At 38.7% G+C, this 113,369-nt stretch overlaps 19 protein-coding genes and 1 long non-coding RNA gene across 21 annotated transcripts; 18 read left to right on the forward strand and 2 right to left on the reverse strand.

The window, feature by feature from the left end:
• The first annotated feature begins 15,725 nt into the window (after window positions 1-15,725).
• LOC113569172 (trace amine-associated receptor 4-like) lies at window positions 15,726-16,760 on the forward strand. Its single transcript, XM_026997258.2, has one exon. It carries the CDS (start codon window positions 15,735-15,737, stop codon window positions 16,758-16,760), a length of 1,026 nt encoding a protein of 341 aa, XP_026853059.2. The 5' UTR covers window positions 15,726-15,734.
• Window positions 16,761-21,237: 4,477 nt separating this feature from the next.
• Window positions 21,238-22,269, reverse strand: LOC118241818 (trace amine-associated receptor 3-like). The gene has a single exon (XM_035529053.1). The coding sequence runs from the start codon at window positions 22,258-22,260 to the stop codon at window positions 21,238-21,240; it is 1,023 nt and encodes a 340-aa protein (XP_035384946.1). The 5' UTR covers window positions 22,261-22,269.
• Window positions 22,270-23,493: 1,224 nt separating this feature from the next.
• On the forward strand, window positions 23,494-24,525 carry LOC118241819 (trace amine-associated receptor 3-like). The gene has a single exon (XM_035529054.1). The coding sequence runs from the start codon at window positions 23,503-23,505 to the stop codon at window positions 24,523-24,525; it is 1,023 nt and encodes a 340-aa protein (XP_035384947.1). The 5' UTR covers window positions 23,494-23,502.
• Window positions 24,526-29,299: 4,774 nt separating this feature from the next.
• LOC113592317 (trace amine-associated receptor 3-like) lies at window positions 29,300-30,331 on the forward strand. Its single transcript, XM_027033153.2, has one exon. The coding sequence runs from the start codon at window positions 29,309-29,311 to the stop codon at window positions 30,329-30,331; it is 1,023 nt and encodes a 340-aa protein (XP_026888954.2). The 5' UTR covers window positions 29,300-29,308.
• Window positions 30,332-32,465: 2,134 nt separating this feature from the next.
• On the forward strand, window positions 32,466-33,500 carry LOC113592312 (trace amine-associated receptor 4-like). Its single transcript, XM_035529033.1, has one exon. It carries the CDS (start codon window positions 32,466-32,468, stop codon window positions 33,498-33,500), a length of 1,035 nt encoding a protein of 344 aa, XP_035384926.1.
• A 4,169-nt stretch (window positions 33,501-37,669) lies between these two features.
• Window positions 37,670-38,686, forward strand: LOC113592301 (trace amine-associated receptor 13c-like). Its single transcript, XM_027033134.2, has one exon. The coding sequence runs from the start codon at window positions 37,670-37,672 to the stop codon at window positions 38,684-38,686; it is 1,017 nt and encodes a 338-aa protein (XP_026888935.1).
• Window positions 38,687-41,541: 2,855 nt separating this feature from the next.
• LOC113592302 (trace amine-associated receptor 13c-like) lies at window positions 41,542-42,582 on the forward strand. Its single transcript, XM_027033135.2, has one exon. It carries the CDS (start codon window positions 41,542-41,544, stop codon window positions 42,580-42,582), a length of 1,041 nt encoding a protein of 346 aa, XP_026888936.2.
• Window positions 42,583-47,996: 5,414 nt separating this feature from the next.
• LOC113592315 lies at window positions 47,997-49,720 on the reverse strand. The gene is made up of 2 exons (XR_003412299.2): window positions 49,636-49,720; window positions 47,997-49,209 (listed from the first exon to the last, which is right to left on the reverse strand). It is a non-coding gene; the product is annotated as an uncharacterized LOC113592315 (long non-coding RNA).
• On the forward strand, window positions 49,685-60,373 carry stx7l (syntaxin 7-like). Of its 2 annotated transcripts, none has more exons than XM_035529050.1 (10): window positions 49,685-49,750; window positions 50,941-51,046; window positions 51,190-51,259; window positions 51,468-51,558; window positions 52,233-52,373; window positions 52,666-52,715; window positions 52,941-53,031; window positions 54,485-54,557; window positions 57,462-57,544; window positions 58,292-60,373. In XM_035529050.1, exons 2-10 carry the CDS (start codon window positions 50,974-50,976, stop codon window positions 58,385-58,387), a joined length of 768 nt encoding a protein of 255 aa, XP_035384943.1. In that variant the 5' UTR covers window positions 49,685-49,750; window positions 50,941-50,973; the 3' UTR covers window positions 58,388-60,373. The 2 variants fall into 2 exon arrangements, with proteins under 2 accessions (XP_035384943.1, XP_035384942.1); XM_035529049.1 differs by lacking the exon at window positions 49,685-49,750 and adding an exon at window positions 50,131-50,225.
• A 1,369-nt stretch (window positions 60,374-61,742) lies between these two features.
• On the forward strand, window positions 61,743-63,212 carry LOC113592316 (trace amine-associated receptor 13c-like). Its single transcript, XM_027033152.2, has one exon. It carries the CDS (start codon window positions 61,975-61,977, stop codon window positions 62,995-62,997), a length of 1,023 nt encoding a protein of 340 aa, XP_026888953.2. The 5' UTR covers window positions 61,743-61,974; the 3' UTR covers window positions 62,998-63,212.
• Window positions 63,213-65,472: 2,260 nt separating this feature from the next.
• LOC113592313 (trace amine-associated receptor 13c-like) lies at window positions 65,473-66,485 on the forward strand. Its single transcript, XM_027033149.2, has one exon. It carries the CDS (start codon window positions 65,473-65,475, stop codon window positions 66,451-66,453), a length of 981 nt encoding a protein of 326 aa, XP_026888950.2. The 3' UTR covers window positions 66,454-66,485.
• Window positions 66,486-68,549: 2,064 nt separating this feature from the next.
• Window positions 68,550-69,717, forward strand: LOC113592308 (trace amine-associated receptor 13c-like). The gene has a single exon (XM_027033143.2). The coding sequence runs from the start codon at window positions 68,599-68,601 to the stop codon at window positions 69,574-69,576; it is 978 nt and encodes a 325-aa protein (XP_026888944.2). The 5' UTR covers window positions 68,550-68,598; the 3' UTR covers window positions 69,577-69,717.
• Window positions 69,718-74,005: 4,288 nt separating this feature from the next.
• LOC113592303 (trace amine-associated receptor 13c-like) lies at window positions 74,006-75,535 on the forward strand. The gene has a single exon (XM_027033136.2). It carries the CDS (start codon window positions 74,186-74,188, stop codon window positions 75,167-75,169), a length of 984 nt encoding a protein of 327 aa, XP_026888937.2. The 5' UTR covers window positions 74,006-74,185; the 3' UTR covers window positions 75,170-75,535.
• A 1,761-nt stretch (window positions 75,536-77,296) lies between these two features.
• Window positions 77,297-79,008, forward strand: LOC113592307 (trace amine-associated receptor 13c-like). Its single transcript, XM_027033142.2, has one exon. It carries the CDS (start codon window positions 77,542-77,544, stop codon window positions 78,523-78,525), a length of 984 nt encoding a protein of 327 aa, XP_026888943.2. The 5' UTR covers window positions 77,297-77,541; the 3' UTR covers window positions 78,526-79,008.
• A 3,189-nt stretch (window positions 79,009-82,197) lies between these two features.
• LOC113592311 (trace amine-associated receptor 13c-like) lies at window positions 82,198-83,475 on the forward strand. Its single transcript, XM_027033147.2, has one exon. It carries the CDS (start codon window positions 82,198-82,200, stop codon window positions 83,182-83,184), a length of 987 nt encoding a protein of 328 aa, XP_026888948.1. The 3' UTR covers window positions 83,185-83,475.
• Window positions 83,476-89,295: 5,820 nt separating this feature from the next.
• LOC113592310 (trace amine-associated receptor 13c-like) lies at window positions 89,296-90,279 on the forward strand. The gene has a single exon (XM_027033145.2). It carries the CDS (start codon window positions 89,299-89,301, stop codon window positions 90,277-90,279), a length of 981 nt encoding a protein of 326 aa, XP_026888946.2. The 5' UTR covers window positions 89,296-89,298.
• A 2,484-nt stretch (window positions 90,280-92,763) lies between these two features.
• On the forward strand, window positions 92,764-93,765 carry LOC113592305 (trace amine-associated receptor 13c-like). The gene has a single exon (XM_027033140.2). It carries the CDS (start codon window positions 92,764-92,766, stop codon window positions 93,763-93,765), a length of 1,002 nt encoding a protein of 333 aa, XP_026888941.2.
• A 4,113-nt stretch (window positions 93,766-97,878) lies between these two features.
• LOC113592306 (trace amine-associated receptor 13c-like) lies at window positions 97,879-98,880 on the forward strand. Its single transcript, XM_035529140.1, has one exon. The coding sequence runs from the start codon at window positions 97,879-97,881 to the stop codon at window positions 98,878-98,880; it is 1,002 nt and encodes a 333-aa protein (XP_035385033.1).
• Window positions 98,881-104,287: 5,407 nt separating this feature from the next.
• On the forward strand, window positions 104,288-105,277 carry LOC113590421 (trace amine-associated receptor 13c-like). Its single transcript, XM_027030552.2, has one exon. The coding sequence runs from the start codon at window positions 104,288-104,290 to the stop codon at window positions 105,275-105,277; it is 990 nt and encodes a 329-aa protein (XP_026886353.2).
• Window positions 105,278-110,867: 5,590 nt separating this feature from the next.
• Window positions 110,868-111,863, forward strand: LOC113590420 (trace amine-associated receptor 13c-like). Its single transcript, XM_027030551.2, has one exon. It carries the CDS (start codon window positions 110,868-110,870, stop codon window positions 111,861-111,863), a length of 996 nt encoding a protein of 331 aa, XP_026886352.2.
• The last annotated feature ends 1,506 nt before the right edge of the window (window positions 111,864-113,369 follow it).

The raw sequence follows: 113,369 nt of genomic DNA on the forward strand, positions 1-113,369 counted from the left end.
ACACAGACCTACTGTGCGAGTCTGTGACTGCACTGCACCAGTATAGAAATCTTATTTCTAGCTGACTCATGATAATATAAACTTTAGAGAGCCAAGTTTAAACAGTAATACTTGTTTTATTTAAAACACCATAATGCCAGATTTTCTGGTGCCTGTGTTTTATATAAATCACTATGACAACAGATTTGCTGGTCCCTGTGTTTTCTATAAAGCACTATGACAGCAGATTTGCTGGTCTCTGTGCTTTAGATAAATCACCATGGCTACAGTCCCTGTGTTTTATTTAAATCACCATGATGACAGATTTGCTGGTCCCTGTGTGTTTCTGTATTATATGGACTCCACTTTAACTCTCTGCCTTAACAAGCTAATGGAATCAGTTTAATTGGCAAGTTAAAGATTTGTGTGTTTGTTTGTTTGTTTGTTTGTTTTATATGACAAATGTCTGTTGTTTCACTGCCCGACCTGGAGCTGGTGGCATTGTACATTTGCATTTTGACATAAGAACTTTGTTCGCTATGAGCTTAGTGTTGGCTGCTCCCATTAAGACACATGTAGACAGAAACATGTTGAGTGTACTGTTGTGGAAGTACTGATGTGCTCCAAAAAGATGTAGATAGCCTTACTTATACTTCATAATACCATACATGCTGCCTCTGAATTAACATGTAGGGACAGGCAACAACATGAGTTTGTTAGAGGGAAATGTGATTTTGTGGTTTTAATACTATGTTTTGCAGTATACATGTAAATATATATAAATGTCTTAAGATAAGTCACCTGTTTAGACTGAGACATATTTTAGTGGTGTGTAGGTGTCTTTGTTGTGCAGTGGGCCTAAGAAATAGATGGCGACAGAAATATGTGACCATATATGGGCTGAGTTGGGACATCACTGCCACCTAGTGACCAAAGAGAGGAATGACAAGTGAGAGAGAAGATAAGCGAGAGGCAGAGGCGTTAAGAGGTGCCTTCTGCTCAGCTGCAGATTACACATGACCTGGTCACCCAGACATCGTTTAGCATTGGTGAAAACATTATGGGCAGGTCATGGGTTGGTCATGGTCAGGTCATGGTCGGGTCATGGGTCGGTCATAGGTAGGTCACTGTCAGGTCATAGGTAGGTAGGTCACAATTCTGTTTCATAGCATGTGACTATCATCGACACACACTTCTACTGAAGGCACAGTAGATGTTACTTCAAAATAATACTGAGCATACTGGCTCCTTAATCTTTACACACACACACACACACACACATACACATGTACGCTGTCACACATGCATGCACACACACAAACAAACACATAAAAATGTACACAAACACACAGGTTCCTTAGCCAGTTTATGCTTACTCAGTTTTTAAATGAGTGAACACGCACACACACACGCACGTTCAAAGACATACAAGGGTTTATCTTTATTTATATTTCATAACACCATACATGTTATTTGAATTGACATGTAGGGACAGGCACTAATATGAGAATACCCTTTTTTGTCAGTCCTTTATTAATATTGGTATATGTCATAGACCTTGATCACAGCTTTTATACTCTCTGAACACACATTGAATATCTTTTGTCCAATAAACTTATTTGGTCGAAACTAACTCTTGCATAAATAGATTGAAATATTTAAATATGCGTGTATGTTCACCCATTTACAAACTATACACCAGTTAAGGAGCCACTATGTGTGTATGTGTGTGTGTTTGTGTGTGTGTGTGTGTGTGTGTGTGTGTGTGTGTGTGTGTGTGTGTGTGTGTGTGTGTGTGTGTGCGTGTATGTGTGTGCGTGAGTAAGCATATTGTACTGTGCCTTCAGTAAAGGTGTGTGCCTAGGATAATCACAAGCTATGGAACAGATCTGTGACCTTACCTAGCTATGACCAAGCCATGACCTAACCCTGACCTTACAATGACCTACCCATGACCTGACCATGACCTGACCATGACCAACCCATGACCTGCCCATAATGTCTTCACCAATGCTAAACGATGTCTGGGTGACCAGGTCATGTGTAATCTACAGCTGAGCAGAAGGCACCTCTTAACGCCTCTGCCTCTCTCTTATCTTCTCTCTCACTTGTCATTCCTCTCTTTGGTCACTAGGTGGCAGTGATGTCCCAACTCAGCCCATATATGGTCACATATTTCTGTCGCCATCTATTTCTTAGGCCCACTGCAAAACAAAGTCACCTACACACCACTGAAATATGTCTCAGTCTAAACAGGTGACTTATCTTAAGACATTTATATGTATTTACATGTTTACTGCAAAACATAATATTAAAACCACAAAATCACATTTCCCTCTAACAAGCTCATGTTGTTGCCTGTCCCTACATGTTAATTCAGAGGCAGCATGTATGGTATTATGAAGTATAAGTAAGGCTATCTACATCTATTTGGAGCACATCAGTACTTCCACAACAGTACACTCAACATGCTTCTGTCTACATGCGTCTTGATGGGCGCAGCTTGTGTGTGTGTGTGTGTGTGTGTGTGTGTGTGTGTGTGTGTGTGTGTGTGTCCAATGAGGCAGTGCTTAATCTAAGTGTAAAATAACTTGAGACTTGGTCATTCCATCTGATATAGTCACCTGGCAATAGAGATAGTTTGTAGTTAGTGGTAGCTAAGTGGTTAGAGTGCTCCCTGGCTTCTCAGAATGCTATCAGTTCAAGTCCTACCACTACCAGGTTGCTGCTGGTGGTCTCCTGAGCAAGACCTTTAACCCTCAGTTGCTCAAACTATACTCAGACATGCTTATAAGTCACTTTAAATAAAAGTGTCAGTTAAATGTGAACCTCAAAGTTAGGTCACAGGTTGCTTCCATGATTTGCTCTGCATATATGCTTTGTTTTTGTTACATGAGCGGTCATGTGAATGCTACCTTAGTTCATCTAGTCATCAGAAGGTTTGTGGTTCTAAGCGAACAGAAGCTTCTGATGGCTGTGATTACCATAGACTCTTCTACTGAAGACACAGTACATGGAACTTGTATACTAAATACTTGAATACTAAGCACACTGGTTCCTTCGCCTTTACACACACACACACACACACACACACACACACACACACACACACACACACACACACACACACACACACACATATATATATATACAGACGTGCACACTCATACACACACATGCACACACACAGATGCACACATATGCATACACACACTTACACACACATGCACACACATAGATAAACACCCACGCACATTCAAAAGAGAATACTGAGATAATAATGAGATTTTTTTATTCTAAAATTGTTATGAAATGTTCACTCTGAATAGATAAAAGATATTAATTCACTCATCAGAATGATTACTTTATGTTACACTTTTTAGGCAGTGCAATAAGTCATCTAAAAACTCAATTTTCATTATGTGCTATTTAATTCTGCGTTTATGTAATCTTGTTGGTCTCTTGGTTTTATTGTACATGGGCATGTTGTGACCGTATTCTGTAATAGTGGTACAAACGTCCATTGCTTTCCTAAAGGCCTGAAGTTCCACTCTGAAGACACAGTGCTCTGTGACATCTTACCAGCCCTAAGGGAGACATTAACTGCACTGATGGAGCTGTTGTTCACACACACACAGTGTATCTGCGGTTTCAGGAGAGCAGAATGAGGCGAAGGTGTGAGGTGACGTCTTTTACACCTCTGATTAGTCAGATGTGCTTGCAAGACTTTAGATCATTAAAAGTGAGAGGTGATAACTGGTCTCCCAGGAATTATGTTGGGTGCTTTCAGAAACAAACATTACCGCATCTCATTTCTTAATCATCTGTGTTGGTGTGTCTGCATGTGTGTATGTGTGTTTGTGCTTTGCCAAAATGGAATGTGAAGTCCACACAAAATAATCAATCATCAAATAGAAATAATAAACCTGTTTCAAATAAGTGTTATAAATATTTTAATCTATGAATAAATCTTTGATAGGATGTGAAGTTACCACTTATATAGTGACATTCTCAGTACCTAAGCATGTTTTCCAATCAACACACTACATATTACACAATGCCCCTGCACTCAGTAAACTCAGTTAAAACAATGTTTTGATCCGAGAAAGTATACAATGTAATATCTATTTTATAAGTGAACCGTATAAAGTCACACATCTTTGTTTTAGCGGTAAGTCACAGTGGCGCTGCACTAAACCTGAATTAAGATAAAACAGGGGAAGCAAATGTAAAAGAAAAAGTAACAAATGTGTAGTAATAACATGTAGCTCCCACATCTTTTGCTGAGTCATGAAAGCTACTGGGCTCTATTGATATTACAGACCTTAATGACAAAGGCAGAAACAGGTATGTGGTGTAGGTGCACTGGGCACCAGATACAGCAATGAGGCCTACACAACAGTCCATGAAGAGTTAAACAGTGACACAGTGATCTGTTGGACAGTGATGCAGTGATCTGTTTTACAGTGATGCAGTGATCTGTTGGACAGTGACACAGTGGTCTGTTTTACAGTGACACAGTGATCTGTTGGACAGTGACACAGTGATCTGTTTTACAGTGACACAGTGATCTGTTTTACAGTGACACAGTGATCTGTTGGACAGTGATGCAGTGATCTGTTGGATAGTGACACAGTGATCTGTTTTACAGTGACGCAGTGATCTGTTTTACAGTGATGCAGTGATCTGTTGGATAGTGACACAGTGATCTGTTGGACATTGACACAGTGATCTGTTTTACAGTGACACAGTGATCTGTTGGTCAGTGACACAGTGATCTGTTTTACAGTGACACAGTGATCTGTTGGACAGTGACACAGTGATCTGTTGTTCTGAGCTGAAACAAAATGCAGAAGGCTGGCTGGAATAATATTAAAGGGAATTTAATCAATATTGGGTGAACCATATAAGACTTACACCACATTTTGTTTGGACCTGGGCAGGGAAGATGCTTCCTCTACACATCAGAGTATGTCCTCTTGCTGTTATTAACGAAATGGCAGTAGTAGCTCAGTGGTTACGGTGCTGGTTCAAGCTCACAAAGTGAGTAAGGCCCTTACCCATCAATTGCTCAAGTTGTATTCACTCATAATTGTAAAATGCTTTGGATTAAAGTGATAAATTCTGTAAATGTAAAGACAAGTGAACCAGTTTCAACCAGAATTATCCTTATTTGATTAAACATTTGCCTAGTAATTTGTTATTTGTATAGACTGAAATTTTCTTGAAAAAAGGATTGTCTAACTCTCTCACACACTCTGTGTATGTGCTGTATCCTACACATTGTGCACCTCTGTTCTGTGTGTTTGTGTAAGTACTGACATTTCTGACTAATAAATTCGATGAACTGCAGTCGTTGTCTCCCTCTAGTGGTAAAATAGAAGAATGGAAAGAAAGAGAACAGCACAGACATGATCAGGTACATACCTGATCAGAAAGTCCAGGAGACTGACATCTTTTTCCATACCAAATATAGCATAAGATTATTTTATAGTGCTGTATTTTACATTGTTGAAATATTTTATAAAGTGTAGGTTAACTTATCAATGGTATCACTTGTTTGGAAAAGACTGGTCAGGTAATCACACTTTGTTGCATATTTATTTAACTGACACTTGTATACCATGTAATTTACAATCATGACTGAATAGAATTGCAGCACTTGAGTGTTAAGAGTCTTGCTCAGGGGCTCCACAGTGGCGAGCCTTAAACTGGCAACCTTCTGATGACTAGTGGAGCACCTTAACCACCAAGATACCACAGCTCACCCATATCTCAAACTGGAATCTAGAGGAAGCTCTGGGTAATGGTGCAGTGAATCAGGTTTAGTGTGACCTGCACTGCTGGTCACGTTTAGTCACAGCATTACAGCACTGAAACTGAATTAAGATACTACAGGGGAAGTCAGTGTAATAGTCACAACAACAAACAGTGAACCAGTTCCACTGAAAGGCAGACAGGCCCCTGCCAACATGTTACACAGAGGAGATGGTGCGCATTGGGTCACGAGCACTTTATTTCTACACATTTTCCTCTGTCCATCTCTTTGATGTAGGATATTATTATTATTATTTAGATATTATAGGCTTTTATTATTGTCCTACTGCCCCATAAGGCTCTGTGCTTGACTGTCTAAAGCAGGCTCTTTCTTATCACACTGTAACCTGGCCGTCCTCATTTTGAGGTTCACACGGTGTTTGCCTCTCTCTGTAATCTCTGCAGTCATGCTAGTGTGGACTGTTCATGCCGACCTTTGACATGTTTGTCTACATTCTGGATAGAGTTCTGGATTTTTTAAACTGTTTCTATGACTGAAAATACTTGCCATCATTTAGTACTGTGATTGTCTGTGGTCTGGGAGGATACTTGTTATTGTTAAGCTCACTCGTGCATTAATATTCTTAAGAGTTCACCAGACACTTGCCTCTCCCAGTCTTGTTGAATGATCTACTCTGACTTTACTGTGTCCTGATATCCTGCTTTCCTGACAGAGAAACGTCACTATTGTCTTGAAAGGAAACAGCAGCAGATGCAAACACCACATACAGAATCAGCCTTTGATTCCTCTTTAGTGTATGACATGTAACATAGACGTGTGTAATTTTTTTCAAACTATATTTTTATTAGATTATTTTATTTTTTACTGTACTATTGATTTGGCACTGGTTTTATATACAGATTAACATAAACGATTTGTTACACGAAACCTCAGTGTCAGCTAAGCCTCCAAAGGAGTGAATTGTGAATTAAATGTGTTGGAAAGATTGAACTGCACGGGAAAACTAGACCCAAATGTTTCAGTTTACCAAGTCTGAATAATAAAGTAGGTTTTACTTGGTAAAGGTTTAGCTCAAAGTTTGTTTTGGGCCTTTGTTTCAGGTTGCTGTTGTGTTATGTGACCTTACGCAACATATTTCACTGATCATTAGGGAAAGGCTTAGACTAAACAAGGCTGATGTAATAATTCACTCACTTAATTAGTTTGGACAGAGTGTGACAGGGTGTGGCGTAGTGTTTAACTCCTTAGGTAAGTTAGATACCTGTGAGAGGGGCTCCATCATTAAAAGTGTGAGGTGTTAACTGATCCCCCAGGCTTAACCTAGAAGTATGCAAAGATGCAAGCATTATCTCATTGTTGAACTTATATTGTGCCATACTTACATCAGACTTATGTCAATCAAAATGTTATAGCTTAGATTTTTTAATTTAAACCACTCAACAGATTTCTAAATTGTGCTGCATTTTTTAAGACATATGGTTATTTGTCTTTGAATTTTATTTCTCTAACAGTGCAGATAATGGTAACACAGTCCATTATAACTGAGCCCTTGTAACAAAAAAATCCATAAATGTCCATTTGCTGTTTTTCTGTATTCTACAAAACAATAATATAAAAGCACTATTGCAAGTTCTATTTTAAATGCTCATATGAATGAAGTAAGGAAAGTCTAAATAAAGCATAGTTAGCATTTCAATGTATTTTTAATATAAAGGTTGTACAAAAGCAAAAACTTAAATAACCGATTACACAAAAATGGGAAATGGCTAATATATGGGGGTTTTTGTAGCTCAATTGACCAACAGTGCAGGTAACACCAGACACTCAAATATAACTGACCAGCAGTACAAGTAACACTAGACTATCAACTATAATTGACCAGCTGTAGAGGTAACACTAGACACGACCTGTTCAAACTTACAGTCCAGCTTGAATAGTTTTAAAAAGTATGTTAAACTCTATCAGAATGACCAAGAAGTTAAAGGTCCATTACAAATATTAGTTCCCTTTTAGGATGAGTTTGTGTATGTGCTTTGTTTTAGCAGTAAGTCACAGTGGCGCTGCACTAAACCTGAATTAAGATAAAACAGGGGAAGCAAATGTAAAAGAAAAAGTAACAAATGTGTAGTAATAACATGTAGCTCCCACATCTTTTGCTGAGTCATGAAAAGCTACTGGGCTCTATTGATATTACAGACCTTAATGACAAAGGCAGAAACAGGTATGTGGTGTAGGTGCACTGGGCACCAGATACAGCAATGAGGCCTACACAACAGTCCATGAAGAGTTAAACAGTGACACAGTGATCTGTTGGACAGTGATGCAGTGATCTGTTTTACAGTGATGCAGTGATTTGTTGGACAGTGACACAGTGATCTGTTTTACAGTGACTCAGTGATCTGTTGGACAGTGACACAGTGATCTGTTGGACAGTGATACAGTGATCTGTTTTACAGTGACACAGTGATCTGTTTTACAGTGATGCAGTGATCTGTTGGACAGTGACACAGTGATCTGTTGGACAGTGACACAGTGATCTGTTTTACAGTGATGCAGTGATCTGTTGGACAGTGACACAGTGATCTGTTTTTCTATCTCTGCACTCCTCTCCTCTGAGCTGAACAAAATGCAGAATACTGGCTAGAAAATTGTAAAGGGAATTTAATCGATATTCAAAATGCATAATTGCTGCTGGCCTGATATATGCCTTGTTAAGCGTGATAAGAAGAATAACTTATAATTATTTTAAGAATTATAATAAGAATTATATAAGAATGACACCACATTTTGGTCCTGAAACATTTTCTATAGTTTCTTTAGAAGTGTGTTTTGGGTCACTGATATGCTGTTAGATGAAAAAGCATCTGTATTTAAGATATTTGGCTGGACCTGAGCAGGGAAGATGCTTCTCTACCCTTCAGAGTATGTCCTGTTATTGACAGTAAAGAGCAGTGAACTAGCTCCACTGGAAGACAGACAGGCCCCTGCCACCATGTTACACAGAGGAGATGGTGCTCTTTGGATCATGAGCGCTTACTCTGTTTTTCCAAATTTTCCTCTGTCCATCTCTTTGGTGTAAGTTACTATTGTTTTCATCTGCCAATGTCCTGCCTCACTTTCTCTTTTTAAGTTTCACACCAGTGCAAATGAGAAAGTGGTGGACTCACTACTGATTTCTTCAGCATGTTTGCCAGTCCCAGTTTCGATACCTGCATTGTGGAGTGTAATTATGAAAGGGTTGTGGGCCAACCAGGAGGTCAGTTAATGAATCATGTTGCATGTTTTCTGCTGAAAGCTTGTGAAGGTGCTATTTCACTAAAGGCCCTTCAAGCCTCTGTCCCAACACACCTTCAGGCGAGCATGTGACACTGATCTACACATGCCTGAGCAGAATTAACAAAAAGGATCACCAAAGACAGTTAGTACAGGCATTCAATCAATGTGGAACAAGGTATATATCAGGCCAACAGCAATTATGTGTCTTGAATTTGATTTGTGTACAGTACAAGGCCTAGAAATATATCAATTTGTGTTATTTTTCCCCATGGATGTTTTCATTGCACCGCTTAAATGTACTATTAAACTCTATTAAGATGGGAAAATTAAAATAGGGACATGAGTTAGTGCTGTGAGAAGAATTGTGCAACTCTCTCTGTGTCTGTGCTGTATACTACACATTGTGCACGTCTGCTCTCTCTCTCTCTCTCTCTCTCTCTCTCTCTCTCTCTCTCTCTCTCTCTCTCTCTCTCTGTGCGTGCGTGTGTGTGCGTGCAAGCGCTGACCTTTCAAACTGATCAATTCAGTAGAGTAAATCGTTGTCGCCCTCTAGTGGAACACTACAAATATTATGAAAAGAACAGCAGAAACATTATCAAATTTAAGGTACATACCACATCAGCAAATCCAACTTGCACATTATTTCCATACCAAATATAGCAGAAAATGTTTTTGGAGTGCTGTATTTTACATTGTTGAAATGTTTTATAATGTGTAGGTTTACTGATCAATGTTATCACTTGTTTCTGTAAAGACTGAATGACCAGTCAGAGTCAGGTATATGTAATCTTTGTTCAGACTATATTTCACTATTTCACTGTACTATTTGTTTTGTACTGGTTTGCTGCACATTTTTCAAATTGGAATCTAAAGGAAGCTCTGGGTAATGGTGCAGTGAATCAGGTCTTGTGTGACCTGCACTGCTGGTCACGTTTAGTCACAGCAGTACAGCACTGAAACTGAATTAAGATACTACAGGGGAAGTCAATGTAATAGTCACAACAACAAACAGTGAACCAGTTCCACTGAAAGGCAGACAGGCCCCTGCCAACATGTTACACAGAGGAGATGGTGCACATTGGGTCACGAGCACTTTATTTCTACACATTTTCCTCTGTCCATCTCTTTGATGTAGGATATTATTATTATTATTATTATTATTATTTAGATATTATAAGCTATTATTATTGTCCCACCGCCCCATAAGGCTCTGTGCTTGACTGTCTACAGCAGGCTCTTTCTTATCACACTGTAACCTAGCCTTCCTCATTTTGAGGTTCACCGGTGGTTTGCCTCTCTCTGTAATCTCTGCAGTCATGCTGGTGTGGACTGTTCATGCCAACCTTTGACATGTTTGTCTACATTCTGGATAGAGTTCTGGATTAGTTCAACTGTTTTCATGGTTAAAATTATTCTTCAGTCATTCACTACTGTGATTGTCTGTGGTCTAAGAGGATATCTGGTATTGTTACGCTCACTAGTGCATTCATATTTCTTACCAGTGCACGAAACATCAGCTTCTACTTGTGTCCTGTCTCTATTGTGATTGATCTACTCCGACTTTACTGTGTCCTGATATCCTCCTTTCCTGACAGAGAAACGTCACTATTGTCTTGAGAGGAAACAGCAGCAAATGCAAACACCACATACAGAATCAGCCTTTGATTCCTCTTTAGTTTAACATAGACGTGTGTAATTTTTTTTCAAACTATATTTTTACTAGATAATTTTATTTTTCAATGTACTATTGATTTTGCACTGGTTTTCTACACAGATTAACGTAAACATGGACCTACATGAAACCTCAGTGTCAGCTGAGCCTCCAAAGGAGTGAATTGTGAATGAAATGTGTTGGAAAGACTGAACTGCACTGGAAAACTAGACCCAAATATTTCAGTTTACCAAGTCTGAATAATAAAGTAGGTTTTACTTGGTAAAGGTTTAACTCAAAGTTTGTTTTGGGCCTTTGTTTCAGGTTGATGTTGTGTTATGTGACTTTACGCAACATATTTCACTGATCATTAGGGAAAGCCTCAGACTAAACAAGGCTGATGTAATAATTCACTCACTTAATTAGTTTGGACAGAGTGTGACAGGGTGTGGCATAGTGTTTAACTCCTTAGGTAAGTTAGATACCTGTGAGAGGGGCTCCATCATTAAAAGTGTGAGGTGTTAACTGATCCCCCAGGCTTAACCTAGAAGTATGCAAAGATGCAAGCATTACCTCATTGTTTGAACTTTCATTGTGCCATACTTACATCAGACTTATGTCAATCAAAATGTCATAGCCTACAATTTTTATATCAATCCACTCAACATAGATTTCTAAATTGTGCTACATAGTTTTAATCTATATGGTTGTGTCTCACTGAACTTCTATTTCTCCAGCTGTACAGGTAACACTAGACTATCAACTATAACTGACCATCAGTACAAGTAACACTAGATTATCAACTATAAGTGACCAGCTGTACAGGTAACACTAGACACTCAAATATAACTGACCAGCTGTACAGGTAACACCAGACTATCAAATATAACTGACGAGCTTTACAGGTAACACTAGACACGACCTGTTCGTAGTTACAGTCCAGCTTGAGTAGTTTTAAAAAGTATGTTAAACTCTATCAGGATAACCAAGAAGTTAAAGGTCCATTACAAATATTAGTTCCCTTTTAGGATGAGTTTGTGTATGTGCTTTGTTTTAGCAGTAAGTCACAGTGGCGCTGCACTAAACCTGAATTAAGATAAAACAGGGGAAGCAAATGTAAAAGAAAAAGTAACAAATGTGTAGTAATAACATGTAGCTCCCACATCTTTTGCTGAGTCATGAAAAGCTACTGGGCTCTATTGATATTACAGACCTTAATGACAAAGGCAGAAACAGGTATGTGGTGTAGGTGCACTGGGCACCAGATACAGCAATGAGGCCTACACAACAGTCCATGAAGAGTTAAACAGTGACACAGTGATCTGTTGGACAGTGATGCAGTGATCTGTTTTACAGTGATGCAGTGATCTGTTGGACAGTGACACAGTGGTCTGTTTTACAGTGACACAGTGATCTGTTTTACAGTGACACAGTGATCTGTTGGACAGTGATGCAGTGATCTGTTGGACTGTGACACAGTGATTTGTTCTTCTGACTGTGCACTCCTCTCCTCTGAGCTGATACAAAATGCAGAATGCTGGTTAGAAAATTAAAAGGGAATTTAATTGATATTCAAGACACATAATTGCTGTTGGGCCTATATATTCCTTGTTAAGAATGATAAGAAGAATAACTTATAATTCTTTTAAGAATTATAAGAAGAATTATATAAGAATTACACTACATTTTGCTTCTCTGCTGAAAGCTCATGAAGGTGATATTTCACTACAGGCTCTTCAAACATCTGGCCCACTAAACCTTCAGGCTGGCATATGACACTGAACTGCTCATATCTGAGCAGAATTATTACTTGAGTAATTTAGGTTATTAATGTGCTTAGCTGTCTAAAGCAGGCTCTTTTTTTATCAAACTGTAACCTGGCTTTCCTGATTTTGAGGTTCACCGGTGGTTTGCCTCTCTCTGTAATCTCTGCAGTCATGCTGGTGTGGACTGTTCATGCCGACCTTTGACATGTTTGTTTACATTCTGGATAGAGTTCTGGATTTTTTAAACTGTTTCTATGACTGAAAATACTTGCCATCATTTAGTACTGTGGTTGTCTGTGGTCTGGGAGGATGCTTGTTATTGTTAAGCTCACTCGTGCATTAATATTCTTAAGAGTTCACCAGACACTTGCCTCTCCCAGTCTTGTTGAATGATCTACTCTGACTTTACTGTGTCCTGATATCCTGCTTTCCTGACAGAGAAATGTCACTATTGTCTTGAGAGGAAACAATAGTAGATGCAAACACCACATACAGAATCAGCCTTTGATTCCTCTTTAGTTTATGATACGTTTTATGACATGTGCAATTCTTTTTCTAACTATACATTTTTCCTATATTATTCACATTTTCACTGTACTATTGATTTTGCACTAATTTTCTACACAGATTAAAATAAGCATTGTCTTACACAAAACCTCAGTGTCAGCTGAGCCTTCAAAGGAGTGAATTATGACTGAACTGTATTGGAAAGACACTGGAAAACTAAACACAAATGTTTCAGTTTACCAAGTCTGAATAATAACGTATGTTTTACTTGGTAAATGTTTAGCTCAAAGTTTGTTTTGGGCCTCTGTTTCAGGTTGGTGTTGTGTTGTGTGACCTTATGCAACATATTACACTGATCATTAGGGAAATGCTCAGACTAAAAGCTGATGCAATAATTTAACCACTTAATTAGTTTGGACAGAGTGTTATGGGGTGCGGTGTAGTCTTTAACACCTTAGATAAGTTAAATACCTGTGAGAGGGGCAAAAGTGTGAGGTGTTAACTGATCCCATAGGCTTAACTTAGAAGTATGCAAAGATGCAAGCATTACCTCATTGTGTGAATTTTCATTGTGCCAAACTTGGACATATGTCAATCAAAAAGTCACAGCTTGTACTGTACATATTAAATCACTGAATATACGCAAGCACTCAGACAAAAACAATTAATCTTCCCCTCTGGTGGTGGTTTACAGGGGAATGTGTGACCTTCACACATGACAACCAGCAGGAAGTTCACTGATCTTAGTGTTGTGAACATATATATGAACTAATTAAATAAACATGCACATGCTTTGACTGCCTTTTTATTACCGCTGTAGGGAGCAGGTCCGTAGATCTGTTTAGTAGTTTTCAGAATACTGAAACCTCATTTATAACCTTAGGTCCATGCATTAACAAAATACCCTCATCAAACTGTAACATTAGAAGGAGATGCATAAGAAGTCTTCTTTAAGTGCATATGAGGGGCTCAGCTATTCAGCCGTTTTACAGATAGGTAAGGCTGCAACCCTTAGGTGTTATAGGTCCCCAAGTGAAAGACTTAATGGCCAGTGTTTGACCCACTTACTAGTTACAGGTTAGCTCCTGCAGCTCACGTGGTAGAGCAAATTAATCAAGGTGCTCATAACACCAAGATCTTGGGGTCAGTTTCCACAGTCACAGTAAGATCAGTATGAACTGTACCAGTTGTTGTTACTGAATTATTGATTTATTGTGAACTGTCACATGCATTATTATTATATAAGTCACTCTGGATAGGCCTAATCATAAACTGGTTGGAGACAAGTCCACTTGTAGCAACGCAGCACAGTGAATTATAGGAGTGTCAGTAACACAGACCGAAAAAGATACATTTACCTGACACTTTTATCCAAAGCAACTTACAACTATGACTGAGTACAACTTGAGCAATTGAGGGCTAAGGGCCTTGCTCGGGGGCCCAGCAGTGGCAACTTGGCAGTGGTGGGGCTTAAAACAGCAAGCATCTGAGTACATGTGGTAGCTCAACCGCTAAGCTACCACTGCCTGCATGTCAAGATCAGATCACGTGCACAAGCAGTAGAAACTTAGAAACACACAGAGACACTTATGTGACTAGTCTGTTCTAGTTTTATGTGACTGGTCTGGTTTTATGTGACTGGTCTGGTTTTATGTGACTGGTCTGGTTTTTCAGTGGTTTCAAAGGCCATTCAGGTGTTTGTTGAGGAGTTGAGGAGTGCTGTGAAAAGACATTGAATAACTCTAGGCCTCTAAAATGCTTAATACTGCCATATTTAACACAAAGAGCTTGGCATTCCAAAACAGAGTGCACAGTGTGTGGTTCTTTATGGCACATATTTAAGGCACATATTTATTTATAAATAAATCCCATTTAATTATTGATGTAAAATTAACATATAATCAAATCTGTGAAAGTGGAGGTTCGACTATACGTTTCCAAGATTATGAACTTTAGGTGAAAATATTTTAGGTGTATGTTGAACACTAGTTACACATAGCTGGACTGCAGATAGAATTTTCATTGCAGAATTGAAGGGGGAGATGCAGTCAAAAATGAATACAGTCACATGACCAAACACACAGTCACATGACCAAACACACAGTCACATGACCAAATCCCATTCTCAGCAGGATTTAAGAGACAATAGCAATGGAAATAATATTTAGGTTTCCTAAATATAACTTCATTAAAGAGAATATGGAGATGTGGTGTCTTTAATATCTATGCAAGCTAAGAAGCAGATATCAGCACACATAAATAAACAAATTAAACTCAAGACCTATCACATCAGCTGAGACAGACCCGATCAGCTTACTTTAAATAAGTGCTCACACATCCGAGGTGTCCACTGTGATGTCACCAGGAGTCTTGATAAAACTACTTTTCAACTTAGTGCATTGCGGTTAATGTGTAGTGAGCTATATGAGGTATTGGGCAACTCAAGGATCCACAAAATGAGACAACGTGGCTAACATCTGAAACAATACCCCATCTGACACAATAAACAAGGTCATATGAAACACAGACAGTGCTTCTCTGTTCATGGTATGATGTCATATGGAAGGTATTCTATTGGTGAAGGGGTGTTACCTTTTTAAAAATCCCATGTATTTAAGTCATACGACACAGCCTTCATTAATTAAGTTGTAGGTACAGGTAATCAGTTATGATTCACTGTTATTATAATTTAAATAAATGAGAATATGTTTTCCTGGGTGGTGCCATACCTTTGAGGAAGAGCATGTTCTAAATGGTTTGGATTAACATACTCAATATGAATATGACTGGTATTGATGTGGAGAATGTACTGCTCTGTTTTCCACACCAGCCTGACTCATGTCCCAAAGTACAGCGTTTGGCTGTGCTTCAGGTGCTCATGTACATCTTAATGCTGCCTACAATCTTCATGACCGTGTTTGGGAATCTTCTGGTCATCATCACTATTTCTCATTTCAAACAGCTGCAGTCTCCAACTAACCTCATCATCCTCTCCCTGGCCCTGGTGGACTGTATGCTGGGCTGTCTGGTCATGCCCTTCAGTATGGTGCGATGGGTGGAAGGATGCTGGTTCATGGGTGACATGTTTTGTAAAATTCACTCTGGTTTGGATATGACCTTGAGTATCGTCTCTATACTACACCTGTGTTTGGTATCTATTGATAGATACATGGCAATTTGTGACCCTCTAACTTACAGGACAAAGATGACAAAGAAAAGTGTGGCAGTGTGTATCACTGTCCTGTGGGTGTTTTCATTCGCGTTTAGCTTTGGGGTCGTTCTATCTAATGTAAACACTCAAGGTTTGGAGAGCCTTTTAATCTTAAGTTCCTGTGTGGGAAACTGCGCGTTGATCTTTAACAGACAGTGGGGTCTTACTGCTGCTCTTGTGGCTTTTTTCATTCCAGGAACTATCATGAGTTCTCTGTACCTCAAGATCTTTCATGTTGCAAGAAAACAAGCTAAACTGATATCTGATAGGGTGGTGGTGATGACCCTGTCAGAGACGAAGAGTTACTCATCAGAGCAGAGGGAGAGGAAGGCAGCCAAGACTCTGGGCATCGTCATGGGAATCTTTCTGCTCTGCTGGCTGCCGTTTTTTATCACTACGATAACTGACCCACTTCTCGGCTTCTCTACTCCGGTGGACGTGTTTGACGTCCTGGTGTGGTTTGGGTACCTCAATTCAACTTGTAACCCATTGGTTTATGGGTTTTTTTATCCGCGTTTTCAGAGAGCATTTAAGCTTATTATATCAAAATATGTACTCCACCTCAGTAACTCAAGCAGTTTAACACTGTAATTGTGTCTAGTATCATTGGAAGGTGCTAGTTGTGCTGAATTACATTTATTCAGTTACACAGTATATTGGGACCGTGGGGTGAATATTGTTAATGTTGCTAAATGAAAACTTATGTTACTTAATATTGAAGTCATACTGAGTCTTTACTTTAGTATATAATCCCTTTGTGCTATTCCACTTAACTAGCATCTGAATATGTATTTTAGAACTGGACTTTTTCCCCCACAAATGCTATACCCAAAAAAACTATTTTGTTTTTGTGTATAAAATTCACATACCATAATGCAGTAGTTAACAACAAAGGACAGTTCTAAGTCAAAAGACCCATATGACATGGGATAAAAAGTAATCTAGTGTGGGTAGAGGGAGGGAGTCCGAGTCCTTATGCACACACACTGATAATTTGAAGAAAACAATCAGTGAGTTGATCACATTAAACATGAGTGGGGTGTCATGATTGTGCAGTCACTGATAGAAAATTAAACTTAAAATAAAGCTGTAATGTTCAAAAACCTTATTTGGTGGAACTTAGATACGTTAAACAAATATGTGTTTGAAAAACCCATCCACATACCCACAAACTGGGTTTCAGAAATGTCGTAACCATACTACTGGTAGGCCATGCTGACAGAGATCTAGAAATGCCATGATCCACTCAGTAGTCCACAGAGGCTGCAGTGTGGTTGGACAGCTGGCATCATGAGACAGGACTTACTGAAAAAATTCCTTCCTTTACTCACAGACCTCACATGGCTCATTTAAGACATTAGAAGTCATTTCCCATTATACTGCTTTTTGTTCTCTTGCAAAAACACATTACATTTACCACCAACTTCATGAGATACCTTCACCTTGCGCCTACACTTACTGGTAAATTTATTGAGCATGATCTTTTAGGTACACTGTAATATCCATTTGTTGTAATATCCATCTAATATCCATCTGAGCAAGAAGAAATAGTCAGATGATGGCAGCATAAATTTTGTATGGTAACAGATGAGCTACAGTCACTAATTACACCTATAAGGTATTTCTAATTAATAAATGTTAAATAATAAGTACATTAATAAACGTAATAAGGGGGTTGTTGGGTCTGCATGCTATGACTTCACTGAGCAAACACTATTGTGATTGATGTGAGACAGGATGCAAGGATGCAAGTACAAGTCGTAATGGAAGCAAAAAAATGTTCAATCAACACAAAAGGAAAAAAGACAAACAAACACAATGATTAATACATCCATGAAGACATCCACAGCGTATTCTCAAAGGCATTCACACAACAAAAAAAGATATACATAACCTGATAACACTGGTAGTAACAAAGGTGTATTTATACATGTGATGATTGGCCGAAAGGACTAGCAACAGGTGAAACGGGCAACATTGTTAATAAAGTGGGTGTGGCAACATGAGCAGGAAGGAAAGTAAACAAAAAACATGGAGACATGCTGAAGGAAAACAAACATGAGACCATGTGGATGATAGAGCAGTGGTTTGATGAGGGGATAGAGCAGTGGTTTGATGAGGAGATAGAGGATGGGTGATGAGGGGATAGATGAGGGGATAGATCAGGGGTTTGATGAGGGGATAGAGGAGTGGTTTGATGAGGGGATAGAGCAGGGGGTTGATGAGGGGATAATGGAGAGGGGTGATGAAGGGATAGAGGAGGGGGTTGATGAGGGGATAGAGGATGGGTGATGAGGGGATAGAGGAGGGGTTTGATGAGGGGATAGAGCAGGGGGTTGATGAGGGGATAGAGGATGGGTGATGAGGGGATAGAGGAGGGGTTTGATGAGGGGATAGAGCAGGGGGTTGATGAGGGGATAGAGCAGGGGGTTGATGAGGGGATAGAGCAGGGGGTTGATGAGGGGATAATGGAGAGGGGTGATGAAGGGATAGAGGAGGGGGTTGATGAGGGGATAGAAAAGGTAGCCCCCACAAGATGATCTCATTTCTTAGATGCCTTAAATATCTTGCATACTGAGATCTTATTCTGGCACAATATCAAGAGAGCTGCTGCTTCTTCTTCTTCTGCTTCTGCTTCTTCTCCCTCAGAGACAATCCCATGATGCAGCACTCGTTTAGAGATGGTGGACGGAAACAGCTCGGCCAGTGGTGCAGAAGTGACAAAGTTGTGATATCATGGCTCAGAAAACACCCTTGAAGCAGGACTGCAAGTTATATCTTTGAATTACAGAGACTGCAGTAACCTCACCTTTCTTGTGACTCACTCATAGCCTAGAACACTCAACAACCTGTTCAGACTGCAGGAACACCGGGTGTCCAAATAAAGCTACTATAGGGGTCAAGTTCAAATAAAAGATCTAATTCTATTAATTAACTGCATTTGGTGCCATAGCGGTGTAGAAATAGCTTTTTGATTGTAAAATGAGGTTTGTTAATGAGGGATTAGCATGTTAGCATTAGCCTCAGGCTATTATTTTTAGTAACAAGCAGCCTAATAAATAATTTTACCTTAGTGAATATTAGGTTGCAAAGGTGTTCTTGTTAAAAGTAATTAATGAAATAATGTTGTCTAATCATTACTCCCGTTACATGTTCATCCTGAATAATTTGGTAGAAGGTGTGTTTTTGTAACTTTGATTTATTTTCATCTTATTTTCAGTCATGATTGCATGACTGGTTTTCATTATTTCAGAGATCACCTTAGCTCAGCATTCAAAGACTTTAAAAGGCTCATATAGAGGAGAGTCTATTTACTGAGAAGAGAAACTCAGTTGTAGCAGCTTGCAAGTAAGATACTTAGGTTGGTTCATCAGATAGGCAGTTATGTTTATTAATAATCAGTTATAGTACAAGGCAAATAAATGCTACCTGCGTGTAGTGGGTGGAACTATTAGGTGACAATCACTCTCGAACTAGAGCGATTCAATAATCTGCATTATACGGTCCCATGATGGTTAAAACGAGGCAGCAATCACTTGAGATTCAGTGGGCAGTGAAGCAGATTACTATGTATTGAGACACACTCACATTATTTCATGTTTATTTAAACCTGAATGTTCATCAAAGTGCATGCTTTGGAAAATCAAAGTTCTCATGAAGAAGCATGGAAATCCATCATCTACACATTTGTTTACATTTCTATTGAACTGAGCATTAATTATTGCCATAAAATAAATCTTTACCTGCTGTCCTATAGTATGGAGATAGTGCTAATGATTGTCAATCATTATATAACATCTGACCTAATTTTAAATATCGCAGTTCTCTAAATATGTTTTTATATGGATTAGTCATTTTATCAAAAGAGAAAATATCCAGATTGATGAAGGAGAAATGATTCACTTGTGTCAAATGCTACAGCACTCCCTTCAGAAAATAAAGACGTACTGAAATATCCAAATATCTTTGCAGACAATCCAGATATCTGTACTAAAACTATGACCTTGTGATTAAACTTCACAAACTTTAAATGAAGATTATGATCCATGTATTCATTGATTGGCTGGATTACTGGGCCTTGACAAAGGAGAAAATGATTCACAAATAAAGCTTTTGATTTGATCATCACTTGTGTCAAATGCTATAGCACTCCCTTTAGAAAATAAAGCTGTACTGAAATATCCAAATATCTTTGCAGACAATCCAGCTATTTTTGCTAAAAATATGACCACTGGTATTATTCAGATTCCAGTATTAATAAAGAGACCTGATGATTAAACTTCAGACACTTTAAAATGAAGATTATGATCCATATATTCACTGATTGGCTGGATTACTGGGCCTTGGGTTAAACACTCTTTTAACAATCTTTTAAGCACTACCGGCCACTTTTATGTTAATTATTTATATATATTTTTTAATCTCATCTCTTATCTCAGCACCTTATATGTTTTAGTTTAAATGTTTAATTTTATTTTATGCACTTTAAATCTTGTATTAATCATTTTAATTCACCTTTTTCATTTCAGTTCTTTAAGTTTAGTTTGTCATGGTTTTTCTTTTTCTTTTTGGCAAAAACTTTCCTGAAGGGATAGATCTCGGCTTTATACATTTTCTGTCTATGTGAAGCACTTTGAGTTTTGTCTTTGAGTTGCCACTTTGCATAATAAGTGCTATAAAAATCAACTTGCCTTGCCAGCTTTACTGTACTGCTTCAGCAAGTCCTACTGTGTGCTTGTTCAAATCACTCATGTTAAATTGCATGAATAAACAGGAGACTTCAGTGATACATCAAAAATGATACAACATCAGAACAGAAGGAAGGTTCCTGTATGAAGCATTTGTATATCATACATATAATAAAAATATAGACCTAAAAGTAAAATGATAAAATAAACCTGTTAATCCTTGGTTATATTTTGCATTTTCCAAGCAGACCTAGTTAATAAAATACACTCATTATTAGGTATATATACTGGGAAAAGTTTTTGTCTTTGTTTTGTTTTTTTATAAGTGCAGATGAGAAAATTTGGCCTGTTACTAACCCACCTTTATTTATTAGACCACTTTAAAGATTTATATTATTTGTGTTATTGAGGTGAAAATATCTTGATAAAATGATCTTAAATGCACTCTGAAAGCGTGGGTAGAAAAATCCATAGATTAGAGGATTACACATAGAGTTAAAATAAGCTAACCATATCAGAGAATCAAAAACGTCAGCAGGGGTCATGAAGTTAAAGAAGGGGTCAATCAAATTGGTCATGAAATATGGGAGCCAGCAGAGAAGGAAAAAACCCATGACAATACCCAAAGTCTTGGCTGCCTTCCTCTCTCTCTGCTCTGAATAATGTCCTTTCGCCTCCCTCGACCTTATCACGGCTATGCCCTCACAAATCACTTTAGCTTGTTTTCGTGCAACGAAGAAGATTTTCAAGTAAAGAGAGCTCATGATAGTGCCTGGAAGGAAAAAGTTTAGAAGTGAAGTTATAACAGTCCATTGTTTGTTGCAAGTCAAAGCACAGAATCCGAGACAGGTATTCGACATGGCAAGTGTCTCCAAACCCTGCACATTAACTTTGGAAACCACAATGCCAAAGCTAAACATTAATGAAAATAGCCATATGACAGTCAGACAAAATACCACAATTGTGTTTGTCATCTTCATTTGATATTTCAAAGGCTCACAAATAGCAATATATCTATCAATAGATACCAAACACAGGTGTAAAATTGATGCAATACTCAAGGTCATATCCATACCAGAGTGAATTTTACAAAACATGTCACCCATGAACCAACATCCTTCCACCCATCGCACCATACTGAAGGGCATGACCAGACATCCCATCATACAGTCCACCAGGGCCAGGGAGAGGATGATGAGGTTAGTTGGAGACTGCAGCTGTTTGAAATGAGAAATAGTGATGATGACCAGAAGATTCCCAAACACAGTCATGAAGATTGTAGGCAGCATTAAGATGTACATGAGCACCTGAATCGCAGACAAACGCTGTACTTTGGGACATGAGTCAGGCTGGTGTGGAAAGCAAAGCAGTACATTCTCCACATCAGTACCAGTCATATTCATAATGAGAGTGTTAATCCAAGTTCATTCAGTTGTGTCCTTCTTCACAAAACAAAACTTGACACAGATAAGAGAAACACAGTATCAACAATATTACTGACAATCTACACGTACATCAGTTAAATAATTCTCCATGCTAGCTGTTAAATAAATTGTGAATAGCTGTACTTTGACTTAAATACATTTTGAACTGCAAAGCATGCACCCATTTACCAATAGGAATAGCCTATTCAAATCATCCCCCTGTGGACCTGCATATACTTGAATAAGATGAATACTGGAAGATATACAGTGAAAACATTTCTGTGGGATTTAAGAGGAAATTCACAAACCCCATTATTCATTTTCTCAATGTGTTTAGATGGGTATATGTTTTGTTTGCTTTTTACTAGAGACTTTTTTACTGATGGCTATAAAAAAGGTTTAGTGTGTAATATATAGAAACATAACCTAAGATCAGTATCACATTTGACTATAATGTGAAATCTAAATATTTTATGATTGCATTAGCTAGTACTTCATACCTAAAATATAAAATTTAAACATGCAAAATTTATTTAATATTTTCTAACTAGCAGTATAACAAGGCTTGCATGTGCTAGCTAACACATTACGCATTAAGTAAAAACCTGGATAGGTAGGGTACTGCCAATAAAACAAAATGATATGGATCATATCGTGATATTGTGATGCAACACCTAACAGTTTGTTATACAAACACATTTTATTAAGATAAATGTTACCACAAAGACTATTATTTGTCACGGGAAAAGAACAAGCAAAAAGGAAGGACGCAACAGAATGAAATCACAGCAGAATGAAATCAAAAACAAATTGCAACAAAAAAGCAAACAAAACATATACCCATCAAACATGTTCACCATCTAAACACATTGAGAAAATGAATAATGGGGTTTGTGAATTTCCTCTTAAATCCCACAGAAATGTTTTCACTGTATATCTTCCAGTGTTCATCTTATTCAAGTATATGCAGGTCCACAGGGGGATGATTTGAATAGGCTATTCCTATTGGTAAATGGGTGCATGCTTTGCAGTTCAAAATGTATTTAAGTCAAAGTACAGCTATTCACAATTTATTTAACAGCTAGCATGGAGAATTATTTAACTGATGTACGTGTAGATTGTCAGTAATATTACTGTTGATACTGTGTTTCTCTTATCTGTGTCAAGTTTTGTTTTGTGAAGAAGGACACAACTGAATGAACTTGGATTAACACTCTCATTATGAATATGACTGGTACTGATGTGGAGAATGTACTGCTCTGCTTTCCACACCAGCCTGAATCATGTCCAAAAGTACAGCGTTTGTCTGTGGTTCAGGTGCTCATGTACATCTTAATGCTGCCTACAATCTTCATGACTGTGTTTGGGAATCTTCTGGTCATCATCACTATTTCTCATTTCAAACAGCTGCAGTCTCCAACTAACCTCATCATCCTCTCCCTGGCCCTGGTGGACTGTATGATGGGATGTCTGGTCATGCCCTTCAGTATGGTGCGATGGGTGGAAGGATGTTGGTTCATGGGTGACATGTTTTGTAAAATTCACTCTGGTATGGATATGACCTTGAGTATTGCATCAATTTTGCACCTGTGTTTGGTATCTATTGATAGATATATTGCTATTTGTGAGCCTTTGAAATATCAAATGAAGATGACAAACACAATTGTGGTATTTTGTCTGACTGTCATGTGGCTATTTTCATTAATATTTAGCTTTGGCATTGTGGTTTCCAAAGTTAATGTGCAGGGTTTGGAGACACTTGCCATGTCGAATACCTGTCTCGGATTCTGCGCTTTGACTTTCAACAAACAATGGACTGTTATAACTTCACTTCTAAACTTTTTCCTTCCAGGCACTATCATGAGCTCTCTTTACTTGAAAATCTTCTTCGTTGCACGAAAACAAGCTAAAGTGATTTGTGAGGGCACAGCCGTGGTAAGGTCGAGGGAGGCGAAAGGACATTATTCAGAGCAGAGAGAGAGGAAGGCAGCCAAGACTTTGGGTATTGTCATGGGTTTTTTCCTTCTCTGCTGGCTCCCATATTTCATGACCAATTTGATTGACCCCTTCTTTAACTTCATGACCCCTGCTGACGTTTTTGATTCTCTGATATGGTTAGCTTATTTTAACTCTATGTGTAATCCTCTAATCTATGGATTTTTCTACCCACGCTTTCAGAGTGCATTTAAGATCATTTTATCAAGATATTTTCACCTCAATAACACAAATAATATAAATCTTTAAAGTGGTCTAATAAATAAAGGTGGGTTAGTAACAGGCCAAATTTCCTCATCTGCACTTATAAAAAAACAAAACAAAGACAAAAACTTTTCCCAGTATATATACCTAATAATGAGTGTATTTTATTAACTAGGTCTGCTTAGAAAATGCAAAATATAACCAAGGATTAACAGGTTTATTTTATCATTTTACTTTTAGGTCTATATTTTTATTATATGTATGATATACAAATGCTTCATACAGGAACCTTCCTTCTGTTCTGATGTTGTATCATTTTTGATGTATCACTGAAGTCTCCTGTTTATTCATGCAATTTAACATGAGTGATTTGAACAAGCACACAGTAGGACTTGCTGAAGCAGTACAGTAAAGCTGGCAAGGCAAGTTGATTTTTATAGCACTTATTATGCAAAGTGGCAACTCAAAGACAAACCTCAAAGTGCTTCACATAGACAAAAAATGTATAAAGCCGAGATCTATCCCTTCAGGAAGGTTTTTACCAAAAAGAAAAAGAAAAACCATGACAAACTAAACTTAAAGAACTGAAATGAAAAAGGTGAATTAAAATGATTAATACAAGATTTAAAGTGCATAAAATAAAATTAAACATTTAAACTAAAACATATAGGCTGCTGAGATAAGAGATGAGAAAAAAAATATATATAAAGAATTAACATAAAAGTGGCCTGTAGTGCTTAAAAGATTGTTAAAAGAGTGTTTAACCCAAGACCCAGTAATCCAGCCAATCAGTGAATATATGGATCATAATCTTCATTTTAAAGTGTCTGAAGTTTAATCATCAGGTCTCTTTATTAATACTGGAATCTGAATAATACCAGTGATCATATTTTTAGCAAAAATATCTGGATTGTCTGCAAAGATATTTGGATATTTCAGTACAGCTTTATTTTCTAAAGGGAGTGCTGTAGCATTTGACACAAGTGATGAACAAATCAAAAGCTTTATTTGTGAATCATTTTCTCCTTTGTCAAGGCCCAGTAATCCAGCCAATCAATGAATACATGGATCATAATCTTCATTTTAAAGTTTGTGAAGTTTAATCACAAGGTCATAGTTTTAGTACAGATATCTGGATTGTCTGCAAAGATATTTGGATATTTCAGTACGTCTTTATTTTCTGAAGGGAGTGCTGTAGCATTTGACACAAGTGAATCATTTCTCCTTCATCAATCTGGATATTTTCTCTTTTGATAAAATGACTAATCCATATAAAAACATATTTAGAGAACTGAGATATTTAAAATTCGGTCAGATGTTATATAATGATTGACAATCATTAGCACTATCTCCATACTATAGGAGAGCAGGTAAAGATTTATTTTATGGCAATAATTAATGCTCAATTCAATAGAAATGTAAACAAATGTGTAGATGATGGATTTCCATGCTTCTTCATGAGAACTTTGATTTTCCAAAGCATGCACTTTGATGAACATTCAGGTTTAAATAAACATGAAATAATGTGAGTGTGTCTCAATACATAGTGAGCTGCTTCACTGCCCACTGAATCTCAAGTGATTGCTGCCTCGTTTTAACCATCCTGGGACCGTATAATGCAGATTATTGAATCGCTCTAGTTAGAGAGTGATTGTCACCTAATAGTTCCACCCACTACACGCAGGTAGCATTTATTTGCCTTGTACTATAACTGATTATTAATAAACATAACTGCCTATCTGATGAACCAACCTAAGTATCTTACTTGCAAGCTGCTACAACTGAGTTTCTCTTCTCAGTAAATAGACTCTCCTCTATATGAGCCTTTTAAAGTCTTTGAATGCTGAGCTAAGGTGATCTCTGAAATAATGTAAACCAGTCATGCAATCATGACTGAAAATAAGATGAAAATAAATCAAAGTTACAAAAACACACCTTCTACCAAATTATTCAGGACGAACATGTAACGGGAGTAATGATTAGACAACATTATTTCATTAATTACTTTTAATAAGAACACCTTTGCAACCTAATATTCACTAAGGTAAAATTATTTATTAGGCTGCTTGTTACTAAAAATAATAGCCTGAGGCTAATGCTAACATGCTAATCCCTCATTAACAAACCTCATTTTACAATCAAAAAGCTATTTCTACACCGCTATGGCACCAAATGTAGTTAATTAATAGAATTAGATCTTTTATTTGAACTTGACCCCTATAGTACCTTTATTTGGACACCCGGTGTTCCTGCAGTCTGAACAGGTTGTTGAGTGTTCTAGGCTATGAGTGAGTCACAAGAAAGGTGAGGTTACTGCAGTCTCTGTAATTCAAAGATATGACTTGCAGTCCTGCTTCAAGGGTGTTTTCTGAGCCATGATATCACAACTTTGTCACTTCTGCACCACTGGCCGAGCTGTTTCCGTCCACCATCTCTAAACGAGTGCTGCATCATGGGATTGTCTCTGAGGGAGAAGAAACAGAAGCAGAAGAAGAAGAAGCAGCAGCTCTCTTGATATTGTGCCAGAATAAGATCTCAGTATGCAAGATATTTAAGGCATCTAAGAAATGAGATCATCTTGTGGGGGCCACCTTTTCTATCCCCTCATCAACCCCCTCCTCTATCCCTTCATCACCCCTCTCCATTATCCCCTCATCAACCCCCTGCTCTATCCCCTCATCAACCCCCTGCTCTATCCCCTCATCAAACCCCTGCTCTATCCCCTCATCACCCATCCTCTATCCCCTCATCAACCCCCTGCTCTATCCCCTCATCAAGCCCCTCCTCTATCCCTTCATCAAACACCTCTCCATTATCCCCTCATCAACCCCCTCCTCTATCCCCTCATCAAACCCCTCCTCTATCCCCTCATCAAACCACTGCTCTATCCCCTCATCAAACCCCTGATCTATCCCCTCATCAAACCCCTCCTCTATGCCCTCATCACCCATCCTCTATCTCCTCATCAAACCACTACTCTATCATCCACATGGTCTCATGTTTGTTTTCCTTCAGCATGTCTCCATGTTTTTTGTTTACTTTCCTTCCTGCTCATGTTGCCACACCCACTTTGTTAACAATGTTGCCCGTTTCACCTGTTGCTAGTCCTTTCGGCCAATCATCACATGTATAAATACACCTTTGTTACTACCAGTGTTATCAGGTTATGTATATCTTTTTTTGTTGTGTGAATGCCTTTGAGAATACGCTGTGGATGTCTTCATGGATGTATTAATCATTGTGTTTGTTTGTCTTTTTTCCTTTTGTGTTGATTGAACATTTTTTTGCTTCCATTACGACTTGTACTTGCATCCTTGCATCCTGTCTCACATCAATCACAATAGTGTTTGCTCAGTGAAGTCATAGCATGCAGACCCAACAACCCCCTTATTACGTTTATTAATGTACTTATTATTTAACATTTATTAATTAGAAATACCTTATAGGTGTAATTAGTGACTGTAGCTCATCTGTTACCATACAAAATTTATGCTGCCATCATCTGACTATTTGTTCTTGCTCAGGGGGATATTAGATGGATATTACAACAAATGGATATTACAGTGTACCTAAAAGATCATGCTCAATAAATTTACCAGTAAGTGTAGGTGCAAGGTGAAGGTATCTCATGAAGTTGGTGGTGAATGTAATGTGTTTTTGCAAGAGGACAAAAAGCAGTATAATGGGAAATGACTTCTAATGTGTTAAATGAGCCATGTGAGGTCTGTGAGTAAAGGAAGGAATTTTTTCAGTAAGTTCTGTCTCATGACGCCAGCTGTCCAGCTACAGCACTCCCTTCAGAAAATAAAGACGTACTGAAATATCCAAATATCTTTGCAGACAATCCAGATATCTGTACTAAAAATATGACCTTGTGATTAAACTTCACAAACTTTAAAATGAAGATTATGATCCATGTATTTACTGATTGGCTGGATTACTGGGCCTTTGGTTAAACATTGTTCCTACAGATCTTAATTTAACATCCTGTCTTAATTTATTTTATGTTTTTTCATCTTTTATCCAAGTACTTTATATGGTTTAGTTTAATTTGATTTTATGCACTTTATATCTTTTATTACTCATTTTAATTCAACTCAAATTATTCATTTCATTTATTTAAATTAACTTTAGTTTTCTATTTAGATCAACTATATTTAACTTTATTTTCATGAATTGTTTTGTCAGGTTTTTTCTTTTTCTTTCTGGCAAAAACCTTCCTGAAGGGTTAGATCTCAGCTTTATAAATTTTCTGTCTATGTGAAGCACTTTGATTTGCCACTTTGAATGAAAAGTGCAAAACAAATCAACTTGCCTTGCCAGCTTTACTGTACTGCTTCTGCAAGTCCTACTGTATGCTTGTTCAAATCACTGATGTTAAACTGAATGAATAAACAGGAGACTTCAGTGATACATCAAAAATGATACAACATCAGAACAGATGGAAGGTTCCTGCATTTGTACATCATCATCACTTTGAGAAAATGAATAATTGGGTTTGTGAATTTCTTCTTAAATCCCACAGAAATGTTTTCTCTGTATATCTTCCAGTGTTTATCTTATTCAAGTATATGCAGGTCCACAGGGGGATGATTTGAATAGGCTATTCCTATTGGTAAATGGGTGCATGCTTTGCAGTTCAAAATGTATTTAAGTCAAAGTACAGCTATTCACAATTTATTTAACAGCTAGCATGGAGAATTATTTAACTGATGTACGTGTAGATTGTCAGTAATATTACTGTTGATACTGTGTTTCTCTTATCTGTGTCAAGTTTTGTTTTGTGAAGAAGGACACAACTGAATGAACTTGGATTAACACTCTCATTATGAATATGACTGGTACTGATGTGGAGAATGTACTGCTTTGCTTTCCACACCAGCCTGACTCATGTCCCAAAGTACAGCGTTTGTCTGCGGTTCAGGTGCTCATGTACATCTTAATGCTGCCTACAATCTTCATGACCGTGTTTGGGAATCTTCTGGTCATCATCACTATTTCTCATTTCAAACAGCTGCAGTCTCCAACTAACCTCATCATCCTCTCCCTGGCCCTGGTGGACTGTATGCTGGGATGTCTGGTCATGCCCTTCAGTATGGTGCGATGGGTGGAAGGATGTTGGTTCATGGGTGACATGTTTTGTAAAATTCACTCTGGTATGGATATGACCTTAGGTACTGCATCAATTTTGCACCTGTGTTTGGTATCTATTGATAGATATATTGCTATTTGTGAGCCTTTGAAATATCAAATGAAGATGACAAACACAATTGTGGTATTTTGTCTGACTGTCATATGGCTATTTTCATTAATGTTTAGCTTTGGCATTGTGGTTTCCAAAGTTAATGTGCAGGGTTTGGAGACACTTGCCATGTCGAATACCTGTCTCGGATTCTGTGCTTTGACTTTCAACAAACAATGGACTGTTGTCGGTTCACTTCTAAACTTTTTCCTTCCAGGCACTATCATGAGCTCTCTTTACTTGAAAATCTTCTTCGTTGCACGAAAACAAGCTAAAGTGATTTGTGAGGGCACAGCCGTGATAAGGTCGAGGGAGGCGAAAGGACATTATTCAGAGCAGAGAGAGAGGAAGGCAGCCAAGACTTTGGGTATTGTCATGGGTTTTTTTCTTCTCTGCTGGCTCCCATTTTTCATGGCCAATTTGATTGACCCCTTCTTTAACTTCATGACCCCTGCTGACGTTTTTGATTCTCTGATATGGTTAGCTTATTTTAACTCTATGTGTAATCCTCTAATCTATGGATTTTTCTACCCACGCTTTCAGAGTGCATTTAAGATCATTTTATCAAGATATTTTCACCTCAATAACACAAATAATATAAATCTTTAAAGTGGTCTAATAAATAAAGGTGGGTTAGTAACAGGCCAAATTTTCTCATCTTCACTTATAAAAAAACAAAACAAAGACAAAAACTTTTCCCAGTATATATACCTATTAATGAGTGTATTTTATTAACTAGGTCTGCTTAGAAAATGCAAAAATATAACCAAGGATTAACAGGTTTATTTTATCATTTTACTTTTAGGTCTATATTTTTATTATATGTATGATGTACAAATGCTTCATACAGGAACCTTCCATCTGTTCTGATGTTGTATCATTTTTGATGTATCACTGAAGTCTTCTGTTTATTCATGCAGTTTAACATCAGTGATTTGAACAAGCACACAGTAGGACTTGCAGAAGCACTACAGTAAAGCTGGCAAGGCAAGTTGATTTGTTTTGCACTTTTCATTCAAAGTGGCAAATCAAAGTGCTTCACATAGACAGAAAATGTATAAAGCTGAGATCTAGCCCTTCAGGAAGGTTTTTGCGAGAAAGAAAAAGAAAAAACCTGACAAAGCAATTCATGAAAATAAAGTTAAATATAGTTGATCTAAATAGAAAACTAAAGTTAATTTAAATAAATGAAATGAATAATTTGAGTTGAATTAAAATGAGTAATAAAAGATATAAAGTGCATAAAATCAAATTATACATTAAACTAAAGCATATAAAGTACTTGGATAAAAGATTAAAAAACATAAAATAAATTAACACAGGATGTTAAATTAAGATCTGTAGGAACAGTGTTTAACCAATGGCCCAGTAATCCAGCCAATCATAATCATCATAATCTTCATTTTAAAGTGTCTGAAGTTTAATCATCAGGTCTCTTTATTAATACTGGAATCTGAATAATACCAGTGATCATATTTTTAGCAAAAATATCTGGATTGTCTGCAAAGATATTTGGATATTTCAGTACAGCTTTATTTTCTAAAGGGAGTGCTGTAGCATTTGACACAAGTGATTATCAAATCAAAAGCTTTATTTGTGAATCAGTTTCTCCTTTGTCAAGGCCCAGTAATCCAGCCAATCAATGAATACATGGATCATAATCTTCATTTTAAAGTTTGTGAAGTTTAATCACAAGGTCATATTTTTAGCACAGATATCTGGATTGTCTGCAAAGATATTTGTATATTTCAGTACAGCTTTATTTTCTGAAGGGAGTGCTGTAGCATTTGACACAAGTCATTTAGTCAAATCAAAAGCTTTATTTGTGAATAATTTTTCCTTCATCAATCTGGATATTTTCTCTTTTAATAAAATGAATAATCCATATGAAAAACATATTTAGAGAACTGAGATATTTACAATAAGGTCAGATGACATATAATGATTGATAATCATTAACACTATCTCCATACTATAGGACAGCAGGTAAAGATTTATTTTATGGCAATAATTAATGCTCAGTTCAATAGAAATGTAAACAAATGAGTAGATGATGGATTTCCATGCTTCTTCATGAGAACTTTGATTTTCCAAAGCATGCACTTTGATAAACATTCAGGTTTAAATAAACATGAAATAATGAGTGTGTCTCAATACATAGTGAGCTGCTTCACTGCCCACTGAATCTCAAGTGATTGCTGCCTCGTTTTAACCATCATGGGACCATATATTGCAGATTATTGAAATGCTCTAGTTAGAGAGTGATTGTCACCAAACATTTCCACCCACTACACACAGCTAGCATTTACTTACCTTGTACTATAACTGATTATTGTAAATTCTTTTTTTTTACAAAATTTGCTTTAGTGTTTAAAAATGTTTGAATAGAATAAGGCAAATGTTAAAACATACAACATTAGGAGAACACTGACTATTTGATGTATGGATTTAGATGACTGTGATGACTGGATTGATCAACCTCCAGTTATAATGAATTCATGTTATAAGCATTTCTATTGGAGAAGGATTGCTGCTGTGTAATCAGCTGAATGTATATAAACCAGCATGGAGCAGCGCACAGGATTTGTGTGTTTAACCAGTAGCCATTAGTGGCTGATCCGCAAGCTGTCTAAAACATTTTACTCTCATCATTGACATTTGTCTTTCACATTTCGTTTTCAAAACATCATACCATAGCAAGATAGCATTTTAATTTTGGAAAAGGACACTTTGACTGGCTTGGATGGACATCCTGTTCATGAACATATCAGATGTGGAGAATGTGCTTCTCTGCTTCCCAAACCAGCCTGATTCCTGCATCGGAACAGAGCGCTTATTTGTACTCAAGGGGGCCATGTATCTCTTCATGCTGGCTGCTATCTTCATGACCGTGTTTGGGAATCTTCTGGTCATCATCACTATTTCTCATTTCAAACAGCTGCAGTCTCCAACTAACCTCATCATCCTCTCCCTGGCCCTGGTGGACTGTATGCTGGGCTGTTTGGTCATGCCCTTCAGTATGGTGCGATGGGTGCAAAGATGCTGGTTCATGGGAGAACTTTTTTGTCAAATACATTCTAGTTTGGATATGACCCTGAGTGTTGCTTCTATACTACACCTGTGTTTGGTATCTATTGATAGGTACATGGCAATTTGTGACCCTTTGAGTTACAGGGTAAAGGTGACTAAGAGTAGTATAGCTGTATATATTTGTATTATTTGGATGTTTTCATGTATGTTTAGCTTTGGAATTGTTTTTTCTAAAGTAAATATTATGGGTCTTGACTCAACCATGATAAATCCCTGTGCTGGAAACTGTGCTTTGATTTTTAATAAGGAATGGGGTGTTATTGCCCCACTTATTAACTTTTATATTCCAGGAACTGTAATGAGCTGTTTGTACCTGAAAATCTTCCATGTTGCAAGAAAGCATGCCAGAATATTATCTGATAGAATGGCTGTCATCATGTGTCGTGAGATGAAAGGTCAAGTGTCGGAGCAGAAAGAGAGGAAGGCTGCTACCACTCTGGGCATCGTTATGGGGGTTTTTGTGCTGTGCTGGCTACCTTTCTTCCTCACCACGGTAATTGATCCATTTCTTGGCTTCTCAACCCCTCTGGATGTTTTTGATGCTCTGGTCTGGTTTGGGTACTTTAATTCTTTGTTTAATCCACTAATATATGGATTTTTCTATCCCCACTTCCAGAAAGCATTTAAGATTATTATTCTAAGATATGTTTTCCACCTGAAAAAGTCAAGCAACTTAGTGCTTCAGTGATTCTGTAAACATTTTTACATTTTCACATTTTTGTAATCTTATATTTTTTCAAATGGTCATTTATCAAATCATTTATTTATTATATCTGCAATGGTCAACAGAAATTTCTACAGGGAATAGCTGCTTCTTGAGTGGTGGTGTTAAAGTCTGGCCCTGGACATCTACTGCCTTGCAGAGTTTAATTGCAACCCTAATCTAGCACACCTGACTCTAATCTTGACTGGATCATGTGTGTTACATTAGGGTTGGAACTGAACTCTACATGGAGGTAGATCACCAGGAGCAGACTTAGGTACCCCCGTTTCAGAGGAAACTGTCACATTTAGCACTTCAATTAGTAAACAGCATAAATATTCTGGCATGTTTTAAAGCAATAATTGAGTAAAAGTAAAGTAGAAATTTACAGTGAGTGTTAATAAATAAGCACAGTTGAAATAATATAGTGAGCAAAAAAAAAAAATGCTCATCTCTTCAAAAGTTCTTCTACTGTCCTTCCATGAATGATACACCAGGGGAGCATATGTGATGGACAAGGGTTAAGCAGGATGCGGGGACGAGGCACATTGAACATAAACATACATTTTATTTGAGCATTAAACATACACATATTAACACTACTTGGATCAAACACCGACAACTTTGACGATACGAAACGAGACTTATACACTCATGACAATTACACACAACAAGGATCAGGTGCACAGCACAAGAGGGCGTGGCAATATGAACACACAGACATGCACATGCACGTAGACTTGAGGGAGAGAGGGGCCGTACCGTGACAGAGCCCCCCCTCAAGGGTGCGACTCCCGGTGCGCCAGCCTACCAGGCTGCATCCCCGAGACCAACACCAAAAGTTGACCTTGACGGACCAGACAGCCCACCACAGGCCAGCGCAAGCAGGGCAGTGGGGGGAAGGACAGGGACCAAGATGCACACACTAACGGGCACAGACACAAAGGGGAACAAAGTGACCGGTACATTTAGTGTAATCGGGACAGACACGGTGACAGGGACAGGCAATGAACGACACCACACACATTCAATAGTCTGGGGAAGGGAGAAGGAACTCCAGCCAGTCCCCCAGTCGTCGGCTGGGTGAAAGACTGACCATCCTGGTGGGAAGTGTCCCTCACCAACCTAGGTAGCGGCGACTGTCCTGGTTGTTGTTCTGGTGCCGCTGCCTTTTTGCCTGTACGAGGCTTCGGCACGGGCACATACGCTCTAGACCTCCTCGCCTCAGGCGGGGGAGTGTCCATATTTGACAACAGTGCCTCCAAGCTAACCGGCCCTGTTCGCCAGCTCGCACCTGGGCGGCGTGCCCTGGGCGGTGCCTTGGGTGCTGGGGGCTCCTCGCTGTGTGAGCTTTTGGTGTCGCCGTGGGAGGGAAGATCCCTATGATGGTCCTCTTCTACCTCCATAGGAGTTTCCTCTTTCCAACTACAGACAGACGTCGCTGCACTCCTCTGTCTCTCCATAATCTGTGTCTCCCATATGATCATCCAGGTAGGGATCGTAGGACCCACCAGAGTCCATTTCCGAGTAGCGGTCCTCTTGGTCCAGCTGTTTTCCACAGGACTCTGCACCGTTCGATCCCGTTTTATTTACACATTAAACATACACGTACTAACACTACTTGGATCAAACACCGACAACTTTGACAATACGAAGTGAGACTTATACACTCATGACAATTACACACAACAAGGATCAGGTGCACAGCACAAGAGGGCGTGGCAATACGAACACACAGACATGCACATGCACGTAGACTTGAGGGGGGAGGTGCCGTACCATGACAGCATAAGGTCAAAATCCAGGTACATTGGGGGAAAGTGTCTAAATGGTCTTAGCCAGGTAAGGATGACAAAGAGCCATTGTTATTGTTATTATTTATTAGGTAAAACATTATTGTATGATTATCAGTTTACATACTATAATTAACAAAAAACTCTCATTATAGGTGATTCATTGTAAAAGGGCAGCTTATTTATATGCCATTGCTTCAAACATGCTGCAGAACATACCTTAACAGTTCAAAGTGATACCCACACACACCAAGTTATATTTTTACATTTGAAAAGTATGGACATTTGTCCTAGGTAAAGACTTCCGTCCAAATCAAGAGTTTCCCTTTGAATGGCACCATTCCCAACAGGAAACAAGCTGAGAGTTCAAGGCAGTAGCAGAGGCAGGAGAACTGGGGGAAATGGCCAGTGCATGGGACAGTAAGACTGACTCTGTGCCACTGAGAATATATGGTGGACATTTTGAATGCTGCAGCTCTAACTTAAAATATTAATGGTATGTTAAGATATATTAGCGAAAGCAGAATAAACATATTTCAATTTTTATAGACCTTTCATTTACTAAAACCTTAACTTATCAGGCAAGCCTTTCTGGTCAGATTTATGATGGGAGACCCTGTTGAGGAAAAGGCCACTACCATTGTCCTGTACAAACTGGCAACCCAATAAAATCAAATGCAGCTTTCTGCGGTTGGCCTTGAGAAACAACCTGGAATCCACTGTCTTGTGCCGGTACCTTTTTGAACTGGTAGTCCAGTTACTGGCCCCAAGCAAGTTCCTAATGGTCTTTCTTTGACTAAGTGATGATATGCTCCAGAACCCTCCACACTTGGGACAGGTGACGCAGCCAGGTCTCTAATTGGATAATCCCGTCACTGAGGTAGTCAGCAGCATCATTGTTCAGTTGCTCTGTGTATCCTGAATGGAGCCGTCTTTGGCCATGCCTACACAATGACACCAACCTGACAATTACCTTTCAATAAATGACAGTGAGCAGGATGACAAACTGTGCTACAGGGAGTATTCTACAAACAAGCTAGCCTAGGGCAGACTGCTGGAAAAGTACCAGACTTGGGTACATTGCCAGTAGAAGCAGGCCTGAGTCTTTCCCAGGGGGTACCATGACAACACAGGATGGATCTCAGTGTTACTCCTAGTTGCATGGTACCACCACCCTAGGAACACTAATTAGCCATGTTTTACTATGACTGGGATAAGCCAATGACTATGGCTCATGGGATATGTGATGGGGTCTTCTCTCATATTGCTGTGGCTACAGAGAAGGACACCAGGATCTGGCAGAGGACTCTCCCCAGCCAAATGTGTTGAAGCTGGGATTCTGGGGTGGGATTCAACCCCCTGGAGGATGTCTGGGTCTCTCAATCAGATTGTCTGGGCCTGATTGCTCCAGACTTGCCCTTGCACCTCCTTCTCAAAATCAAATGATACAATTAATGAATGGCATTGTTTAGATTTGTATATATTTGTCTTTGGGTTTATCAAAGTCTCATATTTATTATGTATTTTAAAGTTGTTGTTTTTTTTTTACAGCATTTTCATATTTCTTACATTAACTACCTCTGTTAACCTCACTATAATATCCATTCTTTAGTTAGCCCAGTAAACGTACCCTACACTTATGTTCCTTCTGTCTGTTAGATTCTGCAATAACATGTACCAGAATTGCACAGGTACCTGTGCTTTTAGTAGTATTACTGATGCATAGCAACTGGACGTAACTGGTTAGCTGATTTAATATTAAATAATAAATTAATTCAAACATCATAATGATATGTATAACAAAATCACCACCCACATGTGATACTTGCTTATCCAGCAATACTGTTTATGCTGTATATAGGCTACTATGTACATATTTCATACTGTAATAGTGTTTTTTTATATAATATATACATATTTCACCATCTGAAACTGACATTCTAATTGATGTTATATTTAATATATAGATATTTATTAATACAAAAGTCTAATATAATAAATTATTTACCAGAAATTACATGAATGCATGGCAGAAAATCTGAAAATGTAATTTTTGGCCTGAGTTTTATTTTCACTTTTTGTTCAGTGCTAAAACAGGCTGTTTCATTTTGAGCTATCAACAAAAGGTCTGTTATTGGACAATTATCTCCCACGTGGTGTCTTCCCTTGCAGAGCACAAGTATAAGTTCTGGCAGTTCTCAAAGTGGGGATCCTTCCACACATCGCTATCTGAAACTGCACAAAAGCCTTAGATTAGGATTTTGGGAAAGCATAATTTTTGCTTTGTTTTGCACATTGATTCAACTTCATCTTCATGTGAAGGGAGACTAGAGGATGCTGGAAACAACAAATTCATCTTTAATGGGATCAAGAGATTTGAAGGACTACTGTTATCCTGATTCAAATGCCTCGTGTGTGAAAAACTGTTACAATGTGGCAGCCCGAGTTTTGCTGTATTTCGTACTCGGACTGGCGATGGCCGTGACCGTTCTAGGGAACTCTGTGGTCATCATCTCCATAGCTCATTTCAAGCAACTTCACACACCCACAAACATGCTGGTTATGTCTCTAGCACTGGCAGACCTTCTGCTGGGTCTGACTGTTATGCCATTCAGCATAATCAGATCTGTAGATGGATGCTGGTACTACGGTGAAACCTTCTGTTTACTGCACTCTAGCTGTGACATGTTCCTCACCTCTGTGTCTATCTTTCACCTGGTCTGTATCGCTACAGATCGATACCAAGCCGTGTGCCATCCACTTCAGTACCCGACAAGAATAACAATACCCATTGCATGGATAATGGTAGCTATGAGTTGGATTACAGCTGCAGTATATTCTTATAGTCTCCTGTATTTAAAAGGAAATGTCCAAAGATTAGATGATGTAATTGAATCATTGTATTGTTTGGGAAGATGTGACCTTCTGTTTAATGCCCTGTGGGGAGCTGTGGACACATTAATATCTTTCCTTTTTCCATGCTGTGTAATGATTTGTTTGTATGCCCAAATTTTTTTTGTTTCAAAGAAGCATGCAAGAAAAATCGAGCGCACAAAACAGAAATGCAAAAATGAGGTGAGCATAACCAAACTTGTAAAACATGAGAACAAAGCAGCAAAAACCCTCGGGATTGTCGTGGGTGCATTCAATCTTTGCTGGATGCCCTTTTTTATTAACTCTCTGATTGATCCTTATATTAACTTCTCAACTCCAGCAGTTCTTTTTGATGTGTTTGTCTGGTTGGGTTATATTAATTCAACTTTAAACCCCATCATATATGGCCTCTTTTACTCATGGTTCAGAAAATCACTGTATCTCATAGTTACTTTGAGAATATTTAAACCTCAATCCTCTGATACTAATGTTTATGACATTTGAAAGTGTTTCAAAAGCATTTCAAAGTTAGGAATTAATCAAATGTTTGGAAGACATTCATTATAATGAGGGGAATATTGATCAAATGTTTGCAAGACCAGTCTGTAATTTATTAACTGAGAAGTCCAAATATTTGCAGCTGTAAAAGTCTTGAAAGAACACTATTTTACAGACAATTTTCTGTTCTGATAAATGTGAATGCCAGTGTTTTATATTTATCATTCTTCACTATAAAATCTGTTATTTGCTTTATTCTGGAAAGAAATATACTATTTGGCCATATGGTGCTTTTTTTCAAATTCCTCTTTTGAAGAAAAAAACATTTAATTGTGGCATGAAAATCTTATTTTTATATGTTAGGAGTAAATGATAAGCAGCGTGTTCGTAAAGATTAAGCACCAGTGAACAGTGAAGCTAACATAACACAGAATAATACACATAGTGATTCATCATGTTCAAACAGTGAAGCTAACCACAGAATAATAGACATAGCGATTTGTCATGTTCAAACAGCAAAGCTAACATCACATAGAATAATAGACATAGTGATTCATCATGTGATGTAAATGGAAAACAACATAAGCTAGGCATTCTGATTTACTGCCAATAGCTGTTAATGATATGGAGGGATGTAGCTAAATAAATATCATATACATGGCATAGGTCTCCATTTATTTTTTCATTAGCTTGGATGTTTTACTGATATGAGTCTGCATTCTAGTTTTTTTTTGTTTTTGTTTTTTAGCAGTGATACAGGCTAATTTGTTAAGGAATTGTAGCTCATTTTAACTTGACTTAACCATTTATGTCCTTATTATTCCACTGGTTTGCTGCTCAAACTTTGGAAATTATTTTTATCAAATTAAGTGCTTTTGTTTTTTAAATTTCTTTTATTACTGGTTTTATGTGGCAGTTTAACCTCTAAAGTGTGCTGTTAGCTAGTGGTTAATTGCCAAGATTTAGGAACAAATCCATGTTCTGTGATTTTTGGTGGAGAATATGAGCGCTGTTTCATTTAGCCTATGCTGACTGTTAAATGAAATCTCAAGTGTTAATCCATACAAAACCACAATGCCAGGAATGACAGTCTCATACAATTAAGAGTTATGTTAATTAACTTCATTTAATTATTCTTAAGTGCAGATAGAAGAAAGATCAATAGTGGCTGTCCAAAAAAAGCTATAAAAGTAAAGGGAACTCCAGCAATAATAAAATACTTCATTTATTCTCATACCTAACACCTTGTCTAGGCTCTACAGAGTGAGTATTCTTTTCATCCCTTCTGCAGTCTGTGACCTGAGTGTTATTAATATTATTGTTCATGAATGAGTTTAATATTAAAATCCGCTCTTGCCCAGAGAGAGAAGGGTGCCTCTTGTGAAACTGGCTCCTTTCGAGGTTTCTTCCTTGTCCGGTCTCAGGGAGTTTTGTTTTGCCACTGTGGTGTTTGGCTTACCCATTAGGGGTCTAGACACAGATGTTTGTAAAGTTACTTTGTGACATCATCTGTTAAAAAATATCACTGTATAAAATAAATAAACCAATCCTGATTTATATATATATATATATATATATATATATATATATATATATATATATATATATATATATATATATATATATATATATATATATATAAGTAAAGGTGGCTCTATAAAGGGCACCATCTACTCTGGGTACTGGATTGGAGAATCTGCCTGAGAGTTGAGCCTAGGATACAGGAAGAACAGTGTGGGGATCATGTAAGTATGTCAGCACATGTGTTTGGGGGAAAAGGCATATGTCCATGTAGCTTGGCATAAGTTGTGGGAGGTAATGCAAGATTATGAAGTATATGGGTCACTACTTTGGTTGGTCCAGTCTCTGTATGAATGCAGTAAGACCTGTGTCCACATTTGCATCTTGTCTCCAGTCCTGTTTTTCGTTTTCATGATAACAAGGTGCAACCCAGGTGAATTGCTCTCTAAGCCGCTTCTGAGGTGGACCTCTGACATGCACTTGAATGCTTTTTGGCCAAATCCTAACCTCAAAGTCTGAGATCAAGGTAGTTAGTATACTTCCTTCTGATGAGTAGATCGAGTCAGCAGCAGGTGTGTTGCAGTCTTGGCCTGTGGTGGTGAAGCAGGAACTTACTCCTAAAATAAAGCTGTGGCATTGAATCATCCCACCACCGCTGACTACAGGTAGAAGTATGTAGCTCAGTGGTTAAGGTATTTGACCTGTAATTAGAAGGTGGCCAGTTCAAGCTCCACTGCTGCCAAATTGCCAGTGTTGGGCCCTTGAACAAGACCATTAACCCTCAATTGCTCAAATAGTAAGTTGCTTTGGCTAAATGTGTCAGGTAAATGTAGAAGTCATGAACAGTGGTTGATATGTAGTAGTGATGAACAATAGCATGCCTAGACAACCAGCCTCCTATGGTGTAGAGTCAAACAAAATCTGATTAGTAACTAAAAGGATAGAATATTTGCTGAGATGATTATTTGTGTTTAAATTGGCAAGTAGAAATGCTAGATATTTGAAATCACATGGAGATTTGTTACACAGTATATCTATACTGTGTAGTCAAAATATAATTTATGACAAACACTAAGATATTTGATAATAAAGTCTCATCTCTGGTTAACTTTGTTGTTATTGGACTACTCCCTCCCAGGTGGTCTTTGTTGTTATTGGGCTACTGTCTCCCAGGTGGTCTCCTTGTTGAAATATAAATTCTACCATTTCTTTAGTTTCTTCAGATTAGAGAATTATCACTCTCTAAGGCAGCAGAGCACCCTCTCAAAGATTTTTGAAAAAAGGTAATTTTCTGTGCACTTTGAGCACTTTTGCATGTTCATTTTAGGGGAGATTACAGGATGCTGGAAACTGCAAATTCATCTTTACTACAAGAAACTGATTTAAAGGATTACTGTTTTCCTGATTCTAATGGCTCTTGTGTCAAAAGTTTTTACAATGCGGCAGCACAAACTGTGTTATATTTCTTACTCGGACTGGCGATGACAGTGACAATTCTGGGGAACTCTGTGGTCATCATCTCCATAGCTCATTTCAAGCAACTTCACACACCCACAAACATGCTGGTTATGTCTCTAGCACTGGTAGACCTTCTGCTGGGTCTGACTGTTATGCCATTCAGCATAATCAGATCTGTAGACGGATGCTGGTACTATGGTGAAACCTTCTGTTTACTGCACTCTACTTTTGACATGTTCCTCACTACTGCATCTATCTTCCACCTGGTCTGTATCGCTACAGATCGATACCAAGCCGTGTGCCATCCACTTCAGTACCCGACAAGAATAACGATACCAATTGCATGGCTAATGGTAGTTCTAAGCTGGATTACAGCTGCGGTGTATTCATATGGTCTCCTGTATTCAAAAGAAAACGTGGAAAGCTTAGATGAGTTTATCAAATCAGTATATTGTCTGGGCACCTGTAACCTTTTTTTCAATGCACTGTGGGCAGCTCTGGATTCATTCATATGTTACTTTTTCCCATTTTCTGTAATGATTTGTTTGTATGCCCAAATATTTTTTGTTTCAAAGAAGCATGCGAGGCAAATTGAGGACAGAAAACAGTCCAGGTATCAGATGAACATAACTAAGATTGTAAAACATGAGAAGAAAGCAGCAAAAACCCTCGGCATTGTCGTGGGTGCGTTCAATCTTTGCTGGATGCCCTTTTTTATTAACTCTCTGATTGATCCTTATATTCACTTCTCAACTCCAGCAGTTCTTCTTGATGTGTTTCTCTGGTTGGGTTATATTAATTCAACTTTAAACCCCATCATATATGGCCTCTTCTACCCATGGTTCAGGAAATCACTGTATCTGATTATTACCTTTAGAATATTTACTCCTTTGTCTTCTGACACAAATGTTTATGGCACTTGAATGTGTTGCAGGTTGGATATCATTAATTTTACTATGAACTCATGGACTTAAAGCCTTAAAATAATAATTATTTGCAGAAAATACTGTGCTCTGAATTTCAGTTAAAAAACAAATTCACTTATCATTAGCATGTCACTGTTTCATGATAATCAAAGATGTTGGGCATGATAAAATCTTCATGATAAAAGTTATTGTTCTTATTTCAGAAAATCTGGCATGGAGGGAAAAGGTTTCTATTGAAATCCTAGATTGCATTCAAATAAAAGAATAATTACAAATTTTTTTGGGATATGAAAATGTTTCTATGATGGGTGATATTTTCCATTACAGTGCCATTTTACATATTAGAGTGAGTGATAAATACTGTGTGTATGAAGCACTTTGCTTGCACACCTGATGAAGAACCTTTGTTCAAAATGTCCTTTTTTCTCTGAAAACCTTGTGTAAAATCAAGAAGATTTTAGATAGGTTCTATCTATCTATCTATCTATCTATCTATCTATCTATCTATCTATCTATCTATCTATCTATCTATCCATGAACTAAGGATACGGAGTGATTCTAAACTAAACGTTGTGGGTTTTTCAGATATTCAGGTAGATTATGTTGCTACTGGGCTTCTCAGTGTCCCCCACCTGCACCTGCTACACCTCCACCTGTGCCTGACCAGAGAGAATGGTGGGAACACTGTTCCTCTGTGTTTTGCGCCTTATCCCCTCTGCCATCACAGAAGTAGCTAGCTAGCTATACATATATTAGGCTACTATTAGAATTTCCTCTTACTGTATTAATACTACCTATCACGAGGAACGCTACCACTTTAATCAATGTAACCTTTGACACCAGCTGTGCACAGTATGCAGCACTGCAGCTATACATGTTTTGTATATATTCTTGCAATATCATGCAATCCAGGCCAAAAATCAAAAGAGGAAAGAGCTAGGATTAGTCTATATTTTATTCAGCAATATTAATACAAACCTTGACAAATATCTAGATTAAAGTTAACTTTTTTTTTACATCAGTATTTTAACTTTTTGAAGGACAACTTTGTCAACTCCTTAAAGCAGAAGTTGTTTTAGATTAAACCACTTTGGAAAAATGCTGTAACTGTTACTAATGTTGCCACAACAAGAATGAGGGAGATGTGACATCCCCTGGCAAAACTTCCATCTGCTCCCAGGCAGTGGTGAACTTTTCCAGGGCAAAGCACATGTGCAGATCCTGAAAGTAGCTTGTCACCATAACCTCAATGTTATCTGGGATATAGTATGAGGTATGAGCCAAACCCAAGCAAAGCTGAATTCCTGCTCTGTCGGGAAAGTCAGGACCTTCGAGCTCCCTGCTGAACATCATCATCACCAGTAGGGGTGGAGCCAAATCTGAATATGTACAAATAGTAGGTTCTATTTATATTCTACAAATATTATATTAATCATTTGTTTTCAGGAAGTAAAAGCATGTCATATAGCTGGTGTTATTTTGACCAGGAGGAGATTAGCCTAGATTGGCTCTGGCAGTGTTGTTACTAGCTAGCATGCTGTGCTTACTCCTCAGTCAGCCTATGTGTCACTTGGTTGCAGATATCACACTGCAGAAATAGAGCATGATTTATAGCTATTCTATCAAAGTTTCTATATTAACTTAGCACTAATAGAGCACTATATGAACTCAGAATACACAGATGCACCAGAACTTATTTGACCAGGAGATGATTAGGCCGGTGTTCGCCTGTTAGCTCAGTAACTTAACCTGTAGAAATAGGTCTATCTTTTGTGTGTTTGTTTCGAATTGCATCAACTCTTGACAAGAATTGAGATATTCACATAGTCTATTAGACTACTCTCCTTTTTGCAGACAGCAAGATCCACAGTTAGCGCCATTGTTAGCTCCATGGTGTACTAGTTAAGTTACCTACATAGTTAGCAGTGTATCTTTGAAAACTCATTTGCCCTAAAACCCTTACCCCATTTTCCAACATAAATGCCCTTTACGTCAAATACAAATACCGAATACAAATAGTTTTGCTGCCTTAAATATGGATACCAGCCCTAATCACCAGGATGAACCCATTAGCCTGCTGTACAGTGCATACATACATAACCTGTGCCAGGTGACCCCTCCAGTTCTCTGGTGGTATGCAGAAAGGTGCATTTGAAACATGAAAACCATGAGCATTTTTGTAAAATTGTCCATGTACGCAAGCTCCTAGCATTGGTGATGTGGAGGGTCAGCATGTCTTCACTCACTTACTCGCTCACATATAAGCCATTGAGAAATGTATGAGACACCATAGCTCTGTCAATCTGTAGCTTGGATGCTTAGACTGCAGGGATGATATAGCATTTTATGAATAAAAAAAATGTTTTTAGTTCTTTAACAGAGTGAGAAATTTTATACCATATAGCGACATTTTCATTTTACTCCTTATAAAAGGATAAGAGTTTGTCTTTTTTGCTATGTCAGCACTCATTTAATTTGCACAGCAGTGAGGCAAAAACAGTAAAGAAAAAAACATTTAGTTTGTGCTTCATGGAAAACTTGCACATGTAGACTCAGCAAAAGAAACAGATCTTCTGTGTAACAATAACAAGAGTGTATACAATCCCAGAAGACTCCTCTTTTTAGATCTTTGGGTATAAATAACAGGAAGGACAAACTTGAGGCCACTACTGTCTTGACATAGACTACGGAAAGGCAGAAGGAAGCTTCTGGAGAAACAAACTGTCTGTTAATGGGCGATTCGACTGAAACTATCTTTGCGCATCTTGATAATCATTGTGGTGTAGTCAAGAACACAAGCTGTTCTGTGAACTTAATTACATTGATTTCTAATCTTAGTTACAGTGATTTGATTGTGTTTGTGTTTGTGGCAACTTTGTCTGTACTGACAGCCTCTGGAAACATGGTTGTGATTGTTGTGTTTTCAGTTTTCAAACAGTTTCACACACCAGCCAATTTAATTGTCCTCTCTCTGGCTCTGTCAGACTTTTTAATTGGAGCTATAGTAATGCCTTTAGAGATTGTTTTGCTGCTTGACACTTGTTTACATCATATGAAAAGTCTCTGTCCTGTTTATCACTTCATCAGTACGATTGTTGGCACTGTGTCCCTATATCATGTTGTCCTCATTGCAGTAGATAGGTGTTTTGCATTACACAACCCATTCTGTTACATAAGAAAAATTACTGTGAAAACCATGTTGGTGTGTATCATTTCTGGATGGATATTTTCACTCTGTTACAATGTACTTATGATGCAAGTTGGGAGTTCAAATCGGGGAGAAGAAAAGCTGATTTGCATCAGAAATTGTGCTATACCCATAAATGATACTTGGGGTTTTGTTGATCTGATATTCACCTTCATTGTTCCATGTGTATTAATATTAAGTTTATATGTCAGAGTTTTCACAGTGGCGCTGAGGCATGCAAAAACCATTTCTCATATGTTTCCAGCAAAGATAAGTGCTTCTCAAAAGAAAAGGAAATCAGAGTTTAAAGCAACCAAAACATTGGGCACTGTTGTAATGGTCTATTTAGTGTGCTGGATCCCCTGGTACACATGTCTAGTTAATATTGAGAGTCTTCCAAACCCATCAGTTAGCATATCTTATTTGATGTGTTTGTATTACAGCAACTCATGTGTCAATCCCATTATCTATGCAATATCTTATCCTTGGCTGAAAAAGTCAGTAAACAGAACATTTTCAATCAAGAATAATTAAAGTTCTTAATCTCTCTTAAGATAAAATGCAGGTCTGTTTATAGCAACATTTTTTGTTTACATTTTTTTTTAGAAATATAACTGCTCTAGGAAAAGTAAATATGCATTTCTCTAGTTTTCAAAGGTTAATACAAAATACAAAATGATTTTTATTAGTTTATTACATTTTCCTGATAACTAATTTATGTTATATTCTTTTAGCGCATCTTCACTAACATTTTGCCTGGAAAACTCCAAACTTAATTTCCGGCTCATACATTCATTAACCCCTTCATTGTACTTCAAGGAAAACTTTCTTGTCAAAGTCAATGTTGGCTTTATGGTCATTTCTTCTCATCACAGATGCATTGAGAATGAAATTAAACTTTTCTCTCTCCCTAATTTTCTTGAGAACAAGGTGCTACATTAACATATAACAGCAGTATGTAATACTGCAAGCAGACAATAATTACAGGGAGACCATACTAAGCACTGGGTAAAAAGACGGGGTCCATAGCTGTTGATCCATGGGAGCATGATGTGTGTGTACATTGTTATTAGCGCACTGATGACTTATTAGTACTCCAATAAGCTGATGATAGTTTAGTAACATGATAAAGCGACTGTGCATACAGAGTGAGTGGAATATAGTGATACACAGGTTAAGAAAAGTGGCTGGGTGCACACAGTACAGTGCAGCAGATGAAAGTAAAAGGTAGAGCTGAGTTAGCGGTTCAGTTTGAACATATAATGTCCATCAGGCAGATTCTTTGAGCACTCTGCCTGTGGGAAGAAAATGTTCCTGAATCTGGAGGACTTGGTGTGGATGCTGTGTAGCTCTGCTCCAGATGGGAGTAGTATAAACAGGCCATGTGAAGGGTGAGCTGAAGGACAGGTAGGCCACAAGATAATGGTGCAAACTAAATAGAGTCTGGTTACAATTGTAACAATTGTAATTGTTTAGTGGTAAAAGTAAAGAAACATGTATGACAACTTCTTTGTTTTAAGTTAACCTTTTGGAACGTAGATACTTACTGGAGGTCTGCCACCAGTAACACACTTCCATGTACCGAGGGTTAATATGAAGGGGTTCAGATGAACAATTCAACTTAAATTAATTTACAGCATTTAGCTGACACTTTTATCCAAAGTAAATTACAATTATGACTGAGTATAACTTGAGCAGCTCAGGGTTAAGGACCTTGATACGGGCCCAACAGTGGCAACTTGCCAGTGGAGGGGACCAAATTGGCACCCTTCCAATTACTAAACAAGTACCTTAACCACAGCACTACCAAGGTGTCATTATAAATTTACAACATTTACATGATGCTTTCATCCAAAGTGAATTATAAATATGACTGAGTAGGACTTGAGTGATTGTGGGTTAGAGGTCTTGCTCAGGGGCCCAACAGTGGCAACTTGGCAGTGGTGGGGCTTGAACTAGCAATTTTTCAATTACAAGTCAAGAACCTTAACCACTGATGATATTATTACATAATATAATAATATTAAGACAGTGGTAGTATTATTATTATATAAGATCTTTCAGTGCATATTTGTTTTTAATTATTTCAAATTCTGTAGTTTTATTTACAACAATTGATGGGGACAACTCTCTGTTTTTCCAAAAGGAGTGGGTCAGGACTCCCTGTAATTCCTGCCCATCACAAGGCCAGCATCTGGGGAAAAGGAGAGGCAGGAGACGCAAGTCTCGAACAGAAAAAGATTTACTTCAAAAACTGAAAGTAAAACACAGATGATACATGACCAACACATGAACATTGCAAAGACAATGGCCGGCAAAGGAGGCAGTACACAGCGGGGTTGAAATACACACATTAACAAAGTGGAGAACAAGGGTCAGGTGCAGCACATGGCAGGCGAAAAAAGGGGGGTGTGGCAACATGTGAGATCACATGGTACACAGGAGCACATGGTGACACGTCAATCCAAAATAACAGGAACAATAACAAAGCCATGTGGCGATCCTCACCACGTGGAGGAGGGAGGAGGGAGGAGGGAGGAGGGAGGAGGATAGGGGGCCATTAGATTGACCCTGGGTGAGAGGAAGCCTTCCTGTCAGATAACTGAAAAAAGATGATGTCTCGCCATTTGTTGCTTTGTTTTGATGCTTTTTCTGCCCCTTGTTCCGGTTTTCCCTGAGTTTGATTTGTCTCAACTGTTTCTCATTAGCTTTGATTGCCCTCTGTATTTGTGCTGCTTGTGCCTGGCTTCTTCGTCTGTCCTTTTTATATCCCCTTTATATTAAAGTTCTCATCTGCCTGTTCATTTTCTGTAGTTTTACCGCTGTATTTATCTCCCTGTTTAGCTTAGCTTTGATTTTTTTTATTTTTTTTGTAATGCATTCTAGTACGCTGCCCATGGATTGATTCGGTTCCTCCTTCAAATAAACAATGTCGAACAGGGACCTTGTGTCCCACCCTGCCTGTCTCTGTATTACACAGAGACAAAAGATGCAGTAAGTCGAACATTCCCGCCCGAGGGCACGCGTCTCTCCACCATCCAGGAAGGAGCCTGTTTTATTTCGCCCTCTTTGGCAATCACGCTGTGTGCTTACACTAGCCAGGGTCTTGGGCAGACTTCCATAATGTAAAGCACTCGTTACTTCAAGTATCTGACCTGTCCTGAATCTTCTGACTTTTCCTCGAGGGTAAGGCTCTGCAATGGTCAAACCTAGTCTTAACACTCAGGCCTGAACACTGGAGTGTTTTTTAGCTTAATGCAGGCCAGGTTTGCTAAGGCGCTTGCTCCTATGCCTGACGCCCCTTCTGAAACCACCACTCTGCTGGTTGCATCGCCTGAGACCACCTCAGGACAGCAGGACACGTTGGCATTCACATTTACCAGGATCCTCGTCAAGTTGTTAGTTCACTCTGTACATTTCACTCCAGTTTCTCAAACCTTAGAAAATATAAAAAAGGATTTGCTCAGTGATTGACACTAAAAAGACTGGCATCACAAACGCAACCTGTAAATATCTTGCTAGCTATCCATGCTAGATGTGTGATTTTATCCAATTTTTTGTCCAGCACTGAAGTGGAAACTTATTAATGAGCCCACCAAAAGAAAAGGTTGTACAAACAACAACAAATAGCTCGTTTCAATTTAGGGCCAAATTATAGCTAAGTAAATGTGCATGTATAACCGCATTTGGCCATTTTCTGGCCCAACCAAAGTCACATAACTCATTACAGACATCAGAGAACAACTTAACGATCTCTAGTAAATGCATTCTATGTCAACTTTAAATGGTGCGGAGGCATTTACTGTCTATTCATTTCCGCGTTTTCTCGTTCTCTTTGTTATTCTTCGTTCATAAAGACAAACCTGTGGAACTCCACTTCCTCTTTTGTCTCTTTTACAGATTTGTGTGAAGCACATACAGTCGACTTGTTTAGCGTCTCCTGCGTTATACGTCCAGTGGCCAAAACACTGTTGAGAAGTAAGTCTGATTACGAATAATCGGAGCTTCGATGACGACTGAATCCTGGTGGAAAGGCCATTTTCGACTAATGTGGGTGTAACACCTGGTTTAGTGTCGAGTAAACCTGTCAGGAAACAAGTCAGCTTCAAAATATGTGTTGCCATAGTAACTGTCACTAGCTTTCATTGATCTCGATTTTTCGACCGGAAACTTATATGTTTTTGTGTAATCTTAGTAAGACAACATATCTGGGTGAGTCGCTTTTTTAAATAGCCCCCCACTGTCAGAAACGTTGCCTACGGTAACGTCTTCTGACTGGATTGACGCCATGGTCCCTATATAAATCTGTGGTTGAGTCAGAGCTCTTTGAGCGGAAGACTGAAAAAAAAAAAAATACACCAATCCCATTTGCTCTGGAAATCATGTGACAGGGCATGACTTTCGATGTCAGGAAATCTGCTCAACAGAAGAGTTTTCGGTCAAGATAATCAAGGTAAAAAGAGGAAAAGACGTTTATTTCACACACATATATCGTATACCAAGCCTACGTCGTCTTTGTAGACTGGTTGAAGTGGTGCACAGTATGCTCTGCAGTGTCGCTGACGAAGCTAGATCTGTTCTGGTTGGAGAGTAAACTTCAGCGCTGTATTCCACTATTCCACTGCAGCTTCGTCGCCGGGATTGCATTAGATGTTACCTAGTTAAAGCATTGGTGAATGTCACCCGTGATTTTGTTTGTCTTTAACGAAAGGATCTACGTATCAAAGTGAAGCATTACACGTCGGCGAGTCTTGTGACATTAACAGTTACGAGAGGTTGCGCTGGTTTCCGCATTTTTTGAACACATTAAGCTTAGCAGGTGTAGGTGGAGTAGGTAATACTTAGAGAAGCTTGACCAGACAACCTCTTTTAGCATCTTATGTGCCGTGTGAATTCACAGTTTTTAGCGGACTACACACTCCATTAAGCATGCGCGGACTCTCGCGTGTTCTAAGAATGTAACCAATAATGTTGTTGTTGCTGAAATTTTGTATCTGATTAAAGAGAGGTTAACAAGAGGCTATTGACCTCATTGGCTAGGCAACATGAGACAAACTTTTCATGTAGACTGAATCGTGCAATAAATGTATCTTTTTAGCTTCAAATGCTTTATTTCCAGCCTTGGGGTACTTGGTCTATATGTTATTTGCTCCATCTTTTCCTTCAAGGACTGGGAAAGTTGAAGGTGGGGGTTAATCATCATGTCTGGATTCAAGGACACAAATCTTCTAGTTCAAACTATCAGCTCCAACATACAGAGTATAACACAGCAGAGTAAGTGAAGGTGGAACCTGTCTGTCACCAGTTTAGTTTGCTTTCTTTTGTGTTGTAATAAAATGGGATTAAAAGAAGAATCTCAGTTGACATTGGTGTGTCTGGGTTGTATCTTATGGTATTTTGCCCTTTGTTTGCATCAGCAACTGAAATCCAGAAAATAGTGAGCCAACTTGGAACTGACAAGGACACATCAGACCTACGACAAAGACTGTGAGTGGGGCCCTCCACACACCTGCTCTGAAAATACAGCACTGTCCAATCACCAGATGAGTACCACACTGCACTTTTACAACACTGTGAACTTAACTGTGCAAGTAACAAAATGTGTCCATCTGTCTGTTGTCATGCGTGTATATATTGACACACACACACACACACACACACACACACACACACACACACACACACACACACACAGGCAGCAGAAACAGCAGCATGTCAACTACCTTGCTAAAGAAACGGATAAGTGCATGAAGGAGTTCAGCTCTTTACCAGTGACATCTGATCAGGTAAAAGTGTTCAGTTCAAATTCAACTTTCAAGTTTTTCACTACTTTGTGGAAATAAGCAGTAACAGCTGCCCAAGGTTCAAAACCAGACTGGTCTGGATGCTTTATTACTGTGCTAAATTTAATTTACTAGTTAATTTACTTTTTAATTAATGCTTAATTAACATCCTCTTGATAACAAAGATTGTGTCACAGGTTTTATGTCTCAGCCTTGCCAGTACAGAGGGGTAAAGTTCACATTTAAAGGCTAGAATTCATCCCCTGGATGTATGGCAACTGCTGGTGTATGGCAAACCAGGGGGTTGAATTAATAAGTGATACAAAATGATGGCAGGTCTTTTATCTATTTATTCTCAAACTCTAAAGCTGTCATCAGAAATGATATCAACATAATGCACACAAAGTCCCATAATAATTGACCCCCAAAAAAGAGTAAATATAGTCCCCCCTATTCTTTCTATGACTGTGTTTATAGAGATTATAAGGAAAAGAATAATCCCAGTGAGAAATTCCCATATTTCCACATTGAGAATGTTGATGTTGATATGAGAATGAGAACAGGCCTCAGATCAGCTAACACTTTTAGAAACATTTTAAAAATGTGACACTGACCACAACAGTGGGCTGAGGGCAGTGAAGAAGACGTTATTGCTGATGCTGTCTTCTCTTCTCCAGCAACGGCAGAGGAAGATTCAGCGAGAGCGGCTTGTCAGTGACTTCTCCGACGCGTTGGGAGTTTTCCAGAAAGCCCAGAAACTGGCAGCGGTAAAGGAGAAGGAGTTTGTGGCCAGAGTACGAGCTAGCTCACGAGTTTCGGTAAGAAAGGATACGCTAATCGGAGTACTAAAATGGGGAAGAAACAAACTGTGTGTGTGTGTGTGTGTGTGTGTGTGTGTGTGTGTGTGTGTGTGTGTGTGTGTGTGTGTGTGTGTGTGTGCTCACAAGGTTTCCAAGCTTTTGTATTATTATTTTATGAGTCAACACCACATTAAACATGAGTTATATGGCAGATGCTGTTTATAGTAAAATGAAACAGAATTTTTCCTTGTTTATTTTGTTCATTATGATTGTGACATGCCCTGAAGTGCAGTACCCCACTTGTCCACAGGGTGGCTTTCCTGATGACACAGTTGGAGGAAGTGTCTCACCCTTTGAAAGGTCAGAGGCTTTACCTGCATGGCTAAAGCAACCTGCTGCCTCTAGAGCAGATTTTGTGAATATATTTACATTTTTTGTAAATATATAGAGCAGAAAATGTAAACATAAAACACTTGCTCTTGGCCAGTATCATTTGACTTGAAAATCTTTGGTTTGTTTTTTCACATTCCTCTCTCTCTCTCTCTCTCTCTCTCTCTCTCTCTCTCTCTCTGCATGTGCATGTAGTGAAAGCCAGGGTCAAACCTATGAAGGTGGTATCACTGAAGAGGATCTCAGTCTCATCAAAGAGAGAGAGACAGCTATCAGACAGCTGGAGGTGAGACAGCTATCAGACAGCTGGAGGTGAGACAGCTATCAGACAGCTGGAGGTGAGACAGCTATCAGACAGCTGGAGGTGAGACAGCTATCAGACAGCTGGAGGTGAGACAGCTATCAGACAGCTGGAGGTGAGACAGCTATCAGACAGCTGGAGGTGAGACAGCTATCAGACAGCTGGAGGTGAGACAGCTATCAGACAGCTGGAGGTGAGACAGCTATCAGACAGCTGGAGGTGAGACAGCTATCAGACAGCTGGAGGTGAGACAGCTATCAGACAGCTGGAGGTGAGACAGCTATCAGACAGCTGGAGGTGAGACAGCTATCAGACAGCTGGAGGTGAGACAGTCACATTTCAGAGAGACGGAGGTGAGACAGTCACATTTCAGACAGCTGGAGGTGAGACAGAGGTGAGACAGCCATATATCAGACAGCTGGAGGTGAGACAGCCATATTTCACAGAGACAGAGGTGAGTTAGCTGGCATCTACATTTCCTGCATTTGGCAGAAGCTGTCTTATCTCATCAGCGAGACTGATGCATATATGATTTCGATTAGGAACAATTACAAATTTAAACATTTTTGCAGTTTTCTTATTTAAAAAAAAAAGAATGATTGATTATAGTCATAATTGGATACTTTAAGTGTGCTGGTATTCTTAAACAAGGCCAGTAAAGGGTTTAGGTCAGAGGTTAAGGTACTTAACTTGTAATCAGAAGGTTGCCAGTTCAAGCCCCCACCCCCAGTCTGCCACTTTTGGGCCTCTGAGCAAGACCCTTAACCCTCAGTTGGCCAAGTTGTCACATTGATTCCTGATCCCAGCCCCCACCTCACCTGAACCAAGCATTCAATAAGAATGAACAAGTGGTCTGTCTGAGGGTCCATGTGAACCAGGCTGGGAAACCCTACAGCATCCCAATCTAATAAGTAACTGTGGTCCTGAAAATAGCTCATTATATTCACTGTGGTTTTTGTACCATCAACATGCAATATCTGTCCGCATTGTGGATGTCTTTCGAAACAGCATTGGTACATTTTACACACATCACCTATGTCACCAACAAAAGCATCATATTTGTGAGAACTCATATTATTAAATTGGACAAAATGGACACTACATACATAGTAATTCATGTGTGCATCACAACAGTTTGTCAGCTGTGTTTAATCAAGTGGAGAAGGCAAAATAAGAGCCAAGCATCTGGCTTTAGCTGCTTCCACGGCTACTGTTGTAACTGCTGTTCTCTGCCGTTGTTGTTTTGATGATGACTCTGGAAAGCATATCCACTTAGGCTGAAACCCACATGAAAACCTCCTGTTCTCAGTCGAGTCACATGGCTACCAGACAGATACAAATCCGATCTAGGTCGACATATGAAAGTGATTCAAATTTGATCTGAAAAGATTTGAAAGTGAACATAGCCTAAGAGATTTTTTTTTTTTATGCTTTTCAGTCAGACATAACAGACATCAATGAAATCTTCAAAGACCTGGCAGTTATGGTACACGAACAAGGAGACATGATTGGTAAGGCCTGCTAAAACTAGTTATAGCTTTTACATTTATGCCACTTGCTTGTACCTCACAGTATATGCACACACACTGCCTGTACCTAACTGTGTGTGTGAGTGTGTGTGTGTGTGTGTGAGAGAGAGAGAGGTAGGTAGGTAAATGCACACATAAATGCACTAGAAGATAAAAGTAGGTACACACACATATTTTACATTTACATTTTACATTTACATTTATGGCATTTGGTATATGCTCTTATACATTGGCTTACAATTTACTTATAGAATGTATACTAGCCAGTGAAGTAGGTTTGAGTTCAAGATACCATTGAACTAGAATACTGTTGAAATACAGGGATCAATGCTTATGCCTAAACGTGTAAAACACATGAGCTCTATAACAGACAACAATAAGTGCAATAAACAATACCCTACAATAAGTACTGCAGTTTCAGTTACTCAACATAGGTGTGGGATCAGTGGTCATTTAAATATTCCACGTATAGATGGGTCTTCAGTCTGCGTTTGAAGACTGCAAGGGACTCTGCTGTCCAGACAGCCGGTGGTTTGTTTCACCATCTGGGAGCCAGGACGGAAAATGGTGTTGATGCTTGTCTTCCATGAGACTTGAAGCATGGTGTTTGAAGTCAAGCTTTACTTGAGGTTGGAAGTACTCTAGGTACAGATCGGGCATTGACCATTGACATGGAGCAGCTGGTCCATTTTTGGCTAGTATACAACTATATAAGTATACAAAGAGAGAAGAAGGGCCTAATACTGAGCCCTGGGAGACACCGGTGAAGGGTCTACATGGATTGGATGTGGATCCTCCATGTTACCTTCATGTTACCTGATAGTAACGTCTCTCCAGATAGGACTGAAACCATTTCCATGCAGAGCCAGTCACACCAAGGCTGGAGAGAACACAGAGGGGAATGTTGTGGTTTACTGTGTGAAAGGCTGCTGAAAGGTTTAGAAGAATCAAAACAGGTGAAAATTTGGCAGCTTTGACAGCATGAAGTTTCTCTTTTGTTGCTATGAGGGCTGTTTTTGTTGAATGTGCTGGTTTGTAGCCAGACTGATTGGGATCATGGAGCTACACACACACACACACACCCTACCTTAGACCTGAGCTAGGCCCTTGCTGGGGACTCACTAAACACTCCAATGGTGTATAGCACACTACAAATACAAACAAAGTATAGATGATAAATGTGAGTTAGTTTGTTGTATTCCAGTTGCTCATTTCATTAGTGTAGGTCATTTTGCCTTCTGTATTTTTCTCTCACGTGTGTACACTCTGGGCTTAACTGCTGATAAACAAGTAACAACAGAGTCTAGAGGGCAAACAGGTGTTTCAGTATATAGTATCAAAGTCATATGATAAGGGCTTATTTAATTACTGTACTGAAAAGCAAACTGGCTTTTGATCAGTTTAGTATAATGAAATTCAGAAAGGTTTTTAGCTCAATCGCTGTAGTGTTTTGGGTTTCATGGAATTGCAGTAAAGTTTCGCAAAAACATTTATCACTGAATATGAGCTAAGCCTGTGTGCAACCATGATGGCTTCCTCTACACACAATTGCACAAGCGCGCGCACACACACACACACACAAAACACACACACACACACAAAAAACACAAACAGACCTATTATCATCCCCAGATATATCTCCAATGACTCCCTTTGCTAAACTTTGACACTTAAAGCCCAGAGGAATTAAAGATTGCTTGTTTAATGAACACAGAAGCCCTGGGAAGTTTCTAATGAATACACAAATATAACAGCATGTAAACACAATACTGTTTTGCCAGCCAGACTGATGCAACCTCATTGAGAAACAGCAATCAAATGTGTTAAAAGGGCCAAGAAGGTCCTCTTAATGACATCCTCTGAGAGTGGCTGAGATAAGCCCAGTGGAAACCTGCTGTCTGTTTGTCATCTAAACTTTTGAATGGAAAAGCAGTAGGCCTAGTGTGCACACCTGAAAGGAAGAATTATCAGCAAAACATGAGTCAAACTCAACACAGATGTCACCTGTCATGTTACAGTGCACAATATAAGGTACTTTAGTTCATATTTATAGTGTATAATAGCTGCGGTGAAATGGCAGAAGAGAAACCTTTTAAACAGGAACACTGCGTTTACAGAAACATCATGCTTGATTGCTTTGATTACCCACCAGACTTCCTGCATCAGAGCTGCCTGCGTCCATGCAACTGACATCTAGGTCAAGAGCAATGTCTCCAAGCAGAGTGCCAAATACACCTCGGTCACCTTGTGGCCGAAAAGTAATGTTAGAACAGGAATACTCCAAATTACATTGTCGTAGCATCGTAAGGCACGTTATCCAGACCAGTTTCCGAGCCCTGGCCCTAGAGCAGTTTTCCTGCTCCTGACACACTTGCTGCAACAAATCCGTTAACTTCATGAGTTTCAGGTGTGTGTGATGGAAGAGGGAGAATGGTTAAAATGTCTCTTCCAGACACACTGTACTGACTGGACTGAGGAACGTTGGGTTGGTAAAGGGATATCGTTGTACTAACTTTTTTGATCCTGGATCAAAATTCCCAGTGACTGTATTGCCACAGTGTCCTGAAAATAAACACATGAACGAACAGGTCCAGAACAGGTCCTCATGCTAAAACGTGCTATGGTCATAAAAAAAGTTTCATAATTTCCTAAGACCTAGTGTTGCACCTTGGTTGAGCTTTATCAGTGTGTATTCTTTGAAGATAGCACCTCAGTTCTGCATTGAAGGCTGTTTTAGACTTCAAAGAAATATTTAGATTTATACTGACCCTTCAGAACATATTCTTTGGGTCTAAAGTATGGACTCTCAGCTGAGCTACTGTTCAATCAATACTAACTAATCAATGCAGATCAATATTCAAGTACTTTTTCCCCTCCTCTCCACAGACAGCATAGAGGCCAATGTAGAGAATGCGGACCTGAACGTGCACGCCGCTACACAGCAGCTGGCTAGTGCTGCGAATTATCAGGTAACACCAGCATTCTCTTATCATCACCTGGGGGGGACCGTCCAGCATTCTTCGCTAATCAACTGTCCTTCACATTGCATTCGTATAGTGATTAGACATTACATATGTGGACAGACTGTAACAGCTGGAGGTGTGTGTTGTAAGTGGACCAAATCCCGAAACACAGTGTGGAGGGCGATGGTGCATTGCGGGTGACCCAGTTTTGCTCATCTTACTGCTGTTTTCTCTCATAAGTTGCGTAGAGATTTGTTTTCCTGTTTTGGACTGCGGCAAACCGCAGCACTCTCAGGACATTTTGCCTGGCAGCACAAGCCGGTGGCTCAACCACATCTGCAAACAAATGATCAGAGACGTAGCCAACCTGCTTGATTAGTTACAGTCCCCGCACCAGTCACAGGGTCAGTTGAGAGGACAGGACTTGGCAGGCCAAGGTTGGCTAGGCTACGGTGTGTCTCATTTTAACGTCACCTGCAGTCCACAGGTTGGACACAGCTGTGTCAACTGCATGAACAAGTTTAGTTTCAGACTGCAGGTGTAGAATCAACAATAGATCGACAGATCTATTAATTCAGGTGTAAATTGAAAGTTGTTTGTTTAAAGTAGTCTGTCTCTTAAGGTGTTTAGGTAACGGTTACCATTTCACCCTTTCTCCCTTTCTTTTAAGGGAACTATGGCTTATGCTGCTCTTTTGATTAGTAGTGCAGTAATTACAGAGATCTATATTGACACAGATTCTGGCTTCCACAGCAAAAGTCTCGCAAGAAGATTGCCATATTGATCGTCATCCTGGTGGTGCTGGCTGTGATTGTGGGTCTCATCATCTGGGGCTCACTCAAAGGATGAGAAGCCCCTCTTACATGAATTCTCCCATGCAACTGCTGACGTGCCTCTGGAGGCACGGATAGAAAAAGCACTATAGTTGGCCACAGCTTTTATGGCTCTGTATTCTGAACACAGATTTGTTAAGTTCTTGGACTAAATCACACTGAGAGTGGGAATCTTCTGATGGCAACCATTTTTAATCTGAGGCTATGATTATTCTGTGTCTGTTTAATCATTGCAGAATTTCCCTTGTGGGTGAATCAGATGGTCACTCAGATACACAGAACAGCTGGTTGGACAGTTTTCATTATTTTAACTTCCAGCCCATAAATTCATATTGTCATTATTTTCTGTAATTTCACTTCTTTCTTTTGGGTGGACAGTGTATGGCTCTGCTTTGTGCTGGCAGAACTAATGAAAGCTAGCAAATTTCTAATTAGAAGAATGTTAATTTTTATCATTTAAGTTAATGGGCAGATTTAGTATTACCCTTTATTTGGCCTCTTTTTATTTAATCTTATTTGATCAGTACATAAAAATCAGACTTAAGAGGTTAAGTCTACTGGGGTCCCATTGGAGATATTCCTAAAGCTAAATGAAGGATTGTGGTAATTTCCACAGCTTCAGTAAGTTAAAGGAACAGCTTCAGCAGAATATCCTTAAACTGCTAATCAACCGTGCTCTGCTCAGCTTGAATATGTGTAATTTTACTTTGTGGGTTTTTTTTTTTTATTACTTCAACATAAAAGCAACTAACACTTCATTTGCTGTTCTGTATGAAATGGGTGTTACTCGGGTGGACTACAGACACATTGTCATAAGTGTATATACAGTAGATAAGTGAGTGGTGAATACATAGTAGATAAGACCTCAATCTTGTCCAAGCAGGAGAGGTCCACCTTTTACAAAACTACATTTACTCTTTAATGTTTTCTGTTTGCCTCCATTTATCCTTAAGTGAACTCCATGATGGCTATGGAGCTTCTCATGTAATGTTATAATCTGCATACTAAAATCTGCCTTGTTTTGAGATGAGTTGATTTTGACTCTACAGGATATGTAAGATTAATATGAATCACCTCAGTTGCATTAACTCTTTTGATGTTACCCTGTTTTTTCAGCTAATGTTGTTACTCATCAATAGTTCACCTAAAGTAAATGGTATCATACCTACACCATGCAACACTACCAGAATTGTGGCATTTCAGCAGGTTTTTTTTTTTTTTTTTTTATAGCTATATAATGACCAAATATGATGTATGTATGAGTAAATATACGACAGATGAATATGGAGCTTAACGTATTCCATGCTGATTTAGATCGCACTCCTGTTCATTCCAGCAGCAACTATCTTGTACAAAGTCTAAATGATGTGCCATTTAAAGAGTCTAAATGATGTGCCATTTAAAGAGTCTAAATGAAGCATTGAAACATGTGCCACCTTACTACAAAAGACTGTACCCAGACATATTGGTGACCATATACCTTGTGAGTTGAGGCAATATCCATTTTATCCTTTATATAAATGTACATAATAGCTATATTTCTGGAATGTTATAGTCCTTCATATCTTTTTACTAAGACCAACATATATTTCTTTAAAACCAGTATCAGGTCACATGGGTGTACTCATGGTGTGGAGTGTCTTAACAGGAAAAAAAAAAAATCACATTAAATTGTGGATTTGGTGTGGAATACATTTTTTTTTCTACATGCAACACATTCAGCATTTGCACATTGTAGACAGTTTGAATTACTGTTTCTGTGTTGTCATATAACACCCCATTAATTCCCTTCGTTTTTTTTATTTGAATATATTCATACATTTAAGAGATTTTGTACCTGTATCATTTTAACAACGTCATCATTTTTTTAAATGTCAGCTCTCAAAAGAAAATTTAAATGAAATGCATCCTACATATATTTGCAGCTTTAAAAACAGTAAATAAGATGAGATGATCAGATGATCAATTTCCATCCTGTTTAATAAAGATCATTTGAAATGATCTTTGGTGATTTTGTATATTTTCGGTATGCCATTAAACTGGTATATCTTAATTTGAGTTAAATATCTCATAGTGGTTAAGTAGTCTTCCTTCACCTTACTCTGCTTTTCAAAATGCTCAAACCTATCGAAAATATTAAATTGCTACATTTTTTTGAAACCTTTAATACCTTTACCTGTATGTATTCCTGATATAGTTTCTCATGTGGAATGTGGAAAGTTCTTTAGTCCAGTTTCTCCCAAAAATGCTGAGTTGGTGTCAGATATAGGTATTCTGTTGGCCAATCAGGCCCGTCAGTATGCTCACCTTTAAACGGCATTTATTAAAAGAACATGCCCCATGGCTAAGCCACTGCAGTAGATTCAGAGTTGTCCAGAACACTGTGGTAAGAGGTGGCCTTCATAGTTCTTGACACTACGACCAGTGGACCAAAGCCACTTCAACTGAAGGACCTCTCTATAATCACACCACCAATTCCTAAATTCACAGCTGTAAAGCAGAGTTCTATAGCTGAATTGTTCTCCAACCACACACATCCATCTAGTTCAGCATGTATCACAACTAGGTGTTGAATATAAGGATCCAGAGTACTTTCTGTGTAATATACATCAACCCAACTTATCCTAAATGCCACCCTGAAATAATTTTGTTCTCTTTACTTGAGCCCTTGAGTTGTGAAAGGACCAAAATTTCTTTGTGTTATCAGACAATTATTGCTTACTCAAAATATAACTGGGATTAAATTGACTGGTGTATGGTTGGTCACGATGGCTTAGGTCAAAGTTCCACCTAACCTTTTATGAATTCCCATGCAGTCTCTCTCTGATGTTTCAGAGAAAGCCAGATGCTCGTGGATAAAATGAGGCTTGGTTTTAATAAGAAAAGGAGAGTAAATACAGTCCAGGTCGAAATCCAGAGAAAAAAAAGAAGTAAGCAATCAGAAAAGGTTCAGAATAACAAGACAATGTGATATAACACTTGATATGCACTGACAATACAAGTTCCAATACTTCGCAAAGTGTGAGTGGTAATAGCAGGTATAAACAGGCAGAGTAAACAAATAGCAGGTGCAGTTTAATAGTCCGGTGATGATGAACTTGTGATTGGTGATTGGCTGGATGTTCTTTGGAATCATTATCGGAATGCTGGGTATTGTAGTGACCTGGGGAAATGAGTGGCATGACACTCTCCCTCAGATAAGCCTTTCCGATTGTATTTCTTACTGCTGTCATACCACTACTGTCATAATAGAAGCAGTTATTTATAAAGCAAGACTATGTATTTGAAAGTAAATATGGGAAATTCTTTTGGCAGGTTGGTTTGTTTTGAATAACTGGTTGATTGATAATGCCTTGGTTGCCATTGGCTGCCCAGCTACAGGTTGAAAGGACGTTGTGATTGGCTTCAACCAAGTTCCATTACAAGATCTACTAATTCCCACTGAGAGCTATGTCCTAACCTTATGTAAATTATTCAGTGAGCAGGGTGTGTACCACAGAAACATATAAATTGCAGTATTGCACATGTCTGCATACCTGCATACAACACAGTAAGAGTTCTACCACAGATGGAATTGGGGCATTTTAAAAAGCATCTGTAAATATGCATATGGCAATGAATCAAACTGGTGCTTGTATCCAAGTGTCTGTCTGCAGAGAAAAATCTGTATCAGCTGGTCTTCTTATGTTCCTTTATGTGATTTCAGGAATTGTTGTCTTGCTGACAGTATGTGGGAACCTGCTCATCATCATCTCTGTGTGTCACTTCAAGCAGCTCCACACACCCACTAACATGCTCATCCTCTCTCTGGCTGTGTCAGACTGTCTGGTTGGAGTTTTTGTGATGCCTTTCCATTTTATGTGGCTGATCGAAACTTGTTGGAACTTTGACTCTGTGTTCTGTGTGGTTTTTAATCTAGTGTCTGCCCACCTCACAGCTGTGTCTGTCCAAAATGTTGCACTTATTTCTGTGGATCGGTTCATTGCTCTCAGCTATCCGTTTCTCTATGCCAAAAAAATCTCACTTAACGTAGCCTACTGTGTGGTTTTGTTTACCTGGCTAGCTCTATTGCTCTACAGCTCTGCTCTTGTTTATTTCAATAGGAATCACGCAGATCATGAAATGTGTCCAGGACAATGTCTTTTCACACTAGATGAAGTCTGTTCTCTAATAGATCTCATTTTATTGTTTATTTTACCATGTGCAGTTATGATAATGCTGTACTCTCAAATATTGTTTATTGTGAAAAGACATTCAAACGCTATCCACAAACTGCACGGCAGGAGAAATGCAAACCATAGCAACACCATGAATTCTATGAGATCTGAGAGAAAAGCTGCAAAGGTTTTTGGGATTCTAGTGGTCATATTTCTGTTGTGTTTAGTGCCATACTATGTCTGCAGTATATTAATTGCTGGCATAAATACAGAAATGATCAATACTATAATGAAAAATATGCTAACACTATTCTATCTAAATTCCACTATTAATCCGGTCATATATGCATTGTTTTATCCTTGGTTCAGAAGGAGTGTCTCAATTATACTAACATGTAGGATATTGTACACAGATTCATCACTAATAAATGTCTTGTCTAGTTCCAGAAATGCTGTAGTTAGTAAGTAGTAGAAATGTTATAAATATGCACTCAGATAAAACTGTGAATTGGGAAAGATGTCAATACACAATGATCTTTAGATATTCTGAACTACTATGTCAGCAGATGATGACATTCATAAATTTTACTGGGCTGGTTTTCAACACATTTAATCAAATGTATGTATAAAATTGTATAAACATACATCATTAATTCTTCAAATAAATTCTGACTTTTGGTTGCAGGTATTAGTGATAGATTATTTGAAATGGCTACAGTGTGAATGTTTTTGATGTGTGTGCATGTGCACAATTAAACAGAAAGCCAACTACATTCAAAGGAATACACTGGAGTAAGGATATAACCTGCAACCTTCATTCAGTGCTTTCTTAAGCTGCACTTTCGTGCACTTAGTAAACATGAGTGAATCTGTGAGAAATAAAAATAAAGTGAGACCTCCTCAAAAGAGTTTAAAAATGAGACTACAGACAAAGTCTATACAGTAGAACCATTCTAGCAACCTAGAGACAAAGCTAACAGTAGAAACATTCTAGCTATCTTACTTAACATGACTTGACAAAATTGAGATGAAACATGCTGTGGTGTTTGTGACGAAGACTCGTCATATGTGACATAGTCGAACAGAACATTACACACAACTAACATATGCACTTTTATGACTAAAAAAAAAAGAAGAAACCAGAATAAAGTCTTGAAGGTGAGTGGGAAGCTGTCACATGCAACGGTATGCTGGTCCTGGTTCAGTCCACTGAGGTTCAATCCTGGTTCAGTCCACTGCAGTTCAATACTGGTTCAGTCCACTGTGATGGTACTCTTTTGTTTCAGCAGAGAGGGTAGTAAAAGGCTCCTTGGCCCAGACCAGGCAATCTGGTCTTAGTGGACCACAACAATCCACTGGCCCTTCTGAAGCTGAAACAGAACCTCTGAGAGTCTTTCAGCAATGGTGCAGACCCCTCCCAGTCCGCTCTAAGTTTGGGGTAGCATCCCCTTTTCCAGAGCAGGATGTACCATATCTTCGCAGTCAACGGGGTCCTTGGCATTGGCTGTTATTTGCTCTTTTCTTGCAGAGGCTGGTGCCTCCCTGATAGCACAGGGCTAGCTGGTGAATGGCAGTCATCCATGAACCCAAACACCAGGTCAGTCATCATCCGGAGCTCACATCCTAGCATTAGCATTGAGCCTGTCAACTCCTAGACGGCTGATCAACAAGACCAGAGGACCAGGGAGAGATGAGGGTCCCAGTTGTGCTGGAGGCTGGAGGTGTGAACTGTGTGGTGAGAGTTCAGATAAATCATTCCACCAGCCTTTCCCTCTGCAAGTTAAGTATTGTTGCCCTCATTTTGCAGATACCCGGTGTTCAATTTACAATAGCTAATGGCAGAACTCAGCCAACATTTGTGCCATGAGACCACCCTTGGGTGCTATACAGCTCTTCTGGGAGCCTAAACCGGAAAAGGTCCCCCAGGATCTTCTCAGTGCTGGTGAAGATCTGGTCAATGGTGGTGATGTGCTGGTCCGGGACTGCATATGCCTCTGGCCACTTCATAAAACAGTCCATGGCCGTGATGACATAGTGGTTCTCCACCATCATCACAGGAAATGGACCCAGCATGTTGACACCTACTCTCTTCATAGGCATCTGTAGTGTCTGCCATAGGCCCCACAGGCCAAGGCTGGCTGCAAAAAAGTAGTCCATCACATTCTGTAAGTTTGTCCCAGACAAAAGGGTAGAGGGCAAAAGGGTATGGCCTATAAGGTCTCATTTTCTATCAGATTTTGTTTCTTTCCCACTTGATTTATTCAGTGTTCTTGTGCCTCTCTTCAAATCGATGAGCCTTCAGCAGTCGTCTGAAAGCATCTGTTGATCATTGACTGTGTTTACAAAATAACATTTATTTAAGTGTTATTTAAAAATAATTTTATTTTTGTGTAGCCCCTCTGCAGAATTGGTTTTAAATTACATTTGAAATAGCATTTAAAAGTATTTAAAAAGTATTAAATCTGATTTGGGGATGTCTGCAGCTACCATCAGCCCTCCACCATCATCTTTCTCATCTTCATCATCATCACATATATCATTTTTATGCAACAAAAGGGCAATGATATTATGAAGAGACTAGAGACTTATACTCCTGTGGCGGTTAGCCTCCACATTGTAGCCTCAAGTAGACAGGTTTCAGCACATCTTAAACATTGATGTGAGACAAACATATCTTTGTAAACAGAGAGCCATTGTTTTCCAATATTCAAAAAAAAAAAAAACCCTCTCACACCTATTTTGTATTCCCCATACAGAACACATCAACATCTTGACATTAACAACATGGGGGGGGGGGGGGGGGTGAGACTACAAACCCAAACATATAAATGTGAAATGTCTGTAGGGGAGGTGATCAGAGTATTAAACTGTTTAGTTTGAAGATCTCCATTTGTAGTGGTCCTTAGTTGTCTGAAATCTTGGTGTTCACAGTTTTGTTGGATCCATGAATTCTACAGAGGGTAACCAAACTGATCACTGTCTCGAGTTTTCCTGTCCAGAGAGATCTGTATCTACAGCAGTGTATGTATTCTTGTATGTGTGTGCTGTGACTGTTGTTCTGCTGACAGTATGTGGGAACCTGCTCATCATCATCTCTATTTGTCACTTCAAGCAGCTCCACACACCAACTAACATGCTCATCCTCTCTCTGGCTGTGTCAGACTGTCTGGTTGGACTATTTGTGATGCCTTTTCATTTTATATGGTTGATTGAATCATGTTGGATTTTTGGACACATTTTCTGTGTGCTGTTCAACTTTGTCAGTTTTCAGCTAACCAGCGTCTCTGTTGGTAATGTCGCTCTCATTGCCTTAGACCGCTATATGGCACTGAACCATCCATTTCTCTATTCAAAGGACATTTCATCAATGATTATACACACTCTTATATTTTTGATATGGTTCTTTTCATTATTATATAACTTTGCAATGTTTTATGTAGGTGGAAACTTCACAGATTTAATAATATGCCCTGGAGAATGCCCCTATGTTTTTGGTGAGAATAGCACCATAGTTGATCTACTGTTTGTAGTTATTATTCCATGTTCTCTTATGGTAATTTTATATATACAGGTGTTTGCTCTTGCTAGGAAACATGCCAATGCTATAAGAGAACTCAATCAAAACAAAAATGTTTACAAATGTGACTCTATGAGGTCTGAGAGAAAAGCAGCCAAAGTTCTTGGCATTCTGGTGTTTGTGTTTCTGGCCTGTTTACTGCCATACTATGTTTGCAGTGTCACAAGTGACTCATCTTACCTCATGATAAATAATGTTTTAATCCTCTTCTATCTGAATTCTTCCATAAATCCTATAATCTATGCCTTATTTTACTCATGGTTCCAGAAATGCATAAAGCTGATTCTGAGCTGTAGAATCATGTACACAGATTGCTCTTTTGCAAATGTTTTAGGAATTAACAAATGACTCAACCAAAATTAATGCATGTGGAAGGTGTTCAGGAAGAGATGAGAGATGAGAACGTATGAGCAGATCTTTTTTTTTAGAAAAAGCCATAATTCATATATTTTTCATTCCACACACACCCACCCACACCCACACACACACACTCACACACACACACTCACTCACACACACACAGACACACACACACACTCACACACACACACACACACACACACACATATATATATATATATATATATATATATATATATATATATATATATATATATATATATATATATATATATATATGTTACTGTTTAAAAAGTTCTTGTCCTTCTCATCCTGAGTTGATTTTAACTTTAGCCCAGTTGTTGTTTTACTCTTGTTTGAAAAGTTTTTGCAGTGTGATAAATGGATCATAAAAACCTAACAATCTGTATGCCAGGACAGATGCAACTGACAGAGGTCCAAGATCTCCAGAGAAACCAGTTACAAATCTGGATCATACCCTCAAGTTTTGTATATCCCAGCTGAGTATTGTGCAATAAATGAATCTATTCACTCAAAATTGCCCCAGCAAGCTATCCTGTAGCTTTTTCAGTGATTCATTGTTATGATCGAGGAAAAGAGTTTTTCCTGGCATGACAAGGCCCAACTCTTGAAAGAACAAATACTGGCAGGTTTTTCATAAACTCTACTACAGCTTAAACACTAATCAACAGTGTTAAATGCAATAGGTTGCCCCCACCTGTTCTACACTTAAGAATGTATAATATACATAACTAGAACTGGAATACTATGTTTTATATTACTGTATTTTATATAAGTATAAAATATATTTGCTTAAAATGCAGCTCTCATTAGTTCTAGAGGTAAAGCCATACACATTAAAGCTTTATATCTTAAGTTTTGTATTCTTTATTGCTAATGTTACATAGTATTTTCTTTCTTTGTATAGTGGAGGTTGGGTTTTTGAGCTCTTGGGAGCTTTATGCTGTTATTATTTATTATTTATTGTTGTTATTATTATGCTGTTATTGTTTATTGTTGTGTTTCCTTTGTGGGCATGAATGATCCAGTCAGTCCATCCTGATTCACTCTGATAACACAGCCATCATCAGGTATATCAACAAAAGATGTTCCAAGTCCCCTACCCTCATACCAATCCTATATCAATTTACATGGATCTCTGTTAAACACCAATTTATCATTAAAGCTTCATACACACCCAGTCACTATGAAGCCCAAGTTTACCTTCACAATCCAGACGGCTCAGAATACCACCCTAAATGAAGTTCCTAAAATTGAATGTTTACTGGCTGAAGAGTTGTTTGAGAAGTTGGATATTAATACACATTTGAGTTGATTACTGAGTGCATCTACCAATAGGTTTTCAGTCCAATTGTAAAGTTATGTAGTGCTTGGTAATTATTTATTCAGGCACTAAATATTGGGAATGTAAGATTCTGTATATTTGTAGCAGTAATTTCAGTTAATCCTTGTTAATATGTTGCATGACTGGTTAGAGGTTGCTATTGATGGATAGCATGGTGAGAAGATTTAGAGTCATGTATGTGTATTTTATTATTGGCAAGACACATAATGAGTTCGTGAATATGTGCCTGCTTGGGTTGTGTGAGCATTTTTTAATTTGCCTTTTGATAACTTTGTTTTAATTCCTTGTCTGCATACAAGTGCTGAGTTTGTGAACATGTGGTACCATGCTACATTCTGTACTGAAGAGTTTAACTTCGAACACATTGTTCTGTTGAGAACTACAAACACACTGCATCTCTCACACAACTGAGCAAAATGTTGCTTTTGCTGGTGATGTAATACACAGATCATGTAAATGATCATGTCTGTGAGGACATCAACCAGGTCTGCTGGAAATGCTCCAAGTACCCTTCAGGAAATGTCTATGCATTTCCCTTTCTATGGATTTACTCTGCTGAGAGTTGTCAGTCCGGTAGGGGGTGTGAGTAGTTTCCAAACCACACAAATATCAACACCGCCAGTGTCTCAGGCTTTAATTCATTTGGCTGTGAATTTAAGCTGTTACCATCTTACCAGTACTAATGCTGCTATCACTAATGAAAAACAAATAGAGCAAAAATAATTTCTTTGAGCACAATTTAAATGATCAACTGCTGAATTACACAGATGAATCTTAACCAAACTGATCATTGCCTCAGGTTTTCCTGTCCAGGGAGATCTGTATCTACTGCACTGTATGTGTTATCATATGTGTCTGCAGCAGCTGTTGTTCTGGTAACAGTGTGTGGAAACCTGCTCATCATCATCTCTGTGTGTCACTTCAAGCAGCTCTACACACCAACTAACATGCTCATCCTCTCTCTGGCTGTGTCGGACTTTCTAATTGGAGTTTTTGTGATCCCTGTTTCATTAATATGGATGATTGAATCATGTTGGCTGTTTAGTTCAATTTACTGTTTGTTTTATATATCAATCTCATATATTCTCATAGGCACATCAATATATAATGTTGTTCTCATTGCTGTTGATCGGTATTTTGCTCTCTCTAAGCCTTTTCTATACAACAAAACAGTCTCTTCCAGCACAATGTGCTTTGTAGTTTCATGTAACTGGCTTGTATTGTTTTTTTATAAAACAGCAATTCAGTACTTCAATGGACGTTTTGCAAGTCTGGCAATGTGTCCTGGAGACTGCTTCTTAGTTTTGGATGAGGTCTGGTCTCTGGTTGATCTTCTGTTGACTTTTGTTTTCCCACTTTCTGTAATAGTTATATTGTATGTTCAAGTGTTTTTTATTGCCAAGAAACATGCCACTGCTATTAGAGAGCTTAATAGTCACACCAGGACTCAGACCTCAAAGAACATGTCAGACTCAATGAAATCTGAGAGAAAAGCAGCAAAAGTTCTTGGTATTTTAGTGTCTGTATTTGTGGCCTGTTTACTTCCATACTTTGTTTACAACTTATTAGGTAATATTGAACTAGAGCCATTTCAGAAAGTGTTGTTGTTGGTACATCTTAATTCTGCCATTAATCCAGTTATTTATGCTTTGTTTTATCCATGGTTTAGGAGGTGTGTTAAGATCATTTTAACTCTTCACATATTCAACACTGATTCTGCATTGACAAATGTTCTTTTTGAATGAAATAGGCATTACAGGTTATACAGTACATAGGTTTTGTGGGCACTTATTTGATTGCACTTATTTGATTGCATTTGTTCACTCAAATTTGTTCAACTATAAACATCCTGATATCCTCTGAGCTCTACAATTATGAAATATAGATTGGACATTCTTGATGTTTATGTAGATTAGGTTTTTAGTGAACTTAAGAATCTAAAAATGCAAACATTGCAGACATGACTGAATACTATTATAATTAATTATAATTGATGAGTAGAAGGGTTGGTTGTTCCTGTGCATTTGACAGGACAGATGTCTTAATAACTTTCTCCCTGCCAATCAGAGCAATGATTGCATTTTGCAGGTTTCTCTTAGGTCATATAGCCAGAAATGAAATTTAAGCACCATCATCCGAACATGTTTAGCTGTTCTAAAACATTGCATGTATAAGTTACAATTTTGTCCTATGTAAAATTTGTCTATCACTGCAAAAGTCAAAAAAGCAATGCATAGCATTTAATGGACTAAAAACATAAAGCAATCCCTGAAAAGAAGCATAATGGTACTTGGACCAATCAAACTAGTTTATTCCCTGGTGTAGACTACCAAGCCCAGACCCCTAAAGGGAAGCATAATGGCACTTGGACCAATCATCTGTCATAAAAGTAGTAGGCTACCAAACCCAGCTTCACCAGTACAATATGGAATCCAGACTACTAGGGCTTCAACTGATGACTACAAACAGAAAACGTAGCCTACAAACAATTAGAGTCAATGCACATGTTAAGAGTGAGTGATTATAAAATATAGTTAGCCATTAGTTATTTATGATAATTCTGCCAACAATATTTTTTTGACGCTTTTCTTTGGTTTGGACATTGGTGGCAGTGTAAAGTTTTACTGTTATAATTGCTTCATATTCTTCATATTTTATATGTTTTCCACAAACACCACACTTTCATGTGCATGCTGATGTAGATTTATGAAAGATTGAGCACATGGAAGTGCAGGACGTTATTGAAGGCCAGGAGCTCAAATAAAAAAGAGGGTCATATTACAGTGTCAAAAAGTCTAAAATAATGTGAATGTTTACATGTTTGTGTGTGTGTGTGTGTGTGTGTGTGTGTGTGTGTGTGTGTGTGTGTGTGTGTGTGTTGGTAGCTATCCAATACAGTGCTTTTATTTGTGACTAAGTAAAAATTATTTTACTTTGTAAGTCTATGCCATTCCCAACACAATTCCCAATCTAAAACAATGTTAACCTAGTGCTTGTAGTATGACATATTGACATATACAATTAATGGATAAAAATATATTAAATGTTTTTAAAGTAATACATTTATTTATCATAACTTTTTTGTTATCAATTATTGGATTAGGTCTCTGTCATTATTGTAATATAGAGTGAGGTAAAGCAGGATCCAAATGAGTGTGAAGATTAGGCTTTATCATAGAATTGAAATACATAGTCCGATATCAGGAACCCTGTAGAGACATATGTAGAGCATAGAACTATGGCTAAGACTCATAACAAGACATACATCTAAAGAGATCTAAATGACAAAAATGACAGGAGTGTAAGATGACAGAAACAGAGGCCGAGTCCAGGGCCAGACCAGGGACCACATCATGAGCAAGAGCAGGAGCCAGTATGGGACCCAGGACTGGAGCTGGTGCTTGGATAAGAATGGAAGCCAGAGTTGGGGTTGTAGCCATGACTGCAGCCAGTGCAAGAGCTGGGCACTGGAATAGAAGACAGAGCTGAATTAGGATCCAGCACATGAGCCGGGACCCAGTCAGGAGACCCGAGCTAAAGCCAGGATCTGGTCATTAATGAGACAAACAGCCTGGTCAGGAATAGGGAGATGAGCGCAGGACACTGCAGGATGTATGTTCAGTGGCCGTCATGCTGCAGGACATACATTTGGTTCCCTTCACACTACAGGACTTATGTTTGGTGCCCTTCAGGATGGTGTCAAATGCCACAGGCAGGAGGCAGGTCAGTGTCTTCCATGCCACCAGGCATTGTGTGGGCTCCCTAACGGTAAACAGAGTATGGTGATGGCATCCTCTTGGGAACAGATTATGGTGATGGTACCCTCATGGGTGCAGCGTATGGCAATGGAGGAAGACACAGAAGATGGAGGAAGACATGGGATAAGCAAGCAGAGTAGCCTGGGTCTGTATGGAGTAAAGCTGGGGCAGCTAGATCTGCGTGAAGGCTTGTGGGTGACTGACAACCTTTTGTGGTTATAACAGAACGCAAGAACTTTCAGAACACCAAGTATCTAAGCGCCTAACAGGCCAAATGATCAGTATAATTCACCTACAGGCTCTAAGACTGCCGAGGTTGATGCACTCTCCTGTCAGTTTGACCCAGCCAGGAGCCCATCCTGCCTCCCTCCTATTTCCTAGGAGCCATATACCGGAGCCTTGACTGAGACATCAAATGACCCAACCCTCACCCTCGGTGCCCAGGCCACTGGCTGTACGACACTCTCCAGTGCTGCTCTCCTCTCATAACGTGAGCCCCACCTCCTTGGGGACTGGACACCCTGGCACAATGTGCACTAGCCAGCTGCTGGCTGCATGCTACTCTAGGCTGCACTTGGCCCTCTATGCATTGAGATTTGGCCACTCGCGTTGCCCCCAAAGCAAAACCCTTCGGTCTCCACCTGCTGGCAAGCTGCTCCCACTATCCCCTCCTAAGACACCATCTTTCCAAGTGACGGATGAGTTCCCTATGGACCTTCCAACATCAGATGGTAAAGCCACCATTCTCTTCATAGTCAACTGCTTTACTAAAATGGTGCACTTTATCCCACTCCCAACTCTCCCCACAGCCCTAGATACAGGTACCTTGCTCTTTCATCATCTCTTCTACCAGTTCCGCTTGCAGAAGGTCATCATATCTGACAGAGAGGTAGAGGTTACATCACAAATGAGGTGGGAGTTCCTACAAACTGAACATGATGGTGAGCCTAATATCCAGTTATCACCCTCATGCCAATGGGCAAGTTGAGAGGATAAATCAAGAATGAGGCAAGTTCCTTCACATCTACTGCCAGGAACACCTGAACACCTGGAGTACATACATGCCCTGGACGGAGAATAGCCAAAAGTCCCTGTGGCACACCTACACCAACTTACCCCATTTGAGTGCATCTTTGGATTCCAGCCCCTGATGTACCCCCTGACTTCCTTGTAGTAATGTCATGGAAGCCAGGTAGACTGAAAGGAACTCATTGCTGTGTAATTGTATATTGTAACAGGAAAGTAATAGCACAGTAACCACGTACCAGCCTGGAGACATCGTTTGGGTGGCACTGGTAGAAAACACAACCCCAAGTATGTTGACCCCTATACCATGAAGGAGCACATAATTGAGGTCACATACCAGGTAAACATACCTGGTAGCCAGGTATCCTCTACCTTTCATGCATCTGCTGGTTGAGACTGAGATGCATCCCAGTCTGCTGCCCCCATGGAACATCAGGGAAGCTCCGGCCTACACTGTAAACAGGATAGTGAACTCTTGAAAGACAGGGCCTCCAATTACTGGTGGATTGGGAGGGATATGGGTCCAAAAAAAAAAAAAAAGGATACTGGCCAGTCAGATCCTGGACCCTGAGTTGGTGACATATTTCTACCAGTCTCACCCTTCCAGGCCCATTCCTCTCAACCATGACTGCCCCCAGACCTGGTCTTTTGCGAGCCCTTTGAGGAGCTACTGTCATGCCTCGGCTGCTACCAAGCTGAGAACGAATACATGTACTCCAGCCTTCCCATCAATCACTGTCCTCTGCCACTCCCCTGTTCTCAGTCTCCCCCTAGTTTGTCTTCTTCACGACAAGGTAAAAGTAGCCCAGAAGAACTCCAGTAAAAACCATGAGCACACAGCTGTCACAGCCACAGGAGTGGTCAATATGAATGACAACACAGCAGTTCTGGATCACCAGCGACCATAACATGCCCAACAATATGCACGTACTGTAACCTGGCTGAAATAACACAAAGAGAGGAAATAAAGATTGATTAATTATTAGTTTTTTCTGTTTACCTGTTTCTGCATTACTTTTTCTTATTTAAACCCTACAGTTGCCAAACTCCAGCATTTTGCAGTGTAGCCTACTTCTGTCTACAGTCAGGTCACTGTATTATGTGTTCAAACAATACTGGGCTTTTCAAGCCTTTTGTAAGTCATTTTGGGAATTTCCTTTGTTTTTGATAATAAAACCACTGCCTTATTTTTCCAAACTTGCATCTCACTCATGTGTCATAATGCCACAGTCAATAAGTGAACTGGAATTAGTGCCTGTGCTGGAAATAGGCTGAACATGTCTGTGAGGACATCAGCCAGCCTCTGTACATGTTCTAAGTACCAAGTGGGAAATTATGTCATTCCATGGGTACCCTCCACTGAGGGTATGTATCAAGTTGTCATTCAGGCACTGGGTGGGAGCCCTTTCCAAACCATACAAATATCAGCACTGCTAGTAGCTCAGACCATGCCTCCCTGGGCCATGAAGCTGAGTTGTTACCATCTTACCAGTGCTGCGGCTGTTGTCACTAAGAGAAAAAAGCAGACCAGAATTATTTTTTCAGGCTCAATTTCAGGCATATCTTACTGATGAATCTTAACCAAACTGATCATTGCCTCAGGTTTTCCTGTCCAGGGAGATCTGTATCTACTGCACTGTATGTGTTATCATATGTGTCTGCAGCAGCTGTTGTTCTGGTAACAGTGTGTGGGAACCTGCTCATTGTCATCTCTGTGTGTCACTTCAAGGAGCTCCACACACCAACAAATATGCTCATCCTCTCTCTGGCTGTGTCAGACTTTCTTATTGGAGTTTTTGTCATTCCTGCAGCATTAATTTGGATGATCGAGTCATGTTGGATTTTTAGTTCAACCTACTGTTTTTGCTATGTATCTATCTCTTATTTTCTAACAACCACATCAGTATTTAATGTTGCTCTCATTGCTGTTGATCGCTATTTTGCCCTCTCTAACCCTTTTATGTACACTAACAGAGTCTCTCTTAGTTCAATGTGCATTGTTATTTCATTAAACTGGTTTGTATTGTTGTTTTATAAAACAGCATTTCAATATTTCAATGGAAGTTTAGCAAGTCTGGTAATGTGTCCCGGAGACTGCTTCTTAGTTTTGGATGAGGTCTGGTCTCTGGTTGATCTTCTGTTGACTTTTGTTTTCCCACTTGCTGTAATAGTTATATTGTATGTTCTAGTTTTTTTTATTGCCAAGAAACATGCCACTGCTATTAGAGAGCTTAATAGTCACACCAGGAGTCAGACCTCAAAGAACATGTCAGACTCAATGAAATCTGAGAGAAAAGCAGCCAAAGTTCTTGGCATTTTAGTGTCTGTGTTTTTGGCCTGTTTACTTCCTTACTTTGTTTACATTTTATTAGGCAGCATAATCGAAATGAAAGTAGAATCATTCCAGAAAGTTCTGATGATGGTTTACCTTAATTCTGCCATTAATCCAGTTATCTATGCTTTGTTTTACCCCTGGTTTAGGAAGTGTGTTAAGATCATTTTAACTTTTCACATATTCAATACTGATTCTGCATTGATAAACATTCTTTCCTGAATGAAATAGGCATTACAGGTGTCATATTACTTTTAATTTGGGGTACTTATTTGTTTACATTTATACATTAGTTTGCTCACTCATACTTTGCAACTTGCATCAGACTCAAGAGTTATATCCCTTGAGCTCCAAATATATGAAAATAAAAAGTAGACATACTTTGTTCAATATTATTGTATTTCATTATAACTGATGGCTAAGAACTTTGATTGGCCATACTCACTGTGTGGGGAAAAAAATAGCTTAAAATGCTCTAAACTGAGCATTTAAGTACCATTATCCAAGTATGTCTATCTTTTCTTTAACATTTCTTTGTAAGTTAGAATTACATATAAGGTAAAATGTTTGATTTTCACTAAAATTATATTAAAAATAGGACAACGTAATAATTACTTTATCATTTGGAATGAAATACTCCATATCTTACTGGTGAAGTAAGGGATCATTTATCATTTCCTCCACCTCTCCATCAAGGCAAAAGGCAATCTAGCATAGCATTTAATAGACTCTTTTTAATATGATATGAACAAGAAGCAACCCCTGAGGGGAAACATAATGGTACTTGAACCAATCAAACTAGTTTATTCCCTGGTGTAGGCTACCAAGCCAAGACCCCTAAAGGTAAGCATAATGGCACTTGGACCAATCATCTGTCATAGAAGTAGCAGGCTACCAAACCCAGCTTCACCAGTACAATATGGAATCCAGACTACTAGGGCTTCAACTGATGACTACAAACAGAAAATGTAGCCTACAAACAATTAGAGTCAATGCACATGTTAAGAATAAGTGATTCTAAAATATATTTAGACATTAATTAATTATGATAATTTTACTAAATATTCAAACTCAACAACATATTTTGGACATTCTTCTCTGATTTAGCCATTGGTGTCAGTGTAGCATTTTACTGCTATAATTGCTTCAGATTCTTCAGGTTCATGTAGAATAATTATTACACTTCTCTCTGTATTTTATATGTTTTAACAAACATCACACTTTCATGTGCATGCTGATGTAGATTTATGAAAGATTGAGCACATGGAAGTGCAGGAAGTTCTTCAAGGCCAAGAGCTCAAATTAAAAATAGGGGCATATTACAGTGTCAAAAAGCCTAAAATAATGTGAATGTTTATGTGTGTGTGTGTGTGTGTGTGTGTGTGTGTGTGTGTGTGTGTGTGTGTGTGTGTGTGTGTGTTGGTAGCTATCCAATACAGTGCTTTTATTTGTGACTAAGTAAAAATTATTTTACTTTGTAAGTCTATGTCATTCCCAACACAATTCCCAATCTAAAACAATGTTAACCTAGTGCTTGTAGTATGACATATTGACATATACAATTAATGGATAAAAATATATTAAATGTTTTTAAAGTAATACATTTATTTATCATAACTTTTTTGTTATCAATTATTGGATTAGGTCTCTGTCATTATTGTAATATAGAGTGAGGTAAAGCAGGATCCAAATGAGTGTGAAGATTAGGCTTTATCATAAAATTGAAATACATAGTCCGATATCAGGAACCCTGTAGAGACATATGTAGAGCATAGAACTATGGCTAAGACTCATAACAAGACATAAATCTAAAGAGAACTAAATGACAAATGACAAAAATTACAGGAGTGTAAGATGACAGAAACAGAGGCTGAGTCCAGGGCCAGACCAGGGACCACATCATGAGCAAGAACAGGAGCAGGAGCCAGTATGGGACCCAGGACTGGAGCTGGTGCCTGGATAAGAATGGAAGCCAGTTGAGTTGAGAACGCATACATGCAACCATAACATGCCCAACAATACGTTCGTGCGGCAACTTAGCTGAAGTAACACAAAGACAGAAATTAAAGTTTGCCTGATTAGCTTTTCCATTTACCTGTTTCTGGTTTACTTTGGCCTATTTAAATCCTACAGGTGCCAAAGTCCAGTGCTTTGCAGTGTAGCCTGCTTCTGCTTACAGTCAAGTCACTGTATTATGGGTCCATAATTTGTTTTTGATAATAAAACCACTGCCTTATTTTTCCAAACTTGCATCTCACTCATGTGTCATAATGTCACAGTCAATAAGTGAACTGGAATTAGGGCCTGTGCTAGAAATAGGCTGAACATGTCTGTGGGGACATCAGCCAGCCTCTGTACATGTTCTAAGTACCCAGTGGAAAATTATGTTATTCCATGGGTACCCTCATTCAGGCACTGGGTGGGAGCCCTTTCCAAATCATACAAATATCAGCACTGCTAGTAGCTCAGACCATGCCTCCCTGGGCCATGAAGCTGAGTTGTTACCATCTCACCAGTGCTGCGGCTGTTGTCACTAAGAGAAAAAATCAGATCAGAATTATTTTTCCAGGCTCAATTTCAGGCATATCTTACTGATGAATCTTAACCAAACTGATCATTGCCTCAGGTTTTCTTGTCCAGGGAGATCTGTATCTACTGCACTATATGTGTTATCATATGTCTCTGCCGCAGCTGTTGTTCTGGTAACAGTGTGTGGGAACCTGCTCATCGTCATTTCTGTGTGTCACTTCAAGGAGCTCCACACACCAACAAACATGCTCATCCTCTCTCTGGCTGTGTCAGACTTTCTTATTGGAGTTTTTGTCATTCCTGCAGCATTTATTTGGATGATTGAGTCATGTTGGATTTTTAGTTCAACTTACTGTTTTTGTTATATATCTATGTCATATTTTCTGTCAACCACGTCAGTGTTTAATGTTGCTCTCATTGCTGTTGATCGCTATTTTGCCCTCTCTAACCCTTTTATGTACACTAACAGAGTCTCTCTTAGTTCAATGTGCATTGTTATTTCATTAAACTGGTTTGTATTGTTGTTTTATAAAACAGCATTTCAGTACTTCAATGGAAGTTTAGCAAGTCTGGTAATGTGTCCCGGAGACTGCTTCTTAGTTTTGGATGAGGTCTGGTCTCTGGTTGATCTTCTGTTGACTTTTGTTTTCCCACTTGCTGTAATAGTTATATTGTATGTTCTAGTTTTTTTTATTGCCAAGAAACATGCCACTGCTATTAGAGAGCTTAATAGTCACACCAGGAGTCAGACCTCAAAGAGCATGTCAGACTCAATGAAATCTGAGAGAAAAGCAGCCAAAGTTCTTGGCATTTTAGTGTCTGTGTTTTTGGCCTGTTTACTTCCGTGCTTTGTTTACATTTTATTAGGCAGCATAGTAGAAATGAAAGTAGAATCATTCCAGAAAGTTCTGATGATGGTTTACCTTAATTCTGCCATTAATCCAGTTATCTATGCTTTGTTTTACCCCTGGTTTAGGAAGTGTGTTAAGATCATTTTAACTTTTCACATATTCAATACTGATTCTGCACTGATAAACATTCTTTCCTGAATGAAATAGGCATTACAGGTGTCATATTACTTTTAATTTGGGGTACTTATTTGTTCACATTTATACATTAGTTTGCTCACTCATACTTTGTAACTTGCATCAGACTCAAGAGTTATATCCCCTGAACTCCAAATGTATAAAAATAAAAAGTAGACATACTTTATTCAATATTATTGTATTTCATTATAACTGATGGCTAAGAGCTTTGATCGGCCAGCAATTGTGTGGGAAAAAATAGCTTAGTAACTTTCTCCCAACCATCAAAGTCATGCTGACCTCATACAGGTTTTTGTTAGGTTCACAGAACCAACTCTGAGATTTAGGCACCATCATCCAAGTATGTCTATCTTTTCTTTTAACATTTCATTGTAAGTTAGATGTCACAGTTAGTCCCTCCCAGCTTCCGTGTTTCTTGTTTTCCTTGTCTTGTGTATTCCAGTTCCATGATGTATTTTCGTTTTCTCCGCCCCTCGTTTGATTGTGCACACCTGTCACTCGTTTCTACCTTGTTAAGTTCATGTATTTAAAGCCTGTCTGATTCCCTGTGTTTTTGCTGTTCATTGTGTTTGGTGGATGTATGAAAGCCAGTCTGTGTTTCAAAGCCTTTGTTTATGTTAGCCTGTTTTGTTATCCTAGCCTTTATGTTTCCTAGCTTGTTATAGCCTGTTTCCCTTATTTGCCTTTGTGTGTTTTTGGTTTATAATGTATCCCCGTAATCTCCATATTGGCTCTATGACCCTGGACTACTCCAATTACTACGACTCTGGATTTGCCCCAAATAAATCTCGCTCTTCTCTGCACATGTCCACCTCCTTACTGCTCAACGTTAAATTAGAATAACATATAAGGTAAAATGTGTGGTTTTCACTAAAATTGTGTTAATAATAGTTCAATGTAAAAATTACTTTATCATTTGTAATGAAATATTCCATATCTTACTGGTGAAGTAATATCAATGTCAAAGGCAATCTTGCACGCAAATGGTAACATTTGCCAGCAAATAGAATAGAATAATAGAAGAATAGAACTCTGCTCTGCAAAAATCATCACCTGAACCTATACGGCAGCAAATGTCCTAGTAAGATGCCAATGTGGATCAGATCAAATTTTCTTCAACAAACGTTTGCACAGGCACTCATTTGGTGAATTAATTAATTATTTTTTTAAAAGGCACATTTTTGGTCTGTTTGGTGTGAGCATGATGACAAACTTTATAATTGCACTAGCAGGAGTACAAAAAGAGGAAGGTGCTTTGCTTGATCAAGACACCAGAATGCCACAACTATTTGCCATAAGAAATACAAATTTAAGTGTTAGAGAGGAAAAAACTATAAATACATACAGACTGAGTAGAGATATGATTTAGCTGCTCTGCACTGATTTAGAAGAAGCACTGAAATCATCAACTCAGCACAGCCATGTAGTTTCTGTCTTGTTGAAAGTTACAAATGCAACACATTTTTATGATAATTGGCAGTATTCAGTGTACCACTGGCCTCAAAACTGGGTTAGTCCATCAGGGCACCGGTAAATTTAGTGTAGTGGTAAGTTGACACTGGTATGCTAATTATAAATAAAAATTAAATATGTGTATGGCATAGAGTAGGATGCTGTCAAGTGTTATGAATCTGGTCCACAGTCACTTTGACGACTAGGAAAAAAAAAAAAAAATATTTAATTGGTGATACCCAACACAGTTCAGTTTACACTCCAACACCACGTTAACCTACTGCTTTTAGAATCACACATGCAATCAGCTACAAAAGTATTAAAATGTTTTCTAATTAATATTTAAAATATTTTTTTGAACCCATGTGCCAGTCCCATGTTTGCACCGAGGAGGATGATATTCACGCACCCATCTCCATGCTCCACACATGTGAAGGTGCCACTTCCTCATCTGGAGCTAAGGAAATGCACTGGACCTGGTGAGGCTTTCTCCCCATACTATAGTTTCCTGTGATGACCTGCAAATGACCTGCTGCCATTGTGATCTTCTGGACCCACCTTCTGTGGACCCTGCACCCTGTGCAGTTCCTGTTTCTGCTCTGGCCCCTATTCCTATCCTGGCTCCTGTCCCTGTCTCAGATCCTTCTCAGGCTCCTGCTTCAACATTTTCCCTAGTCCAGGATCCAGATTATAGGACTACTTGGACATGCTTGGTGTGATGTCATCAATATATTGATTTCATTCAATCCTTTATAGTCAGTGCAGGAGGACAGACCATTCCTCATTCTTTTTTTCTGCTAAAAGGAATCCTGACAAGGCAGAGAACATGGAGGAAAATGGGAAAATGCCACAGAGATATAGTCCTCTGTAGCAACCATAGGGTTTCAGTGGGAGACAGGGGATATGGTGAGACCTAGGAACAGTGCCATCATCAGCAAGTTCAATGGAACCCTTGACATGGTCATGTGGCTGATGTGGGGGTAGTTTTTGTCACCTTAGGTTTGTTAAAGGCCTCCTGAAGCTTGCAGTACTGATCAGGATGTCAACAATGTCTCAACAATTTCCTGGGAATCGGGACTCTTCACTGATGTGGAGGTGAGGGATATTTGCAGAGGACAGAATCTTGTTTTATGTTGACACTGACCACCTGACTTTAGGAAACAATCGCCCATTTCTCCACCCTAACTAGAATAATTGGAAGGTAACTAAAATATAGAACATTCTTTGCAAAAATCTTAATTTTTCACAGATTTTAAAAAACAACTGTGCAGAGGCTTTAACCAGATCAAAGCCCTGACTTTGGTTAATAGCTTGTCAGGTTACATTAACACCCTAACACACCCAGGATTATTACTGGAATGATCATGCAGTTGCGCCAGGAATGACCAAGGCCAACACAACATGCAAAAACCACAGTAGAAACAAAAAGATGACAGACTAAGCTAACAAAGATAAACAGACAATGACTACACTGACTACACTTTTAGAAACAAAGATAAACCCACAACCAAACAAAATAGCAGCCACTCCTTACCACCAGTGTGTAACGTGGTCACGTTGACTGAAATGCACATGCTTGTTTATGGTACACAATAAAGCCACATACATACACACACATTTTCAGACATTACACAAGATTGCAGTAAACTTTGACAGAGGACATCTTAATCTAAAAATATTATATTGTTATTATATATGTGTAATATACATATATGTGTGGTTTAGATTTTCGCTAATATACTTATGAATTTGAGCTGTTGAAGATCCCTAATTTTCAAGTTCAAGTTTGGTTTATTAGTCACGTACACAGTCATACACGGTATAACTCGCAGTGAAATGGTTTTGAGAGTGCTCTGTCCAAACTGAGGAGAGGGAAAGAAACAGGGGTGCATACGGAAATATATATATACAAAAATACAAAAACATTTTTTGAATATTTGGATGACTGTGCTACTTTAAAAAAAGCTCTGTGGCCAATAACTATGTCCCAGAAGAGAGGTTGATGTATTTCAAGATTGCCTCTTACTGTCAGCAACCCATCACATGTATCAACCCATGACAACCAATGTTCAACCAATGTTGTCATTCAAGCTAGAGGGTGGGAGCAGTTTCCACACCATACAAATATCAGCACTGCTAGCTGCTCAGCACATTTGACCATGAATTTGGATGTAACTCTATTTCCAGGAAATCCTAATATCTGAATTATTTCTTTAAATGCTGATGAATTTTACAGGCATTAACAAAACCTATGGCTGCCTTGGGTTTTCCTGTCCAGAGAGATCTGTATCTACTGCACTGTATGTGTTATCATATGTCTCTGCAGCAGCTGTTGTTCTGCTGACAGTATGTGGGAATCTGCTCATCATCATCTCTGTGTGTCACTTCAAGCAGCTCCACACACCAACTAACATGCTCATCCTCTCTCTGGCAGTGTCAGACTGCCTGGTTGGAGTCTTTGTGATCCCTGTAGCATTAATCTGGATGATTGAGTCATGTTGGCTTTTTAGTGCATTGTATCGTACATGTTATATATTGATTGCTTCTTTTCTCACAACCACATCAGTATTTAATGTTGTTCTCATTGCTGTTGATCGGTATTTTGCTCTCTCTAAGCCTTTTCTGTACAACAAAACAGTCTCTCTCAGCGCAATGTGCACTGTAGTTTTATCTAACTGGTTTGTATTGTTTATTTATAACATAGCACTTCAGTACTTCAATGGAAGTTTTGTTAGTCATAATTGTCCTCAAGACTACTTTTTGTTATTGAGCCAAGTGTGGTCTCTGGTTGATCTGGTGTTGACTTTTGTTTTTCCACTTGCTGTAATAATTCTTGTGTATGGTCAAGTGTTTTTTATTGCCAAGAAACATGCCACTGCTATTAGAGAGCTTAATAGTCACACCAGGACTCAGACCTCAAAGAACATGACAGACTCAATGAAATCTGAGAGAAAAGCAGCAAAGGTTCTTGGCATTTTAGTATCTGTGTTTTTGGCCTGTTTACTTCCATACTTTGTTTATAGTGTTTTGGGTAATATAGTTGAAATCGAAGTTGATTCATTTCAGAAAGTCTTGATGTTGGTTTACCTTAATTCTGCCATTAATCCAGTTATTTATGCTTTATTTTATCCATGGTTTAGGAGGTCTGTTAAATTAATTTTAACTCTTCAGATATTCTACGCTGATTCAGCCCTGATCAATGTTCTTTAACTAATTTGATGCTGAAATTGGTCAAAGGCCATTATGTTAGTGAGCATTTATGTGAGCAGATTACCATTGCATGTGTTTGAGAGAGAGCATGTGTGGGGTTGTGCATGTGTATACAAATAAAGTGGCGCACTAATACTGGCTCACTAAAACAACTCATACATTGGCGGAATGCATATAGCAACTTTATGCACCACATCTTGGACTGAACAGAAGTAAAATACATTGTATCACACTGCTCGAGTCCTGCAGTTCTGAACTCATATTCCCAGAATCCTCTGGGAAGTCAAATGGAGCTCAGCCCACACTCATCATCCTATCAGGAACTGTTCTCCAGATGCTCATCATTAGAATTCTGAATTGTTTCACCTGTTCCTAATTATCCTTTATATTCTGGTTGTTCCCATTTTCATATTGTGAGGTATTGTCACTGCTTCGCAAAGCTATAGATTTTATGGCACTGTTGTTTTTGTGTTTGCCCCTTTGTTTGTTTTGCCTTCTGGTTCTAATCTCCTTTTTGGCCCTGTTTTTGCTCTCTGGATGTCCCTCTAGTCTGGTAATTGTTTTGTGCTGATCTTCATCACTGCCTGTATTGTGACTATGTTTTTAGATTGCCCTTCTATTAGTAAAGACTCTCTGACAGATTGTATCCATGAGCGTCTGGCCATTTCTGTTGCATTACACTGCATAACTGTTTTGCCGGGGATACTAAAAATTGAGTTGTAATAGATAAGGACTAGCAATAGATGTGGATATAGAGCATGACAGGCACCACCCCTGAGAGACATGCCCACTCCCAATCACCTGATTATTAAACACATGCACTTGTGCCTTGTTCTTCTCTCCCTATATAGACCCCACAGGTGTGTTGCTTGTCTGTCCTTTGCCAAAGAACACTCCATTAGTGTTACTGCAACTCCACTGTGTCTTAGCACCTTGAATATTACTGCTAACAATTCCTGGTTTTGTTTTCATCTTTGCCAGCTTGCTGCTATGCTCTTCTCATTTTGTCACTTTGTTTTATTCTTATGATGGAAAATAGACTCTGCTTTCACAAAAAGTGCTGATGTCTATATGTAAAAGCAGCTGGATAGCTCAGTGGGATACACCCCTGACTTTGGTACAGGTTGGGGGCTTCAAATGTCACCAGTCCATTAGGAAAGGTCCTTTTTGCTACCTGCCTACCACACTAACGATGAGAGTCAGAAATAGGAGAGTCACAATGTTTCAGATGCTGGTCCAGGAAGGTCCAATACTGGGGGACAATCTGATGAAAAGTGGGCTACATGAACAAATAAAATATGAGACATTCATGTAGAGTAGAGGTTGGCCTGTTGGAATCTAGACTAACACCTGAGAGTTCCAACGTCTGGAAGTGGCAACTGCTGTCACAACTAGAAATTGAGATACAACATGAATGTTACGGGAATGTGGAGCCAGGATGAAATGTCAGATGAAAGGTCCCTACAATTGGGAACCAATGAACCCATGCACCAACCCTGTTCAGAAGAGTGCAGTTTTGAGAAGATTCTACACAGGATCCTCAAGCTCCCAAGCCTCTGGTAGAGGATCTGAGCTTGAAGGGAAAAAAGAGACTGCCCATAGGGCACATTATGAACCACAACATCCATTTGTTTCTCTCATTTCCCACAAACTGTCAGAACAGAGAAGTTCAGTGGTTAAGGTACTAGTAGTCAGAAGGTTGCCGATTCAAGTCCCACCACTGCCAAGTTGCCACTGTTGGGCCCCTGAGCAAGGCCCTTAAGCCTCAATTAGTCAAGTTCTACTCACTCATAATTGTAAGTCGCTTTGGATAAAAGCATCAGCTAAATGCTGTAAATGTAAACAGGGAAGACACCTGGGTAACCATCAATGTGACCTAACCTTGTGTAGAAAAAAGGCTTAAATTTATGAATTATTAACAATTATTAACACCACCCTGATTGTAGGGAAATTATCATTAATTTTACCTTTTGATTACTGAAGTTTATTAATATTATATTAGTGACTTTCCAAAATTTGTTCATATTTTGTGCATGGACCAAATACCATTGTTTAAAATGTACTTGACACAAAGGCCAACCTAATGAATAAATGCAAAGTTTATTGATTAATGAATAAAAATAAATCACTGATGTTATACAGCATAATTAGCATAGCACTTAGACTTGGAATTAACAGTTGACTGAATTATACACTGTAGCATATTTGCAGGGACATATCCTGCTGCATTCTACTTAGCAGTCAGTTATTCTGTAACATATTTGCAGGAATGAGGCAAGAAGCAGAATGAAGATGTAGGAGGTTTTTTTAATAAATGAAGGAAACTAAACAAGGGGGGGCAAATAAAACAAAGACTAGTGAAGGGCAAATGAAATGAGTTTAGACTAACTAACAAACCGGGTATATGACAAATATATAAAAACGATATTCTAAGTACTTAATTCTTCTCGCGAGAGGTTCCAGACTTGAAGTTACTGCTTGTAGAGTTCAAACTGACTGTTCTTTACTGTTATGTCCACCTGTGTGTCTGCATTCGGTGTTCCAGGTTTTGCCTCTGCCTCTCCGGTATCCCCCATCCCGATCCATACCAGGTTTACTGGTGAGCAGAGCACCATACAAAAGGAAGAGGAAGAGACAAAGGGCTCGGCTTAGGCCTCATTGGAGAAGAGTTTGGTGTTCCTGGTTTTGACTTGTTGCTGCATTTTAAGCTTGTGTTTGCTAGATTTTGTGTGTGTGACTTTGGATTTGCCCCTTGATTTATGTTTGGTTTTTTTTGCCCCTTGTTTGCTTGATTGCGAGATAATATATGTTTCTTGTATATATGTTGTCCTGTATATAGTTACACACTGGTGGTAAGGAGTGGCTGCTATTTTGTTTGGTTGTGGGTTTATCTTTGTTTCTAAAAGTGTAGTCAGTGTAGTCATTGTCTGTTTATCTTTGTTAGCTTAGTCTGTCATCTTTTTGTTTCTACTGTGGTTTTTGCATGTTGTGTTGGCCTTGGTCATTCCTGGCGCAACTGCATGAGTTTCTTAACTCCAAACACCAAAACTTGTAAATACACTTTTGATCTTTGCCGTAAACTTTATTGTTTGGTTATTCATTACATCAGTCATGTAACACTCAAACCCCATGTTACAGCCTCCCAGCCTAGACGGGGTCCCAACACTTGCTGAAAATTGATTTTTACCTACTGATCTGGAAAGGTGGTGGCACTAGAAGGGATGAATGAGCTGGTCTGCTAGGGTTTTGATAATGTCAACAGTTACATTTTTCATTGAGATACACTACTTAAAGATAGAAAGCAGGATTATTACATAATGTTGTAATTGTCCTAAAATTCAAAGTTCAAATAGTCTTCTTCATCTTATTATACTTGAGCTAGTAATAAGTATAAATCTTAATATGCAAATACAGTGATAGGATTAAGACATAGGGGTAATAGTTTCATGAATAACTTGCATAACAAGACCAAGGGAAAAGTTAACCTACATTTATAGAGAGGTACTCCCTTAACAGTTCAACAGTAATGAAGCTAGTTAGACTGCTCAGGATTAAGCATGCTTTGGAATGTTATATGTATCCCAGTCTCCAGTGGTGGGCCATACATGGTTACCTAATCCAGGTTAAGGAACCTGTTACAGTCACTGAGGGGAGCTGTGGATTCATAGTCTACACAGTCAAGTATTCTGTCTAATTCTTTAAAAATAAGAATGAAAGATTCCTTATTTGGGTTGGGTCTTGTTGCAATGCTCATGAGAAAACTCTTCATATGATAAATGTTAAAATCCAATAGCCCTTCATGAATATGGACTTTTAGTAAATTTTGCAGATCTCGGTATTCTGGGATGTGAATTTATAACTAAGTTCCAAGAAGGGTGTTTTATGGTCTTTGAGTTCACCAAACCAGGCCTGGAGGGCCATAAAATTGGGCCATGTGTCCTTGTAGAAGTCATAAACTTTACTTAAAGAAGCATGGGGTGGTAAAATGGGAAAATTCCAAAATCATAGATGGAGTTGTAATAGTCTTGACAAATTAATATTTGCACACACACAATTTATATACAACAGCCACATTCAAGCCCAGGCAATATTAGCATGGATCTGCCTAGCTGAAATCTCCAATAATTGCACAGCTAAATCCTTCACACTTTATTGGTCTCACAACCCCAAGAGCAACCTGTAAGTAACTAGACATTTTATTTGATTTTGTAAGTTTCCACTTAGAAAAGATGCCAAACTGATGCTGCTAGTGTAAGATCACCTCTGGAGCTTTCATTTCTAAACACTCCATGGTTCACTTCTCACAACTGTATTGACTTATTTTGACATGTTGATTCTGTGTCGGCTTTCACAATACCTTGCTATAAGCCAGCCAATCACATCAGAGCTCATCAAATTATTAATGAGCCCAGCAAAAAGGGAAAACAGCTTGTTTCATTCTAAGGTGAAACTGTAAACTTGTAAATGGGCATTTTTTTTGTCCTGACTAAACTCACATATCATCTATGTAGACACCAAAGAACAATTTCAAATAAAGAAAAATGCATTCGATGCCACATTTAAAATGTTTATTTAATCTCACTTCAGTACTACGTCACTACTTCAGTACTATTGTCTATGTTCATATTAATGTAAAAGTTTCAAGTTTCAAGTTTCAAGTTTGGTTTATTTGTCACATATATAGTCATACACAGTATAACTCACAGTGAAATGGTTGAGTGCTCTGTCCAAACCGAGGAAAAAGAAAGCAGGGGTGTATAGCGAAATATATATTCTATATATATACAAAAATATATTAACAGTGTATGTACAATATTTGTATATTATGTTTATATACACAATGTACAATGTATATATGGATATTTAAATATGTATGTACACAATGTACAGTCCCATCTTGCAATTGACATATTTACAGTTATGTTACATGGTGGTAATTGAACATATCACAGTTATGTTACTTGGTGGTGGTGGTCCCCACAGTTTATCAGTTTCCCTGATTCAGGGCCTGAATGGCCTGTGGGAAGAAGCTCCTCTTCAATCTCTCTGTCTTGGTCTTCAGGGAGTGAAAGTGCTTCCCTGACCTCAACAGAGAGAAGAGTCTATTGTTGGGATGGGTGGGGTCCTTCACAATCCTCCTGGCTTTGGTCTGGCACCGCTTGTCGTAGATGGTCTACAGGTCTGGAAGTTCCGTAAGAGTGATGCGCTCAGCTGAATGCACCACCCTTTCGAGTGCTTGTCTGTCCTGCTTGGTACTGTTCCCAAACCAGACTGTGATGTTCCCCGTGAGGATGCTCTCAATAGTGCAGGTGTAGAAGTTCCGCAGGAGGAGATTATTTTCCTGGCACCAGTTTTCCAGTTGTTTAATCTCCTCCAGGTAGGCCCTCTCATCGTTGTCCGAGACCAGGCCCATGAATCGGGTGTCGCCAGCAAACTTGACAATGATGGTGGAGCTGGAAGTGGCTGTGCAGTCGTAGGTGTACAGTGAATAGAGCAGGCTGCTTAGGACACAACCCTGAGGAGCTCCAGTGCTGAGGGTGAGGGTGGATGAGGCACAGTTGCCCACCCGTACTGATTGTGGTCTGTCTGTTAGGAAGTTGGAGATCCAGTCACACAGGGATGTATGCAATCCTAGATCCTCCAACTTAGTAGTGAGTAGGGAGGGGATGATAGTGTTAAATGCTGAACTGTAGTCAACAAACAGCATTTTAACATAATTACCCCTCCCTTTGTCCAGATGGGTAAAATAAAATAAAAACCAATCAGTGGTTGCTTCTTTTCAATGTGAACTATTACTTCAACATCTACCTTAATTGCTTATGTTCCTTCAAAGGAAACCATCTGTGGCTAATAACATTTCCGCCTTCTGTTTGTTTCAATGTTTCTTTTACTGGCCAGACAAGAAGAATGACCTCATGCATGTCATTCAAACAGGGGGTGGGGATAGTTTCTAAACTGTACAAATATCAGGACTTCTTGCTGTTCAAGGCATGATTTCTTAAGAACATGAATTTGGACTGTTGCTATCTTACCATTCTTGCTGCATTTTTAACAATTTTTTTAGCTATTTGTTTTGGTACATTTTATTGCTGAGTACTCATCAAAATCTTATTAATGAATCTTAACCAAACCAATCACTGTTTTGGATTTTCTTGTCCAGGGAGATCTGTAGCAACTGCAGTGTACGTGTTATCATATGTGTCTGCAGCAGCTGTTGTTCTGCTGACAGTATGTGGGAACCTGTTCATCATCATCTCTGTGTGTCACTTCACGCAGCTCCACACACCAACTAACATGCTCATCCTCTCCCTGGCTGTGTCAGACTGTCTGGTTGGAGTCTGCGTGATCCCTGGAGCATTAATTTGGATGATAGAGTCATGTTGGATTTTTAATACATTTTACTGTGTATGTTTTATAGTGATTGCTTATTTTCTGACAAGCATGTCTATATTTAATGTCACTCTCATTGCTGTTGATCGGTATTTTGCTCTCTCTAAGCCTTTTGTGTACACTAGAACAGTCTCTCTCAGGACAATGTGCTTTGTAGTTTTATTTAACTGGTTTGTACTGCTGTTTTATAATATAGCACTTCAGTATTTCAATGAACACTTTGCAAGTCTGGTAATGTGCCCCGGAGACTGCTTCTTGGTCTTGGACCAAGTTTGGTCTCTGGTTGATCTTGTGTTGACTTTTGTCTTTCCACTTTCTGTAATAATCATATTGTATGTTCTAGTCTTCTTTATTGCCAAGAAACATGCCACTGCTATTAGAGAGCTTAATAGTCACACCAGGACTCAGACCTCAAAGAACATGTCAGACTCAATGAAATCTGAGCGAAAAGCAGCAAAAGTTCTTGGCATTTTAGTGTCTGTGTTTGTGGCCTGTTTACTTCCATACTTTGTTTACACTGTATTAGGAAATGTAACACAAATTGAAGTAGAACATTTTCAGAAAGTGTTGATGTTGGTTTATCTTAATTCCTCCATTAATCCAGTGATTTATGCCTTGTTTTATCCATGGTTTAGGAGGTGTGTTAAGCTAATTTTAACTCTTCAGATATTCTACACTGATTCTGCCTTGATAAATGTTCTTTAATTAATGAAATCTAAATTACACCACTGCTCAGAATGATATATATAATTTACTGTAGCATATGGTAACTTCTAATGAAACACAAATAATTGCAACACATTTCCATGATCACAGAAGTAAAATTTAAAATTAGTTTACATAAAAAATATATATATATATATATATATATATATATATATATATATATATATATATATATATATATATATTAATATGCATAAATCCATTTTAAAAATGAATAACCAACTTGATCACTCAGTTTAAAAAAATCTGTGATTGTGGAACTGTTTAAGAAACTTGAGAGAAAATGCAAAGAGAAAACTGTGTTGATGCTAGAGGTAAACAGGAATAGCACAAAAAAAAATGCTTCAAAAACCCTACAATGCTTGACAAGTGTTTAATTGGAACCATTAATCATCAGTACAAAATAACAATGGGTATTTATGTATTGTATGTTCTTAAGTCAAAAAGGATAAGAAGGTTAATTGGACCTGCTAATTGGGGTGTGAAAGATGCCCTGGTGTTTTCTTCTTGTTGATTAGTGTGATACTAGCTGCCCATTTAGATCTACTTGGTCACATTTATAGAATTAATCCTACAAAGAAATCCAAACATTTTCTGCTATCCTGCAACACTTAATAATGACATCGTAAAAAGATGCAGCTGTTGGATACATAGGAAAAGAAAACATGTTTATGCCTAACAGTATTGTTATAGTTAATTGTAATATTATTAACACGCTTGGGCTAAAAACGTATATAAATAGTTAATGGTAAGATTAACATGACTGGGCTAAAGATGTATGTAAATAAGCACTAGAAATATGTGTCATAGGTACTATCTTAGAGGACTCCTACATTGTCTTTAAAATGTATTCTGTATTCAGAGTAATTCACAATGGTTTTTGGGTGTTTTTTTCAAATGCTTTGCTTAGGAGTTAAATACGATAAGAGACACTAAGCCCTGGAATTATGACCTCTGGACATCTATGGAAATGTTTCACAGCTCTATTAACCAGTTTTTAACAAATAATATCATAAAACCAGTTCTGTTTTTTTAAACATTTTACATATCTAGCTGACACATTGGGTCAGTCCATTTCCACGGACCACCCTAAAAACAGACTGACCACATGACCTTGCATGCACCTGTCTCTACCCGCTCTACCTGCTGAGATACAGGAGCTCTGACCACTGAATAAAATATGTTTTCTTAGGTTAACACTATTCCTTTCATTCTGTGATGAAGATGATGTGTATTGTTTATTTTTGGTGAAGTACTGTGGTTTTGAATACAATCTACTAAACATAGGGACTGAGTTAATAAAAAGAGTGTTTACAGGAAAAATATGTTTAAACACTGAAATAAAAATATTAATAATGTAAAACATAAAGGATCATAGAGATTCTGTATCCTTATCAAATGAGCTGTGTACAGAGCACAGGCCTCTGTAGAGGCCTCTGCAGGCTTCTGCAAAGGATTAGAGGTAAGCCTCTGCAGACTTCTGTGTAAGGCATATCATCTCTCCAACAGGTACAGGATGGTACAGAAAAACTACCTTATGTTAGATGGAGTCATTTTTTTAAAAAAGAGAGAAGTCTTCCCTTGGATTGTAATGGTACCAAGATCCAGCTGGTATAGGTTTTGAAAATCGATTTGCATAATGGTAAATATTGTATAAGTTAGACATAATGGTGGAAATGTCAGAGAACAATAATGTTTAAAAAATATATTGGAAAAGTGCATTAAAATTAAACTCTAGTGTACCCCTCAGACATTCTCCGGAGGATGACGGAAACTCATGTTATCTTTAACTTGCAATAAAAGACGAGACCAGCTATTCTCTTCAACTAATTCTAGAGTCTGCACCTTTATTCTCTATTTGAACTTTAAAAATAATAAATTGGAACGTAGGAACAACAGGACAATGGAGAACATGCATTTCTATTTATTTTAACATTTCTAAAGTGTGACTGCAAGCTACCAGAAATTATGTAGAATTACTTTTGAAGTTTGTATTGTGAATTTTCATCCTACAAATTGAACAAGGTGGAAATCTGAACACCCTCCAGGATACTGATTGTACTGTATCACATCAGTGTCTGCAATTCACAAAAAATCACCACCAAAGGTCCTCATTCTCAGAATTCCGGCCTTTGCCTGCTTACACTTATGCTAGGTGCACAGCACATGATTTTAGCTGTTGCAGACAAATTCTGGGGCTCAGCGACAAAATCCCCTCCAAAACATCTTTATTTGTTTGTTCTTTAAGTGATATATTTTCTAGCCATCCCACAAACCATGACATCACATGTCTCAAGATGTCAATCAGTCCAGAGGGAGGGAGCATTTTCTAAACAATACAAATATCAGCAGTGGTAGCTGCTTAGCCAATAACTCTTAATATGAATTTGGTCTGTTACTATCTTTCCTGGAATAAAACAAGGTCTGCATTATTTCTTTGAGTAAAATTTAAACACTGAGTCCATGAATCTTACAGAGATAAACCGTACTGACGGCTGCCTTCGGTTTTCCTGTCCAGAGAGATCTGTAGCTACTGTAATATATGTGTTATCATATGTGTCTGCAGCAGCTGTTGTTCTGCTTACAGTGTGTGGAAACCTGCTTATCATCATCTCTGTGTGTCACTTCAAGCAGCTCCACACACCAACTAACATGCTCATCCTCTCTCTGGCTGTGTCAGACTGTCTGGTTGGAGTCTTTGTGATCCCTACAGCATTAATTTGGATGGTCGAGTCATGTTGGCTTTTTAGTTCAATTCACTGTTTGTGTTATATATCAATATCATATTTTCTAACAGGAACATCAATATTTAATGTCACTCTCATTGCTGTTGATCGGTATTTTGCTCTCTCTAAGCCTTTTCTCTACACTAAAACAGTCTCTCTCAGCACAATGTGCATTGTGGTTTTGTCTAACTGGTTTATATTGTTGTTTTATAATACAGCACTTCAGTACTTTAATGGACACTTCACAAGTCTGGTAATGTGTACTGGAGACTGCTTCTTAGTCTTGGATGAGGTCTGGTCTCTGGTTGATCTGTTGTTGACTTTTGTTTTTCCACTTTCTGTAATAGTTATTTTGTATGGTCAAGTGTTTTTTATTGCCAGGAAACATGCCATTGCTATTAGAGATCTTAATAGTCACACCAGGACTCAGACCTCAAAGAACATGTCAGACTCAATGAAATCTGAGAGAAAAGCAGCAAAAGTTCTTGGTATTTTAGTGTCTGTATTTGTGGCCTGTTTACTGCCATACTTTGTTTACAGTTTATTAGGTAATGTAGTACAAATTGAAGTAGAATCATTTCAGAAAGTTTTGGTGTTAGTTTATATGAATTCTTCCATTAATCCAGTGATTTATGCCTTGTTTTATCCATGGTTTAGGAGGTGTGTTAAACTAATTTTCTCGCTTCAAATATTCAACGCTGATTCTGAATTGATAAATGTTCATTTAGGAGTGAAATAGGAATAAAATAAAGTTGCATTTCTGGATTTCTGTAACATTGCATGTGCAAGACATAATTATATGCAATTATAATGAATTTAGTTTCACTAAAATCATGCTAACATTATAACAGTTCTAGGAGTATTTACAACCATTGCAATGTAATAATTACTTTAACATCTGTCATGAAATCTGCTCCCTATCTTACTGGCTTATGGAAGTAAAGTGAGGCATCATTTATAGATTGCACAGCAGAGATGCAGGAGTGTGCCAGATCTCCATCAATGCAAAAGGCAATCTTGCATAGCATTTAATGGACTCTTTTTAATATGGTATGAACAAGAAGCAACCCCCAAGAGGAAGCATAATTACACTTGAACCAATCAGAATAGTTTATTTTCTGGTGTAGACTACCAAACCAAGCTTCTCCAATACACTGTGGAGTCCAAAAACTCTGAACAGTGTGGCCTACAAACCAGTCATTAAAGCTAATGTACATGTTATAGTGGGTGATTCTAAAATATAGTTTGCCATTGATTAATTATTATAATTAATTATCAGCTTTTTACTGTTATAATTATATTAGTTTATGTTTCCTTGCTCCTCTGATAAAAAGTCACTTAATGTCTCTCCATGTTCTACATGTTTGCTACAAACCTCATGCTGTCATGCGCATGCTGATGTAGTTTAATCAAAGGCTGAGTACACAAGGACACATACTCAAATAAAAGTGTGTGTGTGTGTGTGTGTGTGTGTGTGTGTGTGTGTGTGTGTTTTGGCCGTGAACCTTTTAGTGTTTTATATGGCTTTTTTTCTTTTTTTTTTACCTTGCTGAGCATGTCACACCCTAACCAGGTTAGACTACTTAACCTGTTAGACTACTGTTTTTAGAATCACACATACAACCAGTAACTAAAATATAGTATTAAAATATTTTCTAATGAATTATGTATTGTTTTTACATTATATGCTTTTCAAATATAGTGATACTGACAGACTATAATTGTAATTATACACAGGATAAGATGTCAAATATCTTATGCCAAACCATTAGAGCTTCACACAGGGCCCTGCCAGGGCACCTGATAACTAAAGATAAATAGGAGTTTCATGCAAGCGAATTTGTGCAAATCTGCTGTAACTGGCACCTTGCAGCCCTGGCATAGTGAATAAATGCTTCAAAAGGATGGTCAAGGACCTCATTTGCTCCATGTTACCTGTTACACTGGACCCACTGCAGTTCTTCTATGGTCAGAAAAGGTCTACTGATGATGCAATATTCTTTACACTGCACACTGCCCCCAACCACCAGGATAAGAGCGATATGCTGTTTGTAGATTACAGCTCTGCATTCAGCACTGTAGTTCCCTTCATACTGGACAGGACTATGTCAAAGAAGTTTGCATGAGTCACAGTGTTTGTTTAGCGTTAACCGTTTCATGTTTCTTGTCTGTGATAAGTGTGAGTGCCTTTGTGTCTTTAAATGTTAATAAATGTTCGTCCCAGTCGGAGGAGTCTGTGCGTCCTGCCCCTCACCCTATGGCACTCAGGCCACTGCACATTACAGAATAACCAACCACTACAGGACACACTTTCCCTCGACAAAGAACAGACTTCCTAGTAGGAGGTGCATAGACACCTCCTGCACTGCTGCCTGAATCCCAGGATATTGGGGAAAGGACCGCGACTGTTGTCTGCATCTTCTCAGGAGGCGGAGGGGAACACCCCCAGGAATTTCTTGGGGGGGAACCTGAGGCTGTTGAACGCGGGCCGAGGAGGACCGAGGGGCACCACGACGACCAGAAAGAGGGCAGTCGTGTGGAGCCAGCGGAATCTCCTAAGACCCTTCCCCTCAGCGGACTCGCCAGCGAAACTGGAAGGGTCTGCCCAAAGCCTCAGAGGCAAACCACCTCTGGGACACTCTTAGAGCGGCGGGAAAGAGGAGGACCATTTAGGGAGGTGGCATGTCTGGAACCAGGGCGGACGTGCATCCCCGCGTGTCCGTTGAGACCACAGACATGTCAAGGCACCTGTGGGGATGGCGGGCACCACGTCACAGTGCCTTGGGTTTGTGTTGGCACTATTGTGTGTTTGTTACAAAATAACAATGGGTATTTGTGTATTGTATGTTCTTAAGTCAAAAAGGATAAGAAGGTTGGTTGGACCTGTTAATTGGGGTGTGAAAGATGCCCTGGTGTTTTCTTCTTGTTGATTAGTGTGATGCTAGCTGCCCATTTAGATCTACTTGGTCACATTTATAGAATTAATCCTACAAAGAGACCCAAACATTTTGTGCTATCCTGCAACACTTAATAATGACATCGTAAAAACATGCAGCTGTTGGATACATAGGAAAAAAAAACATGTTTATGCCCAAATAAAAATGGACTAACAGTATTGTTATAGTTAATTGTAATATTATTAGCATGACTGGGCTAAAGATGTATGTAAATAAGCACTAGAAATATGTGTCATAGGTACTATCTTAGAGGACTCCTACATTGTCTTTAAAATGTATTCTGTATTCAGAGTAATTCACAATGGTTTTTGGGTGTTTTTTTTCAAATGCTTTTATTAGGAGTTAAATATGATAAGAGACACTAAGCCCTGGAATTATGACCTCTGGACATCTATGGAAATGTTTCACAGCTCTATTAACCAGTTTTTAACAAATAATATCATAAAACCAGTTCTGTTTTTTTAAACATTTTACATATCTAGCTGACACATTGGGTCAGTCAATTTCCACGGACCACCCTAAAAACAGACTGACCACATGACCTTGCCTGCACCTGTCTCTACCTGCTCTACCTGCTGAGATACAGGAGCTCTGATCACTGAAAAAAATATGTTTTCTTAGGTTAACACTATTCCTTTCATTCTGTGATGAAGATGATCTGTATTGTTTATTTTTGGTGAAGTACTGTGGTTTTGAATAAAATCTACTAAACATAGGGACTAATTTAATAAAAAGAGTCTTTACAGGAAAAAGATATTTAAACACTGAAATAGAAATATTAATAATGTAAAACATAAAGGATCATAGAGATTCTGTATCCTTATCAAATGAGCTGTGTACAGAGCACAGGCCTCTGTAGAGGCCTCTGCTGGCTTCTGCAAAGGATTAGAGGTAAGCCTCTGCAGACCTCTGTGTAAGGCATATCACCTCTCCACCAGGTACAGGATGGTACAGAAAAACTACCTTATGTTAGATGGAGTCATTTTTTTAAAAAAAAGAGAGAAGTCTTCCCTTGGATTGTAATGGTACCAAGATCCAGCTGGTATAGATTTTGAAAATCGATTTGCATAATGGTAAATATTGTATATTTAGATGTGATGGTGGAAACTTCAGAGAACAATAATGTTTAAAAAATATATTGGAAAAGTGCATTAAAATTAAACTCTAGTGTACCCCTCAGACATTCTCTGGAGGATGCCTGAAACTCATGTTATCTTTAACTTGCAATAAAAGACGAGACCAGCTATTCTCTTCAACTAATTCTAGAGTCTGCACCTTTATTCTCTATTTGAACTTTAAAACTAATAAATTGGAATGTAGGAACAACAGGACAATGGAGAACATGCATTTATTTATTTATTTTAACATTTCTAAAGTGTGACTGCAAGCTACCAGAAATTATGTAGAATTACTTTTGAAGTTTGTATTGTGAATTTTCATCCTACAAATTGAACAAGGTGGAAATCTGAACACCCTCCAGGATACTGATTGTACTGTATCACATCAGTGTCTGCAATTCACAAAAAATCACCACCAAAGGTCCTCATTCTCAGAATTCCGGCCTTTGCCTGCTTACACTTATGCTAGGTGCACAGCACATGATTTTAGCTGTTGCAGACAAATTCTGGGGCTCAGCGACAAAATCCCCTCCAAAACATCTTTATTTGTTTGTTCTTTAAGTGATATATTTTCTAGCCATTCCACAAACCATGACATCACATGTCTCAAGATGTCAATCAGTCCAGAGGGAGGGAGCATTTTCTAAACAGTACAAATATCAGCAGTGGTAGCTGATTAGCCAATAACTCTTAATATGAATTTGGACTGTTACTATCTTTCCTGGAATAAAACAAGGTCTGCATTATTTCTTTGAGTAAAATTTAAACACTTAGTCCATGAATCTTACAGAGATTAACCGTACTGACGGCTGCCTTGGGTTTTCCTGTCCAGACAGATCTGTAGCTACTGTAATATATGTGTTATCATATGTGTCTGCAGCAGCTGTTGTTCTGCTAACAGTGTGTGGAAACCTGCTCATCATCATCTCTGTGTGTCACTTCAAGGAGCTCCACACACCAACTAACATGCTCATCCTCTCTCTGGCTGTGTCAGACTGTCTGGTTGGAGTCTTTGTGATCCCTACAGCATTAATTTGGATGGTCGAGTCATGTTGGCTTTTTAGTTCAATTCACTGTTTGTGTTATATATCAATATCATATTTTCTAATAGGAACATCAATATTTAATGTCACTCTCATTGCTGTTGATCGGTATTTTGCTCTCTCTAAGCCTTTTCTCTACACCAAAACAGTCTCTCTCAGCACAATGTGCATTGTGGTTTTGTCTAACTGGTTTATATTGTTGTTTTATAATACAGCACTTCAGTACTTTAATGGACACTTCACAAGTCTGGTAATGTGTACTGGAGACTGCTTCTTAGTCTTTAATGAGGTCTGGTCTCTGGTTGATCTTGTGTTGACTTTTGTTTTCCCACTTTCTGTAATAATCATAGTCTATGTTCAAGTGTTTTTTATTGCCAAGAAACATGCCACTGCTATTAGAGATCTTAATAGTCACACAAGGACTCAGACCTCAAAGAACATGTCAGACTCAATTAAATCTGAGAGAAAAGCAGCAAAAGTTCTTGGTATTTTAGTCTCTGTGTTTGTGGCCTGTTTACTTCCATGCACTGTTTATAGTGTATTAGGTAATGTAGTAGAAATTGAAGTAGAATCATTTCAGAAAGTTTTAGTGTTGGTTTATCTTAATTCTTCCATTAATCCAGTGATTTATGCCTTGTTTTATCCATGGTTTAGGAGGTGTGTTAAACTAATTTTATCTCTTCAAATATTCAATGCTGATTCTGAATTGATAAATGTTCATTTAGGAGTGAAATAGGAATAAAATAAACTGCATTTCAGGATTTCTGTAACATTGCATGTGCAAGACATAATTATATGCAATTATAATGAATTTAGTTTCACTAAAACAATGCTAATGTTATAACAGTTCTAGGAGTATTTACAACCATTGCAATGTAATAATTACTATAACATCTGTCATGAAATCTGCTCCCTATCTTACTGGCTTATGGAAGTAAAGTGAGGCATCATTTATAGATTGCACAGCAGAGATGCAGGAGTGTGCCAGATCTCCATCAATGCAAAAGGCAATCTTGCATAGCATTTAATGGGCTCTTTTTAATATGGTATGAACAAGAAGCAACCCCCAAGGGGAAGCATAATTACACTTGGACCAATCAGAATAGTTTATTTTCTGGTGTAGACTACCAAACCAAGCTTCTCCAGTACATTGTGGAGTCCAAACAGTTATGTTTGCAACCAAAAACTCTGAACAGTGTGGCCTACAAACCAGTCATTAAAGCCAATGTACATGTTATAGTGGGCGATTCTAAAATATAGTTTGCCATTGATTAATTATTATAATTAATTATCAGCTTTTTACTGTTATAATTGTAATAGTTTATGTTTTCTTGCTCCTCCAATAAAAAGTCACTTAACGTCTCTCCATGTTCTACATATTTGCTACAAACCTCATGCTGTCACGCGCATGCTGATGTAGTTTAATCAAAGGCTGAGTACACAAGGACACATACTCAAATAAAAGTGTGTGTGTGTGTGTGTGTGTGTGTGTGTGTATGTGTGTGTGTGTGTGTGTGTGTGTGTGTCTGTGTGTGTTTGTTTTGGCCGTGAACCTTTTAGTGTTTTATATGGCTTTTTTTTACCTTGGTGAGCATGTCACAACCTAACCAGTTTAGTTAATACTATAAAAGCATGTTAAACTACTGTTTTTAGAATCACACATACAACCAGTAACTAAAATATAGTATTAAAATATTTTCTAATGAATTATGTATTGTTTTTACATTATATGCTTTTCAAATATAGTGATACTGACAGACTATAATTGTAATTATACACAGGATAAGATGTCAAATATCTTATGCCAAACCATTAGAGCTTCACACAGGGCCCTGCCAGGGCACCTGATAACTAAAGATAAATATTCAGGTGTCTGAACTATCTAATAACTTGCTAGTCTAACTTCTACTATCCATTCAGTGCTTGTTTTAACTACTTACTATTCTTCCTTTAGTTTACCTTTGTATTATGCAGTATGCCCACCTGAAAATTTGGTGTAAAGATAAACAGGCACAAAATAAGGAAAATAACACAATAACAAACTGTTTAACAACACACATTGCCAAAATGTCTGCAGTGCACATGGGCTGCCTAAATTCATTGTTCTTGTTCTTTCAAATTCCATGGCAACCCTGAATAAACTTCCAATAACAGAGGGGCAGCCCAAGAAAGACCCTAGGCTGTTTTATGATACACAGAACTGGCTACTGGCTAGTCTGATGTCTATGACCTTACAATCCTCAGTGGCCACCCCCTCCTTGCACACACAATGGACTTAGGAAAGTTGCAGTGCTTTGCATTTGTCTAGCTGTAACTGAAATTAAATCTGATATACACACACACACACACACACACACATACAGTTATGTGCAAAATAATAGCAGTGTGCTTAAAACAACTGAGAAATATACACAAAGGCATTGGGAGCACTGCACATTCAATTCCAAATGAAAACATGAAGGAAATATCAATTTTTAAACTGAAAATGAAGAAAAAAGAATAATGGGCTGTTCAAAAAAATAACAGTCTTCATTTTCATTTACAAACTCGAATATTTACAGTATAAACTGAAAGTTGTTTACAGATTTAGCTTTTCTGTTGATCACTGAACTAATATTTATTTGTATAACCTTTATTTCTGATAACTGCTTTACATCTGTTTGGCATGGAGTCAACTAACATCTGACACTTGCGAACAGATATTCCAGCCCAAGTTCACTGGACTACATTCCACAGTTCTTCTGCATTCTTGGGTTTTGCATCAAAAACAGCATTTTTGATGTCGCTCCACAAATTCTCAATCGGATTGAGGTCTGGGGATTGGGCTGGCCACTTCATGATATCAATCTTGTTGGTCTGGAACCAGGATATTGCCCGCTAGCTGGTGTGTTTGGGGTCGTTGTCCTGCTGAAACATCCATTTCAAGAGCATTTCTTCTTCAGCATAAGGCAACATGACCTCTTCCAGTAGGGTTTCTTGCAAATAGTTTGGCTTCATGTAAGCAGCTTCTGATTGTTGAAGTACTCACGCGTAACTGAAGATCTTCTTTGATTTCCCTGGAGCTGATCATTGGATGCCTCTTTGCCATTCTTGCTATTCTATGATCTACGCGAATGGTAGTATTTATTTTCCTACCACGTGTTTCGGGTAAGTAGAAAAACAGAAAATGAAACTGTAACCTATTAGGGAAACAAATAGACAGTAAAAAAATGGTCAGAATTCAAGAGGCGGCTCAAGAGACAAGAAGGGAAAGTGAGTCTTAAATAGGACACATATTTGAGGAAGAGGAAGAGGCTATGGATGAAGATCAGTAAGACACCGATGATGAATGAGGGAATGTGGGAGATGCTCAGGCACAAGTCTGACAATATGCCCAAATCCCCAGGGCTGACACCACCCTCTGTGTCCAATCAGGACATACATAGGAGTTTCATGCAAGCGAATTTGTGCAAATCTGCTGTAACTGGCACCTTGCAGCCCTGGCATAGTGAATAAATGCTTCAAAAGGATGGTCAAGGACCTCATTTGCTCCATGTTACCTGTTACACTGGACCCACTGCAGTTCTTCTATGGTCAGAAAAGGTCTACTGATGATGCAATATTCTTTACACTGCACACTGCCCCCAACCACCAGGATAAGAGCGATATGCTGTTTGTAGATTACAGCTCTGCATTCAGCACTGTAGTTCCCTCCATACTGGACAGGACTATGTCAAAGAAGTTTGCATGAGTCACAGTGTTTGTTTAGCGTTAACCGTTTCATGTTTCTTGTCTGTGATAAGTGTGAGTGCCTTTGTGTCTTTAAATGTTAATAAATGTTCGTCCCAGTCGGAGGAGTCTGTGCGTCCTGCCCCTCACCCTACGGCACTCAGGCCACTGCACATTACAGAATAACCAACCACTACAGGACGCACTTTCCCTCGACAAAGAACAGACTTCCTAGTAGGAGGTGCATAGACACCTCCTGCACTGCTGCCTGAATCCCAGGATATTGGGGAAAGGACCGCGACTGTTGTCTGCGTCTTCTCAGGAGGCGGAGGGGAACACCCCCAGGAATTTCTTGGGGGGGGGACCTGAGGCTCTTGAACCCGGGCCGAGGAGGACCGAGGGGCACCACGATGACCAGAAAGAGGGCAGTCGTGTAGAGCCAGCAGAATCTCCTAAGACCCTTCCCCTCAGCGGACTCGCCAGCGAAACTGGAAGGGTCTGCCCAAAGCCTCAGAGGCAAACCACCTCTGGGACACTCTTAGAGCGGCGGGAAAGAGGAGGACCATTTAGGGAGGTGGCATGTCTGGAACCAGGGCGGACGTGCATCCCCGTGTGTTCGTTGAGACCACGGACATGTCAAGGCACCTGTGGGGACGGTGGGCACCACGTCACAGCGCCTTGGGTTTGTGTTGGCACTATTGTGTGTTTCTGTTTGTGCCTTTTGTGTTTACAGGCCCAACGTCTTGTGGAGCACACCAGACCGCCCCGAGAGAGGCAGGGAAGCTGCCTTTCTCCCTCTCGCTGCGAGGTCTCTCTTGCTGGCGGCACCTGGCCCACCTGGTACTGGGTGGGCGCCAGGCACTGCCGTGCTGTGTTTGTGTGTACGTGTACACGGCACCTGGAGGTTCACTTTCATTGGACGGACGTGTTGAAAGCCGCGCCCCTTGGGAGGGGGTTCTGTTAGGGAACGCTCGCCTCCTGCGAGTCACGTGGTTTGGCCCGCCACGTGCAGTGGGAGGACTGTCTTGTCTGTAACCACACCTGCACACACCTGCACCTGGTTCGTCTTTATGTATATATTTCTGTATATATTATGTATATTCTTGTGTATCATGTTTGTTTAGCGTTAACCATTTCATGTTTCTTGTCTGTGATAAGTGTGAGTGCCTTTGTGTCTTTAAATGTTAATAAATGTTCGTCCCAGTTGAAGGAGTCTGTGGGTCCTGCCCCTCGCCCTACGGCACTCGGGCCACCGCACATTACATGGAGAGTACCACAGCATCAAGGCACTGATCATTCAGCTCAAAGACATGCCATCAGGCTGCTGAACTCTGCCACACAGACATCAACACTAATATCACTGATCCACTCATGCACCCATGCACATTCCCATGCTGCCTATGTGTAGTCTAGATTATTAATTACTAAATGTATTGCACTTTATGTACACACGGGGTGTATTACACAGTGACTACTGTATAGTATTTATTGTACAGTGTCCACTTGGACAGAATTGTAATATCCAATGTCAGCACTGCAATTGTACCATGCATATTCTATAGTGTCTATCATACAGCATCTACTTTAGGATGTCTATAGTACTGCACATCATATTGTATCTGACATCTTTGAATAATTCTTATATCATGCTTATCTTATATCATATATTATTCTTATGTACTGTTCTGTGCATTAGCTAGATTGGACCTTGTGCTTAAGATTTTTCCTCATATGCACACCATGTAGTGATAGTAAAACCAATTTGCTTTGATTTGACTTTGAAAGCTGAGACAGTAGCCTATGGAGAAGGCTCACTACCTCAGACATAGACAAAGTACTTAACTCCTTCAGCTGTCACTGGTGGGCACTGAGGTGTTTACCTTGGTAGATCAGTTAGCCCAACATTTTGACTCTCTGCTCCAAGATGGATGTTCTCGAGTGTTTAGTTGATATTAGAAGTTTTGAGCCCTAATCCTCCTCATATTTCTTTGCCAAGCTCACCACAGTGTGCTCAGATGGTTATGTTGTCAACACTCCATTTTTTTTTTTAATCTAATGTTTTTCCTAAAATATGTGTCTGATCAGGGGGAATTATTGGCTCCTTGTAAAGTCATAAAATTAAAGACCAAATGATCTTGCCAATAAATGATACAACTTTACAGCTAAATCTCTCTTAGGCCAAGAACACTGTCTCAAAAGGGAATCTGATCTGTTGGTGTTAAGCTTGTCTCATACTGTACAGCTAACAAGCCATGACATCACGAGTCTTGGGCTACCATTCAGACAGGGGAGGGAGCAGTTTCTAAACCATACAAATATCAGCACCACTACCTGCTCAACCCATAATTCATTTCTTCTTGAATTTGGATTGTTACTACCTCACCAGGGGAAAGCGAGATCTAGATTTTTTAAAGTAAAATTTTAATGACAAGTCCATGAATCTTACGGAGATTAACCATTCTGATGCCTGCCTTGGGTTTTCCTGTCCAGAGAGATCTGTATCTACTGCACTGTATGTGTTATCATATGTGTCTGCAACAGCTGTTGTTCTGCTAACAGTGTGTGGAAATCTGCTCATCATCATCTCTGTGTGTCACTTCAAGCAGCTCCACACACCAACTAACATGCTCATCCTCTCTCTGGCTGTGTCAGACTTTTTTGTTGGAGGTCTTGTGATCCCTGTATCATTAATTTGGATGATCGAGTCATGTTGGATTTTTAGCTCAATTTACTGTTTATTTTATATTTTAACCTCATATTTTCTCACAACCACGTCAATATTCAATGTTGCTCTCATTGCTGTTGATCGGTATTTTGCTCTCTCTAAGCCTTTCCTGTACAATAATGCAGTCTCTCTCAGCTCAATGTGTATTGTAGTTATGAGTAACTGGTTTGCACTTCTTGTTTACAATATAGCACTTCAGTACTTTAATGGACACTTCACAAGTCTGGTAATGTGTCCTGGAAACTGCTTCTTAGTTTTGGATGAGTTCTGGTCTCTGGTTGATCTTGTGTTGACTTTTGTCTTTCCACTTGCTGTAATAGTTATATTCTATGTTCAAGTGTTTTTTATTGCCAAGAAACATGCCACTGCTATTAGAGATCTTAATAGTCACACCAGGACTCAGACCTCAAAGAACATGTCAGACTCAATGAAATCTGAGAGAAAAGCAGCAAAAGTTCTTGGTATTTTAGTGTCTGTGTTTGTGGCCTGTTTACTTCCATACTTTGTTTACAGTTTATTAGGTAATGCAGTACAAATTGAAGTAGAATCATTTCAGAAAGTTTTGATGTTGGTTTATCTTAATTCTTCCATTAATCCAGTGATTTATGCCTTGTTTTATCCATGGTTTAGGAAATGTGTTGAACTAATTTTAACTCTAAAGATATTCAGCACTGATTCTGCATTGATGAATGTTCTTTGATAACAAAAATGAACATTAAAGATGTCTCGCTGCTTGGGGATTATGGGCACTAATTTCCTTGATCAAAAAGTATGAATAAAGATTACGCAGTGTGGATTAATAAATAGAATAGCAAAGGCAGAGTGATCTTAGTGATATTTCAAATGTAAACACAGTGTTTACTTTATCAATGGTTTATCAATAGTCCAGCTCACTAGAGGAGAAGGATGGCTTAATAACTTTAATCTTGCCTGTCAGAACAGTGCTAGCTTTCTGCAGGTTTCTCTTCTGCAGGTTATGGAGCCAGAAGTGGACAGTAAACTCCACCATACATGCAGACTTAACTGTCCTGTGACCTTGCCTGAAGCCATTCCTTAAAGAACTGGTGACTGACTAAACACACAAGAAGAATATTTGAGCCACTTCCTTCCCATCCCCATCACTATCCAAATATGTAATATTGAATCATATAAATTATATTTTAAATTGGGTTATTTTAACTTAGAAGTGTAATAGTATTTTCACTCATATCATGCTAGTACAATACAAAAATTTGTCCATGCACTTTATTTCTCAGTTTGCCAGACTAGGTCTTGAGCAAAATATTTAATAGAATTTTCTAATTAGAACCTCTTGAATTATGAATCATGAAATGCATGAATTATGACAATAATGCCGCCACTATTCCATTGGACAATTTAAGAGCCAGCAGCTTCTCTTTCTCCAAAGCCACAGTTACTTTCTGCTGGTGTGAGCTTGTGTGAATAGAACTGGTTGCAGCTTACGTATATTCCCTGTTTGTTGGGATAATGTGACATTTGCTATCAGACCAAGCGCGAGGCTGAATGCATGTGCAGGGGGTGGTTTATTAATACGGGAAATACAAACACTGATATTATAACAAACCAACGCGAGGAGAAAACACTGAGGCAAAATGATACACAAATTAAGCAATGGTGGCAACAGTACATGGAGCGTAACATAGACATGACAGAAGGAACGTGACTTACTAAAACAACCAACAACCTAGAGGACAAAACACAGGGCTTAAATAACCAAGACAATCAGGCACAGAACAGACTTAAGTAAACATGGGAACAGGGAGAACCAAAACACGAACTGGAATAAAGGAACAGACCAGGGGCAGAGAAGATGAAACTAAGGAGCAGAACCAGGGAGTGCAGGAAAACAAAGGACAGGGAAACCATGACAACAAGGACACCAGGAGGAAGGCCATTTGTGACAGATAAGATCACCCCAATACTGGTCTCTGGTGCATCCAGTATGGTTGACCTTGACTATAAAAAGTTTGGAAGGGTCAGGGTGTTTGAGAACAGAAGCAGAAGTGAGCACCTCTTTTAAGACATGTAGAGCTCCTTCTGCTTGGAGTGACCACTGTAATTTCCTAGCTCCACCCTTCAAAAGGGCAGTTAGCAGGTCTGTGATGCTAAAGTTTCAGATAAAGCATTTTTTAAAAATTAATGAATTGAAAAGAGTATTGTATATCTTTCACAGAAATGGGCCAATACATCACACCTTCAGCCTTATGATCATCTATAGTGATGCCATTAGCACTGATGAAGTACCCCAAGAAGGAAGTGGACTGGAGATTGAATTCAGACTTCTCATCTTTAACATAGAGGTTGTTAATCAGATACTGTAACATCTGACGGACATGATTACATGAGTTGCATAGTCCAAGAAGTAGAAAAGAATGTTATCGATGTACACGATAAATTGGTGACACTGAGGCCAAAACCCATCATCGCCCCCTAGTGGTGAAAAGGCAGTCTTCCAGTCATCACCTTCTCTAACATAGATTATGTTGTAGGCACATCACATATAAGGTTTAGAAAAAATCTTAGCATCCATAAACTTTTCAAAAACCGCTGGAATGAGAGAGAGAGAGGATATGTATATTTCTTAGTTATTTGCTTGATATCACAATGATTTACAAAAGGGCAGACACCTCAATCTTTCTTTACAGAAAGAAGCAACTGGAGGCCAGGGGAGTGGTGGAGGGTTGAATGAAACCCTGAGATGAAGTCTCCAGAATGTAGGATTCCATGGCTTGTTCGTCCTTCAGTGTGAGAGTACAGCTCCACCCCTTAGGGAGTGTGGCGCCCTTTATCCCATCGATTGTGTAGTCTTAAGGATGGTGTAGGGGAGGCTGGGTACTGATGTCCCACACCTGAACACCTCCTTAAGATCTGCAAACTCGAGATGGGTAGTGAGTGGAGTCTCGGCATCGGGGCTTTCTATGGTGGGGGATCTCACCATGAGAGTAGAAAACTGTAAACATTTCTGGTAACAATAAGGTGACCAGAATAATAACTTCTGGTCGAATCATGAAATACAAGGGTCATGACCTAATATAACAGAATTCTGATGACTCATTTACAGGGAAGGTGATGAATTCCGTGAGAAGATCCTGGAACTCCACCTATCCATGTTTCCCCTATTACAGCATATTTTGTCTGGCAACCCTGTCCCTGAGAATCCAACAACTATAAAGCAGGCCATTAAGATATTATTTAAGAAGTCTAGGGCTCAAATCTGTTGCCTTGTTTTGCATTTGCCATTTTGTTGTTATAAGCCATTGCAATGATAAAAACATATCAGCCATTTCCCCTTTTTGTGTAATCAATTTAGTACAACATTTACCCAAGGCATCTTATAATTATGACTGTGAGCAACTGAGAGTTAAGGGACTTGCTCAGGGCACCAACAGTGGAAACCTGGCAGTGGTGGGGCTTGAACTAACATCCTTCAATTTACTGCTCAAGGACCTTAACCACTGAACTATCACTGCAACTTGTAGTTAGCTTTATTTTGTAGACCACAGAAAAACAGTAAATGGACATGTATGCTTTTTCATTGCAAGGGCTTGACTGCTGTTTCATGATCTGATCTCTATTGCTAGTTACTATGACTCTTAGTTTTGTTTGTCCCTTTTGGTACCTTTGCTTGTGTATGTAGCTTTGTATTGTTCTATGTTTAGCCTTCTCTGTCTGTTTTTGTATGTTTGTTGTACATATCACATCTGCTGTAGGGTTGGTCGCTGTTTGTGTTTGTTGATATTTTTGTAGCTAGTCTGGGATGGTTAGATCAATAACTGTGCCTTTTGTTTCACTCTCCTTTTGTTTTCTGTCCTGTTAGAGAGTTACTCCTTTTACTGTCAGTGTGGGGTTGTCTGTTGGTTTCTCTTTTCAGCATCAGGCTTCTCAAAGTCTTTTTGGTGTGTCTGTTACTCTCATCCTCTTCAATATATCAATTTATTATAGCATCCACTGTGTCTGTTCACATTCATTGTAGACTTTGTTACACTTGTTTATTTTTACTACTGTTCACCCCAGTTACAGTCTTCACAGTTATCCATCCATCACTCCATCCTCTCTGTTACAGGTCAACCTAGACAGTTCATAAGAGTGGGTACACTCACCACATTCCACACCCCTTCACACGCTGCTGAGCGGTTGGCCGCTGAGATCAGTGTGGACAGACAAGAGAGTCATGAAGAGCGTGTCCAACACTGCTGCAACATTTGCACAAGCCTTCATGTCATTGCTGCTGTCTCTTCTCTGGAAGTAGATGGGAGAAGTCACACAGCACAGGCTAAACCTCTTTGTTTCCCTCACATGCTCAGGGAACAGGAAGTGCAGTATGAGAACTGCTAGCTCCACAAGAACTGTGTTCACAATGGTGAACATGAATATGATACCAAACCTCCCTGATTCAGTCCTGAGCTTTGTCCATAAAATGTGACATTAGAAATTATATCTTGGCCTGAGCAGAACTGGGGAATGAGTTTGCAAAATGAATAGAACACTGCAGACGAAACCCATGGTACACAGCATGGAATCTGTCATATTTATTGGACTTTTATATGTGAAACAGAGGTAGTGCAGGAGCAGTGTTAATGGGAGCAGCAGCACCCATAGCCCTTTAGATGGTTACTTAAGTCTTTCATGCTGTTAGCTCAATTGAGACACGTGTGCCTGTTGTACTAACTCCTATTCGGCCAGATTGAGTGAACCCCTCCAGTAAGTGCTAGTGTTGTTCCAATAGTTGTCCTTGACTAGCAAAGGCTTATATTAAGGCAACTGAATTCACCTTCTACATTGTCGTTGAAGTAGTTTGTAATACGGCAGGATCAGCCAGGTTCTTGTGGATAATAGTGTGTTTATTGACAGACTGTCAAGCCAAAAAGGAACTGCTCAGTAACAGCTCTAGAAAAAAAGATCATAAAGTCATACAGAGTCTATATAAGGCAAAAGTAATGAGAAGCAGGTGGACCAAGTCAGTACTCCAGGGATGATGATCTCAGTAAGTCCATCTGATTGGATGATTGCTGAATAGGGACGTTAAACGAACTCTCGTGGGAATTCTGGAAAGTTGAATGTAGAAGCAGAGTTGTAGACTTGTTGGCTAGGGCTACAGTGATGGTAATCATTTTGAGGCACAGTAATGGAAAGTGAGCATTAAAAATACATTATTATATTATTTATAGTATATTATTATTTTAAATTAAACCTATAATCATTTAGATTTTATTTCTTAGATTTTCACATTTTTTTGTTTTGTTTTCCAAAAAAGTGCCAGAGGAACATAAAATCTAGTTATGTGTGGAGTTGCAGTCAAATGTTTGGACACGCCTACACTCTGTTTATTTTTACTATATTCTATATTTACAAAAAACAGGGAAAATATCAAAACAATGAAATCTTAGATTTTAGATTCTTTAAAGTAACTATGCTGTAGTCTTAACCAGCTTCATAAGGCACCACCTATGATGTTTTTATATCAGTCTTGAGGACATTCTTACATATGTAGAGCACTTGTCGGGTAAGGAACTAAAGTTCTGAAAGACAACTTTTTGCTGAGTGTGCATCTAAGTGTGCACTGTGTGTGTGTCTGTTTTGAAAATTAATTCATATATAGGCTATGTATGTCTTAGAGACAAACTTGTCTGTTGTCAGTGTTTGATGTTACACTACCTTAATTGCTATGTAGTCTTTATTCTGGGTGTGAATAAACATGTTTTTGTTCAACTTAACTCGTCCCCGCATCCTTGTAACGTGAGGAGACTTTTTTTTTGTCTTAGGGACAAACTTTAGCATAATTCATGAAATTTGCATGCTTATATTTGGCACACAGTAAAACCACAAATACACACCCAGACATACACACACATTTTTTTCAGACGGGCAGGATTTCAGTAAGCTCTGGCACAGGACATCTTAATCTAAAACTATTACAATAAGGTGGTTAGATATGTAGTTTATTAAGATTTTTACTAAATACATTTATGAATTTGAGTTGATGCACATCCCTAATTTTTGTATATTTGGAAGTTACTGAAAAAGAAAGTCTGTGGCCAATAACTATGTCCCAAAAGAGAGTTTGTGCTTGTGTGAAGCTCATCTCTTACTGTCTTAGCAACCAATGACATCGCATGTATCAAGCTGTCATTTAGACTAGAAGGTGGGAGCAGTTTCCACACCATACAAATATCAACACTGCTAGCTGCTCAGCACATCATTACTTTGACCATGAATTTGGAAAGTAACTGTCTTTCAAGGAAAACCTAATATCTGCATTATTTCTTTAAATGCTCATGAATCTTACAGGGATTAACCAAACTTATGGCTGCCTTGGATTTTCCTGTCCAGGGAGATCTGTATCTACTGTTGTGTATGTTTTACTTTATGTGTCTACAGCAGTTGTTGTTCTGCTAACAGTGTGTGGGAATCTGCTCATCATCATCTCTGTGTGTCACTTCAAGCAGCTCCACACACCAACTAACATGCTCATCCTCTCTCTGGCTGTGTCAGACTTTTTTGTTGGAGGCCTTGTGATCCCTGTATCATTAATTTGGATAATCGAGTCATGTTGGATTTTTAGCTCAATTTATTGTGTGTGTTTTATATTGATATCCTATTTTCTCACAACCACGTCAATATTCAATGTCGCTCTCATTGCTGTTGATCGGTATTTTGCTCTCTCTAAGCCTTTTCTGTATAATAATGCAGTTTCTCTCAGCTCAATGTGTATTGTAGTTATGAGTAACTGGTTTGCACTGCTTGTTTACAATATAGCACTTCAGTACTTTAATGGACACTTCACAAGTCTGCTAATGTGTCCCGGAGACTGCTTCTTAGTTTTGGATGAGGTCTGGTCTCTGGTTGATCTTGTGTTGACTTTTGTTTTTCCATGTGCTGTAATAATTTTATTGTATGTTCTAGTTTTTTTTATTGCCAAGAAACATGCCACTGCTATTAGAGACCTTAATAGTCACACCAGGACTCAGACCTCAAAGAACATGACAGACTCAATGAAATCTGAGAGAAAAGCAGCAAAGGTTCTTGGCATTTTAGTATCTGTTTTTTTGGCATGTTTGTTTCCATACTTTGTTTATAGTGTATTAGGTAATGTAGTAGAAACTGAAATAGATTCATTTCAGAAAGTGTTGATGTTGGTTTATCTTAATTCTTCCATTAATCCAGTGATTTATGCCTTGTTTTATCCATGGTTTAGGAGGTGTGTTAAACTAATTTTAACTCTACAAATATTTAACACTGATTCTTCTCTGATAAATCTTCTTTGATTAATTAAATGTGCAATACGTATCACAACACTTGAGTTTGTGTGCACTTATTTCATAACACTAGTTATAATGGCCCACTCAAACTACAATTGAACCTAGAATATCAAACAGACAAATAAACAAATTCTATTATTATTTTGACCTTATTATTGGATGCAGTTAACGCACATTATTTAAAAGGCAAAATAAGCCTGTCCAGTGGAGGACAAACTGGTATTCTTTGATAATAGCACTACACCCTATCAAAGTGCTTATTCATTTGTCCATTAGATGTTCATTAGGTCACAGATAAATAAATGCACATGTATCTCTCTCCTCCAAGCACATTCAACACACAAATGTGAAATTATGCAGCGACTGGACACTGATGCACTGTGGAAGCACATCGGACCCCAATAAGAAAAATCAGTGCTACTGTTATTGTTTTGGTTACTTTGCTGTTTCTGGTAACAAATAAAGCAACAGAAAAAAAATATTTTGTATGTATGCCATAGTTACTGTCTTTAGGTTAGTGAGATTATAATTTTCTTATTCTTCTCACAAAAATTTAAACACTGCAATATTTTTGAGTGTAACTAACAATATGGGAAGAATCATTGTGAAATTCTGTTATTAATTGCATATCTAAAATAATTTAAGCATTTGAGAGTTGTGTGTATGTTCTTAGTGCCCAAATTAACTGTGGCAGAATATGCAGAATATTATATTATGATGTTACGTGAACTTGCTGTAGTTTACCTTGGAAGTTTTGGACTTTTGGAGCAGAAGATCTTTTACTTCTGCAATTCTGTTACTCTTTTTTGTTTACTCTGTGACATGTTGATAACCATAAATAATCATTTATATTTTGCACAGTTATAGGAGTGCTTCATCTTTCCAGACAGGAAAAAGTGAGACTTGCTTATCAGGTTCCATTTGACTAATTATTGTCACACTTTGCTTCTCTGTAAAGGCAGGGCTATATTAACCCACTGGGCATTAAAGGATGCATTGACAGGGCCCTGGCCATCAGGGGGCCCCATGAGCAAATCTAAAAGTCATCAATGTAAAAACAAAAACAACAAACACACAAACAAACAAACGCAAAAGTAGCATGTTGAGGTAGGCAAATGTAGTTTGGAGTCTTGCCAGGGAACCATATTGGTATAGCATAGAACACTTGCCCAGATGTGGTTTGAACCCCAGTCCCCCACATGAAAAAGAGCACCGTTACACACTATAATATACCATAATATACTGATTGTGAATTTTTATTTTTTAATTTTTGGTGAAATCATATTTAGTGAAAAACATGCCAAACATAAAGCAAACCATGAAGAAAGTTAACGAAAACATAATTTGAACAAAAATACACAGGATTTGTGTAAATGCACATCCCATTTGATATACATGAACCAGCAGATGCCAGTTCTCCTCTGAAGGCTGGAGTCAAAACATCACTTTTAGTGATACCCACTGAGCTACCACTGTGGGCAGTGGTTAAGGTACTTCTCTTGTAATCAGAAG

This window comes from Electrophorus electricus, chromosome 8 (genome assembly GCF_013358815.1).
Source record: "Electrophorus electricus isolate fEleEle1 chromosome 8, fEleEle1.pri, whole genome shotgun sequence".
Lineage (NCBI taxonomy): Eukaryota > Metazoa > Chordata > Actinopteri > Gymnotiformes > Gymnotidae > Electrophorus > Electrophorus electricus.

Excerpts from the sequence above, each read along its gene's own strand:
- LOC113569172 (XM_026997258.2), top strand. The coding sequence starts at position 15,735 with ATGAATATGACTGGTATTGATGTGGAGAATGTACTGCTCTGTTTTCCA.
- LOC118241818 (XM_035529053.1), bottom strand. The coding sequence starts at position 22,260 with ATGAATATGACTGGTACTGATGTGGAGAATGTACTGCTTTGCTTTCCA.
- LOC118241819 (XM_035529054.1), top strand. The coding sequence starts at position 23,503 with ATGAATATGACTGGTACTGATGTGGAGAATGTACTGCTCTGCTTTCCA.
- LOC113592317 (XM_027033153.2), top strand. The coding sequence starts at position 29,309 with ATGAATATGACTGGTACTGATGTGGAGAATGTACTGCTTTGCTTTCCA.
- LOC113592312 (XM_035529033.1), top strand. The coding sequence starts at position 32,466 with ATGGACATCCTGTTCATGAACATATCAGATGTGGAGAATGTGCTTCTC.
- LOC113592301 (XM_027033134.2), top strand. The coding sequence starts at position 37,670 with ATGGGATCAAGAGATTTGAAGGACTACTGTTATCCTGATTCAAATGCC.
- LOC113592302 (XM_027033135.2), top strand. The coding sequence starts at position 41,542 with ATGCTGGAAACTGCAAATTCATCTTTACTACAAGAAACTGATTTAAAG.
- stx7l (XM_035529050.1), top strand. The coding sequence starts at position 50,974 with ATGTCTGGATTCAAGGACACAAATCTTCTAGTTCAAACTATCAGCTCC. Across the intron at positions 51,559-52,232 it reads TACCAGTGACATCTGATCAG|CAACGGCAGAGGAAGATTCA; the intron begins GTAAAAGTGTTC and ends TCTCTTCTCCAG. Across the intron at positions 53,032-54,484 it reads CAGCTATCAGACAGCTGGAG|TCAGACATAACAGACATCAA; the intron begins GTGAGACAGCTA and ends TATGCTTTTCAG.
- LOC113592316 (XM_027033152.2), top strand. The coding sequence starts at position 61,975 with ATGCATATGGCAATGAATCAAACTGGTGCTTGTATCCAAGTGTCTGTC.
- LOC113592313 (XM_027033149.2), top strand. The coding sequence starts at position 65,473 with ATGAATTCTACAGAGGGTAACCAAACTGATCACTGTCTCGAGTTTTCC.
- LOC113592308 (XM_027033143.2), top strand. The coding sequence starts at position 68,599 with ATGAATCTTAACCAAACTGATCATTGCCTCAGGTTTTCCTGTCCAGGG.
- LOC113592303 (XM_027033136.2), top strand. The coding sequence starts at position 74,186 with ATGAATCTTAACCAAACTGATCATTGCCTCAGGTTTTCCTGTCCAGGG.
- LOC113592307 (XM_027033142.2), top strand. The coding sequence starts at position 77,542 with ATGAATCTTAACCAAACTGATCATTGCCTCAGGTTTTCTTGTCCAGGG.
- LOC113592311 (XM_027033147.2), top strand. The coding sequence starts at position 82,198 with ATGAATTTTACAGGCATTAACAAAACCTATGGCTGCCTTGGGTTTTCC.
- LOC113592310 (XM_027033145.2), top strand. The coding sequence starts at position 89,299 with ATGAATCTTAACCAAACCAATCACTGTTTTGGATTTTCTTGTCCAGGG.
- LOC113592305 (XM_027033140.2), top strand. The coding sequence starts at position 92,764 with ATGAATCTTACAGAGATAAACCGTACTGACGGCTGCCTTCGGTTTTCC.
- LOC113592306 (XM_035529140.1), top strand. The coding sequence starts at position 97,879 with ATGAATCTTACAGAGATTAACCGTACTGACGGCTGCCTTGGGTTTTCC.
- LOC113590421 (XM_027030552.2), top strand. The coding sequence starts at position 104,288 with ATGAATCTTACGGAGATTAACCATTCTGATGCCTGCCTTGGGTTTTCC.
- LOC113590420 (XM_027030551.2), top strand. The coding sequence starts at position 110,868 with ATGCTCATGAATCTTACAGGGATTAACCAAACTTATGGCTGCCTTGGA.